At 54.6% G+C, this 142101-nt stretch overlaps 1 protein-coding gene across 10 annotated transcripts; it reads right to left on the bottom strand.

Annotated features, from left to right (window-relative positions):
* Window positions 1-20785: 20785 nt before the first annotated feature.
* Window positions 20786-93341, bottom strand: ELFN1 (extracellular leucine rich repeat and fibronectin type III domain containing 1). 10 transcript variants are annotated; one of them, XR_012035761.1, is made up of 5 exons: window positions 68168-68297; window positions 55856-56017; window positions 22153-29496; window positions 21847-21917; window positions 20786-21026 (listed from the first exon to the last, which is right to left on the bottom strand). XR_012035761.1 is itself a non-coding variant. In XM_072836724.1 (4 exons), exon 4 carries the CDS (start codon window positions 29205-29207, stop codon window positions 26733-26735), a length of 2475 nt encoding a protein of 824 aa, XP_072692825.1. In that variant the 5' UTR covers window positions 29208-29496; window positions 29737-30128; window positions 55856-56017; window positions 68168-68297; the 3' UTR covers window positions 20786-26732. The 10 variants fall into 10 exon arrangements, 7 of the variants coding, with proteins under 7 accessions (XP_072692825.1, XP_072692820.1, XP_072692822.1 ...); XR_012035760.1 differs by having other exon boundaries at window positions 21847-29496; XR_012035759.1 differs by having other exon boundaries at window positions 20786-21917.
* Window positions 93342-142101: the final 48760 nt, after the last annotated feature.

The raw sequence follows: 142101 nt of genomic DNA, 5'->3' as shown, positions 1-142101 counted from the left end.
GCGAGGAAATTGTCTCAGCTCTAGTCCTACGGAAAGTTTTTTTTTTTTTTTTAAGATTGTATTTATTTGTTCATGAGAGACACAGAGAGAGAGAGAGAGACAGAGACAGAGACATAGGCAGAGGGAGAAGCAGGCTCCCTGAGGGGAACCTGATGCAGGATTTGATCCCAGGACCCTGGGATCACACCCTGAGCTGAAGGCAGACACTCAACCACTGAGCCACCCACGTGCCCCAAGTTTGGCTTTTTTAAAACTCCCTGGGGAATGTGTGGCTCTGATTAGTCCTGATACGGGTTTGGAAACTGAATTTTACACTCTGCACGATCCAGAGAATGCCTAGGCAGGAATTATCATTCGAAGCGAACTGTACTGCCCCAGGTGTCTGCCCGAAGCAAACACACATTTCTCATCCCAGACCTCAGAGAATTCCCAGGGTCAAGGTCAAACATATTTATTTATAGATTTATGTAAAACACACATACGCAGGAAATGTTTTCTTAAATCACAAAACCTACAAGAAAGGAAGGCAACGTGCAAACGACCTCCCCAGATAACGAACCGAACTAAGTCGGTAAAGACTCTGGATATTGGACTTAGCAAAAGCAGGGGGTAAAACAAACATGTTTAAAGACGCAAAATAAGGAAGTGAACGCAAAAGGGTGAGAGGATATAAAAACTGAGTAAGAAAGGAACAAAATAGGACAAATATGCACGTGAGCAAAATTTTAAATCCTTAGAAAGAGTGCACCGCAGATAAACACGGCTGGGGGCAGCAGGGATGAGAAAGTGGTGGAGGGGAAAGCAGCCTGAAGAAGGAGCCCTGGAGCAGAGCGGGGGCCGGGCACGCAGGGGGTGCGGTGCGAGTGGGGAATGCTGGTCTGTCCTGATATGGATTTGGAAACCTCTGGAAGGGGTCGTGGCTGAGAGTTTCCCAGAGCTGAGGATAGACCCTGTTTCCAAATGATGATGCAGGACCAACAGGAATCGGTCCAGACCCTAGTCCTGGGGAGACCGCAGGACACAGGGAAGGTGTCGCCAGAGGCGGGCCAGGCCACCCACATGCTCTGGGGAACAGACTTCTAAGAGCTGAGAAGGGGGGATCCCTGGGTGGCGCAGCGGTTTGGCGCCTGCCTTTGGCCCAGGGCGCGATCCTGAAGACCCGGGATCGAGTCCCACGTCGGGCTCCCGGTGCATGGAGCCTGCTTCTCCCTCTGCCTGTGTCTCTGCCTCTCTCTCTCTCTCTCTGTGTGACTATTATAAATAAATAAAAATTTAAAAAAAAAAAAAAAGAGCTGAGAAGGGATGCGGAGAAGCTAAAGGAAACTGCTCTCCAAGTTCAGGGGGAATGTAACTGTTGCCGAAAACTGTGGAATTAAATTCCCAACAAAACCGTCGTTCAAAAGTGAAGAAGCAGCATGACTCCAAGAGGTCTGGGATGCTGGAGGACCGGCAGCTACGGAACATGGTGAATGGACAGATGCCGGGATCAACTAGGATGGAGCCACCTCAGCGTGAGCTGCACAGATGCAGCCGCACAAGCCATGGTGGCTACGTTGACTTCATGGGGTTGGAAGACCCCCCAAAGCACTGACTGGACTCAGCCACAGCAAGGCCGCATGGGCCAGCGGGGCCGAAGTGCCCATTGAAGCATCACCAAGTTCCCAAATATGGTGTTTGGGGAGGGGGACAACACTGGTTAATTTTATGTTCTGTTAAATCCGTGTGCGTTTCTAAGAATAACCACAGAAAGGATACATGTTTGATGGACAAGCCAATAGAGGGGAGGAAGGAAGGAGGGAGGGAGGGACGGAGAGGAAGGAGAGGAGGGAGAGGGGGAAAACCTCTCAACCAGACAATGAAAAGATAGAATCTGTGGAAAAGTGACAAGGACAAAGCATTAAATGAAATAAAATGGAAGAAGTCCATCAGAATATCCACGACAATGGGATGCCTTGGTGGCTCAGTAGTTGAGCCTTTGGCTCAGGGTGTGATCCTGGGGTCCCAGGATCGAGTCCCACGTCGGGCTCCCCACATGGAGCCTGCTTCTGCCTTGGCCTGTGTCTCTGCCTCTCTCTGTGTGTCTCATGAATAAATAAATAAAATAAAATAAAATAAAATAAAATAAAATAAAATAAAATAAAATAAAAAGAATATCCACAATCAGTGTAGTCTTCCAATCAGAAGACATGTGACTCAGCTGCACATACTCTGGTCGAGGATGCTCAGGAGAGACCCGCCTGAAACTTTACTACGGAGGGAGGCTGGAAATAAAGGGAAGGTAACGAATATTCTCATCAAAGTTCAGAAAGCTTTGGCAGGAACAAGAAGAGTCACGATTGCATGATACGGTTTCAATTTAATACAATATATAATAATCCTGACCTTGTGTGTGCCTTTGAGCACGGGTAACTTGAAACTGTAGAGAAAACAAGGCACAGAACTGCAGGAAACAGGTGGCACCGGCCCCAGCCCGCTGCGCCATGCACGTACACTCCCTCAGTAACAGAACCGGCAGGTAAACCTCGGGGAGGATGACAAAGATTTGAGCAACAGAAGTAACAAATCTGACCTGGGAGATATTTATAGCGCTCTGCGGGCAATACCCAGAGAAGGCGCTTTCTTCTTGCACGCACAGGGCACCTTATGAGCGTGACTGCGTGTTTGCCATGAATCAGCTCTCAACAGACAGAAGGACCTGCGGCATGGAGAAAGCGCTCTCTGAAGAGCAGACAAACAGATTTGGGATTAATAACCATGAAAGACACCCTACAACCCCAAAATCTTAATCTGGACATTTAAACACATACTTCTTTGATTTTTTAAAAGATTTTATTTATTTATTCATGAGAGACACAGAGAGAAAGGCAGAAACATGGGCAGGGGGAGAAGCAGACTCCCTGCGGGGAGCTTGATGTGGGACTTGATCCCAGGACCTCAGGATCACAACCTGAGCTGAAGGCAGACGCTCAACCACTGAGCCACCCAGGTGCCCCTAAACACATACTTGTAATTACTCATGAGTAAAATGTCTCACCAAGGAAATTTAAAAAATACTAGGGCCGTTTGGGTGGCACAGTCAGGTGGGTGTCTGACTCTTGATTTCCACTCAGAGCGTGATCTCGGGGTCGTGGAGTCAAGCTCAGGAAGGAATCTGCATGAAGTTCCCTCCCTCTGCCCCTCCCCTTGCTCACGTTCTCTCTAAATAAATAAAAATCTTTAAAAAAAAATACTGAGGGATCCCTGGGTGGCGCAGCGGTTTGGCGCCTGCCTTTGGCCCAGGGCGCGATCCTGGGGACCCGGGATCGAATCCCACGTCGGGCTCCCGGTGCATGGGGCCTGCTTCTCCCTCTGCCTGTGTCTCTGCCTCTCTCTCTCTCTCTGTGACTATCATAAATAAATAAAAATTAAAAAAAATAAAAAATAAAAAATAAAAAAAAATACTGAAGACCAAATAATAATGAAAATACAAAAAAAAAAAAGATAATGAAATACCATTGGGTAGTTGGAGGGCGATTTATAATCACGAATGCATATGTTAGGAGAAAAATCAAAACCAGAAGCTATGAGTAACCTAACTTAAAAAGTTAGAATAAGAACAACACAGTGAATCCAAAGAACACAGAGGGAAAAACAGAAAGATAAAACCAGAAATGGATGAACTGGACAGTGAAGGTATATAGGGGGGAGGGGGGCAAAAATAAAGCTGGATTTTTGAGAAGTCTAAGAGCTGGCACCTCTAGTAACACCGATCAATTTTCTAATAGGAAACAAATAAAAGTATTAGGATTGGAAAAGTGGACGCGGCTGCAGATGACAGGACAGATTTGAAAGTCAATGAAGGAGTATCACCAACATCTTTTTGCTATAAATTTGAACATATACATGAAATACACAGGTTCCCAGGAAAATACAAAGCTGCAACCCGAGTGGTACAATAACAGCAGCAAAAACTTCATCGGTGTTTTAGAAATCTTCCCATAATAGGAAAACTAGGCCGGGCAAGTTCTAGCAAGGCTTATTCAAGGCACAGGTGATTCCAATCTTATTCAGAGTCTTCCGGAAAAGAGAACATTCCCGAGCTATTTCTGTGAGGATTAGAAAATCTTTATGCCCAACTCGATGACGACGGCAAGAGAAAGGATACATAGTGGCAGTCTTCAATAAATACATATGCAAAATCCTGAAAATGTTTTTTTGCAAACCATCTTACTAGCATGAAACATCTATATAACACGTTATCACCCCATTTGCTTCATCCCCGGGCTGATAGAGCGCTTTACCATGACAGAGTGCTTTACTATGCACTTCTCCACGGTAACAGAAGAAAGGATGAAAATCTTTGATCATCTCAACAGGTGAAAGAAAAGCATTTAGAAGAAAAAGGAGCATCCGTCCATAATAAAAACGGCCAGAACAGAGAAACATAAATGTCCTCAAGCCTCAGCAACACTATATGGCGGTGACTCATCAGAAGCGCAGGCGAGATTTTCAGGGACTTGAAAAACTGACTGTAGAACTTGCATAAAAAGCCGAAGAGTCCAGAACAGCCAAAGCAGTCCTGAAGAACTGGGTGGGGGGACCTGACCTTCCTGTTAACAGGACATGGGGTGGACGCTGGTGAAGTACCAGGATGGGACGGATACCGTCCTGGATGACAGGACAGGGCCGTGAGCTGAGCAGAGATGCACCCGTGGAGACAAAATATGTGGCAAAGGTGGCTCTATAAATCATTGAGGCGATGGCTTCTGGGGCATTGTCCTGATTCTGTGCATAAGCAACGGAAGTCCTGGCTCAGGCCCGAGCCGCTCCACATATTCCCGCAGAAGCATGTCTGAGAGCCCAGGAACTGAACCACCACCCACATCCCAGCCCAACCCCACAGTGGCCCACATGCCAGATAGACCCAGTCAACCAGTAGGGGAAAGACTTTGGAAACAGTGAATATTGGAACCACCGCTGATGGAAGGAGCCAGAACTTGAGGTCGGGACACACCCGGGGTGGCCACCTGCTAAAGCAACGTTCTCTGGGGTATTAAACAGGGCTTAGAGTCTCGCAGTATGACACCCAAGATGTGCAGGACGTGATCCAGAATTCTCCGACTCAGAAAAGAAACAGGAAAATCTAGCCAATATGCAGGAGAGGCAACAGCTGGTGGATGCCCATCCCAAGACCACCCAACCACTCTGATTGTCAGATAAAGACTGTAAAGCAGCTTCTCAGACTATACGTCTTGAGCTTACGGTGAACAGTTTTCTTAAAAAAACATTTTATTCATTTATTCATGAGAGACAGAGACATAGGCAGAGGGAGAAGCAGGCTCTACACAGGATGCCCAATGTGGGACTCGATCCCAGGACCTGGGATCACACCCTGAGCTGAAGGCAGGTGCCCAACCACTGAGCCACCCAGGCGTGTCTACGGTGAACAATCTTGAAATAAGCAGCAGGGGGTGGGGGTGGGGGTTCAAGCAGATGCTACGTGCCGTGAGCATCACCCCCATCTAGCACATCGGGTAATTGTGAGGGTCGTCCGAGCCTGTTCTTGTGTGATTTGGAGGGAACAGTGCCCAATGGGTAGAAAGTGCTAGTAACCACGTTCATTTGCCATTGTGTTTCTCAGACGGACCCCAGACTCAACCTCTTTCTGGGGAGGGGGTAGCCCCAGAGAAAAGGAAGCCCTTTCCTTCCTGGAAGCTATACAAGCAAGCTCCCGAGGGACGGGCAGGTCTTGTCTGAGGCGAGAGGCAATCCCTGGGGCCGGTGGGGACCGTAGCCACGGGGAATGCCTCTTCCCCTGGGACTAGGGGCTCCCAGGAAGCAGGAGGACACAGGAAGCGCGGGCACACACACGTGTCCTTGACACCAGGGCAGAGACCGCGGCTTGGAGCAGGAGGAGAGGCTGTGATGTCACCACATCGGGAGGCCTCGCGCTATAAAGACCGGATTTTCCTCCAAGCTACTCTGTGCGCGTAAAGCAGTTCACACAAAAGCCCAGCAAGATTTCTGGAGCGCGAGGCAGTGATTCTAACGTTCGTCTGGAAGAATAGACATGAGAGCAGCCAAGAAAAACGGAAAATATGAAAGAGTAATGGAGGGGGCTTACCCAGGCGATGCTGAACGCGTTGCCAGCTCAAGTAAGCAAGGCGGCGCGGGTGTGGACGGGGCGGCCGGGCCGGTGGGCAGCGACCGCGGGGCCCAGCCTCAGTCCTCGGTGGCGGGCGGTGTTCTGAGCCCTGGATGCGGGGCAGGTGGCTCAGGGACGCTGCTGAACACCTGGTCCAGGGCTCGGGAGGCATCTTCCAGGACCCCGACGTCACCTGCCAGGCCAACATACGTTCCAGAGTATCGGATATTCAGCGTAAAAGTGATTAAAATCTCAAAGAAAATGTCGTGTTGTGTTCTATCCGGGCCGGGCTGGGGCGGGAGCGGCCGGCGCACGGGGTCTGAGGGGGTCCTGTGCTGGGGCTCCCGTGTGGCTCTGGTGGCCGCTGGGGACGGGGTGGGGCAGGGGCGCCCTCCTGGTATCCTGGGGGCCAGCAAGCTGTCCCCCCTTCGCAGCAGGGCAGAGCTTTGTGTTACGGTAAATTCACAGGATGGTCACCTGGGTTGTTTCTGCCTCGGGTTGTTGGGAATATTCATAGTGGAATCTAGAAAGAAAAACCATTGCTCTATTTTGCTACAAAAGCATTCAAAACTTCCAAAAGGCAAACCCGGGGCACGGACGCTGGTGCAGCGTTCTGGTGTGTGGGTGGGCCGGCGGGGCGGGTGGGGGCCGCCCAGATCCCTGGGGCCCGGCTGCCCCACAGCCCCCACCCACCTCTGGAGCGGCGCCCCGGGCACGGGGGCTGCTGGGGGGGCTCTCTCTCCAGGTACCCCCGGGAGGAGCCGGCTCCCCGACACATTCAGGCTCAGACTCCCTGCGCCCTTGCCGCCGGGCGGGACGGCTCCCTGACACAGCTCCGCAGCCGCAGCCGAAGCTGGCCCCGGGGACAACCGCGCCCTCGCTGCACTTGCTCTCCTGCTGTCCTCCACCTGCCCGGGGAGCTCCCTGGATGCTGCCGGGAGTTCCTGCTCCAGGCTCTGCTTCCAGAGAACCTGGACGAACACGTTCAGGGGGACAGGTGGCCCCGCTGACTCTACGGACGGGACGCTGAATTTAGCCCTGGCAGGTGACCAGGAGGAGCTGCTCCCGGGCCCAGGTGGAGCGTGTGAATGCGGCGGGGGGTGGGGGTGCAGGGGGACAGGTGGCCAGGCTGGGCAGCACCTCTGGTGTCGGAGAAGCACAGCTGGCAGACTCACGAGGCCTGTGGGCAGAGCGGGGGGCCGGCTGTGTGAGCAGTGGGCAGAGGACTTCGTCTGCAGCCCTCTCCGGCCTCCTCCTCAGGAGTCAGGGCTCCGGCCAGGAGGGTGCCAGACCCCGAGGCCTGGGGGGGGCCCTTGGGTGGATGGACTTGAGGACCTTGCACCCTCAGATCCCCTGGGCCCCTCCGGGCCAACAGAGGCGACCTCTTGCTGCCAGGGGAGCAACCCCTTGTCTGTCTCAAGTGAAGCCCCCAGCTCTGCCCCGGCCACACGCCCACCCCAGAACTCACCCTGCTTCCCGGGCCGGGCCTGGCCTGTCTGGAGCCGTGCTGGCTCTGTCACCGCGAGGGAGGGACCCCCCACAGCAAAGGAGCCGCAGGATCTGCCTGGGGGGGTCTGGAGGATGCTGGGCTGGCGGCAAGGAATATGAAGTCAGAGAAGAAGAGCATTTGCAGGGCAGCCTGGGTGGCTCAGCGGTTTAGTGCCGCCTTCTGCCTAGGGCCTGATCCTGGAGTCCCGGGATCGAGTCCCACGTTGGGCTCCCTGTATGGAGCCTGCTTCTCCCTCTGCCTCTCTCTCTCTCTCTCTCTCTCTCTCCCCATGTCTCTCACAAATAAATAAATAAAATAAAATAAAGAGTATTTGCAGATGCAGCCTGCTGGCAGGTGTCGGGCTTTACTGCTTTACCGCCCAGGCAGGGACCTCGGGAGCAGGCCTGTCTCCTGGAGGCCTAGAGAAACTAATGGTCCACTCGAGGAGCCGCCGGAATCGGTATATCAGTGGATGTGGGGTGTGGTTTTCTAGACGGGGACGTGCCGTGGTGGACATACTGTCTGCGGCCTGGGAACGAAGCAGCGGCCAGTCCGCACGGAGGGCTGGAGGAGGGTGCCCCCCGGAGAAGCAGCAGCTGTCCTGGCCAGGGTCCGGCGTACGCGGTGGAATTATGGAACTGGCTCCCCTGTATCAGGCCAGATGGTGGTGTTCTCAAGCAGCAGAGGCCACAGGGTGGGTGCAAGTCCTGGAGGGGAGGAGGGCACCCATACCCTGCCCCCTGGACCATGGCAGGAATCCCACCAGGGGCCATGCTCACCGGGATCTGGAGGTGCTGCTTCTTCCTTGTGGCCCTGGTGAACACCCGGACCACTGCTGTGCCCCCATCTCTCTCTCTCTCTCTCTTTTTTTGAAGATTTTACTTATTTATTCATGAGAGACAGAGAGAGAGGCAGAGACACAGGCAGAGGGAGAAGCAGGCTCACTGCAGGGAGCCCGATGTGCGACTCGATCCCGGGTCTCCAGGATCACGCCCTGGGCTGAAGGTGGTGCTAAACCGCTGAGCCACCTGGGCTGCCCTTATGCCTCCATCTCTTGAGGCGATGCCCCCCCCCCACCAGTCAGCGGCAGGTTGACTATGTCAGGCACCCACCTTGGACTTGTCTGATGGGGATCTGTCCACATTCCAGGTCCGGGTTGGCCTTGGGCCTCTGTGATTCGCCAAGTCACCAGATTCACCAAATCAAAGGAGGCGGAGTGTCTGATTCCCTGACACGGGAGCCCCAAACATCACTCTGGGCCAAGGGATCTGCTTTACGGCACGTGCCACACCATCCTGAGCGGCCAACCCGAGAGAGAGGTGGGGAACTCTGTGACAATGGAGCAGAGGGGACAGCCAGAGAGGACAGTGATGCTCCCTCAGCACGTGGTAACTACACTTGGTGTCCACTCCCTGCTGCTGGATTTCCAGTAAGCAGAGGATGTGGGTCTGAGAGCCAGGGTGGAGCCGGCAGGGGTGGTCCTGCCCCACGTGGGGAATTCTTGCTTCCTGCGCCCACTGCCATCAGCTCTGGAGGCCAGGAGATCCAGGCCAGGCTCTTCCCCTCCCCGGGGACACAAGAGTCCCACTGACATTAAAACTGTGGCCACTGCCTGTTCACCTGGGACTCCTTTCAGTGACACAGAAGCAGGCACAGCGCATACTGGTGGGAGCCACTGGCCGTCAAGGCCGTGGGACCGTAAGGCTGTTATATGTGGAGAAAACAGGGAGAAATGTATCTGACGCTCAGGCGACCCCGGGCCATCTCTCCGCAGTGCCATGTCCACTGCCTACGTAGATGAGTAAGCTGGAAGCGCACCCTGCAGGGTTACCCACAGGGGGAGCATGGAGGAGGCTGCGGGGAAGGCAGAATGATGGGCTCCAGGGGTGGGCTGGGGCCACTGCACCAGTGGGGACCCGAGCTCATCCCGGTGACCCTGCTCTTGAAGGTGCACTGGGAATTGCAACCCACTGGCATCTGGGAGAGGCGGCGATGGGCGGGAGGGATCTGCCGTGAGAAGCTGACACCTGTGCGTGTGGCTGAGAGCGAGGCCAACTCCAGATGCTGCGGTGCCTTGCCCAGGGCTGCGGGCTCTCTCACCCATCTGCTGTCCCACGCTGCCGCCCACCCGCCACCCTCCTGCAGGACCGCCCTCAGGCCCTGGGTGCTTTGAGATCACACCCCACCACCACAGGACAGCTCGTGGGCACCAAGACCAGCTGACATGGGGTCACCAGGGCCCCCTCCCTTGCCAGGAGGCAGGACAGATGCTCCGACAGCCTTTTTCTAGCAAACGTGCAGGAAAGGACTCAATCCTACAGAAGGTGACTTCAAGGGCTGCTTTCTTAGGTCCCTTGCGGACGGTTCACAGATGGCGCTCCCTTCCAGATGCCCGGGAGAGGAGAGATGTGACACACGGCACAAACCTAGGGCTAATGATCCGAAGATTCACCCACTGGGTTGTTGAAGAAGGAAAGCCACCGGGTGACTTTCTGGTTCAGAAATTTAGTCCCAGGGGACAAAGAGCCACACAAACCTTGGACGCAGGGACGCCAGGGACAGTGGACAGTGGGGGCTCTCTGCCGAGCACACATGGCACACAGGGGCCCCCGAGGAGCCGTCACACTGCTGGTCCATCATCCCTCTCATCTCTCAGATGTGGGCACTTGGGAAGGTGGAGGATAACTTTTGGAGACACTGGTCCAAGATCAAAGACTTACAAACCATTTTTTGGTGTCTCCCAACAAAATGCCCTTCCGGCTCACCCTCCCTCCACCTAAATCGGCAAACCCTGTCTAGGCGTGAAAGACTGCCGTGAGCTCATCACAGCATCACTCTTGACTGTAAACGGAGCTGACACCCACTGGACATCTGAGCAATGTACCTATGGCAAAGAATAAAGCAAATAGGAGAAATGACCCTTCTATACTTCTAATTATAGTTATTTTCAGAGGAAGAAAATATCTGAAGGAAGATGTATTTCCACTGTTGCTCATTAGGCTATATGACCTTTCAGGGACATCTTGGTTGTTTATAGTCTGCATCTAGGCTGACTTTTTTTTATTTTCTATTGGCTGGTTCCATATTTATTCTAGGCATTAAGAATTCTGAATATCACTACTCTGTATGCTAGAGAGAGAGAGAGAGAGAAACTTTTAAAGAACAACAATGATGCACACAATAAAACCACTCATCATCCCCAGTATCAGAACAATCACAGCTTGGATGAGAAAAGACAACCAACAAATAACAACACCAACATGACTATGACGTTGGAATTACCTGACAACTATTTTAAAGCAGCAATCGTAAAGAATGTTTCAACAAAGGGCCCAGCAGTTGAAGCGTTGAGCGTCTGCTTTTGGCTCAGGGCATGATGCCGGGGTCCTGGGATCGAGTCCCACATCAGGTTCCCTGCAGGGAGCCTGCTTTTCCCTCTGCCTATGTCTCTGCCTCTGTGTGTGTGTGTGTGTGTGTCTCGTGAATAAAATTAAAAAATCTTTAAAAAAAAAAAAAAGAATGTTTCAACAATTACAAACACTCTTGAAATGTATGAAAAAGAAAATCTTGGGCAGCCCCGGTGGCACAGCGGTTTAGCGCCGCCTGCAGCCCAGGGCGTGATCCTGGAGACCCGGGATTGAGTCCCACGTCGGGCCCCCTGCATGGAGCCTGCTTCTCCCTCTGCCTGTGTCTCTGCCTCTCTCTCTCTCTCTGTCTCTATGAATAAATAAAATAAAATCTTTTAAAAAAATAAAATAAAATCTTAGCTGATAAATAGAAGATATTTAAAAAATCAAATGGAAATTATAGAACTGAAAAATTTAAGAACCCAAACTAAAGATTTATTGGACAAACTGGATACTGGAGACAACAGAAAAAAGAACCTGTAAACTTGAAGACCTATTACAGAAATAACCCAATGTGAGCAACAGAGAGAAAACAGACTGGAAATAAATGAATAGACCATTAGGAATCCATGAGCAACAATAAAAAACCTAACATGAGTGCCAGCAGAGTCCCAGAAGAAAAGATGAAAGAATGTGAACTGAAAACATTTTTCTTTTTTTTTTTTAATTGAGATGTAGCATTTTACTAGTTCCAGGTGTGGAACATGGTGGTTCAGTATTTGTATATATTGTGAAATGATCACCACCAGGAGTCTCATTAACATCCATTGCAGCACAAGGTTACATTTTTTTCTTGTGATGAGGACTTTAAAGATCAACTGTCCCAGCAACTTTCAAACATGCAACACAATATGTTAATTACAGTCACCACACATCCCATGTGCACATTCCATCCCCAGGACTCCCTCCACCCACTTTGCTCGCTCCCGACAACCTGTTCTCCATATCTGTGAGCTTGGTTTGGTTTAGTTCTTGATTCCACACAGAAGTGAGATCACACAGTATTTGTCTTTCTCTGACCTTACTTCACTTAGCATAATGCCCTCAAGTCCCATCTATGTCGTTGCCAATGACAAGACTTCTTTTTGTCATGGCTAATATTTCAGTGTGTATAGATGCCACATTTTTAAAATCTGCTCTTCCATCTGTGGACACCAGGCTGCTTCGTATCTTGTCCGTGGTGAATAATGCCACAGTGAACATGGGCGTGCAGACATCTTTTCAAGTTAGTGTCTTTCTTAGGATAAATACCAGGAGTGGAATTGCTGGATCATATGGTAATTCTATTTTTAATTTTGTAAGGCACCTCCATTCTGTTTTAGAGTGGCTGTGCCAGTTTGCATTCTCACCAACGTTGCACAGGGCTCCATTTCTGCCCATCCTCGCCAACACTCGTTACCTCTTGTCTTTCTGATAATAGCCATTTTTACAGGTGTGAGTTGGTATTGATGGTGATTTTGATTTGCACTTCCCTGATGATGAGTGATGTTGAGCATCTTTTCACGTACCTGTTGGCCATCTGGATGTCTTCTTTGAAAAATGCCTATTTTGATCCTCTCCTCATTTTTAAAAAAAGATTTTATTTATTTATTCATGAGAATACACAGAGAGAGAGAGAGAGAGGCAGAGACACAGGCAGAGGGAGAAGCAGGCTCCATGCAGGGGGCCCGATGTGGGACTTGATCCCGGGTCTCCAGGGCCACACCCTGGGCTGACTGTGGCACTAAATTGCTGAGCCACCTGGGCTGCCCTCTCCCCATTTTTAAATCAGATTGTTTTGTGTTGCTACTGAGTTGTGTACGTTTTTTTATATATTTTGCATATTAGCCCCCTCTCAGAGATATGAATTGTAAATATCTTCTCCCATTCCACAGGCTGCCTTTTCTTTTTCTTGATGATGTCCTGGTGCAGAAGCTTTCCAGTTGGATGCAGTCCCCCATTGGTTTATTTTTGCTTTTGTTGCCTTCGCTTTTGACATTAAATCCAAAATCATCACCAAGACTAAGTCAAGAAGTTTACTGCCTGTGTTTTTTTCTAAGAGTTTTATGGTTTCAGGTCATACATTCAAGTCTTTAACCCATTTTGAGTTAATTTTTGTGTGTGGTGTGAGATAGTAGTCCAGTTTCGTTCCTTTGCACGAGGCTGTCCTGTTTTCCCAGCACCATTTATTGAATTGACTGTCCTGTTCCCATCGTGTATTCTTGGTTTCTTTATGGTAAATGAATTGACCATGTATGCATGGGTTTATTTCTGGGTTTTCTATTCTGCTTCATTGATCTATGTGTCTGATTTTATGCAAACACCATATTGTTTTGATTCCTCTAATTTTACAATAGAGTTTGAAATCAGAGGCCATGATGCTTCTGGGTTTGTTCTTTCTGAGTATTGATTTATTTGGCTATTTGGGATCTTTTGTGGTTCCATATAAATTTTAAGAATGTTTGTTCTATTTCTGTGAAAAAAAATGGAATTCTGCGAAATTTTTATAGGGATTGCATTGAATCTGTAGATTGCTTTGGGTAGTATGGATATTTCAACAATATTGATTCTTCCAATCTGTGAGCATGGGATATCTTTCCATTTACTTGTGTCTTGTTCAATGTCTTCCCTCAGTGTCATAATTTTCATTGTACAGGTCTTTTATCAACTTGATTAAATTTATTCCTAGGTATGTTATTCCTTTTTGGTGCAATTGTAAATGGAATTATTTTCTTAATTTTTTAAAGGATTTATTTATTTATTTATTTATTTATTTATTTATTTATTTATTTATTTATTTATTTTATGAGAACACATAGAGAGAGAGAGAGGCAGAGACATGGGCAGAGGGAGAAGCAGGTTCCCTGTAATGAGCCTGATGCAGGACCTGATCCCAGGACCCTAGGAACACAACCTGAGCCAAAGGCAGATGCTCAACCACTGAGCCACCCAGGTGTCCCTCTTAACTTGTCTAATAGTTTATTACTAGTATATAGAAATGCAACCAATTTTTGTACTTTTATTTTGTATGCCATGACTTTACTGAATTAATTAATTCTGTTTTGGGTGGTATCTTCAGGATTTTCCATACACAATACCATGTCATCTGCAAATAGTGACACTTTTGGGGCACATGGGTGGCTCAGTTGATTAAGTGTCTGACTCTTGGTTTTGGTACAGGTCATGATCGTAGGGTCCTGAGATTGAGTCCCATGTTGGGCTCAGCACAGAGTCTACTTTTCCCTTTCCCTCTGCTCCCTCCCCTCATAAGTAAGCAAAATTTTAAAAATAAATAGTGACACTTTTACTTCTTCCTTTCTGATTTGGACATATTTCTGTCTTGCCTAATTGCTTCTCCCTAGGACTTCCAATACTGTGTTGAATGAAAGTGATGAGAGTGGACATCTTTGTATTGTTCTATTCTTAGAGGAAAAGCTCTCAACTTTTAACCAGTAAGTGTGATGTTAGCTGTGGACTTGTCCTATATAGACTTTATTATGTCAAGGTGTGTTCCCTCTGTACCTGGTTTGTTGAGAGTTTTTTTTTTTAATCATAAATTAATGTTGAATTTTGTCAAATGCTTTTTCTGTATATATTGAGATAATAAAAATATTTTTCTCTTTCTTTCTGTTAATGTGGTGTATCACATTGCTTTATTTGTGGAGGTTGAACCATCCTTGCACCCCTGGAATAAATCCCCCTTGCTCATAGTATATGAGCCTTTAAATGTATCAAATTCAGTTTGCCAATATTTTTTGAGGATTTTTGCATCTATGTTCACCAGGGATATTGGCTTGTAATTGTCTTTTCTTGTGGCATCCTTCTCTGGTTTTGATCAAAATAATGCTGCCCTCATCCAGTGAGTTCAGGAGTGTTCTCCATATATATATATATATATATATATATATATATATATATATTTTTTTTTTTTTTTTGAAGAATGTGAGAAGGATTTGTATTAATTAAAAAAAAATGTTTGGTAGAATTTACCAGTGAAGCCATATGGTCTTGGACTTTTGTTTTCCAATAGGAAGATTTTATTACAAATTCAATCTCCTTACTCCTTACAATCTCAGTCTGTTCAGATTTTGTATTTCCTCATGACCCAGTCTTGAGAGGCTATATGTTTCTAGGAACTTACCCATTCCTTCTAGTTTGTCCAATTTGTTGGCATATAATTTTCCATAGCAGTCTCTTATGACATTTTGTATTTTTTTAAAATATTTTATTTATTCATGAGAGACAGAGAGACAGACAGACACAGGCAGAGGGAGAAACAGACTCCTTGCAGGGAGCCCAATGTGGGACTCTATCCTGGGACCCTGGGATCACGCCCTGAGCCAAAGGTAGATGCTCAACCACTGAACCACCCAGGCATCTCTTTGTATTTCTTATTGGTTATAACATCTTATTTCATTTCTGATTTTATTTATTTGAGTCTTCTCTTTTTTTCTTGGTGAGTCTAGCTAAGGGTTTGTCAGTTTTGTCTTTTCAAAAAAACTAGCTGTTAGTTACATCGATCTTTTCCATTGTCTTTTCAGTTTCTATTTCATTTCTTCCCCCTCTGGTCTTTATTATTTCCTTCCTTCTACTTACTTTGGGCTTTATTTGTTCTTTTTTCTAGTTCCTTGAGATGTGGAGTTTGGCTGTTTAATTTTTTTCCTTGTTTCTTGAGGTAGGCACTTAGCACTGGGACGTCCTTCTTTTTTTAAATTTTTTAATTTTTTATTTATGATAGTCACACAGAGAGAGAGAGAGAGAGGCAGATACACAGGCAGAGGGAGAAGCAGGCTCCATGCCCCGGGAGCCCGACGTGGGATTCGATCCCGGGTCTCCAGGATCACGCCCTGGGCCAAAGGCAGGCGCCAAACCGCTGCGCCACCCAGGGATCCCTGGAACGTCCTTCTTAGAGCTGCTTTTGTTGCATTCTGTAACTTCTGGTATATTGTGTTTCCATTTTCATTCAACCAAGGAATTTTTCAGTGTCTTCTTTGGTGTCTTTTTGGTTTCTTCTTTGACTCATTAGTTGTTCAGTAGCATGTTGTTTAATCTCTACATATTTGCAATTTTTCCAGTTTTCTTGTAATTTCTAGTTTCATTCCCTTATGGTCAGAAGATTCTTTTTATTTTTAAGATTTTATTTATTCATGAGAGACAGAGGCAGAGACATAGGCAGAGGGAGAAGCAGGCTCCCTGCAGGGAGTCTGATGTGGACTGGATCCCAGTACCCTAGGATTACGCCCTGAGCCAAAAGCAGACAGTCAACTACTGAGCCACCCAGGTGCCCCTGGTCAGAAGATTCTTGAAATGATTTAAAAATTTTTTTTAATTTATTGACTTTTTCTTGGCCGACATGTGATCTGTCTTGGAAAATGTTCCACGTGTACTTGAAAAGAATGTGTGTTCTATAGTTTTTGCATAGAATGTTCCATATATACCTATCAAGTCCGTCTGGTCTAACATGTTAGCCAACATTTCCCAGTCAATGTTTCCTTATTGACTTTCTGTCTGAATGATCTATCCTTTGATGTAAGCGTATTCAAAGTCCCCTACTATTATTGGGTAGAGGTCTATTTCTCTCTTTAGGTCTTTTTGTATTTATTTTATATATTTATGTGCTCCTCCTATGTTGGGTGAATGAATATTTACAAATGTTATATTCTCCTATTGGATTGACCCCTTTATCATCACATAGTGCCCTTCTTTGGCTTTTATTACAGTCATTGTTTTAAAGTCTATTTTGTGTATAGATACCCCAGCTTTCTTTCAGTTTCCATTTATATGGAATATCTTTTTCTATCCCTTCATTTTCAGTCTCTGGGTGTCCTTAGATCTGAAATGAGTCTCCTGTAGGCAGTGTATAGATGGTTCTTGGGGGGGGGGTCTTCTCTTTGTTTTTTATCCATTCAGGTACTCAGGTCTTTTTAGTGGAGAATTTAATCAATTTACACTTAAAGTAAGTATTGATAGGTGGTACTTATTGTCATTTGGTTCATTGCTTTCTGGCTGTTTTATAGTTCCTTTGTTCTTCTCTTGTTCTCTTTCTTTGTGATTTGATTGTTTCCTGTTGTAGTAGGCTTAGAGACCATTTTCTTTTTGTTTATCTACTATAGATTTTTGCTGTGATATACCATGAGACGTATGTAAAACAATTTATGCTTATAATTGTTTTAAATTGATAATAGTGTAAGTTTGAATGCATTCTAAAGCTCTACATTTTTGCTCCCCCCCACACACATTTTATGTCTTTGATATCACAATTTACATCTTTCTATCTTGTGTTCTTAATAAATTATTGTAGCTAATCCTTTACAACTTTTGTCTTTTCACCTTCATACCAGCTTTATATGTGATTAACCCACCACCTTTGCAACATCACATTAATTCTGAATTTTGAAACTTATGCTTTCACATGTTTTTCTGTTAGTAATTAGCACCCCTTTGTTTCAGCTTTAAAAAATTCCTTTAACATTTCTTGTAAGACTGGTCTAGTAGTGATTAATTCTTTTAGCTTTTGCTTGCCTATCCCTCCTTCAATTCTGAATAACAACTTTGCTGAATAGCATATTCTTGGTTAGAAGCATTTTTTCTTTCAGTACCTTGAATATATGATGCCACTGCCTTCTGGCCTGCAAAGTTCCTGCTGAAAAATCTGGTGAATGTTTTACAAGGGCTCCCTTGTACATAGAAGTTGTTTTTTCTTGCTGATTTTAAGATTCTCTCTTTAAAAAAAAAAAACTTTTGACACTTTGATTATAATCTTAGTGTGGGTCTCTTTGGGCTCATCTTATTTCAAACTTTTTCAGCTTCTTCTGTCTGGATGTCTGTTTCCTTACCCAACTTAGAGACATTTTCAGTCATTATTTCTTCAAATATCTTTTCTGCCCCTTTCTCTCTCTCTTTTCCTTCTGCAAGCCCCCTAATGGGAATGTTGTTCAATCTGTTCTTCAATCTGTTCTGATCTGGTGAGTTCCACTGCTCTGTCCTTGAGTTTTCTGATAGTTTCCTCCACTTCGCCTCATCTGCTATTGGGTCCCTTTACTATATTTTTCATTTCAGTTCTTGGACTCCAGGGTTCTATGTCTTCTATTTGGTATTTTCTTATATTTTCTATCCCTTCATTGAAGTTATGACTTTGTTCATCCATTCTTCTCCTAATCTTTTTTTTAAAGATTTTATTTATTTATTCATGATAGAGAGAGAGAGATAGAGAGAGAGAGAGGCAGAGACACAGGCAGAGGGAGAAGCAGGCTCCATGCAGGGAGCCCGACGTGGGACTCGATCCCGGGACTCCAGGACCACGCCCTGGGCCAAAGGCAGGTGCTAAACCACTGAGCCACCCAGGGATCCCCCTTTCTTCTCCTAATCTTGGTGAGCATCTTTATGACCATCATTTTGAACTTCTTAGCAGTTAAATCACTAATCTCCACTTCATTATGGTCTTTTCTGTAAGTATTATCTTGTACTTTAATTTGGAACATGTTCCTCTGTATCTTCATTTTCCTTGGCTCCCTGTGTTGGTCTCCCTGCATGGAGCCTGCTTTTCCCTCTGCCTGTGTCTCTGCCTCTCTCTCTCTCTCTCTCTCTCTCGTTCTGTATTTCTCATGAATAAATAAATAAAATCTTTTAAAAAAATTTTGATACCAGTAGATTGTGTCAAGTTACATAGATATATTTATAATACAGCATTAAAAACCTATGTAGTGAGATATATTAAAAATACTACATATTGAAAAAAAATTATAAAGGTTAAAGTAACCCATAGGTAGGCAAGAAACAGGAACAGAAAAACAAGAAACAGAAGGAACAAACAGAAGACAAATATTAAAATGTCAGCCTTAACCTTAACACATCAATAGTTACTTTAAATGTAAATGGTCTAAATACATTAATTAAAAGACTGAGATTGAAAGAGTGGATTAACACACACACACCCACACACACACACACACACCTGCTACCCAGCTATATGCTGCCTCCAGGTCCACTTCAAATGTAACTATATAGATAAGTTGAAAGTAAAAGAATGATAAAAGATAATGAATGCAACTCTTAACTTAAAATGCATGGATTGGATATATTACTGCCATATAATGTAGAGTTCAGAGGAAAAAAAATCAGACTCATAAAGAGACATTCCTAAAAGTGAGGTCGGCAAGGTTGCAGTGAACAAGATCAACACAAAAATCAATCATGTTACTAAATACTAGCAACAAACATGTGGAAACTGAAATTTAAAACAGCAACATTCATAATTTCTAAAAAGAAAAAATAGGTATAAATCTAACAAAACAAGTGCAAAATCTGTATGCTGAAAATTACAAAATAGTGATCGAAAATAGTAAGATATTCAAAGAACTGGAACAGCATACCATGTTTATGAATTGGAAGAATCAACATAAGAATGATGGCTGTTCTCCCTGAATTTATCTATAGGTTTTTCACAATTTCTGTTAAAATCCAAGTAAGAGTTTTTATAGAGATAAACAAGCTTATTCTAAAATTTATGTGGAAAAGCAAAGGTACTAGAATAGCTAAAACAGTTTTGAAAAAGAATGAAGTGAGAAGAGTCACTATATTCAGTGTTATGTTTACTATATAGCTGCAGCAGTTGAGACAGGGTGATGCTGGTAGAGGGATAAACACAGAATGGAGAACCCAGAAAGAGACCCACACAGTACACCTGTTGAATTTTTAGGAAGGAGCAAAAGCCATTTGATGGAGGCGTGATAGTCTTTTCAACAAATAGCATGATAGCAATTGGACATTCATAGGCAAAAAAAACAAAAAACAAAAAACAAACAAACAAACCCACCAAAGGAACTTTGGCTTAAACTTCATATCTTATATAAATGTTAGTTGAAAATAGGCTATGGGTTTACAGTAAAAAAAATAAAACTATGAATACTCTAAAAAAAAAACAGAGAACATATTCAGGACCCAGAGAACATATTCAGGCAAGAGTTCTTAAGTAGGACACCAAAAGCATAAAAATTTTTAAGAATCAATAAATAATTTCAAAAAATTTAAAACTTTTGTGTGATGGGTGACCCTGTGAAGAGGAGGAAAAGACAAGTTACAGATGGGAAAAAAAATAGTTGCAAACCACATATTTGACAGAAATCTTCAAGAAAGTGCAAAGAACTCTCAAAACTCAGCAGTGAAAACAAACAGAAAATTCATAAGATGGGTCAAAGATCAGGAAGTATTTCTTCAAGGAAGAGATACTAATGGCAACTAAACACATAAGAAGATGTTCAACAACATGACATCAGGGACATGTGAATTAAAACCACAATGAGGGGTGCCTGTGTGGCTCAGTTGGTTAAGCATCTGCCTCCTACTCGGGTCGTGATCCCAGGGTAGTGATCCCGGGGTCCTGGGATCGAGCCCCATATTGGGCTCCCTGTTTAGCGAGGAGTCTGCTTATCCCTCTCCCTTTGCCCCTGCCCCCACTCCCATTTATGCTCTCCTGTGCGCTCTCTCTCAAATAAATAAAAAAATATATATTTTTAAAAATAATAAAACCACAATGAGATGTTACTATCTATTATTAGAACAACCAAAATAAAAAATTTTAAAATAACAATAATACCAACTGTTGGCGAGGGTGTGGAGAAATTATATCTCGGGAATCGAAATGAAAGCATAAAGTGACACAGCCACTCTGGAAAACAGGTGACCAGTTCCTCACGGGAACCAGGCACTTCCCAGTCAGCCAGGCAATTGCACTCCTGAACATTTATCCCAGAGAAATGAAAATTTCAGTTCACACCAAAACCCATACACAGATTTTCATAGCAGCTTTATTTGTAATAGCCCCAAATTGGAAACAACCCAAGTATCCTCCAGTAGGTGAACGGTCAAACAAACTTTGCATATCATCTATACAATGGAATACTACTCAGCAATAAGAAGGAACATACCAAATACATGCGTGAACCGGATGGATCTCAAAGGCCTTATGCTCAGTGAAAGAACCAATATCCAACGGTTACATAGTGTATGATCCCATTTATATAACATTCTAAAAATGACAGAAATGAACAGATTAGTGGTGCCAGGGGACAGGGATGGAGTTGGAGGCCACCTGTGGGAGAGAACTATAGGAGTAGTTCTGTATCTTGACCGTGGTGGTGATTACACAAATCCATATACAACGGGAGAAATTTGCAGACCACACACGCACATGAGTGCATGAGAAAGCTGGTTAATGCTGAATTAATACAGAACCGGATCTGTAGCCTGGTGGACATAATCGTACCCATGGACAAAACACCTTCCTGGTTTTGATGCTGTACTACAGTTAGAGATTAGCACTGGGGAGTGGGGGAGCTGGGAGACGATGTACTACTTCCGATCGCCCTATAATCGTTTCATATTGAAAAATTGAAATACAAAAAAAAACCCCACAAAACTCCCAAAAAGTAAAACAAGAAGGCCATGCAGTGGAGTGAGGAGAGGTGCTATGGATGTGTGGTGTGAGCAAAGGAGACCTCCCTCAAGCCCCCACCCCATATTCACCCCTGGCAGATGGGTGAACTGTCCATGGTGCTAGTGAAGACCATCCACCCCATTAAGCAATAAGCCTCATTCCTTCTTACTGAACCACGATCGGCAATCCCTCTCTCCTGCACATATCATCGTCTCTACTAGACCCTGCAAACATCCTGGCATGGCTCCCATCTCTCTGAGCCACGCCCTTTACACTCTCGAGGAGGACAGAGGCTCCAGAGGGAGGCACGCTTTACAGAAAGCAAGGGAATGCTTCTCAGCACAATTGGTGATGGTGTGCAAACCCCGGGCCTGCTGCATTTGTAGAGAAGAGGAACTAGAAAGACACATACCAAACCGTGACCCGTGGCTTATCTTGGGGTGGCGAGATGGTGATTGTTCTTTGCTTCTTTATGGTTGTTTTCTAAAGTTTATGTAATAAAAGGATTACTTTTGAGATAAGAAAAAAAATCAGTAGAGGTTGTTATTCTAGAAAATGCCATCAATGGCCCCCCACTGCCCACAGCCTGACTCTCATTGCTTTATGCCATCCCATCCTGGCTCAGCCAACCTGCCTGGTCCCAGCGGCCCCAGCCCCAGCTGCTGAGCCCCAGCGGCACCTTCCTGTCCCTCAGGGACGCATGAGGTCCGGAGCCTACCTCCTGTTTGTCCTTTGAAGTCTTGGCTTCCCTGAGAAGTCTCCCTCAACCGTGAGAGCAGTGACAGTCTCCTCTGTCCTCCCTGGCACCTCGTCACTGCTGCTGGGCTGGCAGGTCAGTGGTCACCTCTCTCATTCACCCCCTCCTTCCCCTGCATCCTTCCCTGCTCCCTCCATGGCAGACCTGCATGGACTCCATCCCTGGGCTCTCTTCATCCTGGTTTCCTGGCCACTTGGCCAAGGGGGAGCCGCACAGGAGAGAGAAAGGTGAGGTGGACACATGCCCGTGTTCCCTCCCACGGTGTCACCTCAGGCTGGTGGTCCTCCACTGGAGGCCCCTCCCCAGGTCCCTGGCGGGTCTCTGCACAAGTCTTCATCCCTTGGCTTCTCCTTCATCCCCATGGGCCACCCTGTGCTTCCATAGTGGCTACTGGTATCTTGTGCAGGTCCCCTCCACCCTCTCCCCAGAAATTGTCCCTTCGTAGACACCCCCTGATTTATTCTATTGTGGAGTGTCACCTCTTTCCTGTTAGGACTGTGACTGATTCACTCTCAAAGGAGGGGACAGGTCTCATTGCCATATCTAGCACGTCGTACACAGTAGGCGCCCTGTAATTGTATGTTGAACGAAAGAATGAATGGAACCTCGGGAATACCTGCCTTGGACATGCTGCTGTCTCTGCTCTGAGGTCTGCCCTGGTGAGGGAGAACAATGGTGCCTGGCCACACACTTGGCCACTGTTCTCAGATGAAGCTAATTCTTCAGCTCTCCCTGCCGTGTCCATGTCATTTGCCACCCTGTCCCCACCAGCCACCCCCAGGTCCACAGGTGAGCTGACCGCGGTCAGCAGAACCACCTAGCCAACCACCCAGGTGTGTGATGCAATAATGCTGCTTTGAATGCGGCGCTGTTGTGCCTGGGGAGAACTGGTATGCGACTAGTAGGGCCCCATGTGCCATTTGCCCTTTGCAGGGACCCAGCATGGTAGAGGAGGGGCAGGTGTCAGCATTCCTGCTGGATGCACAGATGACTTGGTGTGGTCACACGGTCATGAGAGGCAGAACCTGGGTTTGTGAGACACCTGGGTGGCTCGGCGGTTAAGCGCCTCCCTTTGGCTCAGGTCATGATCCTGGAGTCCAGGAATTGAGTCCTGCGACGGGCTCCCTGCATGGACCCTGCTTCTCCCTCTGCCTGTGTCTCTGCCTCTCTTGCTCTCTGTGTCTCTCATGAATGAATAAATAAAATCTTAAAAAAAAAAAAAAAAAAGAACCTGGGCTTGAGCCTCCGGTTTTGGCCTCTGAACTCCATCACCCGACCAACCAAGCTCTGCCCTTTGAGGCTGCCTCGGGGACACCAAGCCCTGATCCCAGACACAGGGCAGAGCTCAGCTTGCAGGTCTTTATTCTGCACTCAGAGCTCAGTCCTGAGCCCACGAGGACGCTGAGCTCTCTTGATTTGGTAGCCTCCACCCTTTCCTCACTGTGGTTCTCTTACCCCTTTCAGGAAGCCTTCCAGGTTCTTCCCATGCAGGGGTTCCCATGCTTCATTGGGCTTCCTGGGTCTCGCGCCACCCTGAGTTGGGTTACCTGCCTCTGCGTTGGGTGCCTTGATGGCCATGAGCTCCTCAAGGCCGGGGGCACGGTTGGATCTCTCTCTGGGCTCCAACAGTGCTTGGCACTGAGCTCTGCACACATTAGGTGTCTCCTCCCATGCTGTCTAATCTTGTCGACTCCACTATGACCTCTTTCAAACAAGGGCATGGTGACACATGCATCTGGGGATCGGCCTGGCATCGGCCTGGCAGTGGACATATGGCCACCTCTGTCTGGCCCTGGGTGTTCCTGGGGAGGTCTGAGCTTCTGGAATGGGCTTCTTGGCTGCCCCCTCCCCTTGGGCTCCTGCTCAGTGGCAGTGCTCTTGGTGGTGATGTGTCCCTCTCACACCTGGCCTGTCTGGCCAGCTGCCCTACCTGCCCAGGGCACGCACCTCCATTTTGTGCCAGTTGTTTTCTAATTCCCTATAAATAGCCAATTTTATCTTCTCAGTGACAGCGAGCAGCTGGCTGAGGCCTGGCTCCACTCTGTCCCCCGGCCAGGACTGTCCCACGTTACTCCGTGATCTTGGGCCAGGCAGGCCCCTCTGTGGATCTCCCCACTTTTTGTCCATTCCTGCCCCCACTACCCTGGTCCCACACTCCAGTCACCAGGCTTCCCTGGGCTGTCCTCCCAGGACTCCTGGCAGAGAGTGAGGAGCTACCCAGGGCTGGGGCAGCCTGGGGCCTATGGGGGCAGGCAGTAAGGAGGAGGCCTACAGAGTCCCCAGAGATAACCCACTTTGGAGGGGCCCAGTTGGAGCAGGGCCAGTCAGGGCCCACCCACGTGAGCCTCGTTTGCAGAACACTAATGGGGTCGTTGAGCACAGAGGTCAGGACCAGGTGGGAGGCAGACTGGCCCTGTCCACAGTGCTATATGGCCCCTGAGGCAGGGGAATCGGAGCCAGGCCCTGTGGGAAGCCACTGGTTTCCCCTCCATCTCAGGGAGGGACCTAGAAACAGCTATTTAGAGAGGGGTGACCTCCCTATCACTGGAGGTATACAAGCAGAGGCTGCTGGTCTCATGGCTGTTCCCAGCCCTGCGTCCTTTCCTGCTGACCTGCCGGACCCTGAAAACCTGCTTCTATCTCTGCTCCCTGCCCCGATGTCTCCCGGGGCCCCCATTGCCTCTGGGGTCTAGTTCCAGCATCACCCCTTCATGCCTTCTTGGGTCTTTGTTAGTTTAGTCTGGGTTTGCGCTTGGCAGAGAGGGTGGGGCAGGGGCCTTAAGAAGGAGCAGGGAAGGCCTGGGTCGCCAGGCCAGTGGTGGTGGGGAGATGGGGGTAGGGCAGCCCCAGGGCTGGGAGAGGGAGCCTCCCCTCTCTCCCCCCTGCGAGAAGGTGGCTCTGTGGGACCCAGGGCTGGGGCTGGGCACGAGGGCCCTGCTCTAGCTCCTGAGGGTCAGGCAGGAGGGAGCCCATGGCCTCGGTGGCAAGCAGCACTGGCGCCAGCCATGGAGAGGGACTTTTCTTTGGCACGTGAATAGTCTGATGGGGCTCATACATGCACTTGACTCGCTCGCCCACTCACACCAGGGAGGGTGGGGTGCGTGTGCAGCAGTCCATGGGTCCAGCTATGGGGCTCAGAGGCTGGCTCACCCCGACGCTGACTCACCCTCCCACCCTCTTCCGCTCGCTCCCACTCACCTGCAAAGCCACCCCGGTCACCGGTCACTTCTGGCTGTCCACTCACGCCCACGCGGCTTCCAGCCTGGGCACACGCACCTCAGACACATGGCCCTAGCTCCCTCCTGCCCCGTCTGCACAGCCTCCACACGTGCTCCAGCCCGATGCGGAATCTCAGGTCCCCCTCCCATCACGGCCCTGCTTGTGGTCTCCAGGGGTCACTCCTATTCTCCTGGGAGGAGGGCTCAGTGGTGACCCTACTTGTAACCCCAGCCCCGACCCAAGGCCAAAATCAATAAAACTACCACTAAACAGCATATAAAAGCACCCCAAATCTTTCTCTAAATCCCATAGTAAAAACCCAGTACAAGCATTTGGGTTTTTCCCTTTGCAGATTTTTTTTTTTTTTTAGTAGACATAGTCTCTTTCTCGTTTTACAGCAAACATTGCAAATATAGAAATATTTTTCTGTACAATGAGACGACGACAGTGTACAGCGGGGACGGGGATGGAGCACATGCTCCCAGCCCACGCCCCTTCCAGCCACAGCCCTCCCCATGCCCCTCACGCCCTGCAGGGCTCCAGGCAGGTCCCGGGGGCCACCGGACTGCCTGCATTCGCTCTGCCCCTCTGGTGGCCTCCGGAGTTGGCAGCAAAATGATGGACTGAGGAGAAAATCCACAGCAAACCAGGACGAGGCAATCGTGGAGGGGAGCCCGGCGGCCACGTGGCCACACCTCCCACATCTGGTATTTTATGTCTTTAAGAGAACTTTACTTTTATTATTTTTTTTCTTTTAAAAAAGGAAGAAAATAAAGACAGAGAGGAAGATAAAGAAGGCAGAGAAGAATCATAGAGGAAAGATAATGAAAAAAAAGTCCCCTCCCCCACCCCCAACCCCAAACACAGTTTTCTCAAGTCCCTGGTGTGTGTGTGTGTGTGTGTGTGTGTGTGTGCGTGCGCGCACCCAGTGTGTGTGTGGAGGCCGCGGCTCATCTTGTGTTGTGACTGGCAGCGTCGCCCCCTCCCCACTCTCTCTGCGGGTCCCAGGCTTCCACACTGGCTGTGTGCATGTCTGTGTGCACACGCATGTCTATAAGCGTGTTTGTGTCTGTGTGTGCACATGTATGTGCATGTGCGCATGTCTGTGCGTCTGCACGGGTGCACACATGTGTATGTGGGCACATGTGTATGCACGTGTGCGTGCGTCTCTGTGCATGTGTGCACGTGTGTGTGTGTGTGTGTGTGTGGCATTGCGTGGGAGTCTCTGGGTTACGAATAGCTGCAGTGGGTCTTGTGTCCTTTTTGGTCCCGTGGGCGTCACGAGTTCCGGGGAAGGTGCGGGGCGGGCGCCGGCCGCGGGCTCAGGACTTGTGCTGCGCCGACACGCCCTTCCAGTAGTCCAGGATGTCGTGTAGGTCCTCGTCTTTGGCGAACTGAACCTTCTTGCGCAGGGCGTGGCCGGCCGCCATGAACTCCTCGTCGTCCTTGTGCCGCCGGCGGCTCAGTCTGAAGCGCTCCCAGATGCTCTGGGAGGCCCTGCAGGTGTACTCGGGGCTGGAAGAGTAGCTCAGGTTGTGGTACTGCGGGGACAGCTGTGAGTAGGCCAGGTCACGGGGGCGCGGCCGGGTCAGCGGCTCCAGGATGGAGGCCTTGCGGCCACCCAGGCTATCATGGGGCGGGGGGGCGGGGGGCGCGGGCGGCTCGGCGGGGTGGGAGCCGGGGTACGAGTGCCGGTGCTCGCCGTAGTGGCGGCCCTTCTCGGCCTCAGCCCGCAGCACAGCGGCCGCGGGCGTCACAGTGAGGATGGCGTCGGTCGCGGGTGAGCTCTTCTCGATGTACTTGGCCTCAGTGGCGGCGGCCTTGTGCGTGCCGGTGGCCTCGGCGCGGAAGGCTCGCGGGCTGCGCACGGAGCCGCTGGACGAGGTGCTGGCGCGCGGTGGGCCGGTGGCCGCCTCCACGCTATGGTGCCGCTGCAGGCCGTGGCCGAAGGCGTCCTTGTAGACCGGGGACAGGAAGCCGTGCTTGCCGGCCAGCGGCTCCGACAGCAGCACCAGCTGCGGCTCGGCCGCGGACACGGCCCCGGACTTGCCGCCCTGGAAGGAGGTGGCCTCAGACTTGAGCGCATCGATGCAGTTGTTGATGATCTGGTTGACCTTGTCCACCTCCTTGGCGATGGTGGAGATTTCGGCCACCGAGCTCTGGCTGTCGGGGCCGGGCCGGCCCAGCTCGCAGTCCCTGCGCTCCGCCTGGTCACCCGTGCGTACCTCCATGTAGTTGCCCTTGCTGGCCTTGGGCGTCTCGCCACTCTCCACCAGCTTGTACTGCTCCACCTCGCTGGCGGTCGCTGGCAAGTATGGGATGCGGGTCACCGCCTCGGGGCCCAGCAGCGGGCCCTGGGACAGTGGGGCCAGGCCGGGTGCCTCCATCTCGGGCCCGTACTTGAGCTCGATGATGGTTTTCTTCAGGCTGCCGGCCGCAGCCGCCTTCTTGTGCTTCTCCTCCTGGCGCCTCCGCCGACGCAGGCAGTAGTAGACGGCACCGAGCACCAGCACCATGCCGAAGAGACACCCCAGGATGGTCATGATGTAGTGGGTGGCCGTGGACGGGCTAGGCACGGGGCCCGGCGGGCTGGGCGGCTTGGGCAGGCCGATGGTAAGGCAGGTGTGGTTGTGGTGCAGCCCGGAGCTGGTGGACACCACACAGTAGGTGTAGTTGGTGAGCGTGTACAGGTTGGTGAGGCGGATCTCCTCCTGCGGCTTGGTCAGCCTGGACACGGTGGATGAGCGGCTGTTGTTGAAGTGCTCCAGAGTGTACATGCGGGTGAACGGGCTGGGCAGCTGCACCATGATGGTGGCGGAGTTCTGGGTCAGCTGCTTCACCTTCATGAGTGGCCGCGCCTCGGCCTGGGGGGCCAGTGTGGGCAGTGCCACCAGCGGCGTGGTGCCGTCGCCGGAGAAGCATTCGTCATCGGCACACGGGGCCTCACTGGGCTCTGGCGGTGGTGGCGGTGGCGGCGGGGGTGGCGAGCGGCCAGGGGGCAGACGTCCAGGCACCGGGTGCGGCTCGGCCACGTAGGATCCGTCGGTGCACACGGACTGCAGCTTGCTGAGGATGCTGCGCTGGCCGTGGCGGCCCTGGCCCAGGAGGAAGTAGCCGGAGTAGAGCGGCGGCGACTCGCACTGCATGCGGTCATAGGTCTGCGTGGCGTTGGTGAAGGCCGCCAGCCAGCGCAGGAAGCCCAGGAGCTCGCACGAGCAGTAGAACGGGTTGCTGTAGAGCTCGCACACGGACAGCTTGGCCAGGCCGGCGAAGGTGGCGCTGTGCAGCCGCTGGATGCGGTTCATGGACAGGTCGATGTTGATGATGTTGGGGCACTCCCAGAAGGCGCTGGGCGTGACCACCTCGATGAGGTTGGCCTGCAGGTACAGGTACTCCAGCTTGCTCAGCCCACGCAGCACGCCCTCCGTCAGGTTGCGCAGCCGGTTGTAACCCAGCTGTAGCACCTGCAGGTTGAACTGACCCGAGAAGGCTCCGTCCTCGATGTAGGCGATCTCGTTCTTGGTGAGGTTGAGGTACGTGAGGTTGCCGAAGCGGCTCAGTGAGGCGTACTGCACGCTGCGGATGCGGTTCTCGTTGAGCCGCAGGTCCACAATGGTGTTGTTGATCTGCTGCGGGATGGCCTCATACGGCGGCTGGTTCTGGCTGCAGATGGCCAGCCACACGAAGCCCTTGTCGCCCTCAATCAGCCAGCAGTCGCCGTGGGCCAGCCCGCCCGCGTGCAGCAGGGTGGCCGCCGCCATGCACACCCACAGCACGCCCCACCGGCACCCGGCCATGGGGACCGCCTTCGCGGGAGACCCCGCTTTGCCTGCCCAGGGGGACTGGGTGGGAGGCTGGGCGGCAGCCCCCAGAGGGACCGAGGGGTGGGAGGGGAGGGTGCGTGCGCTCTCAGGGGCGTCCTGTCCCAGACCGCATGGTGGCGTGGCGCGGGTGCTGGGAGCGGGCCGCCTCCCTCACTGCCAGACGCCCCTGATCATCTGCCCGCGTCCTGTCGAGGCCCTGGCTTCCTCCCCCATCGGCCTGAGCGTCCCGAAAGCTTCACCTTGCGCCTCCAGCTCCGTGGTCCTGTGGCAAGACAGAAAAGGAAAGCAGTCAGGAGATGCTGTGGCCCCGCGCCAGGCCCAGCCGAGCTTCCCGGTCAAACAAGGAGGCGCATTCGGGGAGCCCGTGGGATGCTGGGATGAAGCAGGGTGACTGAGGTGCTCAGTAGGGGTTGTGCTTGAGGAAGGACAGTGGAGAGAAGCCCCAGTCCTAAGCCCTCCCTGGGCCCTACCTCCGTTCCTCTCGGAGTGGACAAAACCTCACCGCTTGGCCCAGCTCAAAGTGATGGTGGCTCCGGGAACCAAGAACCGTGTGCCTGGCTCAGGGCCCCTCAGGTGATGGAAGAGAGGACATCCTCTCCCGGGAGCACTCACGGCCGCCTGCAGAGGGTGCTTTGAGCCCCGGCTCAAGGGTCCTCAGCTGGCAGGATGCAAATCCTTCCAGAGCCCTCAGGTCCGGTCGCCTCAGGCTCCTCTGCAGGGAGGTGCAGGGAGGCAGCTGGGCACCGAGGACGGCTAGGTTCTGGGCCTGAGCCCTCTCACCAGGGGCACATCACTCCTCTCTGGTCCTCATGTCCCCAAATTAGCCAGCTGGATGGTCCCTGAGGACTGGAGGCTGTCACCACCCCTCCAGTGCCTAGATCTTGGCAGAAAGGCCTGGAAGGAAGGAGCACCTCTGCCAGGAATCCTCCAGGCACCCCCCAAACCCCTGCCCAGGCTCAGGCGAGGACCGAGCCCTCCCAGCCCTGCCAGCCAGCTCCCAAGTACACGATGTGAGGTGCTGGCGCCCCCAGCCCCGCTGGCCCCTGGGCATCCCCAGGCTGGGCCCTCTCCCCCGCCCGTGTCCAGCCAGGGAGCGCCGTGGGCAGGGAGATGTGGCTGGACGCAGCTCCCCGAGGATGCCTGCCCCAGCTGCAGGAGGACCTCCAGTCTGCGGGACCCACCCTCTGCCCCTCGTAGATCTCCCGCAGGACAGACGAACCGGCGTGTGTTTCCTTGTTAATATTTGGATTTATAGCGGCCTCTGCAACTGCTCTGTGGCCTGGCCGGCAGCCAGCTGAGTGTATTTCACGGATATTGACGTTCGCAACTAGTCTGTACTGAGGCAGCTTAAATTAGGGAACAAAATATAATGATGTGAAATGGATTTTCTTCCCCTTTGGAAACTTCATAGAGCACCATTTTGATCTGGCTCCTGGGGAAGAGTCTATTTCTGATTTGCAGAGAGGGGACAGATAGAGATCAGACGGGGTGGGCCCCGATGCTGTGCGATGCCCCGCAAAGCACTGGGTCTCTCTGGGCCCACTCGCAAGTGGCTCCAAGGGTAGGATGGGGCAGGTCTGGGTCGCCTCCCCGCCCAAGGGAGGAAGCCTGTTCGGGGGATGCTGGGGTCCCTGCACGGCCTGGCTTCTGACTGCCCATCCACTGTCCTGTGGGGAGCACAGAGCGCATCACCGTCATGCAACACCTGCCCGCCTGCACCACGTGCCCGCACGGCCGGCGCCTCCACCAGGGGACCCGTTCCCCCCAACGAGCAAGTGCCTCTAAGGCAAAGGGTGGCAGGTGAGGGAAGTGTGGGTCAGTCTGGCTCCTGCCTCCGGAAGCAGGTGCGTGGAGCAGGCCTGTCTAGGAAGTGTGGCGCCTCAGCAATGCTGATTGTAATCACCTTTAATCTCTTGCTCAAAATAACCCAAAGTCAAGTTAAGGAGGATTACAGGGCCTGAAGAAGCCTTATCACAGGCAGGCGCCTGCGGAGGAGGGATAGGGGCCCCCTGGCTACCAGCCTCTCCCTGCCCCCCTCCCAGGGCCACTCGGCACCGTGGTGGCGGCTGTGCCGCTGCTGGGCTGACCTGGGGGCTCCAGAGAGCTGCAAGTACATGCGGGTTTGTGGGCGTGTGGGCTTGCACACGTGTGCTGGGCTCTGTCCTGGGTGCACACACAGGTCTGCATGTGCGAGGGTGAATATGTATCGACACGTGTTGGGAACCATGTTAGTGCATGTGGACACATGTACCTCTAGTGAACACGGCTCTGTCGAAGCATGCACACGTGGTGTGCCAGCATCTGTGAGACCCGCCAGCCCAGCCCTCACCACTGCTCCCGCGGGCACCGCCCATCCCAGTGTGATGGTCCGGGAATGTGGCACCTGTGAGTGGCACGTGGTTCTAGGGACCGGTCTCGACTCCACCAGAGTGGCCTGTGTGTACTGAGCGGGGCAGCGCTGGACCCTGGCCCTGAGGACGGGGCATGTCTCCACCCCGCTGCTCCCTCTGGCCTGGCGGGTGTCTTGCTCTCACTTCTGGGCTGCGGGGGAGCCAGGCCTATGGGGGATGGGAGTCTTCTCTCACCTCACCTGGCCTCAGGTGGAGGGATATGCTAGGAGTCGGGTGTGACCCTGCTGGCTGGTCCCCGCTGCCCCTTTGATAGCTCCCAGGACCTGGCGTCAGAGGGACCCCAGGGTTCTCCTTCCACAACGCACTCTATAGATGAGAAACTGAGGCTTTGTCCAAGGTCACACTGTGAGTGGCTCCATCCTCCTCCTGTTGGGGGGGGGGCTGGGTGTCAGCACCAGCAGGTGCCTCAACCTTCCAGGAGGCTCCCTGAGCATAGGAGCTAACACCCCAGGGTATGGGGGACAGGATGCCGTCCAACGGGTCTTAAGAAACACCTGCCCGGGGAAGTGGCCGAGTCCCCTAGAAGGGTTCTGCTTGGATCACACGCCATCCCCAGGACCGCCCCCCCAACTTGTTCATCGATTAGTCATCTATAAGTGGCTCCAACACCAGCCCCTGCCCCCTTTACCGCTAATTTCTCCACATACACACACCTGTCCTCTGCACCTGGTCACTCATTACACAACTGTACCCAGGACACCTGCAGAATGTGCGCTGGGCCAGTGGGGTACACAGGCCTGTGTCCCAGCAGCCTCCACCCTCACCTGCCCCTCATCCCACCCGTACCTGCTGCCCGCTCCCCTACAGGCCTGGGATCCTTTCACCAGCTCCTCCTCCCACAGCATCAGTGTCTCTCCATCCACACCATCCCTGCCAGCTTGCAGGGCTGTCCAACAGGATGAGCCCTGGCCCCGTGTGGCTACTGGGCATTAGGACTGTGCCTAGTGGCTGTCCTACTGGACAGCATAGTTCTAGAACCTTCCACAGGAACCGCTCGGCCAGAATACCCTCCAGCCACTGCCCTATCTCCTTCCCCCCATTGTGGCTGATTTTCTTGAAAGGGCTGCCAGCAGTTTTCCAGCTCCAGCCGCTCCAGCACAGCACCACCCTGCGCCCTCCGAGCAGTCACCGGCAACCTGTCTTGCCAGCTCGAGGGGCATAGTGTGTGTTATTTCTCCTGGCCCCACAGCATACCTGGCCCAGGTAACCAGCAGCCCCTTCCTGGAGCTCCTCCCACTCCTGGTCCAAGCTGCTGCCTCTCCCGTCAGTTCCCTCCACAGTCCCGGGCACTAGGCTCTGACCTCAGCCTGCACTTCTCTGCTCACTTTCCCAGTGGGGTGTGGGGGGTCTCAAGCCCCCCAGTGTGTCCAGCCCCCTGACGCACAGATGCCTCCCTCAGAGCTCGAGCCCACCTGCACCACATTCCTCAAACCCAAAATCGATGCGCCGCCCTCGAACGTGCTCTGCTTTCCCCCCACTCCCTTGCTCCTGATGCCCAGCCCAGAAGCAAAAGTGTCCACTGCACCTCACAGGGTTTCTGGAATCTTGTTGGGGCCCCTGCTACTGCAGCCACACTGGTCCAAGCCACACCACCTCTTGTTGGGCTGATGCCCATGGCTCCCGCCTCGTCTCCTGCTGCCCAGCATCCTCTCTCCCCTGCACAGCCACAGGGGCCGTGGAGCACTGTCAAGGGATCCTGCCAGTCCAGCATCCCTGCCCACGACCCTGGATGACATCTGTTCTTCAACAAGTGGAGGAAAACCCAGGCTCCCCCAGGACCTGCCAGGCCTTGCCTGATGGGGCCCCATCCACCCGCCCACACCACCCCCGTCCCTCTAGCTGCAGGGCCACTGTGCCCCGTTCCCTCCCCACGGCGCTCTGGCTTCTGACCCTACAGCTCACCCCACAGTGCCACCCTCCCCCCTGATCCAAACAGCACCCCTGCCTGGGACTTGCTTATTTACTTCCCTATTCACTGCTGGTCTCCCCTCACCGGGACACAGGCTCCAGAGCAGGGGCCCTGCGTCCTGCCAGCTGCTGGACGTCTCCGGCCCCAAGTGGCTCCCCGCAGTTCAACAGAGAAGGGAGCCTGGGACACTTCAGCTCTGAAATGGGAATAAAACCTGCCTCCCGCCACCACCACCCCCCGCCCCCAAGGCGCTTGCTCCTTTCCCAGATCACCACCCCCTTGGCTTTCTTCAGGCCGGTGAGAGAGAGCTGCAAGGATACACACTGCCCACGCAGCCACACGTCCCCGTGGCCACTCCAGCCCTGGCCTCCTCTGACCTGCGGATTGTGACACATCCAGCAGGACTAGGAACACAGGTCTGTTTGACGTCCTCACTTTGCAGAACAGCAAGCTGAGCGCCCCACACATATCCTGTGTTTGCCCTCACGTGCCCCCACATGCGTATTCATGTGTGTCTGTGGGGGTCTGACAGGGGTCACTGAGGTCAGCTGGCCTGAGGTCACTCAGCCACCGACCCCACAGCTCCCTGTCGAGGGTCCACCTGGCTGCCGCGGTGGCATCTAGCCCTATCCCGGCCTGCGGGGAGGGGTAGGTGCTCACAGTGGGTCCCCAGGCAAGGGTCTGGGGGTGGATACAGCCGGCCGGGGTGGCCAGCACTCCTTGGTCCCTGGGTGTGCAGATCTGGGGGCACAGATGGAACCTCGAGCGGAGATGGGGAGGCCGGATTCTACTGAAAATGGGCTAGGTGCTGAGCTGCTCTGGAGAGGGGACACTGGGGGACCCCACGGCGACTTCTGGTGAAGAGCCCTGTCTGGCAAGCCATGGGAGGGGTAAGCCTGCCCAGCAGGTGCATTCACACGGGAGCCAGTGGGCAGGCTGCGGCCAGGGGGCCCATCCCAGGTGGCGACGCATCAGGTGGCCATTCAAAAGCACCTTATTATAGGGAGGTGGGAGAGAACGAGCACGAAGAGGACCCTAGGAAGGAAAGAAATCTGGCTCCTAAAGCAGCATCCTGCCTGGATTGGGGGGGCGGCTGTCAACAGCTCAGAGGGGGGCCCCAGCACACCCACCCCAGGTGGCAGAAAATACTTAGACACAAGCATGGGGTTGTCACACACACATCTGGTCCAACACCTGCCTTGTTTTTTACACCAGACATCGGGTGTCCCTGAGGCACGCACAGACCGGCGGGAACGAGACAGAGGCCTGCGTGGTGCCAGGAAGGTGTGGCAAAATTGAGGGCAATCAGGGAAGGCTTCCACTAGGAGGTGCCATTTGAAGGAATTTGTTAGGCAGTGAAGAGGGGTTGAGGAGCATGAGCATCCGGAGGAGCATCACAGGCAGAGAAGGTGGAGGCAGAAGGCACGTGTGATCCGGGAACAGCCCTAGTCCGGGGAGTGTGGGGCGTCCAGGAAGTGGGCAGTGATAGGCGATGCCGTGGCAGGAGCCCCGGGACCGGCGTGGAGGGGCGTGGTGGCAGGACAGGACAGGACAGGACAGGAGCCTGGGCTCCCCGCTTCTGAGGGCTCCAGTTGCGATGGTGGAACTGGGCTGCGGGAGGGACCCCTCCTTCTTCTCAGTCCTGGGGTTGTGCAGAGAATCGGCAGCAGCAGGGAGGACCTGCCCGAGCCTGGACTGCTCCCGGACTCAGTTTCCCTCCCTGTAACGTTAAGCAAAGGGCTGGGCCGGGTCTGGGCCGGGTGCCTCCGAGGGTTCTTCTGCACAGAGGTGTCCAGGGCCTCGTGTGCCCCGTGTGGGGTCTGTTGACCGCACGCCCGCCCGACCCTCCTGACGCCCCCACGAGTGCGCTCACGCACGCTGCCCACGGTGGGGAGCCCCTCTGCCGCCCAGGGGACGACGGCTCGGTGCCCGTGAGGCTGGCACCACGTCTGTTCCGTCACCTCAACCCTGCAGCTGTGCTGCCACTAATGAAATAAAGAAATATGGTGGTTCCAGGCTCTTAAACTTCTTATGGCCGGATTTGCATAATCACCACAGCCATGCCGGACTGGAGGCATCTGCCTAAAAATACCGTCCCTCTGCTCGTCACTGCACCCAGACGGGCGGCCAGCGCCCAGCCAGGGATTCTGCTGAAGGCCAGACTCTGCGCGTCCAGAGGGAAACGGGCCGAGGGCCAGGCGCATGGGGTGGGGGGGAGATGGGTGGAAAGTGATAGATCGGTAACTTTTTACCGCCCCAATGTTTGGCCGATAGATCATGTTTACTGCTAATGTTTGTCTGCGGCTGCAGCTTGGCTCTGCGGCAGAGCCTTCAGGGCCGCGACAGGCACGGCTGGGAGGTGTGACCACAAGGCGGACGGCGCGGCCTAGGGCCAGCCGAGCCCATGTGGGGCCAGGCCTGCCCACCCTAATGCCAGGACACGAATGTTGGCTCTGCCACACTCTGGCTGTGTGACCTTGGATGAGTCACTTAACCTCTCTGGACCTGCTCCATCCTCTGGCCAACGGAGATCCCCCGGGCAGCTCCCTGGCAGCCCTATGGCGAGGATTACATGACCGTATCATTTGAAGCTTCCAGCATGTTGCCTGGTACAGGGATGCTCTATGACTACATTCCCTTCTCCAGCGGCCCCCTGGCCTCAGATGGATGGAAGAGGGAATGCACCATTCAAGGCCATGTGGGTGGACCGAGCAGGCCAGCTAGACAGGCCTTGTGGGGTTTTCTACTTCAGTGAGCCACCTGCCCTGGTGCCGCCCCACCAGGGCCCCGTGAGTGCTGTCCCCGGGCTCATCGCCCACCTTGAACCTGCCTTTCTGTTCCTGTTCCCTATTTATCCTCGGAGGCTGGCACGAGCTGCCACAGTCGGCGGTCCAGCCGTGCTGACTCAGCAGGGCTGGAGTCTCAGGACTTGGCTACAGGGTCGGTCTGGCAAGCCCCCGACCTCAGCTGGCCTGGGCCTAGTCCTCTGGGAGGCATAAGGTAGAGAGTCTGTCACCCACACTGCGCCCTCCACCCCGCCAGGATGCAGAGGCTGCTGGGGAAGGGATAGGGCCTGGGAAGAGTGTGGAGCGCCCACCCAACCCACCCGCCAGGTGCCCCTGGGTGGTCCACAGGAGCCCAGGCCTCAGGGGCCTCAGTCCACCTAGCGAGCCTGGGACGAGCGGCGAGAGTGCAAAACGGCGGTACCCTCACATTTCCTCCAGGACCCCATATGCAGCGAGTGTCTCTGGCATGGGAGCCCCTTCCCCAACGTCCAGGGGGGTATCCCCCCCAGTAAGACAGGTAGGGAAACAGGCTCCAGAAGCCTGGACAGCCAGCAAGCCAAAGTTTCCCCAGAGTAAGGCAGGGGAACATAGCATCCACGTCCACCACACTGCTTGTCAAAAATGCAGAATCCGGCCTCACCCCTCAGTCTCCAGAGGAAACCCTGGAGCTGGAACCTGAGCTGCGGCCCAGGGCTGTGTGTGCACAAGCTCCAGCTCCCACCTGGCCCAGGAAGGTGGGCTCGGGTGCCCAGGGCAGCAGACACCACGAGCAGGGCTGGGGGCCGGAGTCCTGCCCCCCCACCCCTGTAACGATGCCGGGCTTGCTCCCTCCCTCCTCCCGCAGGCCCCGCAGCTCCGGCTGCTCTGGAGTTAATTAGGGATCCAAACATTTAATGGTCTGTTATGCTTCCACTGGGCATCTTTTTAAATTAAAAAACATGATGTACAGCACTGTTGGAGGGAGAAATCACTTTGCGATGGTTTCCTGCTCCGGCGCTGGCAGGGACCGGGAGAAGGTGGCTGGCTGGCCTCCAGGGAGGCCGGATGACGACGCGTGACCCTCTCCAGGAATGCCGGTCCACCCCCCTGCCGTCGGGAAGCATGTCACCGACTCCAGGCAAGGGTCTGGGTGTCCAAAGGACACCTGGCACCGTTCCCCATCACACCCTCATAACCCTGGCAGCGAGGAAGTTCTATCTTTAGGCTGACCCGAATCTCTCCAGTTGTGTTGAGGGATGGCCGGACGGAGACTCAACGTGGAGATTTGCCGGTTGTGCTCTCACCAGTGGAACCTAGACAGAGAGTCCTGAGCTCCAGGAGCCCATTCTGAGCCTGGGGATCCCGTCCTGGCTCCCAGCTCCGGTGGAGGGCAGGACCTCCACGCAGAAGGCTGGAAGGGCCTTGGGGCACACAGCTCCCTCTCCCCACACCCCGCCAGCTGGGGCCAGGCACCCAGATGTGGTGACCATGCCCGTCAGGCCTGCCTCGAGTCCCCATTGCTAGGATTTTTTACTCCTGGCCACTATGAATTGTACCAAAGATTCTGGGCATGGTTTTCGAGTAGAGGTTGAGCAGTTAGTCCTCAAATGTTACGCTAATGAGGGAAACCAGGTACGAAGCAAAGTCCAGTCGAAGAGGTGTCAGTGATGCCCCGTGGGCTGGGATGGAGCCAGGACCCGTCCTGGGTACCTGGGCTGACCGTGCCGCTGGCTGTGTCTCAGCGGTTCCTGGGCTGGTGGGGGAATCGGCTGCTCTGGCGAGGGGGGCTGGCGAGAGTCCAAGGTTAGGTGCGGAACAGCCAGCACCGCCCCACAGCAACCAAGGTGTCTCCGCATCAGAAATGGGGCTCTCTCCCCTGTTACTGGAGCTAAACCAGGGGTCATGATGAACCCTGCCCCCCTGGCATTCCCCAGGGCTTCTAGACCTCCTAGGGGATCTGTTACTCCCACTGCCATGGTCGGTACTGCCAGAGCCTGAGAGGCCCTGTCTCTCTGGAAGGCACCCCCTCCTCCTGGGCACCTGTCAGGAGGCCGCTGATGGCCCTGGGGCTCCACGTGAGCTCTGAGAACAAGACCCCCTTTCCTTGCAGCCCTTATCCCTACTGGGCCTCAAGCCGGCATCCCAAGAAAGAGGCTTCTGGAAGGGAAGCCAGCACCAGGGGCCAGCCTGGGCCACAGACTCTCATTTTTAATTTGTGTGTCATGAAGTCAAAATACACACACACACACACACACACACACACGGTGTCCAGTGCTGGGTAGCTTGAGGAACCCCGAGCCATCCTAAAAGCAGATATCACCTCTGTCTGTTTACATCTTTATGGTTTGAATTTTACATTTAACTTTCAACCCACCTGGAAGGTATTTCGCTGGTATAAAGAAGGAGTAAAATCGATTCCCCCCCACCAACAGGCAACAAATTGTCCTGACACCATATAGTGAATAATCCATTCCCTCGGTTGATTTGTGACGCACCATCCCTCACCCTGACCGGAGTGTGCTTCCCACAGGGCAAGCCTGGTCAAGCCTGTCCTCCCCCTGCAACCCCACGTGGCTCCCCAGTGCCCTCAAGACAGTCGGTGTCTCCCACAGTCCCTGCCTGCCTCTCACCACCCCCACCTTGCCTGTTAATGTGATGGTCAACCTGCTTCTCTTGCATTTTCTCCAAGCTGCCCCACCAGATGCTCTCTATTTGGACTCCTGAGTGGGGCTGGGGTCTGCCCCTGCAAGTCCACAGCTGTGCTGCAGAGCTGCCTGTCTGACCCTCCCCGTCTGTCCCTAGGCTGGAGGCGCCTGGCTCCAAGGACTGCATCTTCTGTGGCCTTCTCAGGTCCAGAGCAGGGCGTGAATGGGGGTTGAGCCTGTGAGGGGACAGCTCTGTTGCATCGAAGGCCCCTCACCCCTCACGTGACACCTAGACAGTCCCGTTTGCATCCCCGTAACTCTGTAACTAGCTCCCGTATTGAGGACCAAAGACATCCCTCCTCCTTTTCCAGAACCTTTGCTCTGTTTGCATATTCCTCCAGGTGAACTTCTACAACGATTTGATTCAGCTCTTCAAAATGCGCTGCTGAGGCACGGAAGGGCCTGCATGGAGCCTACAAATTAATTTTGGAAGAACCTTCGGGATTGTAATATCCTGGCACGGCCTGTCCCACGATGCCCGCTTTCTCTGGTCTCCCAGGAAACTCCACAGAGTTCTTCATAATGATCTGAAATTTTTCTTGTAAATGTATTCCTGGGAATCCCGTGGGGTTTTTCTGTTGTTGCCACTGCGAGTGGGGACCATTTATTTCATTATGTTTTCCGACTAGCTGTTGTTGCTAGCACAGATGAGAATAATTGATTTGTGCGCGTGTGTTTTATATCCAGCCCAGTACCTTTGCCGAGGTCGCAAATGGTCCCCTTCAGTTGTTCTTTCGATTTCCTTAGGTCTCAAATCAGATTGCCAGCAAATGACTACAATTCTTTCCTATAGACATCCTGTTTAATTCCGTTTCATGTCTTATTGCTATGTCCAGAATTTCTGGACAATGATAAAGGGCACTGTTGCTTTTTTTTAATAAAAGTTTTTGAACAGGAATCATGAAAAATTTCATCATTTAGCATGATCCTGGCTGTGGAGCTGAGACCCTATTTCTTTACCATGATGAGAAGTTATCCCTAGTTCTGTTTGTTACTTTAAGATTGGAAACTAACCCTAGATTTTATCAGATGCCTCTTGTCATTTATCCACATGGCACCGTGGCCAACCAGTTGATGCTGTGTATTATATTAACAGATTTCCCCAATATTAAGCCATCTCTGAATTCTTTTGATAAATCCTACATAATAGGGGCAGATTATCTCTCTAATATTCTGTGGAATCAGATCTGCCTGTGTCTCACCAAGGATTTTTGATCTACTCACAGGTGAGAACTGTCGTGTGGGGTCTCATTTCGGAATCGTGTTTGCAGTCTGGGGTTTGGGCCATTCTCACTTTCCCCTCTGGGTGATTTCCTGCTGACGGCAGCAGCTGCCAACTCAGGCGAGACTCCTGGGTCTGAGAGCTCAGGGCCCCTCCACGGTGAACATGCTCCCGGAAGCCGCATGGACAAATACCATGAGCCACTTTATCAAGTGAATGTCACCCCTGATCTGTCTTTCGTGCTTCTAGATTTTCATGATTCAGGGTTGGCTCAAGGCAGAGTAAATGGCAGAGAAATCTGCTGGGAAAGCTTACGCCAGCCTGGTAGGCATCTTGTTTGGTGGATTACAGTTGGCCTCTGGGAGGCCCCAGCCCCCTCGGATGAGGTTAGGATTGTGAGACCCCTGCAGGGTCCCCTAGGGTCCCGTTCCTAGTCACTCACATGTGGTCAGGTGGACATCACATCAGGTGCCGGGGGCATGAGGAACACAAAATGGGCAAAGGCCTGGACCCTCTCAGAATGTCCACTCTGAGGAGAAAAGCCAAATTCCTGCAGACATGAGGGGCTCGGGGTGGTGGCCATGGCAGGAAGGACGTCCCTAAAGGATGGCACAGTTTCACCTTCTGCTCTCTGTGTGGGAACCCTGACTTCCCCCTGCACGGGATGTGTGTCTGTCTCTGCATCCCTCAAATCTGGGTGGCCCTAACACCACGCTGGCTAGCAAGCGCTGGCCAAAGAGAAGCCCTGTCTGTCCTGGGCACAGTCCTCGGCCACCTGGGCAGCTCCGTTTCCATCTCTTCCACGTAGCCACCACCAACAAAAACCACTTTCTGGACACTACGTGCTGGAGAAGCCAGAGGCGTGTGGGAGGATCTGGGGGTTTGCTAGAGAGAGCGCCTGGCTGCAACGAGAAGGCGAGCCGCCCAGCTGAGCCCACCCTGGATGCCCGCTCCATGAAGCTATGAGGCTCGGGTGGTCTCTTACGTGAGCAGGACCACGAAGGGGTGAGCCCTGCATCCCCGCGCCTTGGCTTCCCTGTCTGTCACAGGGAACTCCTTGCCCTCAGACTCCAGGGGTGCCAAGATCGTGAGACTGCCAGTCCAGAAAGGGGGTGCCTGTGGCGTGGGGGTCAGGGAAGGCCAGTCCACACCCGCTGTCCTGGACACACAGGCTCTGACCCGCATGTGACTCGGGACTTGTTGCACTCCAGGTCAGCGGTTTGTGCAGCTGCCTTAACTTCTGAGGCTCGGTTGACTTTGCTGACAAATGGAGCCACAGACACCGCTCACAGGGCCATCACGACAGTAAAAGCAGTGGGGTCTGTGAATGACCAGCCAGGACCCCATGTGGCAGGAGTTCCCAGAGGCAGGGCTCGTGGGGTGTGAACCATCCGCCACCAAGTCACTTAGACTTCTCTCTGGGAAATGGGAACAATCAGCAGACCCCGTGGGCTCACCGAGGGCCTGGGCAGGAGACATGTGTCCCTTTGGCACCATGCTGGGCCCCACAGGGCCATGTGAGCCTCTGGCTATCCCCAGGATTTGGGGATGGAGGGGTGGAGAAGAGTGGAAGCGAAGTCTGGGAGGTGCAGCCAGTCCTGGGGAGCCTGAGAGCTGGGTTGGCGTCTTTTCCCGGGGAGATGCCCCTCTGCTCTCCCCGCCAGCTCTCAGAGTCCATAAAAAATCAATCTAATGACACAGCAGACATTAATTATAGCTGCAAGACCAGGAACAGAATTGATCTGAAAGGGGCTGCTCTGCTGTTAGTCACCGAGACGCTCTGGGGGCTGGGAGGTGGGGGTGCTGTGTGGTGGCCAGGGCTCAGGGATGGGGCCATGGAGCCAACCACAGCCTGTTGCCCAAGATGGGGCCGGGGGGCTGGGAAGTGGAGGGATCTGAGTCTGGCCCTGCCTCCCCCTGGTTTTCGGGGCCCCAGATGGATACTGCAAAGGGGCTCCCTCCTGACAGCGAAGGATGGGGAGGACCCAGCGGAGCCCCCGCCAGATGGCATCAGGGAAGGGATAGGGTCAGCAAGCTGAATGTGGAAGCAGAAGAAAGTCCCTGCAGGAGCCCAGGCAGCCAAGACCCACAAGGGGACGTGGACTGGTCCCATGTCCCCTGAGGAGGGGGCATCCTGGCCATTCACAGGTGTGGCCGGGCCTGTGGTCCAGCTGACCCTGCCCTGGCTGCCGGTGCCTCCTCTTGGTGGGGACACAGGCTCTTCTCTTCGGCACTATTGTCAGTACCCAGGGGTCGCCACCCGCACACTGGTCTGTATTCTTCAGGGGGTGGGAGAGGAGGCGTTGAGGGACCCGCTCTGGGCTAGAAAGGACTCCAGATCCCCTTGAGTGCTGGGGCCCCTTCTACCCACACCACGTCCCTGAGATCCAGGGGTGCTGGAGGGGCCGAGGGACAGCTCTGGGCAGGCTTTCCCTGTGTGTGTGACTGGGGGCGGGGGGCTGGAGCTGCGTCTAGCTGCCCCGAGCCTCCCAGCATATGTCTGAGCAAGAAATCCGGCGTGGTCCATATGCCGGCTGTTATAAATAGAGCCTCTCGTGGAGGCTTCAAAGGGCCAAGGTGAGTAAAACCTGGAAGCGGGGAAGCATTATGGGCAGGGGGCTGGGCACCCTCTGGCGAGACCACCGGCTGGGTGCCCCCCCCGGGGTGGGGGGCTGGGAAGCCAGGGTGTACAGCCTGAGACCCGCAGAGGGTGTGGCCGTGTGTGACTGCGTGTGCGTCCCCAGAGTGTGACCCCATGGCCGTGGACCTGCCGCCTCCCCACACCGCGCTTCGCATGCACACACCCACACCGCACACACGAGTGTCTAATTATTGTTTCACGGCGGGCAGGAGTCCGACCGCCGGAGCAGCTGGAGGACATTCAATTCTCAGCATAATTGACAACGCTGGAAACCACCCAAGTGGGGTGTGAGGACGCGCTCCCCTCCGCGAGTCTATCCTTCATCGCCCCACACATTACAGAGGGAGCGGTCCTGCTGTGGTTCACACGGCCTCCTCCCCCACTCCGCCTGCCTGCCTCACTCTGGGCCTCCGTCTGTCGGCTGTCCCTCTGTCCGTCTGTCGCCTGGGAATGCACCGGCCACCCGCCTCGCTGCTGTGCATAGAGGGAGCTGCATCCCTCCTGGCTCCATCTCCCCGCCGCCTAGACGCCGGGACCCCTTACCTCCAGGCCCCCCAGTGCCAGCCCAGGGTCAGCTGTGGGTGGGACTCCAGGCAAGGCAGCCTCCCTCTGGGACAGAGCACCTCGACCCCAGTGGTCACCACCCCATTCCCTGGGCTGCCCGGGGGGTGCTGGGAGGTTAGGGGGCAACTGCCCCTCACTCCCTCACCCCCAAGGGCTCCTGGAGGAGTCTGACATTCGTGGGGCCAGGGCCTCCTGCAGGGACTAGAGCCAGTTATCAGGGGTGCACAAGACAGGGCAGCGCCTGGGTGGCAGAGTGACAGCGGGCATGGAGGGAGATGCAGAACACGTCCAAGGGCCGGGGCACCCACGGGCTGTCTGGGGTGGTCTACAGGCTCTGTCCTCACCAGCGTGAGCAGCAGCCTGGATGAACTCTGAGAGCCCGCAGGAGACAGGTGCTGCTGGAGGCCAGGACCAGGAGCCGACATTCCCTCCAGCTAGCTAATGGGTCACATCCACCTCAACGAACTACACAGGGTGAAAACCATGCCAGGAAAGGGGTCAGCAGAGAAGCATGGTGCTATGTCACCCACAAGGAAAAGAATGAGGCAAGAGCCAGTTGAGCCAGTCAATGGGGTCCCCTGAGAAGGGAACTCTGGCTGACTTAACAGAGATACAGCAGGTAGAATAGAGGAGGTGAGGGCAGCCCGGGTGGCTCAGCAGTTTAGTGCCGCCTTCAGCCCAGGGCATGATCCTGGGGTCCCGGGATTGAGTCCCACATCGGGCTCCCTGCATGGAGCCTGCTTCTGTCTCTGCCAACCTCTCTCTCTCTGTCTCTCTCTCTCATGAATAAATAAATAAAATTTTAAAAAAAGAATAGAGGAAGTGATAATCTGGCTCTGTGCAGCACCGCCCAGCCTGTGTTCAGAGGGTCTGGCTCCAGACTTTAAGATAACCAGAGCCCACACTCTTACAGCACATACTAGGTGCTTTTCTTCTCTTAACTTCTTTAGTACTTGGATTAATCCCATGAAGTTAAATCCCATGAAGTACTGTTGTTATGCATTTTACAGGAGAGGCACAGAGTTGTCAATGAACTTGGCTGAGTTTGCACAACTGCTGAATCGTGGGGTAGGATTCAAACCTCAGCAGCTTGGCCCTGGAGCCCCTGTGCATAGGCTAATGTCCTGTGGCCACCAGGCCCAGGCAGGCACACCTGAAGGTGAGCTAGTGAGCTGGTGGAGCACGGATGCAAAGCCAGGTGGTCTGAGGAAAGGCGGGTGGGGGTGTCTGGCCTGGAGGTGGGGCCTCAGCGCACCCCCAGCTGCCGAGCAGGCTCCTCCAGGCCCTGCCGGTGGACCTTTCACCTTCCCAGAGAGTTCTTTGAGCCTGCTCATGACAGTGTGAGCAATGCGGGCTTGCAGGGAATCACCTAGGTGGCATTATGCAAAGGGAGAGGTGCACGGAGCCCGTGAGCCAAGTGGCTGGGCCTGGTGTGTCCTGGCGCAGCAGTGAGAAGTGTCCAAGGACACGCACTGGACCCGAGGCGTCCACCAAGAGAAGGGATTGGAGCGTGGCGCAGCCATGCACAGCAGAGCACTACAGGGCAGTGAGAGGGGGCGAGCCGCGAGCCGTGCACTTGGCATGATGCCTCTCCTGGTGCGAGCCGTCCAAAGTACCCGCCGCTGCACCTGCCGCGGGTGGAAAGCTCTAAACCACGCCAGACGGTGTCTTTGCAAATATCTGTGCACATGAGGGCAAAGCATAAAAGAAAGGGTGAGAAGCACCATTGCAAACTTCAGCAAAGACCTTACTGCCCAACAGGGACGGGGGGGGGGGGGGGGCCCGCCGGAGCGGCCTGGAGACACGGTGCGCCCGGTGCTCCTGAATCACACACTTAATCATGGGAGGGCGGTGAATCTCACGTGGTATGTATTTTACCATGATGACAAGTTTAGAAAGAAAGTGAGGGGGAGCCAGGCTGATGGGGGCACGCAGGAGCTTCGGGGGCCAGTGGACACTTGGACGCGGGCCTTCTCGTGCCCTCCCGGGGCTCCCCTGTGTCACAGGCAGCGTATGGGGATTAATGTTAAGCTGGAGGGGACAGCATTCAGGTATTCATGGTATTATTCTTCATACCTTTAGCTGTATTAAATATTTCATATTTAGTGAAATATTTATTAGAGATTCCTTAAATATTTGAGGTATCTTGAATATTTTATAATACATTTTTAAATGTTTTGGGAGGGAAGGGGCTGCTGTGTACAACTGAGCTTGCCGTCGCCAGCAGTATGCAAGGAGAGGCGGGATGTCAGAGAGGGCACTGCCCCCGGCAGGGGGTCCTCAAACCAGGAAAACTGTCAGAAACACTATTGTTGTGAGCTTCTACAAACCAGAGACCTCCAGGACCCACCTCCACTCCTGATTCAATAGGCTAAGGGTAGGGCCCAGGGGTCTGCGTTTGTGCCACATGCCCTCTGAGCTTGTTGGAACCCTGGTTCTGGTTCGTGCTTTGTTTTCTGTGGCCCTGAGGACCAGCTCAGCTGATGCCTGATGCCCGGGGCGGAGGGGCCAAAGGCTGTTCTTGTCACGGCCACTGAGCACAGAGTCCCTCCCTCAGAGTGCCCTCCTCCACCCTGAGCCCCACCTGGCTTTGGCCATGCACCGAGGAAAGGTCTGATGGACCGAACTGGGCTTCCTGCAAATGGGCAAGCTGACCCGTGGCCATGATGCTCTAGCATCTTCATCTGGTGGACAGTGTTTCAAGCACCTATGTGCCAGGGCAAGCGGGGACAGACAGGTTGCCTACACAGCAAGGTGCCTGAGGAACCACATCAAGAGAACTCCCCAACTTTGGCCTCTGCCTTATAAGGGCTTGCACTCAGGCCCAGAGAAGGAAAGGGAGTGTCCCCGGGTCACACAGCAGGGTTGCAGCACAACCTGGACGAGGGCCTGTTCTCTTGCCCACTCTCCAGAGGGCTGCCTGTACCCCGTCCCAAGGACCCTGGGGGTGGCACTGTGACTGGGGTGAGGGGCAGGAGGAGGCTGAGCAGCTGCCCCTGTGGCTGCTTCCCTTCTGCCTGCCTCTCCACTACCCACCGGGGCGCTGGAGCAGAGCGGCTGAGAGCTTGGGCTTGCAGACAGAGTTGCCACCTGCCCAGCGGCGGCCTTGGGCAAGTCACTAAATCTGTGTCTCCACTTCCTCGTGGGAAGCCAGCAGCGGCCCCGCAGGGCGGGGAGTCAGTTACAATAGCGCCAGCCACCTGCCATCAAACGTCTGATGTTACAGGTGCCGATGGACGTTTAACTAAACACTATCACACATGACACAGCGACACGAAGGAGCAGATGATCATACGCTGGTCCTCGCTCTGTTGGCGAGAAAATAGGCTCGAATGCGTGGTCAGGTTGGGATTGGGGGCCAGGAGAGAGGCCGGAGGCAGCCCCTGGGCCAGAGGAGGTGCAGCTCAGCTAACTCGGGATTTAGCGGCGGCTGATTCCCATAACGAGACAATGTCCACGTTATATAATCAAAGTAACGATACCAGCGATTCTGTGAAGGAGAGACCCAAGTACAGAGACAGAGAGGGAGGCTCAGGGGAGGAGGGGATCCAGCCCCAGGAGGGGATGGGTGGTCCCCATGAGGAACTGGAGCAGGGAGGGGCCCTGAGGACCTCGGGGCCCCAGCCCCATGCTGACACAATCCTTGCACACAGGGCTGGGGCTAAGGGCCGTCTGGTCTACCAGGTGCCCCACCCCAGGGAGGGCTGAGCGGCTGAAGACAGCTTCCTGCTCCCTCTTGCCACAAACCTGAGTGCTGGGTGCCCAGGGAGCTCTCAGCATGCCTGCCAGGGGGCCAAAGCAGGCTGGGGTCTGGGCCCACTGCCCCTTCTGGGGGCTGGACAGGCCTCCCCGTGGCATGGACCAAGGGCTACACGAAATCTGCAAGGCCTCTGGGGGGATGAAAGGCAAGAGGAGGAAGCCCACAGATCACATTGGAGAATTCAGCCCCCTTGGTCCCGCTGCCTGCTTCCCAGCAGAGGTGATGGGTGGAGGCTCTGTCCAGGCTCGGCCAGGGTTTGAGGGGGCAGCCTTCCTCCTGCTGATGAGAGCAGGTGTGGCGTGGGGTTGAAAAGGAGAGGTGTCCGCCCCAGACGGGGTGACAGGGGAAAGCGTGCTGGGCAGGGAAGGAGGTGCCCAGGGCATGCAGGGAGGGGCCGGGGCAGGGGTGGGGGTGCCCTGGGCCTATGGGGCCAGGCTGCAGGAGCCACACCGACCACAGTGCCTGTCGCTGCGCATCTGAGCTGCATCCTCTGGGCCCTGCTGTGTCCTTGGTTCTCTAGACGACTCTGCAGATGTGCCAACTGCTCTGGGAAGAGCCAGGTCCTCACGGGCTCCGTGTCAGTGGCCCCTTGTTCTGCTGACCCACTGGGCGACTCTGAGCGTGCCCCTCCAGCTCCTGATCACACACCTACACTAGGGGGACTGCAGCTTTGTCCTGCCTAGCCACACACGGTGAGCAGGTCCCTGCCCCATGCCAGATGCAGGGCTGGTGGGCTGCGAGGGGAAGCCCCGTCTGGAGGGGAAGACTGAATTTCAACCTATAAGAGTGTGATGTGGCCGTGGGTCAGTCGGGGACTCAGCCTGGTCTAGTGGGTCCAGGAGAACTGCCCCAGGGAGGTAATGTTTCTGCAGAGGCTTGAACGAAGAGAGAACAACCATACAAAAGCACCTGATGAATAGCAGAGGAGACAGGGCATGTGAGGGACCAGAGAGACCGGGAGAGCTGGGACCTGGAGGGGTTGGTGAGAAGACCCACAGGGCTGCTGGGAGCCTTGATCCCACTGCAGAGTCTCCGCTGAAGACAGGATCTCATCTCAAGGGCAATAGGGAGCCACTGAAGGTTTAGTACAGAGGAGGTATGATCACTCTGGCTGTTGATGGAGAAGGGACTGTTGCAGGCATATGGGGAATTGGGAGGAAGCCTCCACAGCCTGCGGAAGGGGTGGCAGTGGTCTGTACCCCACAGTGAGGGGAAAAGGAGGAACGTGGTGGAGCCAGAGACACAGAGGAACCTGACGAAGCACATGCGAACGTGCATGGGAAATCTAGTGTTCACAGCAGCACCCGAGATGGCCTCACTGGACGTCATCCACATGCCCATCAACAATCAACACGTAACAGCCAGCGGTGCAGCCACAATGGAAAACCATCACACAGCAGGAAAGACGCACAAACTCTACTGACGCGGCAACATGGATGGACGCCGCCAACGTGCACAGACCGTTCACTCCATGTTCCAAAATGGGCAACACCATGTGGTCATTGGTTGTCCGTGGGGGTCGCAACTGGGAAGGAGGTACAAGGGGGCCTCCAGGGAGGCTGGTGATGCCCTGATGGCCAGTTTGGGTGCTGGGGACATGGGTGTGTCCAGGTCACAAGAACTTCACTGAGCTACAGGCACTTCTGATGTCTGTGCATCTGTCCCCAGTGAGAGTGAGAGACAGAGAGAGAGGCACACAGGAGGCCAGACCAGCGGAGCTGGTGCATTCCCGCACAGCGGTGACAGGAAGGCCACGTACATCAGTGGGGCAGCAGGCAGGCTGGCTCTGCCCTCAATGGGAGTCAGGAGCAGTGGAGAGGCAGTTTGGCAAAAGCAAGGGTGGGGGCACGATGGGCCAGTGTGGTCAGAGCCATGCCAGGTTTGGGGGTCTGTGTCCCCAAGGCCTGCCTGCGTGGGGATGTAGCTAACCCTAGCGCAGGGGAATGGATGCAGAGTGAGAAGGGGGTGGGAATGTTGGGGACACCTAAGAGAAGGAGTGTCCAGAGGAGGAGTGCGGATGCCAGGGGCAGAGAAGGGGCTGTTTCAAGGAAGGTGTGGTCTGTAACCCTGACCCTTGCGTCTGTGGGTATCCTCTGAAATAACTGGGAGCCATCAGGGCTGTGGCCCTCGTCTTACACACGGGCTAGGATCACGATGCTTTCTCATGTGTAGCAGGTGGGTGTCCGTGGTGCTGGTGCCAACCACACACAGAGCCCAGCTGCGGAGGGCTCCAAAAGCGCTAACACAGCCTGGGGGCAGGGGGCCAGGTGCCACATGCCGAGGATGGACAGCGGACAGAGCGAGGGCTGGCAGGGCTTGGGAAGGGAGCCATCGCTGCACGATGGGCATCTTCCCACATGTATTTGTCCGAACTGGACCCTGGGTATGAAAGGAGGCACTTGAGGGGGTCAGGGCTGCCAGACCTAGAGCCGGCCCTGCTGGTGGGGAGCACAGCCCCTGCAGTGTGGGGAGGAGGGATGGGCAGCATTCAGCACGCTGACGCCGTGCAGGTGCTCAGGACCCTGGAAGGCTCTGGGGCAGCTCTGGATGCTCCTGGAGGCGAAAATGGGGGAGGCCAACCCCCACCGGCCTCTGGGGCACCCCACTGTCAGAAGCGCTCACACCCAGGCTCAGAAAGGCTGAAATGCTCAGGAGGAGGAATGAAAACATGGCCAGGGCCCTGCTGTCAAGAGTGTGGCCATGTCCCTGGTCTTCTGGGTCCCCAACCAAGGACCAGGGGATGGTCCTCTCTGCACCTGCAGGAAGCCTGTTGGCTCCTCCTTTGAGCTCTGCATGCCCTCGCGGTCCCGTCTAGGATGGTCAGCACCTACGCAAGCCATGTCCCCAGCCAGGCCTTGTGGGGGGCGCCCCAGCTCCCCGGACACCCCCTCTGTGAGGAGCGCACAGTAGGACTGCAGCACAGGCTCCACCTCACCTGCCCTCCCCAAGAGTCTCAGGGCATCAGCTGGCAAGCCTGCAAGAGCCACCTGCCGATGTGCACAAGGCATTTCAGGGCCAAGTGGTCGGGCTGGGGACGTCCATGTGTCCAGGGAGAGAGCAAGCCTGGAGCAGCTTGGGCCAAGCCAGACGGAGTCCCTGCAGGCGGCTCCACGTACCACCCCCTCCATCAGAGAGCAGGGACACTTCCGCAAGATGGGCATGGGTTACCCGGACCCCCTTGGGCAAGACTTGTGACCTCTCTCCACCTGCAGACCCTGGCGTGGTCACTCAGGGTCCCTGTACCAGGAGGTCCAGTACTAGAAGTACTACAGGTCCCTGTGGACCAGGGCAGGCCTCTCGTGCAGAGTAGGTGCCCAGGAAATGAGTCCTCCCCCCACCCGACTGCACCCTCCTCCCGCCTGTCCTGGCAGAGACGACTCTCCAGGGCTCTGGGCCACGTCCCTCCACATCACATCATTACCATGAAAAACAGCCCTGTCTGCTCCGTTCCTCCCAGGCCTGCTCCAAGCCACTCCCCCTCTCCTATTGCTTCAACAGCAGTCACCCGGCCTCCTTGCCCACCCTCCCCCTCCCCACATGCCCCCTGACCCACTTCCACTGCTGGATTCAGGGTTCTCAGGGTGGGGCTGGGGAGCCAGGCAGTGAGTCACTGGGGTTGGGCGTGTGGAGGGCAGTTGGCCCCCAGGTCATGGGGACACACGTGCAGGGATGAAGCCAGAGGGAGGAGAGGGGAGGATGGAGGGCTCCAGGTGGGGTGCCTCTTATTCAATGACCAGAGATACCCCCCGAGTAGCTGCTGTTGTCCCCATTGCACAAACACAGAGAGGCGAAGTGCCATGCCCCGGACTGCACAGCTGCTTAGCAATGGAACCCAGATTCAAACCCGGCGTCCGCGGTGGCCAGCAGAGGGATCAGCAGAGGGTCAGAGGCAGGAGTAAGGTCCATGACGAGAGGAGGTCAGAAGCAGTGAAGGCTGGAAGGCGAAGCCAGTGGCCAGGAGGGACCGAGTGGGGCAGGAGGCCCCCTCCTCCTGCTAATTAGGGCCAGGAGCCGTGGGATATGCGGTCCATGGGGAAACGAGAAGACAAATTAAGGGCAGTAGAAATGCAGGCCTACAGCCTGCTTGCCCACTGGAGAGACAATAAATGCCAAGGAGGGGCTTCAGGGACGCAGGATGGGGAGGGAGGGGCTACCCCCATTCCAGGGCAGCCCAGAGGTAGGCAGCTTGACCCTGGCTCCCTCCCGCCTCTCCCCTACATACACAGGTGGTGAGGGTAGCCTCGGTCTTCGGAGAGGGGAAGTGGAGCCAAGGCAGGGTCCACCCTGAGCTGGACCCACTGTGAGCAGCAGGAACTAGGTGTGGGGGGCAGGAAGGAGGCCCAGGAGGGTGTCCTGGGATGGGTGGTGACTCTTCCCACAGATGCCAGCCTGTGACCTCACGGCCAGGCTCTATGGCCTGGAAAACAGTGGACACCAAGTAAACATGCAGCAAACAGGTGAACCATCCTGTTAATGAGAACCATCCATGAGGCAGCAGTGGACCATAGCGGGCGAGAACACAGGCTCAAGTGCCCACTGTGATCTTCCTGATAACAAGGAGCTGACTTAGCCAGCATATTCCTTTCTCTTCGTCACCACCACTTTTCCTGACTGGGATGCAGATACAACGGCTAGAGGTGCCGCTGCCATCTTGAGACCATGAGGACAGATGCTAAGCATGTCAGAGACGCAGTCTACATGGAGTTCAGATGGTTGACAACTTCCTTGGGCTGTGCACCACTGCCACCCTATTTACATGAAAGAAATGAACCCCCTAGTGGGGCCCAATCACAGGACACTCCGTCTCTGTCTCATGGAGCCAAACTGAATCCCTAGCTGATGCAGCATAAAATAATGCTGAAGACTCCTATTAGAAAGTTACCTTCACTTTAATTCTTTTCAGTGCTTCTGACTACATCAAAAAGAAAGTCTCAGATTGGGGCTGCTAAGTGTTGAACACCTCTGCACACTCGCTGTTCTCTCGTTTTAATAAAGCAACAGCAGGCCTTGGGCTCCGAGCCTCCCCTGGGCTACGGCATCCAACCAGAATTTAATAACGTTGTTTTGTTTCCACTGAATTTATTTTTATGATTATGAATTCTATTTATGGCAAAGGAGGCTTGTTTTCCATTTGTAGTAGTGCTATAAAGCTTCCCTTTTAAATAAATGTATTTATTTAAGTTTTTTAAAAGTGAATTTACTTAAAGAAAAACGGTAAGAACAGTCAGAGGGAACATGGGGGCACGTGGGTGGCTCCTGCCCAGCCCCATACTTCTGCTGTTGTATGGGGGACAGTCTGCCCCCCCCCGGGCACCATGGGGGAGGCCGGCAAGGTTAAGGCTGGGGGCTGAGTGTCTCCAGTCATCCGTCCGGCCTGGGGCCGGGGCGGATGGCTGGATCCCGGGCGCCAGGAGTCTCTAGGCAAAGCCTTGGACGCGTGGGTTGGGCAGTCAGGCAATGAGCTGTGGGCAGGGGTTTGAAGCTGTCCTGGTAACCAAGCCACTAACTCAAAGTCCCGGGTTCCTTCCAGCCCGCCTCGTGAGGCCTGACTTCAAAAGCGGGGGGCTCCAGCAGCTGGAGTGACCTTTTGCTAATTAGCTCGGGCTGTTTGCTCTGCAGCCGCCAGCTGATCTCTGGACAGCAGCTCTAACTCCAGTCACTGCCGCCTGTCACCATCCGGCAGATAAATAACTCTGCTCTTGGAGAGGTGGGGGAGGGGTGGGGTGTCTGCTGGAAGGCTGGGGGAGGGGCGGGACGTGCAGGAGGGGAAGGTGGGTGGCCTTGGGCCAGTGCCCCATAAGCCATGTCAGCCCTGCTGGGGAAGCATCACCCCCCACTTCCCAGAGAAGAAAACAGACCTGAGTGGGGGTGGGAGTCTTACAGAGGAGGCTGGACTCCAGCTCTGCCCAGACCCCCAGACCCCCGTCTCCCCAGCAGGCCTCCCTCTGCACCCACAGGCCCAGGAAGGGCCAGGCTGTGGCTCTGGCCCTGGTGCTGAACACGGGGCTGGCCAAGGGCTGGGCCAGGGCCAGCAGGTCACCTGGGGTCATCAGAACACACAGAAGGTTCCTTCTGGCCTCTTAGTCACTGCTTCAGCAAAAGCAACTTCCAGGGACGAGGCCTCAGGACCAGGAAACAGAGGAGGAGGCAGGCAGGAATAGAACCGAGAAAGTTCAAGTCACCGCATGACAAAACATTCTGTCTGTAGGGGATCTCGGAAACACTGCGCCCAGCACCCACGTTCCTGGAGAGCTGCTGTGGTGTCCACACTCCTCTGCCAGACCCTGCAGGAGCCTCGGGCCATCTGCTCTGCCACCTGCCACCTAGGTGGGCCAGGCCGGGAAACATCCATCCATCCATTCAGCAAACACTCATTCAGTGTCTGCCACCTGCCAGGCTCCGCAGGCTGATGGGCGGAACACGCAGCCCCGAGGGAGGGAGGAAGGGAGGGCGGGGATGGAGACGTTTGGGTCTGGGGTGGCGAGGTGACGGTAAGCCTGAGCCTGGGCTACGGAGGACGGGTGCCTCCAGGAGGGAAAGAACTAGTGCTTCTCTGAGATGACAGACCAGAGACTGCCGTCTCCTGCTCAGAGGGGGGAAACACCACCACCATTCCTTGGTGCCTACTGTACGCCGAGCAACGTGCACGTCCCACTGACTGCCTGCCTTCTGGGAGAGATTACTACCTCCACTTTACAGATAAGAAACAGATCAGAGGTGCTACGTGACCTGCAGCACTACACCAAAAATCAGCAGAATGGGGTCTGCCTGACACCAACATCACCCCAAGGACAGGTGGACCTGTCCCCTCCGAGACAGTGTCCTAGGCAAACACACAGAGGGGCTGTTGCCAGGAGTCTCAGCCAAAGCCCTTGTTCTGGCTGGCCGGTGCCATCCTGCACCCTCACTCCCGAGCCCATGACCCGGGGTCAGCACCACCAAGTCCGCCCAGCCCAGCCCTGGCCACCGGTGCTCTGCTGCAGCCCTGGGCCTCTGAGGGGTCCTGTCGGCCGGTGGTGGCCCACCACACTGCTGTGTGGGTCTCTGGGTACCGCCACAGTCAGAGCCAGTCCTGACCCCAGACCATCCACCCTGCCCTCTCAGTGACTCTTAGCCTCAGGGGACATTCTTCAGGACTGTCCTTGGGGACACCCTCACTCATGTTTCAGACAGGGAAACTGAGACCTACAGAGGGGCAGGTGCTGTTCACTGTCCCATGGTATGACTGGTAGTGATGGGTCAGAACTAGCGCCTCACCCCAGACTTTCTTGATGTCAGCTGAAGGGACAGGGCCATCGTACAGAATGAGCCAGGCATCCTCACACTCTCCCCTTTCTAGACTTGGTGCTCCTAGAGAGATGAGAGTCTCTAGCACCACACTGTCCAGGGTCTGGCAAATGGCAGGCACCCCATGGACACCTGGAGGAACAGCAACAGTAACCGGCCCTGTGACCTGGCCCCACTCAGCCCTCCAACCCCGCCTGCCCCACCCCTCCACGCCCACAAGTTCCAGCCACACGGGTGTCCCTCTGAACCTCACACGCACAGAGCTTGTCCCATCTCAGATCTCCCTCCCCGGCTGGATCTCTGCCTGGAACACCCTGCCCATCTTGTGGTGGGCTCTCCTCCATCCTCGGGACAGCCCTTCATGGTCTCCTCCTGGACGCCTCCCGCTAAAGCCACGGAGAAGCCTGGGGAGCCATCTGACCCCCAGCAGGATGCCTTTGGAAGTTCTAGAAGTAGTCTCCGCTCCTCCATGTAATGAAGGACAGCCCCGTGATTCCCAGATGCATCCTCCTCTCACGGTCAGAATTGGAAGAGCCTCGGCATCACAGTCATGATGCCTGAACGCAGCAGGCAACCAATGTATTGCAAAAATGCAAACCCTAACCCCCGCCCCACCGCCCACCCCCATTTCAATGCGCTGCGTCATTGACAGCACCTCCTGCTGGTCGCGCGCCATAGGACAACCGTGCTTCACCACACAAGCCACCTCCACAGTTATGCACCTGTACTGGAGACAGGTTTGCAAACTGAAAGTCAGTCCCAGACCTGCGTGAAGGACCTGTGGCCTGGCAGATTCCAAGGCATGGGGGGAGGAGAGGATCTGGGACTCCCAACAGTACTGCGGAAAATACCACGCCAGCAGGCACAGCACGGCTGGGCCACGACGGCTGCCTCGAGACCCTTTCCCCACCGACGTACTCTATTCAGTATTCTGGATCATTCTTTTTCATATTAGACCCTGTTTTTCAAACGTATAGCGTAAGTCCATTTAACATAACTTACGTGGTACACATGGTATACAACACACAGTGCAAGCACCTACCTCTGTAAGGTGGTGGAAGATGAAACCCACTCAGAACCCCTACTCATCAGGGGAGGTTGGCGGATTGGCCCTGAGCCCCAATCCCCTGACCCCTCTGGTTACACACCGCAGCAACCCATTCCTCAGCCCACATACCGCATCAGACAGGCAGTCCCTCCCCACAGGGACATGTGGGGGATTAGGGGATGGGGAGCCGTTCCGCAGCCCCCCTCTCCTTCCAGGCCTGTGAGGTGACCCCAGCACACCTGTGTCACGGTTGTCAGGACTGGCTCTCCCCTCATGCTGACAGCATCCGATGGCCAGAGCACCCCTTACCTTTGGGTCAGGGCCTGCCAGTGAGCTGGTACGTCAGAGAAGCACTGGCTGCTGGATTCCTGCCTGCAGGGGTCATGCACATCTTCTCCACATTCCAGGGCCCAGAGGAATAATACAGGTCCAGACGGAATGGAGGACACACGGTCACCCAGGCAGCTGCCACTGCATCGGGACAGAAGGAGAAGCTGGTAAGAAGGGAATGGGCCTGTAGCCATCATGGCTTTGGGGAGATCCCACGTGCCAGAGCCAGGGGGACATCCATCCTGCGTGCACCGCTGCTCAAGAGCTAACCTCCACAAGCACAGTGGGGAGGCTGCGCTCCCTGACACACAAGGACGCACATGTCAGTGATTTCAGCAGGACAGACGGTGCCAGCTCACCTCCCGCCCCTGCTGTGACCCAGGTGTTGGGGGGGATTGGCTCTGCTTCCCTTGACCCCCCCCCCCATTGAGGTGGGCTAAGCAAAGGCAAGGTCTCTCCCTGCAGGCCGCCACCTCCACCCCAAGAGCATCTTTGCTGGGGAGCAGAGGGTGAGGATTCCAGACCAGACCACCGACGCCAGAGGGCATCAGCCAGGAAGCCCGCTCTGCAGCCTGCACGCCAGCCCACAATTGGGTCCCCCACCAGCCCATAGGTTGGATCACTCACTCCTCCCTTCCGTCCCTGGAGCCATTCCAGCAGCCACGAGCAGGATGCCTGCCGAGGACCTGGATGCACCACCTTACTCTCCCTCACTCCCACCCACTGGTCCCCATTTCACAGACAGGGAAGTGGAGGCAGAGAAGGGTATCTGCTTCCCAGGCCACACAGCAAAGACACAATGTTCAGACGCCTGGTGCCATGATGCCACCACTGGGAGGGGGGAGGAGAGCTGCCCAGAGGAGGTGGCATCTTCAGGACAAGGGGGCTCTGGTGGCCCTGCAGGCCAAGCGGTACCCTTGGGAGGACCTGGGCAGGAGCCAGCGGGGTCCCCTTGCTCCAGCTGCACACATGCCCCCCCAGAACCCCCCAGGCTCCTGAGTGGGGAGAGGGAATTAAAAGGTGAGAATGAACCCGCCATGTGAGGGAGAGTGTGTGTGTGTGTGTGTGTGCGGGCATGCGCACGCGTGTGCGCACACACGCTAATGGCTGTGTGAGTGGCACGTAATTACCTGAAATTGTGGCTTAGAGGCGGATGTAAATAACCAAAAAATATGTGGGGAGGTGGGGGGAATGCTCATCAATTAGAGCTAATTACCTAACAGCTAATTGAAATAATAATGGGCTGCATTTGAATATGCTAATAAGGCCAAACCTGCCTTAGAAAAGGTAATTGGAAAAAAAAGAGAGCGCTCAGAATCTCTGCACCCGCCACCGACCCTGGAGGAGGCTTCCAGGCTGAGACGCAGCCCAGGCATCAGGACGCCTCTTCCCTCCCGCCCCTGGGCCTTTGCCCACACTGCTCACCCGCCTGGAGTGCCCTCTCCCAGCTGCCCACCCGGCCAGTGCCTGCTCTCCTCGCCGGGGTCCTGGGAGCCCTGAAAACTGCCTCCCCAGCTGCTACAAGGATCCAAGCCTCACCTAGCGAAGCCCCAGAGGAACAGGAATATGCAGCTTTACAAAGAATCCCAAATCATACACGAGGAAACCACCCCAGAACCACAGGGTGTGGCTGCAGTCTCAGTTGGCCACAGGCAGGGCCAGGACTCGGGTTTCCAGCCACTCTCAGACTTCACAGCAAAGCTGTCCAAAGGTGGGACGTGAGCCCAGGCCACCGTGTGTGTGAGCAGAAACCAGGGGAGCACTGAGGTCCCTCTGGGCCTGCTGGTGGGCTGTGTTCTAGGAACTGAGGGCTCGGTGTCCGGCCTGGTGCTTCCACTGTCCGTGAGCACCATCCGCAGACCCACTGACCACACGTGCATGCTCACACATGTGTACACGTGCATGCACACATATGCATGCATACACACTCTCCACTCTCCTCACACGCCTGCTCTGGTCGGACCTGAGCTTGAATCCAGCACTCTGCGTGCTGCCCTGCAGCCGCCAGCACACGGCCCGGAGGGGCTGACCCCAGAGGGGACTGCCAGGCTGGCATGTAGCCCGTGGGCCGCTCCAACTCACCTGCCTCTGGATCACACCTCTCTTGCCCTTATCGGCCCAACCCAGAGCAGCTCTCTGGTGCCATCCCCCACACAAGCCCCCAGCTCCTGTTGACCTGCAGGGCCTGGCAGGAAGCCTCTCCTCTCTGGGGCTGAGCTCTTACTGGAACCGAGTTGGCTTGAGAGCTTTGAGATGGCACCTGCAATGCTGGAAATGCATGGGTTCAAGCTCCTCATCCACAGTGCAGGCTCTGTGGCAGGCGGGGTTCGGGTGAAGCTGGTGATCTGACACACAAGGCCTCTCTGCCCTGGGGAGCTGTGAGGTGCAGGAGGATCAGAAGTTCCAGGGGAACAGCATGCACAAGGCCAGAAAGGAGGAGCTGGCCTGCTCTGGTCTCGTAGCGCAGGGAGCAGCCAGGAAGGAACCAGGCAGCAGACAGAGCTGGCCTCTGAGCAACACGCTCATGGGTGAGACTTCGACAAGCCCCAGCAGGCCGTGCCTCAGTTTCCCTTCTGTAGAATGGGGATGATGGTGAGCATTCCCCTGGGTCACAGCCCAGGCTTGTCTGAACCCACAGGCCAGGGAGACCCAAAACCTCAGAGACCACCTATGCTGGAAGGGTCGAAGGTGAAGACTCACCCTGGAAAATGCAGACACACCTCTTGTCTATGACATCTGGGCGTGCACTAGGACCCCAAAAATCATCCAGGAACCCTAAGTCCCCATGTGATGGATGGGAGTACACCCATGCAGGATTTTTACAGATAGGAAACTGAGGCCCAAACCCATGGATAGAATTGCCTCTGGGATCAGACATGCCACAGCCTGAGGCTGGTAGATCCCATTACACAGACAGGTAAACTGAGGTTCCCAGAGGCCAAGTATACCTGGCCCCAGATCACACAGCGAGGAGGGGAGGAGGATGTGAGGTCTCCCTTGTCAGGTGTCCCCATGCATGGCTGGGGAGGGGGCCCGGCCCCCACACCATTCCGGGTGCCCCTCAGGCTGCAGAGGCAGCAGCTGTGGGGAAGCAGTGGCCCTAGAGGAGGAGATGGGAGGGGTGCCCCAAATCCTCCTCCTCCTTCCAGGGCTCAACGTAGACTTGCAAACGTCAGGGTGAGGGTGGGGAAAGTGAATGCGCCCAAACTTGACATTTGCATTTCAAACACTTATATCAGCAAAACAAATAACAGTAATTATACCATTTGCATATTTTGTGCAATGATTGTTTAGCGAGGTAAGGAGGAGGGGCTCCTGCTGATGCCAGCAGCTCGGCCTCCCCACAGCTGTGCCTGCCCCACCCGCGGGGCATCCTGAGTCTCCATCCCATCCGTCACCCACTACCCACCAAGCCTGGGTAGGGGAGACCCCAGGGAGCAGGAGGACTCCTGACCTCAGGGTGACTTTCCTGACTACCTGGCCTGGCCTCTTGACTAAGGAGCCAGGACCCCACCTGGGAAATGGGAGTGCTGCTGGGTGCTCTGGGGCTCTGCTGGGGGCCCCCACACCACCTGCCAACCTCAGGCTGTACCATTCACTCCTCCAGGCTCTGTCCTTTGACCACTCCTCTGCCTTTCCATTCTCCAACACATCCCTCCTCCTCCCGCATCGTGTGGCCAACTCAGGACCTTTGCACAGGTATCCTCTTGTTTAGGCTTCCTCCCAGATCTACCCACGGCTGGATCCTTACCATTGGTGATTCAAATCCAATGTTACCTCCCAAACAACCTGATGAGCTAGGCAGGGCTGCTCGTACTGGGGCCAGGAACTCCAGCAGGTCTCAGTGGACCCATGGAGGTAGAATTGGGGCAGGGGGCAGGGAGGGGGGAGAGTTCCCCAACTCAGGGGAGAACCACGGAGCAAGCGGCGAAGGCTAGGCAGGCAGGCCAAAGGGTGCCCCCAGGTCTACCGGGATCTTGCTCAGAATCCCAAGCAGACCCCTTCCCAGCTGCCTTCCCGGGACAGTCGGGGGACATGGGTGCCCCACATCAGGTTCTGAGCTTACTTCTGCCCCCCCCCCAGTGACCTTGCTCCACTCCTCCCAATCTCTGCCTCCCCCCTCTTCCCACTGAGGGTGGGGGTTGCGGGGGTGGTCAGGGTTAGCTATGTGCCAAGGGTCTTGATGGAAGCTAATGGACCCCTCCTCTGCCTGCCCTTGCAAGGCTCTGGGTGGTAGGTCAGGCACATGGAGTAGGTCCCATGTGGGTCCCAGGCCTGGGTGACACCACCAAGCGTGTGCTGACCCACTTGGAGGGAGCTAGATAGGCTTTCACTACCCTCGGGGTGGATAAGGCTCACAGGCCTCTCCCCACAGGCTCTGTGTCCTTGCTCTGCCCCAGGTTCCCACCCCCGTCAAAGTGACTGCCCAGAGGTGAGGAGGGGCCAGGGGGGTGGGGGCCAGCAGGAGCACCTCAAACACTGATGCTCCAGAGACTAGGAGCCTGGCCATGACCGTGCAGTGCAGCAGGTGTGGAAGCAACTCAGACAGGCTGGGGGTGCTGCCTGGGGAGGGGCCCTGGTCTGCAGGGACGAGGCTCAGGCATGGTGGGGGCAGGCGGGAGAGCTGAAAACCATGTGGCCTGGCACGCAGCTCTGCCAGTCAGATGAGTGTGTGTGTGTGTGTGTGCACGCATATGTGTACGTGCATATGCACATGTGCACACGTGTGTGTGTGCTTACATGTGCTGGGCGTAGTGTCTCTGCTCCTCAGTGCTGTGTATTAGTGTGTGTGTGCACACGCGCACATGTGTGTGTGTGCACATGCATGTGTGTATGTGCATGTGCCCGTGTGTGCAGTCTCTGCTCCTCGGTGCTGACTGTGCATGAGAGTGTATGTGTTCCTGATCCTTGAGTCTATACGTGACTGCGGTGGTGCGTCTAGTTGTGTGTTTCTGTGTAGGCGTTTGTATATCTGAGTGTGTCTGTGATACGTGCATGTGGCTATGTGTATGCGTGACACAGTGTGTATGGCGGGCACGGTGTGTGAGTGCGACTGAGGTCTGCAGGCCAATGCCAGTCCTTCTGTCTTGGTCAGGAAGCGAGGGCCTGGGCTCCATGTGCCCATCCCCCCACAGCTGCATGCCCCCCACGCCCTCAGAGCTGGGAGAAGAGGGGGCCCTACATGCCATCACGGCCAGGCCAGGGTCCTAGCCAGAGACCACACGGGAAACCTCCTCGCCACCTTCTTCTGAATAATGATCACACCAGCAAAGACAATAACCGTGCAGGGCCTGGCTGCTGGAGGACTAAGGACCATGCACATGTTCCCAAAGCCCCACCAGGGAGGAACTACAGTGTTATCATTCTTGGTTTCCAGATGGAGAAACTGAGACTCAGAGTTAGAAGTGACGTCACTTGCCCAAGGTCACACAGATGAGCCAGGATCCGTGCCGGGTCTGCCCGAACTCTTGCTTTGTGCAGGATGCACCCTGACACATATACTCCCAGTCTGACTCCTACTTTGCAGATGAGGAAACTGAGTCCCAATTACATTAAGAGATTTGCCCTAGGATATTCCTCAGCTGGGCTAACAGCTCTGTGTTGGACTTAAAGTCAGGCAGAGGCAGCTAACAGGACCGTCCGATGGTAATTACAGCTCCACAGTCCCAGTGCTGGCTGCACACAATGCTACTTCCCTCCTCCCTTTAATCTCTTCCCACTCAGCCTAGATGTGGGGAAGCCGGAGCCCTGAGACTTGGAAGTGCAAATGAGGCCCCTTCCCCTGGTAAGCTGTGAGGAGCAATTAACTCCTAGCTTCACACCCCACAGCCTCACAAATTCCAGATGGAGTAAACAGTTAAATATGAAATATTAAGCCATAAAAAAAGCTAGATGAAAACAGAATTCAATACTTATCAGTCCTCAGGAGGGAGACAAGCTTTCCAAGCTCGGGAGGAATAGAATAAATTGTAAAAGAAAAGAGGCCGATTTGACCATATAAAAATAAGGAAGAGGAACATAAAAAAAAAATAACAAAAATTAAAAGATATATAATATACAGGGGAACTCATTTGTAGCAAATGTGACAGGGAAATGACACCTATCTTCATTATGTAAAGGACTCATTCAAATTCGTTAGGGAGACACCAACAATGTATCAACAAATGGAGAGAGGAACAGACACATAGGACAAAACACAGGTGGTTGATGAGTATGTGGGACAATGTTCTACCTCTTGCATAATCAGGAAAATCCACATTTAAAAAAGATACAGTGAGATACCATTTAGGCTCATCAAAGAAATAATGATCTAAACGCAATATCCACCCCCTCCCAAAAAAAAAAAATCTCTAAAGATAATACCCAGTGCTGGTAAGGTTATGGTGAAACAAATCTTTTGGAGTCACCTGGCAAAACAGATCGGAAGCTTTTAAAATGAGCACAGCTTGCAGCAGACAACTTGCCAAATGGAAAACTAGAACTTTTCCTTCGGGATCAAGACCACCACAAGGATGCCTGCGACCAACACTGCTACCAACACTTCTGTTCAACAGGCTACTAGTGGTCTTGTCCATTATAGTAAGACAGGAAAAAGAAATTAAAATGATACAGTTTAGAAACAAAACAAAGAAACAACACTGTAGCTATTCACAGGTGCTATAATTGTGTACATAAAAAAAATCCCAAAGAATGTATAAATACAGTAATGGATAAGAGAGCTTGCTTAGAGCGCTGGAGATAAAATCCATACACAAACATGGACTGGATTTGTATACATCTGCAGTAAGTAGAAAATAAACATTTATTAAAAAGTCAACACTGCAAATTGATCTATAGATTCACTGCAATTGCAATCAAAATCCCAGAAGATTTTTTTCTTTGCATGGAACTTCACAAGCTGATTCTTGGAGTTATAGCCGTAAATAACTCTGTTGAGTCGGGGTTTCACTCTATCAGATAATTATAATTTATTATGCAGCTGCAGTGATTGAGATAGTGTGATCTTGGTACAAGATTGGACAAATGAACCCAAGGATCAAAGCAGAAAACTCAGAAAATGACCTAGGAATTAGCCCTTGATATGACAAAGGAGGCAGAGTATGGAAAGGAGGAGATGCCAATAAATTAAATTGTGTGTGGGAGAAAAGTGAACTTGAACCCCAACCTCACACCACACACAAACTCAATCCCAGGTTGATCACAGACCTAAAAGGAAAAGAAGAACTATATATTTCAGAAGACACAGAAACATTTATTGATGACCTGGAGGCAGGCAAGGACTTCTTCCTATTCACCCACACAGAATGTACTGATAAATACTACAACATACAAATGAAGAGTTTCTGCTCTTAAAAATATATTCTACAAAGAATAAAACCACAAGCCACAAATGTTACAAGGTGGATATCTTCCTTCTACTTGGAGAGAATGCTATCTCACTCGGAATCTATGAATGCCTACAAATTAATGAAGAAAATACAGACACCCCAAAAACAAAATGGGGGGAGGTCTTGAAATGGCATTTTCACAAATGAGGACATCCAAACAGCCAAAAAAAACCAAACCACATTCATGAAGGTGGAGAAGCTTCGAAAGCCTGGCGACACCTTGTGTTAGCGAAGGTGTGACTCTCGTCCTCTGCACTGGGGCACAACGTTTCACCGCTGCACTGGGTGGTAGGAAGCCGCACACCCCGACAGTGGTGATCCCTTCCCCGGGTGTAAACCTCCCACGCGGGCACACTCGCAGCAGAAGAGACCCGGAGAGGTTCATCACAGCCCCAACCAGGGAACGGCCCCGATCCAGGTGTGGAGCAGAACACTCTACGGCAACGAAGATGAAGGAGCCCCACCTCCTGATGCTGGATAAATCCTCCCCAAATACTGTCGACTATCGTCGTAGAAAATACGATGTTTGCAATGGTTCTATGTATATAAATGTCAAAAACATGCCGACCCAGCATAAATCGTCTGGGGATGCTGGCTGCCTTGCTCGGGAATAAACAGGGCTGTGATCAGGAAGGAGCTCTGGGGGCGGGGGCTCCGGGGGGCTGACCGTGGTCACACGGCATCCACTCAATGATGATCCCGTCTATTCCTCATATACAGTGTTTCTGTATTCTCCTGTACTTACTGTGAGTTACATCTCACAATTGTAAAAACAATCAACCGGGCCGTGGGAGGAAAGCCAAGCCCATGCCCTTGAGCCAATAGGCTTCCTCCTAAGAAACGATTGTAAGAAAATAACCCCAAAGAGGGGGAAAAAATGTCTAGCCAAAGATTTCCATAGTCACTTAATGTAGAAAAGAAAAAAAAAAAAGTGGAGGGGGAAGCAGTCGACGTGCTCAATAGCAGGAGAATGACTACATCTATTGTTGCACACCCTTACCGAATACTGCACCGTCATTTTGGTAATGCTGATGAATATTTTGCAACTTGGAAGTCGCTCAGGATCAGTAAACAATCGGATCTGACAAGTGTGTTCCCAGACAGAGATCCAAACACATATCGACTCCCCTCACACGGTCAGGGAGGTTCTTGTAGCAGCACCATTCAGGGCAGCCCAAAGTCACCAGTCACCTGCTGCCCAGGTGTCCAGCAGCAGCAGCAGGAGAAAAGCTGCTTCTTCCCAGAGGGGGGGTCTCTGTGCCCAGGAATACTACACAGTGGTGAAGACGCAGCACGCCACATCCAACCACCGGGAGAGGGAGCCTCACCAGCAAACCGCTCAGCACGAGAAGCCAGACAGACCATGTAACACACGGCTCTGTGTACGCAGGTGTGCAGACATGGACAGAACAACGCTGTGAAGCCCGGGAGGGCGCTGGCCCCGAGAGGCATGAGGAGGGGGCGCCAGCTGTTCCGCTCTGGACTTGGGTGCCGGTTAGACCTTGTGGGAAATGCGCTCGGCTCGGTGGTAACCTGCAGTTTGGCAACTTTTCTGTATGTAGCCTACGTTTCAATTTCTTACACATTTGGGCGTTTTTTGTTTTGTTTTGTTTTTTAAAGATTTTATTTATTTACTTATGAGAGACACACAGAGAGAGGCAGAGACACAGGCAGAGGGAGAAGCAGGCTCCCTGCGGGGAGCCCAATGCAGGACTGGATCCCAGGACCCCGGGATCACACCCTGAGCCAGAGGCAGACACTCAACCACTGAGCCCCCCAGGCGTCCCTGTTTTTTTTTTTTTTTTTAAGGGGTGATGGACACCAACTCCATAACAAACATTCGTCTCAAAAGAAAAAAAGACCAGAAGGAAATTCTCTAAAGTGGCAATGTGCTCCACACTGTGGCAGACCCACGGCTTCTTTCTGCACCTAGCAGCATCTCCATACCCCCTTCGGGGAAGAAATACAGAGACAGTTTTCAAAATAAAAAAAAAAAAAAACAATAATAGACTATTATATATATTTAAATGCTGGCCAATAAAAAGTCTGTGTTTATGCTGACCAGCCACTGCAGCTCAGGATGGCCACCGGACCCTCGCCCCAGGCTCCAGCCTTCCTCCCGAGGACTGACAACCAACGCGCACGCAGATCTGCGGAGCAAAGCCAGAGGGAGCCCAGGGGGCAAGCAGGGAAGAGAAATTGCGGCAAACAGAGGCAGGAATCCCCAGAAGGCATTCGCCTCACGAGGGGGATGTAAGCACCGTAAATTTGATACGTGCTTATTAGAAACAGGAAAATGAGGTTTGGAATTTGCTTGTTTGCTGAAATGAGGTTGAGGTCCCCTCAGACTCTAATTGGCTAAAACTTTGGTGAGATATTGCATTGCAGGCACAACAGAAGGAGGTACGGAGATGGATACAAAACCTCAAGGAAAGCCCGGAGCAGGTGCTTGCAGGAAGCCTAGACCCCAACCCACGTCCACCCAGCCTGGGTGCCTCTCTTCCCTCCACCTCCAAGCTGACCTCCAGGCTAGCACTGAGGGTGATGACTGCTTAGGAGGCCCTGACTACCCCCCACGCCTTATTTCTCACTTACCACCACCCTGACCTAGGAGGGGGGAGGCCTGTCTTTAGACTCATTCTATAGGGGGCAGAACTGAGGTGCGGGGAATAATTTGCTGTGCTCCCCACTTCTCACCCTGCTCACCAGCCCGTGTTAGGCAGGCTGCCTCCCCATGGGATGTGGTGCCTGGCAGGGGAGGCCCATGGGTTGCCCCTGGCGCCCCTGTTCCCAGATCCACAAGTGAGTATGCTGAAGGTGGCACATGTCTTACATATTCCCAGAAGAATGGGTGTGGCTGGAGGACACCCCTGAAAGGCCTGAAGTCACATGGGAAATATTTCAAATTTGGCAGATACTAGGACACCTGGCTGGCTCAGTGGTTGAGTGTCCACCTTGGGCTCAGGGCAGGATCTTGGCATCCTGGGATGGAGTCTCCCATCAGGCTCCCTGCAGGGAGCCTGCTTCTCCCTCTGCCTGTGTCTCTGCCTTTCCCTCTGTGTCTCTCATGAATGAATAAATAAAATCTAAAAAAAAAAAAAAAAAAAAAAAAATTCAGCAGATACTGATTTTCACACATGTGTTCCAGAGCCAACTGTCCTCATACTGTAAACCCTTCTGATAGATGAGAAAACAGCCCCGTAGACCCCAAGGCCAGGGGGAAGGCAGCCAGGACAGGCACTCAAACCCCACACACCCCACACCCCCAGGCTCATCTCCATCCTTTGTTCCAGCTTGTGGAAGGGTAGTGGGAGCTTGGAGAGGCTGGGGCTGGTCTCTGTCCTGCATGCTCCCCTAACAGCCCCGACAGCCCCCAGCAGGGGAGGAGGGGCCACGAGCAGCAGCCATCCTAGGATTGTCTGCAACCTCACCTGTGTTCCGGGGGTGGCAATGTGGGCCTCAGACCCTGCCCCCACCCCCTCTGGAGCCTGACTCAGCATCTCTCCTCTCTGCCCCAGGAAGAGGGCCACCCATCCCTTCTCCCTAGCTTAAAGCACATTCTCCCCACACTGCCAGCAAGTCCAGGTCACGGAGAGAAGTGGCTTCTCCAGGATCTCAAACTGACTGGCAGGGGGCTTGGCCTCAGAGACCGGTCTAGACCAGTCACCTCAATGCCACCTCCTCCAAGAAGCCTTTCCAGGCTACCTCACCTAAAGGAGGAACCCGATGGATGCCAGTAGATCTCCTGCCCAGGCCACTTTGCAGAGCCTGGTCACTCCAGCATTTCTTTGCTCACTCATGTCACACCCACTGACTATCAACTCCGTAAGGGCAGGAACCACACCCCTCTCCTCCGTGACTGTGTCTGAGGGTCCACACTAGCACAGGGCTTTGTACACAGTAGGTGCTCAACAGATGTACACCTCATGAGAGCATGGATTTTGTCATGCAACCTGCAGGCCTGGCATGAAGTAGGCCACAAGTTTTGCTGAGGGAATTTTTGTGGATGAATGAGTGGGGATCAGCTAAGCCAACAGCAGCCAGGATTTAAAAGCAGGGGCCATGGACAGGGGGCTGCATGTGCTCCTCTGCCCCCAGTCAAGGTCTGGCCTAGGCCCCAGTCAATGAGCTTGCTCCTGCCCCTACACCTCAGTCCATGACCCAGGGGAGAGGATGTGGGCTGGCTTTGGGAGGGGTCTGGACAGAGCCGGTGGGTCCCCCTCCCTTTGGACCAGAGCCTCCCAGGGTTCACAGGCCTGGAGGCAGCAAAGGTTTTGGGCACTGGAGTCAGCAGAAGAATCTGGATCCACTGAGCAAGAGCAGACTCATCACAGGCCTGGCCTGGCTGGGCAGTGGGTTCTAAAGTCAGGGGGCCAGTCCCTCCCTGTGCAGACCAAGTGGGTGTACAGGACTCTGATGGCCTTCATGACGAGGATCTATAACGTGTCATGGCACAGATTGAGAAGGAAGGGACACAGACCCACAAGGGTCTACAGTGCCGTACTTTCCCATGGGGAGCAGGCGGCCGAAGCACTGCGTGGTCACGCCTCGGGTAGCAGCCACACCCTGGCTCGTTGATGGCTGGGGTCAGGGAGACAAGAGTCTGGCAGAAAGGGTTTGTTTTTTTCCAGGAATGATTCTTAGGCCAGGTCCAATGAACCCAAGAAACTCAAGAGCAGTTTCCAACGCCTCCAGCCCTGCAGGGTCAGCCACCAGGGTGGCATCAAGGGACCCCAGTGGGTCAGGTGTGTGGCCAGCTGCCCTCAAAGCCGGTCTAAGCTTGCCAAGAGCAGCTGGGATGGCCAGGGGCGGTGACGAGGCATCATTCCTGCAAGAGTCCCTGCCTCCAGGCAGGCAGGTGCACCTGTGCAGGAGGAAGGGGGGTGGGGGGGTGGTTTCCCACCTCCAGGCAGCAGGACAAAGCTTGGGACCCACTTCCAGGGGCAGAGCTCATGCCTATGGGTGACGGAGAAGCCAGGAATCCCCTCCACAAGCCTGGCCCACCCCCCTCCATCCTCCAGGCCCTTTGTGACGGCACCACTGTTGCCATGGGAACCCTGCCAGCTGAGCCGATGACTTCAGGGCAGAAGGGGAGGAGCGGAGCCCGCCGCCTTGCTCCTGCAGCAAAGGTCTTGGACAATTAGCCAAATGGCAAAGGAAGCAGGGAAGCCGCTTGGCAGAGGCAGAACTCGGCCTTAAGATGAGGGAGTTCCAAGGGTGGGAGCCGGAGGTGGGTGTGGGCGATCCCGCTCCCTCCAGAGGGGAAGGGGGGTGCCCACGACTGCCTGGGCCAGCCAGGTCCTCACCGCCAAAGCTGGCCTCAGTTTCCCTTTCCCCAAAGCGGGACAAAACTGCCAACAGGGCTCCTGGCTGGGAATCGGGAAGCCCCTTCACTTCTTCCTGAAGCCTCAGCCCAGGGGCCCTGATTGGCTCGGCTGCCTCTGGGGAGCTTGTCACGTGGGCCCCACCTGTCAGCACTGATTCGGGTCTCCCAGACACCTGCTCTGCGCCTGGGGTTGCCATGGGGACGGGTGGGGGGGGTGCATGTGGGCACACCTATCTGCACTCCTATGGAGCCAGGGCCACTGCTGAGATGTCCACATGGGTGCGCATGGGCTGTGCGCGCACACACACACACACACACACACACACACACACAGGCTTGACCGCCGTCCCCTCCAGAGCCTGAGAAGGAAGGATGCCTACTTTTACTCTCCTTCAATCCCACTACTCCAGAATAGGGATTCAAGAAGCTTCTCTCATGTCCAATTAAAGAGACAGAAGCTCAGACAAAGGAGTTAACTGGTGCAAGGTCGCTGAGCCCTCAGAAAGTTCCAGAGCTGGGGAGGGTGAGGGGTGGAGGTGGGGGAGGAGGGTCTCAAGAGTCCGGAAAACTCCTCTGCCCGTGGAGCCCTGCCCTCCAGCTAGCTGCAGGCTGGCATGTGCTCTGCATCCAGCACACAATGAGGAGAAGCTCATGCAATGCAACCTCCCCCATCTGGACCATGATGGCCGTGGCCACCGCTGATCGGCTCCAGTGTTTCTGGGCTGCCTCCTCCTCAGCTGCACTCAGACACACCCCAACCCACAACCCTCCCCAGTGCCATCCCCTCCCCTGCCTCCATGCCACCGGGCCCTCCGGCCCACCTGAGGAGAGGGAAGCACCACTCCAGGATGGACAGTGAGTGGACGTGAGGCAGAGGGAAGGACCTCAGCCCGGATCAGCACAGCAGCCACAGATGGTGCTATCAGGGGCTTCTGAGAGCCCAGTCTTAGCCGAGTGGGCTGGACAGAGCTCTCCAGGCCCCAGTGACAGGCTCTGGGAATCAGACGACTGCAGCATGGGGGAAGGGGAGCCCCTCTGCCTCCATGAGAAAGGCTCCCACGCCCTCAGGAGGCTACAGTACCTCTGCCTGCCCCTCACGGGCAGCTTCCACTTCTACCCTATCTTCCAGTGCAGGTGGGGAAACTGAGGCCTAGCATCAGCCAAGGCTTATCCAAGGTCACAGAGCCGGGAAATGGGAGACACCAGGAGGGTCTGACCTGGGACTGGGTCACCCATGCAGTGGGGGACGACAGGAGCCACTGGTGCCAGCACCATCCCCACCAGCCACCCGGCCGTCCTGGCTGCCCTCGGCACCCATGCACCAGCCCATCCTGAGGCCCAGTGTTTCTGGGCTCAGCAAGCGGACGTTACTGGTCAGGAATGCAGAATTGGCCTTTAAATACTTCAGTGATTTCATGCCGTGGCATCTCCCTCTTCCCCAGCCGCCCGAGGCGCCGGGCCGCGCCGCTGAGGCCTAATGAGCTGTGAAGGTCCATTTTTCAAAGTTAAACATTTGCCGGGCTCCCTGGCCCAGCCTTCAGATGCAGCCTGGGTGCGGGACCAAGAAGCCACCCGGGGAGGCTGTTGTCCACATGGATTCCCATAACACTCTCAGCTCTCACTGCCCACCAAGGCCCATGGAAAACCTGCACCAGCAGCCAACTTATGGACACAGAGCCAGGGTGGACAAGGCCTGGGGAGCTGGGAATCCCAGCCCAGTGCAACCTGCAGATGTATGAATCCCAAACTTCTCCCTTTACAGAGGAGAAACCCGAGGAAGGGAGCTATAAATCCTCTGGTGTTGGGGACCATGGAGTCTTACCCACAGAGCCAGGCACAGGGCAAGGGCTGAATAAATGTTTGCTTCTAGGAGTAGCTCACCTGAGGTACAGAGCAGTTAGCGGCAGCCATGGATGAGACCCTGGACCCCAGAACCTTGCTCCTCTGCATTGGCCTGGGAGGACTGGATGTGACCTGTCTGCCAGGACCACTGTCAGCTTCCAAATGAGGTGACCTGGCCCCTGGTCTCCATCCTGCCTCTTTGGGGGTGACTGGAGGAAGGAAATGTGAATTTGTCCTCTAGCAGAGAGGGGTTTGAGCCTCAGATCTCCAACTAGGCTCCACAAGCTTGGGCAAGCCACTTCTCTGGGTCTTAGTGTCTCTATCTGCCATTTGATAACATTAATCTCTTGAGCTGGGTCTTCTTGCTCCCATTTCTTCCAAGTCTCTATCTACACTGACACATTCCAATCCCTGTAGGCACATCTGTCCACCATCTTTGCCAACATCATCTGAGCATCCAGCTTTCAGTCATTCACGTATCTATTCATCCATCCACCCATTCACCCTTCTACCATCCATCTGTCCATCCACCCACTCATCATCCATTTTATCCACCCATCTACACACTCACCACCTCACCCATCCACCTGGCCATTTATGGGTATATGAAGAATGCAGCAAGCATACAATGTGCCAGTTCTGGGCCAGGGCTAGAACCCAGGTCCCCAAATCCTGACCCATGACTTTCCCAGTATGCCAGGTACTTAAAGAGCTCTGGGAGTACCTGTTCCATTACTGGATATGACTCCGATCCCTGTTTGCTTAGGAAGAGCTCTTCCCCCCCCTCCCCCCGCCAACTCTAGATCTCTTGGAGACACTAAAGGCATGAAGGCACCATCAAAGCCTGCAGCCCCTGTTGACCCTCCTTCATGACCACATGAACCTGGTTAGGAGCCTCAGACTCTCTCCCTGTAACAGGCATATGAACAGAGGCTTTGGATTGGGCCCCACCAGGAAAACTGGCAAATGGACGATATGGCTAGGGGATCCAACAAAATGACTAAAATAGAGGAACAAGGTACATTTTTCCCTGGCCACTAATCCCATGGCTCCTCAAGGGTCTATGGCACACTGGGTTCCACCACCAGCAAAGGTGGGACTAGGGCCTGCAGAGACTAGACCACAGCAGATCCCAGGGCAAGAGGCACAACTGGCTATATCAATTGCACCAGACACCCAGAAATATATGCATGGTTCCTTAGCAACCATAGCTGTAGGGACTGAGCTGGGAATCTGTGTTTTTCCCTACGTGGCCCCCCTACACTTGTCCATCTGTACTCTCGCCCCCCGACGCATTATATGACTGGAATCGGATGCTGTGGAGCCCTGAAATCACTCACATGCATACATACTATATACAGTGTGCCATGTAGAGAGGCTAAGGTAAAAAAAAATATATTATTACTCAATCAGAAAAGGAATGGACTACTGATAAAAACAACAGCTGGATAAATTTCCAGGGAATTGTGCTGAAAAAAGATCCAATCCCCAATTTATATATGGTATGATTCCACATATAACATATTTGAAAAGACAGAATTTCAGAAATGGAGAACAAGGTAGTGGTTATGAGGCTCAGAGATAGGGCTGAGGGGAAGGAGATGAGTGTGGCCATAAAGGGCAACAAAAGGGAACTTCTGCCAATGGAAATGCTGGGTCTGGACTGTCTCCCTGTCCTTATCCTAGTTGTCACACTGCATGACACTTTTGCAAGATGGTATCACTGTGGGGAACTGGGTAAAGAGCACGTGGGATCTGACTGCACACTAACCTAAAAATAAAACAAGATTAGGTTTAAATAAATAATGCCATAAAAAATTGATGGCATTTTTAATAAAAGATGTAAGATCAACTGGATTAATATATGGAAAGAACCGAAACTTGATCCCTACCTCACACCATAGGTAAAAAATTAATGCCAGTTGGACCACAAGTCTATCAAATGTAAAACAATAGAGCTTTTAGAAGATGGCACAGAAAAGCATCTTCAAGAACCTGAGATGAGAAAACATTTTGTTATAAGCCAACAAAAAAGCACTAATCATGAAGGATGACTTGGACTCCAATAAAATCAAGATCTTCTCTTTTAAAGATAGAGCCAGAAAAGTAAAAAAGCCAAGACACAGAATAGGAGAAGATATTTACAATCTACACAATCAAGAGTAGAAGTGTTTAGAGATATATTAAGACTTTCTATAAACATATAAGATCAAGACCTCTTAGGAAAAAAATGGGTAAAGGTTTTGAACAGATACATTATAAAAGAGAATATTCAGTTGGCTAATCTACTTATGAAAAGGTGCTCACCAGTAGGGCTAAAATTAAAAGGACAGACAAATATCAAGTGTTGGCAAGGATGTGGGACAACCAGTGCTGAACTGCCACTAAAAGGTGAGGCACACTTTTGAAAACTGTTTGGCAGCAACTACTAAAATCCAACATAGGAACAAACCTAAAACACCACCGCTAGGTATCTGTTCCACAAAAGACAAGTACAAGAATGTATACAACAGTCCTATCCACAAGTACTGAAGACTGGAAACAACCCAAATGTCCATAAATGGTAAAAAAAAAAATGGGTGGGATACTATAGAACACTGAACATGAATTATGTCTAAAGCACCAACATTTAGGGACCTCATATATATTTTGTTGAACAAAAGGAGCCAGCTTCAAAAGAACACATATGGTGTGGTTCCATTCATAAAAAGCATAGAAACAGGAAAAACTAATTTGTAGAATTAAAAATCAGGAAAGTGTTTCCCTTTGAAGAGGAAAGAGGAGTGGTAATAACAAAGGTAGCTGAGGGGCTTGTGAGATACAGGCAATGTCTCATTTCTTGACCTAGATGGTCCTTAGATTTCATTTTGTGATAATTTATGGAGCTGTATATGCTCAGTTTTCTAGAGTTTTGTTTTCAGAAGATAATACCATGGGGTAGGACTTGTGGCATGCTATAGTAAAAAGGTCACCAAAACCATAAAACTAGTCAAAATGATTTAAAATAACATTTTCAACATCTAAGAAACCGACCAAAGGCATTTACGCATGAAAAACTACTGAACTTTGAATAAGACAGAGTAAAGATGGTGTTCTTGCCTGAAACTGCTCCCATCTCCCCACTCCCAGCTCAGCTGGTGCATCATCATAACAGGGTGGCATAGGGCAGGGCAGGCCATGAAAACTAGAAGCTTCACTGCCAGAGGCTGATTTGATTCAGAGCAGAAGACACAAACTCACGGTCAGCAGCAGTGGTGTCCGTAATAAGTGGCAATCTCAGTGCGAGTGAATGGGAAAAGCCAGAGACTCTACCAGGCAGAGGCTGTGATCCTGGCTCGGGCAGCAATAGACCAGTGGATTAGCTGGAAATCTGACAGAGAAAGACATGAAATGTGACAGTCGTAGCAATGCTCTATAAGCTCTCCAAGTGCACCCAGCCGATGGGCAGCACACATGCAGAGGAGAGAGCAGAGACAGTCCAAGAAATTCACATTTCCTTGGCTTGCTGAGAGCCTACAGACACACACAGAGGAGGCACAAGAGGTTCTTGTAGAAAGTAAATATCAGGCAGGCTTGAAAACTGCTTGGTTCTTAAATGTGCTCTTAAACCCACATGCAGATTCATCAGCACATAGTGGAATCCTGATAGGTGGCGGGTGTTTGTGCACACCTCTGACCAATCATTGACTGACCACTAAGCTAAGCAGACACAGAGACGATCCTCAGGAAGCCAGAATTAAATATAAAAGCAGGGATTTAAAAAGGAGAGGGGGACAAAACAGAAACATTAATGGAAAATAGATTTCAACATTTTGAAAGAAAACCCAGCAAAATACCAACTTTTGAGTCAGGGAAGGGGGAGATCAGAACCTAGAGCTGCTATAAAATATTATCCACAATGTCCATTTTCAACCTCAAATTGCAAGACATGCAGAGAAATAGGAAAGGGTAACTCCTATTCAGAATTTAAAAAGTCAATACAAATTGCCCATGAATATCACAAGATGTTGTATATAGCAGATAAAGACTTCAAGGCAGTGATCATAAATCTGTTTTTAAAAAAGACCTCTTAGAATTGTGTTTAAGGAAAGAAAGTATGATGACAATGACTCAAAAATAGAGAACCTCGAAGAGAGAGATGATTCAAACAATGGAACTTCTGGAATTCCATAGTATGATAGCTGAAGTGGGAACTTTGTGAGAGATGGTAGAAGAATGACAGTGAATCTGAAGCAGATCAAATGGAATTACTCGATCTAAAGACAGAGAGAAAAAATAGGGAAGAAAAACAAACCAAGCCTTGTATACATGTAGGACACCAGGGATACCAACATCCATGTGGTAGAAATCCCAGAAGAGGAGAGAGAGAGAGGCAGGAAAAATATCTGAAGAAATAATGGCTGAAAACTTCCCAAATTTGATGAAAAACATTAACCTAACAAATACAAGATCAACCTCAAGGAGGATGAAAACAAAACCTCCACATTTAGATGGTTCATCAAACAGCTGAAAGAGAAAGAGAAAATGGGGGAAAGTGGTCCATCCTGTGCAGGGTGAGACAGTATGATTGATGGCTGACTTCTCATTTGAAGTTATGGAGGGGAGAAAGCAGTGGAACAGCATTTTCCAAGTGCCGAAAGAAGAAATGTCAGTCAAGAACTCTACATCCCGTGAAAGAAACAGGAAGGCAAACTAAAGATATGGATAGACAAAGACTGAGGGAAGGTGGTGCTGGCAGACCTGCTTCACAAGAAATAACAAAGGAAGTCTGTAGGCTAAAACAAAATAATGCCTGATGTAATTCAAATCCACAGAGAGAAAGGAAGACCACCAGAAACAGTAAATGCATGGGCAGACATAAGAGTCTATAAGGGGTGCCTGGCTGGTTCAGTTGGAAGAGCTTGTGGCTCTTGATCTTGGGGTTGTGAGCTCAAGTCTCACATTGGACATAGAAATTACTTAAACAAAATTAAAAAAAAAAAAAGAGTACATAAAGGTACTTTTTTCCTTTCCTTAACTTCTTTTAAAAATACAAGATTAGTGGCACCTGGGTGGCTCAGTTGGCTCAGCTTCTGACTCTTGATTTTGGCTCAGGTGGTGATCTTAGGCTCCTGGGATCGAGCCCTGTGTTGGGCTTCACACTCAGCATGGAGTCTGCTTGAAATTCTCCCTCTCCTCTAGCTCTTCTCTCTCTCTCTCTCTAAAATAAATCTTTTTTAAAATTAAGAAATAAAATATAAAAATAAAAACATGATTACAGTAAGCAATAATCATAACAGTATGTTGTTGGGCTCTTAGCATATATTAATGGAATATATATGATAATAGCATAAGGACAAAGAGACAATGGGACTGTATTGGAACAGTTTCCATGTTTCACCATAACTAAATTAGTGTTAAACTGAAATCATTTGCAATGAGTTAAGATGCATATTGTAATCCCCAGGGCAGCCACTAAGAAAATAACTTAAAGCAATATAATATAAAAAAATTAACAGAGGAATTAATATAGTACACTAAAAATATTTAACACAAAAAGAAGGCAGCAAAGGAGACAGAGAAGGGGGAAAAGAAGAAATATGTAGAAAATCAGTATGAAAAATGTAACTACATCAAATACAAAATACTTTAAATGTGTATGGATGAAACAGCCCAATCAAGAGTCAGAGATTGTTGGACTGGGTTAAAACAACAAGATCCAAATACAGATTATCTAAAAGTGTTATGCTTTAGGTTCAACCATATTGAAAGCAAAAGGATGGGAAAATATATGCAAACAGTAACCATGACAGAGCTGGAGTGGGAACCTTAATATCAGACAAAATAAACTTTAAGAATCATTACCAAAGCCTGGGGCACCTGGGTGGCTCAGTTGATCAAGCATCCAAATCTTGATTTCAGCTCAGGTCATGATCTCAGGGTTGTTAGATCGAGCCCTGTGTCGGGATGTATACTGGGATTGGAGTCTGCTTAAGATTCTCTCTATCTATCTCTCTCTCTCTCTGCCCCTCCCTACCCTTTCTATCAAAAGAAAAGAAAAGAAAGATTACCAAAGGCAAAAAGTGACATTCATGATGATAAACAGGTCCATATCTCAGGAGGGCATAACCATTAAATGTGAATATGCCAGCAACAAAAGAGCCTCAAAATACAGTAAGCAAAAATCAACAGAATTAAAAGAAACAGGCAATTCAACAATAGTTGGAGATTTCAATACTCCATTCTCAATAACTGACAGAACTAGACAAAAATCATGTAAAGATGTAGAAGAACAACACTATCACCAACCTGACCAAACTGACATTTATAGAATAATTCCATCCAGCAGAACACATATTCCTTTCAAACACTCATGATATATTCTCTGGGGCAGACATGTGCCAGGTTATAAGATGAACCTGAATAAATTTAAAATGAATAAAATTGTAGAAAGTATAGTCTCCAATCACTATGGAATTGAAAAGAAATCAACAAAGGAAATAAATTGTGAGAAATCCCTCAAATATTTGGAAAGTAAACAACAGAATTTTAAATAATCCCCGAGTCCAAAGAAATCACAAAGGAAATAAGAAAATATCTTTAATTAAATGAAAATAAACCAGAATATATCAATCCATGAGATGCAGTTAAAAGTAAGGCTTCATTTGAAATTCATAGCTTTCAATGTATATTGGAAAAGAAGAAAAATCTCAATAACCTGAGTCCTAACCTTAAGAAATTAGAAAAGCAAACTGGACCCAAAACAAATTAAACAAATAAAATAATAAAGATCAGAGCGGAGATTGAAGGAATAAAAAACAGAAGAAAATAGACGAAATCAATGAAATCAATGAAACTAAAATTCGGTTATTTTAGAAGATCCATAAAAATGACAAACCTTTAGCTAGACTGACCAAGAAAAAAAGAAGACACAAGTTACCAAAATCAGTTATTAAAGAGGAAACATCATTACCAATCCTACAGAAATTAAAAGGAATATAAGGAAATACTATGAACAACTTGATGCCAATGAATTAGACAATTTAGATGAAGTATACATATTCCTAGAAAGACACAAATTATCAAAACTGTTGCAAGAAAATCTGAATAGATTTATGCCATATTTTAAATGAAGAATTTAAAATACCCCACAGAGAAAAGCTCAGGCCCAGATGGCTTTAATGGTAAATTCTGTCAAATATTTAAAGAAATAATACAGAAACTTCACAAACTCTTTCAGAAAAGAAAAAGGAGAATATCTCCCATACTCATTCTATGAGATCAGTATTTTTTCCCCTGATAGCAAAACCAGTCAAAAACATCATAAGAAAATAAAAGATCAACATCCCTGAGGAACACAGGTACAAAAATCCTCCACAAACTACTAGGAAACCAAATCCAGCAACACATAAAGAGGATTATATAGGTGGCACTTATCCCAGGAATGCAAGGCTGGGTTCGGGGTTGGCATCTGAAAATCAACTAGTCGTATACCACAGTAATAGACAAAAAGACAAGAGCCACAGGATCATGTCGTAGATGCAGAATAAAACCAAACCATCTGACCAAACCCAACACCCAATCATGATAAAAATGCATAACAAACCAGGAGCCCAGGGGACCTCCTCAAACCAAAAGACCATCTATGAAAACCATGGCTAACATCATACTTGACATTAAAAGACTAAACGCTTTCCCTGTAGGGCCAGCAACAAAGCTCCTCTGCCTTTCAACCTTTCAGCATTATTCTGGAGGCTTCACTAAGTGTAGAAAGACAAAACAACAACAACAACAACAACAACAACAAAAACACAATGAAAGGAATCTAGTTTGAAAGGGAAGATGTAAAACTCTATTTGCAGATGACATGATCCTGTATGTAGAAAATCTAAGGAGTCCACAAAAAGTCTTCTGGAACTAGTTAATAATTAAATTTAGCAAGATCATCAGATAAAAGATCAATATACCAAACTCAATTTTATTCCTAAGTACTAGCAACAAACAATCTGAAAATGAAATTAAGAAAATTATTCCATTCACAATAGCATCAAAAGATATTTACAAATGAATTTAACAATAGAAATTTAATTAGCAAGACTTGCACCAGAAAATGAAAAATTGCTAAGAGAAAATAAAGATCTAAATTCATGGAGACATTCCATGTTCATGGATTGGAATACTTAATAGTCCCACAATGATCTATAAATTAAATACAAGTCCATCAAAATCCCAGCAGGCTTTTTTTTTTTCTAAATTTTTCTAAATTTCTAAATTGTCTAGGAAATTCACCAGCTGAGGCACCTGGATGGCACAGTCGGTTCCAAGCATCCAACTCTTGGTTACAGCTCAGGTCGTGATCTCAAGGTCTTGAGATGGAGCTCCGTGCTGGGCTCACCACTGGGCAGTCTGCTTAAGAATTTCTCTCCCTCTGCCCCTTCCCTCCCTGCTCCCGCTCACGCATGCACCAGTGCACACATGTTCTCTCTCTCTCAAAAAAAAAAAAAAAAGAGAGAGAGAGAGACATGCAAAGGGCTTAGAATAGCCAAAACAAATTTTCAAGAAAAACAAATTTGGAAGACTTACACTCACATGTTATAAATTTCAACAAGATAGTAGGGTTCAGGTATAAGAACAGACATGTCCATCAGTGGAGTAGAAGTGACAGCCCACAAACAAACCCTTACCCGTATGGTCCCCAGAAAACTTCAGGCAGAGAAGGTAAGTTCTCAAAAAAATTGTAGAAGGACAGTTAGGTCCGGACTCCAAAAACTAAACTTAGATCTTTACACACTGTGCCCAAATATTCACTTAAAAATAAAGAACTAAGCATTCACAAACGCAAGAACTAAGACTAAAACTCGTAGAAAAAAAAAATAGAGGAAAAGCTTTGTGACCTTGGATTAAGCAAAGAATTCTTAAACACCAAAAATATAGAAGAAACACAATAAAGGAAAAAAACAGACAAAACCAGACTCTACTATAAATAAAAACTTCTGTGCCCTAAAAGCCACATTTAAAATACTGAAAGATGAGCTACAGACTGGGAATAAGGTATTGCAAGTCGTATTCCCAACAAAGGGCTTGTATCCCAAATGTATAAAGAATCCTCTCAATAATTTTGAACAGTTTTGAAACTCAATAAGACACATAAACCCATTAGGATGGGGAAAACATTTCAAGAGAAATTTTATCCGAAAAGTAATATGAATGCCTAAAGAGGGCATGAAAAAAACGTTCAACTTTATTGATCATTAGGGAGACGAGACAGGACCTGAAAGCATAGCGGGACACGCTCCACCTGAGTCTCTACAACGGCAAGACTAGGGCGAGTGTCTCAGGAGTGCCGAGCAGCCCCCCGGAGCCTCGCGTACCCCGCTGTGGGAATGGAAGGTGGTCCAGCCACTTTGGAAAATCAGTTGGTGGTTTGTTAACAATTTAAATATAAACTTACCATACGACGGGGCAGTTCTAATGCAGGGATCCACCCAAGAAATAAAAACACCCATCTACAAAAGACTCTCCGTCAAAGAAAGCAGTGTTATCCATACGAGCCCCAAACTGCACCCCATCCAAATGCCCGTAATAGGTGCACAGATAAATAAAACTCGGTATATAGAAAAATGGAATCCTATTAAGCAACGAAAGCCTACAAGGTACTATCGTGCTATGGGATGCGCAAACCTGGAAAACATGCTGAGTGAAAGGAGCCACGTGCAAAAGACCACATGCTGTAGGATGCTACTGATGGGAAACGTCCAGAAAAGCTGCATCTCGACAGAGAGCCACAGATCAGTGCTGGGGGCCAGACGGGGACCTCTGGGGGGATGGGCACGCTCTCAGACTAGCTTGTCGCCATGTCGTGTGACACCATCAGTACATGGGAACCACGGAAGAGCACCCTCCGGCAGGTGCGTGCCGATGTCACAGGCAGGCACGCTGCAATGTCACGGTGTGTGAACGCTCGCTCCCTCTGAATCAAGCTGCCGAAGAAGGAAGGATACGCGTGCCAGTGCACTTTGCATGCACGCCTCATGGCCTCTGCTTGCCACTGCCTTCGTGACCACCAGAATAACATACAAGCCCCCAAGGCCATCAGCCTCTGCCACCCTGTCATTAAGATTTCACTCCAAACACGACCTATGGGTCATTTCCCTATGACCTTGGCCACAGCTCCACTCCATGGCTACCTCGCTCCCTGACTCCTGCTGACCCTGTCAGACAAAGAACCCCAGGGAAGCAGGAATAGAGATGGAGCGGCCTGGGCCCCACAAGCCCCTCCCTTGGCCCTTGGCCCCTGGACCAGGGCAGGCCCCAGTTCCTCTACATCGGAGGCCAGAGCCAGCTCCGGGTTGTCCGTGGCCAGTGAGTCATTCTCCCCCCTCACCCATCTGTAAAATGGGCAGAGGGCTGGCTTGTAGGGGTGTCTGTGATGGGCAGATCTGGGCTCTGGTGAGCCTGGACCAAGTCATCTGCTTGTGCCTTGATATGTTCATCTATGGAATGGGCACACAGCACCTCCCTCCCTGACTGTGTTAGGACCCCAGGGGTGCTGGGGCAGCCCCCCAGGATACAAGACAGCATGGCATGGGAATCCTCCCAGCCCAGGGGACTTGAGGTCCTGTGGTTCCGAGAGCTCCTCTGAGGTGGAGGTTGGGGCCAGCGGGTGGGACAGAGGCCATAGGTGCTGAGCGGTGCCAGGCGGGGAGCTGAGGAAGCCAGACAGCTGGGGCAGAGCACCTGGGGTTGGGTCCCTGCCCCTCCCAGCCTGCCCCCTCTTTTGGAAGAACACAGCTGGAGCAGCCCTAAGGCTCTGATTTTGAAGCACTGCCCATCTTCATCCTATCCACCAAGTACCCACACCCCCCATCTCCTATCCCCCAAAGGGGGTTTTCTTCCTGAATTCAGAATTTCCAGACATTTCAGAGGAGGGTGGGAGCTGGAAATGGCCTGAATTGGATCCTGCCACCCTGTGGCTGTGTGACCAGGGTGACAGGTGCCCCCGAGGATCGGGGCTTTCCCCCTTTCCCCCACCCCCACCCCATCCCCAACCCACCACCTTCTACCACGGTAAACACAAGAGGCCCTGGGGCCCTCTGTGGATGCTATGCTCCCCGCCAGGACAGCCAGGCCCCCTGCCTGTATACCTACCACCTGTCAGCCCGAGAGGCCCTCCTCCCCTTGGCATCCCAAGGACCCCACAAGGGCACGGTATGATATGTGAGCCTTGGTTCCAGACTCTGTGCAACACCTGGCACAGTGAAGGTGAACCCACAATTGAGCCCCCACCCAAGCCGGAGAGAAGCTCCCGCCCACAGGAGCCCTTCTCCCAATCCCACCAGAGAGAAGCACATCCCTGCGCGTCGGTATACACAGCGTGTCCACACCTGGGCACGTGTCCTGTGAGAGCCCTCCCGGGGCACACACAAGCAGCACATTCCACTGCACAAGTCCATATGGCAGGACGTGTCCTCAGGAACATCCAAGCATGTGCTGATACCTGCAGGGTCGTCCAGGTGTTTGGGCGTGAGGTCTACATGTCACTTTAGAGTGCCTGGGCACACCTGTGCCCGAGTGAAAGACGGGAGCATGCAAGGCGCATGCACACAAGCGTGTGCACAGGGGCGTGTGGGAGAGGCCGCATGGGTGTGTCCCAGCGCGAGGCTGTGTGTGAATGTGACCCTGTGGCAGTGAGTGTCTGTGTGTGCATTTGTGCCTGTTGGAGCGTGGGTGTCTTTGCGATCCAGGCACAGCTGCCCGCTTCAGCCCTGACTCGTGTGGATTAAGGCCGGTGGCAACACTGGGTTTCTGGTGAGTTGTTTTTCTAAAAAGCTGTCTCTGGCGAATCACATTCTTTCAGTCCTAGCATGTTCTTGCTCTGTGGGGACAGCATAATGAGGACACCAAAATAAGCCTGCGTCTGTCAGACGGCAGACGCCTCCGAGGCCTGTGTCTGGCCTGCCCTCCTCGCCCAGGCCCAGGGGCATGGGCAGTCCAAGGGGGTGGGGGTCTTTGGGAGCCCCAGGAGCCCCACATGCACCCTTCATGTTATACCCTCAGTCTGCTCTACTGAATTTGCAAAAAAAAACAAAAAAAGCAGACAACAAATTCATTTCACAGAATCTCAGCCGTCAGACTGGGGACTCAGATGGGAAGGTGCCCTTCGTTGGGCCACGGCCCCTGCATACTCCTGTCTCCAGGAGGGGGAGGGGGAGAGGGAAGCTCTCCCAGGAGGGTGTGGATGCACAAACGTGTGTGAGTGCGTGCACACGTGCACACAGAGCGCACGCCCCAACACATACACACACACACACACACACACACACACACACCATCACTCGCAAACTCAGATCTGAGGAGCGCGTCTCCAAAAGGAAGCTCGCCCTGGCTGCCAAGAAGATTCCCAGGGCACCACCTCCACCCGGCACCACATACTGATCTGGACTTCATACTCATCCATGTCGGGGAGGGGGGGGTTCATCTCCCCCAGAAAGACATCTCTGAAATGCTAATGGATGTCAAAGGGGCCACAGGAGTTGCTTTATACGATCCTGTTCTCTGCACAACGCGTGCCTCATTTCATAACGGATATAAATGGGAGAACAACAGTTCGCTTTACAGAATATTTTTCTCTATAGGAACTCAGCTCTGATTTTTTAGGCAATGTCAAAACAGAAGCATCCTGCCCCTGTGTTGCTCCACCGCCAGCATCATCAGCCTGATTTGGGCTACCCCAGCTCCCCCAGATATCGGCAGAGGCTCCCAGCTGCGTGGCTCATTCCTGCTCATAGCCCTAAGAGTCCTGCCTTCGCCCCCAGACAGAGGGATCCTTTACACATACAAGCCATCCTCGTGGCTTACTGCTCAGACTCCCCAGAAAGCTCCCCAAGGCAAAAAGAATGAGACCCAGCTCTTCCCAAGACCTCTGCCACCCTTCCAGACTGGGCACCGTGACCTGTCCTACTGGCCTCTTGCTCCTGGTGGTCGGCCACACTTCCTCCAACGCACCAGGCTCACTGATACCCAGGGCTTTGGCATTTGCTGGCATTTCCCCAGCACCCTCCATCCCACCTCTGCATGGCAGTGGAGAGAGGGACACAAGGGCCAAGTGGGGCCTCCCGAGGGAAGCCAGGATTGCAGAGCTGAGCCTCACTCGACAAAACGGAAGCCCTGGGGACACCACGAGCAGCAGCTCTGTCTTCTACAGAACTTGTGTCCATTCAGACTCAACCACAGCAGGCCACCTACCCTAGTCTTCCCTCCCACTACAGAGAGACATGAGACTCAGGGAGGGAAAGAAATACACCCATAACCCAGGCCTCCTGACCAGGGCCCATGGCACCCCAGCCCCCAACTCCATGCCCAGCCACCACATCCGAGGACACAGTTGTGCTTTAGGCTTCATTGGACAAATGAAAGCACCAAGGCTTAGCCACCCGCTGATCTGCAGCCAGACCCTTCCAGAAGCTTCCATAGGGCTATAAGAGGCAGGGATACCCCCTCACACACACAGGAGGGATAAACAGAAACCCAGAGCAGGCTCAGGAGACATATCCAGGGGGTCCACGGCCCTTCAGGCTTCCAGGTCGGTTGTGGAGGAATGGGATGGTAGACGTGGCCTTCAGGGAGGAGCAGAGAGCTGGGTGTCCAGGGTGCTGGGCCAACACCTGCCCAGTCGCTCCTTGGGGCTCTGTCTTCACAGCACAAGACAGGTATAGCATGGCCTGCCTGCTGCCCCCAGGCCGTGGAGCACAGCCTTCTCCCCACAGCGCAGACCGTGTGCCGTCAGGGTCCCAGGAACCCCCCGCCTAGACGAGGCTCTACCCCCAGAGCCACTGAGCTGTCCTCAGGCTTGAGCGTGGAGCACCACGTGGCGGCCTGCCTTTCTATCTTGGTGTTTTCTAAACCAAAGGGAGCTAATGACAAAGAGGTGCCTCAGTTGGATCCTGTTGGAAATAAAGCCAGAATCTGTCGGTAAGCAGGAGGGAGCCTCTGGGCTGCCACTAGTCTTCTAGGGCTCCCGCCTCCCGGGAGGGCTCCCACAGGACCTGGCTGGCCTCCTTGCACGTGCCTGGGGCCGGCCTGGGCCTCCTGTCACACTGTGCCCAACTGCAGTGCCATGGATAGCTCTCAAGGCCCAGGGCTTCCCAAATGCCATTTTACAGAAGAAGCCACCGGAGGGACAGACAGCAGAGAGGTTAGCATCTGGGGGGATCCTAAGGGGGGTGGGTATGCGGCCCACAGGCCAGTCTACTGTGTATAGAGCTGTGGGCAGGGCCTCGGTGGCCCCGTCTGTGAGGCAGGCAAGCTGTGGAAAGACCCTCTGCTCTCCCCAAGGTGGAGCAGGAGGCATGGTGCAGGCGATGCTGACGCCGGCCTGCTGCTCTGTCTGGCCCTCGGTCTCCCCATCTGTTAAACAGAAGGGTTCAGAGCACTGTGGAATGCCACGGGTCCACTCTGATGGCCGGTCCCAGGCTCTGCCCCTCACCTCCTTCACCCTTCACATGGGTGCTCAGAGTGGTCTCTCTCTACTGCTCAGCCTTGTTTGGGGATGCGGAGGCATTACGGATGGGGAGCCCATCCCCAGAGCCAGTGGAGGGAGGGGCCTCGAGCGGGTTTGCAGGGTCTCTGCCCAGTGGGTGAGGCCCAGCTCCCAGCACCACTCACCGCTCCCCGGGAGGCCTCTGAGCCTAGACACCTGCCCTGTCCTTCTGGGTCATCCAAATGCTGCCCGCCCTCTAGGGGCTGCCACGACCCATCCTGGGGAGCCCCCAAGCCTGGGGCAGAGCAGTCCCCCCCCCCTCCCAGGAGGAGCTGGCCACCAGCTTATGGAGGAGGGAAACCCTGAGGAACTAAGGCTCATTGTCGGACAGGAAGGGAGGCGTCCGGAGGGGACTGAGTCAGACATAGCACCACGCGAACAGCCCCAGGGGCAGCGGGGTGGAGTGGGGGCTGCCCATGAAAGGCCTTCCTGTGGCCTTGGCCCCAGTGCTCAGATGCTGGGCCAGCCTCTGTGACTCAGTCTCCCCACTGCTTCTTGTCCCCCAGAGCAGGGAGCCAAGCTGTGCTCATTTTTGACCCTGAAAAAGCTGTCAACCCTACTAGGCCCCTGCTGCCCTGGGCCTCAGTTCTTGCTTTGTCTCCAAGCCTGAGGCCAGCCTGGAGGAAGCGAGCACCGGGTCCTGGCTCCCTCCCAGGAGGATTCTAGTCATGCTCCACCATCACCTGTTGCTGTGTGACCTTGAGCTGATGCTAGACCCTTCTGGAAGATGGGCCTGTATGTATATATCTGTATGGTCCCATTTATTATCTGTGTCCCCCCACCCCAGACTCCAATTCCGCCAATGCCACAGCCTTGTCACGGTCTTGTCTCAAGGCTCCAGGTAGAGCACACAGTAGGTCCTCAATATGTTTGCCGAATAAACCTTCAGGGACTCTTCCAGCTTGAATGGACAGGAGTCTTGGTTCCTGCCCCCATAAGGCCACTGGGTCCCAGGATGGTCCCTCTTACCAGCCCCCTCCCCCAGGAGAGCTTGGCAAAGCCAGGTCTCAGCCAGCCAGACCTGGACCGGTGGGGTGGAGGGTGAGGGACAGGCAGGACAGCTGAGTGTCCATAGCTCCACCCCACTTCCTGCTCCCCTCCAGGGCCACAGACTGGCATGGGGTGCACAGGGGTGGGGGGTGCACAGGGATTAGGTGTCCCTAGCAGTGGAGGCTGTGCCTGCCTGTCTGCCTGCCTGGTAAGCCTGGAACCACCACACAGGTACAGAAGCCCTGTAACCCCCCTCCACCCCCACTCACTGTGTGACCTCAGACTACAGCCCACCCTCAATCTCCCCAGATATACAGCAGGTGCTGGGATGGATAACAGCCAAAGCCCTTCCCCATCAGGGCCTCCAGTCCCCTGCACGGGCGGCACCCAAGGCCAGTCAACACCCGAGCCTCTGCTGGAAGAAATAGGAACCCACGACAAACAGAAAGGGAAGGGCACTGTGGGGGGCATGCGGGGACCGCAGAAATGACAAATGTATCCAATGTCCGTGGCAACGCCACCAGCCGCTCCAGGTTCACGCCCGGAAATTTATGGTCCCGTCACCTGGCCCTGGAGATCTATCTCCTGCCTGTCACTCACGAGCATTTTTCATCCTGCATCTGCCCTCCATATGTATTATCCGCCACCCACCCGGGGAATCTACAGGGTCTGCCTGTTTCCTGCAAAGATAGACAAACACCCCACATCCATGCACCTCTGCTCATAAATTTCTCTGCTGCTACGGCATCCTCGGGAATAGGGTCCTCCGCTACCCGGCATTGGGCCCCTAAGGGGGAAGCGATGGCCCAGGGAGATCTGAGGAGGAAGGCTTTCTCAGTGTTTAGAAAATCCCTCTGAAATCTAGAAAGGTGTGTGCATGTGTGCACACATGTGTGTGCCACAGACACACAGATACGGGACCCAGGCAGATGCTCCCATTTTACTCCATTGATCTGAGTCACTGCCACAATTTTGGCCTCACTCATGTTTCTCCCCTGAAGCAGGTGATGCTGACGAGGAGACATATAGGGTCTGAAGATTCAAATCCCAGAAGACTCTAGGAATCCAGAGAAGGGCTGCTAGGTCCAAGCTCTCGCCCTAGGCTCTTCTGGGGACCCTGACCACCTGTTTCTTGAGGGGGAAGGGGTAGGGAGGGATGTGAGGGAGCAGCAGCCTCTCCCCAGACCAGGTGTGGGGCACCTGTTTCCAAAGGCATTTCGCAGAATTTCTGAGTTTCCCAGAGAGAGTTCTGTGGGGGGTAATGAGGAAAGAGACACTGATCTTCCTCCCTTCCTCTGGTCACAGGTACAGGCACCCACCACATTCCCTACCCCCACCCCCACCCCTGTTGGTCAGGCCTCAGGATGAGGTGCCTATCCTGGCTTTTCCCAGGGTCAGGAACTGCTTGCTCTCGGCAATTCAATTCGACAAGGGCAACAGGCCTATTACCACTCCAGGAGGGCTGCACAGCTGTTCCTAGGAGAGGGTCCAGCTGATGCGGGGAGGGCATGGCTCCCAACCTTTCTGATTTGGAAGTCGTCTGCCCACTGGAAGGTGTTCAGACAGACAGACACACACACACACACACACACACACACGTGCCCAGGAATCTGAGGGACCAAAGTCCTAACTGGGACCTTGGCCTGTTTCCAAACCCCTCAACCCAGAGTAAAGGTGGGCATTCCCGTCTGACAAGCCCCCATCATCCGGAGTCTGTCCTTCTAGCTCTGGGTATATCTCCTCTTCTGACAAAGTGGGACACAAACCTGGCCTGTGGCTATGATTCTGTCCCCCCAAAACTAAAAGTTAAAAGCTGAAAACTGTAAGGCCCCAGGGCAGAGGAGGTCAGGGGGCTGATTAGGCTTAAAACAACATAGCCCCATTTCGTCATTCCCTCTTGGGGCTGGGCAGAGGCTGAGGGTCTCCTTGTGGAGAGGTTTGCCTGTTATAACTCCCTGAGCTCTGCACACTCCAAAAGCTCCTGTTCCCAAGGCTCATGGGATCTGAGACCCGGGGAATGCTTTCTGCACGGCCCCGAGCCCCAAAAAGCAAATAAAAGGCAGTTACAGCTGCATCCAAGCAAGGGCTCCATGAGCTGCCCAAAGAGAAGCAGCTCACACCCGAGGTTTTGCTGGGGTGCAAACCTGGCTTGGTCTCCTAAACTCACAGGAAAGGCCTCGAGGAGCCCTCCCAGGGCTAAGCCTTCCCGGTGGTGTTTCCCCCATAAAGTAGACATTATTGTCACGCCCCCATTGTACAGATGTGAAAAGTGAGGCTCAGGGAGGTTACCTGCCCCAAGGTCACGCAGCTGATGCTTGGAAGAGTCTGATTTTGATGCCAGAGGCTGTCGGTCTGCGTCGGAGGGGGGAACACCTGCAGGGGACCCCACCCTGGCTGCAAGCAAATGGTGAGAATTTTAAAGGATGGAAAGCGGGCTCCTGTCTTTTGAGGCAGATCGGGGCAAGGAGGCTCAGCAGCACTCCCCAAAAAGCCGTGAGGAGGAGAGCGGTCCAAGATCGGGGGAGGGGTTGAGATAGCCACCAAGTTCCGAGCAAAGGCCCCCACCCCCACGCCAGGGCTTCAACTCCCCGCCAGCTACCGCGGAATGCGGCCCCTCCCCCGAGTGTCGCCGGAGCGTCCCGGTACGAGTGGGGATGCGCGACGCCGGGAGGGCAGACGGGGCGGGGGCCGTGCCGCGGACACCGCCGGGGGTCGCCGACCCAAGGCCGCGGAGAGTCGGCCGCAGCTCCGGGACGCACGACCTGGCGCAGGGGGCTGCCGAGGGGACAGACGACTGGGGAAGGAGCAGGGCCACGCGAGCGAGCGGTGCTGCGACGGGCAGCAGCGACCCGGGGGCTGCAGGACCCCGGCCCGGACCCCTGCTCCGCCCGCTGAGCCGCGCGCCGGCGCCAAGTTCCTCCAACTTTGCCCGCCGCGCCCCGGGGCGCACGGGGCCGGGGGCGCAGGGGGAGCGCGCGAGGCCCCCCGGGTCCCGCGTCCCCAGGCTGGGCGCCAGCCGCGCTCGGCCTCGGGCTCCCGGGCGCCGCGCTTACCTGCCGCCGAGCCGCGCTCCCGGGCTGCGCCCGCCGCCGCCGCCGCCGCGGTCCTCCTGGCTCTAACTTCGCTCGGGGGATTGAGATGCCTCCCCAGCTTCGCCCATCGATCCGCGCGCCGCCCCGCCCCGCGCCTCCCCCCGCCCCGCCCGCGCCCGCCCGCCCGCTCCCCGCGCGAGTCCGGCTCAGAGCCCGCGCCCGCCGCGCTCCTCTCCCTCCCTCCCGGCCGCGGGGCGGGGGGGAGAAGGGGTGCGGGGGAAGGGGGCAGGGCGGGGGGGGCTAGAGAGCGCAGGAGGGCTAGTGTCCTGGCCGTCGGCTCCAGCCTTTCCTCCCGCATCCAAGGGGGGGGGGCGGGGGGGCGCGCTCCGGGAGGGGGAGCGCGAGCCGGCTAGGCGGGCCTGAGCCACGCACGACCCCCACCACCTGAGGCCAAGCCAGGGCGTTCTGGGCCCTGGGTGGGCCCGTCGGTCCGGCCCTCGTCGGAGAGGACGACCCGGGGGCAAGGACCGAACGAGGGGGGACAGAGGACAGGTAGGGCCGCCCCTCTCTCCCCAGCCCTGGCTCCCCTTCCTTCCGTCACTCACCCCCACCTCTGGGATGACATCGGGGGTTCTCGCACACTCTTCCCGTTTAGTTGGACCCTCACAACCTGAGTGTGGAAGCCCCTCTTCCCGCATATTACAGGAGAGGAAACTGAGTCAGGAGAGGCCCTGACGTTCGCCCCACACTGCACAGCCCATCCAAACCAGAGGCCGAGGGGCAGCCTCCACCCCCAGGACGGAGCCTCCCGACCCCTCCGGAGTCTTCTCTCCAGCCAGCAGGCCTGGGCATGCCCCTCGGCCAGCCAGGCTCCCAGCTCCGGCCGCTCACTCGGTTCCCTGCCGCTGCCCACACCCCCTCCCGGCTTCCTGTCCCCCGCCCGCCTAAGATTCCCGGCCTCAGTACCCCCGGCACGCTCTCCGCTCCCCGCCAGCAGCTGGGCAATTCACCGAGCATACAAAAGAGTTGACTCAATTCAAAGGCAGCAAATCAAGATAAATCCTATAGTGTGTGGGGACCGGAGAGGGAATGTGAATGAACGTCCACAGCACAAGTCCTATATGGACTGGCAAGCACCCCCCACCCCAGCCCTGCCTGGGCACAGAAGGCTGACCAGGAAGGGGGGAGTGGGTTCAGAGCTGCCCTCCCCCTGCCAGGCCAGAATTTAAGGATTTGGTGCTTTGTGGCACCTCCTGCCTGCCTGCCCTAGCTCCGTTGAGGGTGGATGCAGAGCCCTAAAGGGGGTACTAGGACAAGAGCCAGTGTGCCCCCATGGCTATTTCAAGAGCTTGGGTGGGGGGGCAGTATGGCCCAGACACATATGGCTCCAGAGTCAGGGCTGAGGCTCGGCAAGGAGGCTGTTGGGCCATTTAGGGCATCTGAGCTGTATGTAGCCTTTCTCCTTGGGCTGCCCCCTACCCACACCCCTGTCTCAGCAGGTGCAGCCCAAGGGCAGGCCCCTGTGTACTACCAAATAGGTACTGCAAGCCTCACATATGCCAGGCCTGGGCACAGGGGACAGAGAGGCTGGTGTCAAGTCTCCCCATTCCTCCCTGCTGTTCACGAGGCCTTCCAGCTGCAGCTTGGAAAGGGGGCAAAACCGGTCACTCTTAGTAGGTCCCAGAAAGCAATCTTCCAGCCTCTGGCCTCATTCTGCACTGAAACCGCACAGCAGTGACGGGAGACCCCTGGGAAGCCCTTCCCAGCCCTTCCTCCCCTGCTAGTGGGGACCCACCCCCTTCCTCTCTGGTTCCCCCAGACCCATGCTGGCCAAGGAGTTCCAGCTCTGGAAGGATCGGGTAGGTTAGGCTTTTGATGCACATCTCCAGTGTGCCGGGGACTGTGCCAGGTGCCTGCCCAGAGTTACATCACAACCTTCTCAATACCTCCGTGTAGCCAGGACTATGAGCCCATTTCTGCAGTGTGCAAGCAGAGGCCAGAGGCCTCAGCACGCCTTGATCCACACTGGACCCACACTGGCCGACCCTGAGGCAAGCATGTGTCTGCCCAGGGTCGGGGCTCCGCTGAGGGACTCAGAGGTCAATGGAGGGGGGGGGGGTGCGGAGCAGGGTAGAGGTCCTCGCGGGAAGGTCCCCAGCAATCCGAGGATCTATCTACGGGGCAGGCGGGCAGAGAGTGAAGCCCACAGTTAGGGGCACAGAAGATTGGGGGCGGGGCCCAACAGCCAACGTCAGGGTCCTCGCCACTGCGCCCCCCACCCCCAGAAGAGCTGCGCCGACCCTCAGGCTGCGACCTCCTCCCCTGAGTCTCGGCTGGGTCGCCCCTCCCCCGTGGCCGCGCCGATCGGCGGTCTGCGTGTAAGTCATTAAATCTGTTACAGAGACGCCGGCGCCGCCGCGAGGACATCTGTCAGGGACCCAGGACTGCGATCCACGCCCCCTACCCCACCCCCAGACCTGGATGGGGGAAAGGATGCGACACCTCGCTCACCAAAGCTCTGAGACTGCTGAGCACGGCGCGCGCGGGCCCTGGAAGGCGTTGGGGTCCCCGAATTAACGGAGGGGGCGGGGCCGGCGGCCAGCCCTGGGGGACAGAGGACCCCCAAGCTGCTCGGGAGCCGAGCGTTGCAGATGGGCAGATGGGAAGCAGCGTTCCCTATTCCCCGCCCCCCAAGTCCACTCCAGCTCAGATCTGAGTGTTGGGATGGGGTGGGGGGCGGAAGTGGAATCCTCCTGGGCCTTCGGGGTGTGCGAAGGCGCCGCTAGAAGGGAGGCTACTAGGACATCACCTTCTCCCTGCACATGCAGTTGCAGCTACACCCCAAAATCCTTTCCGGAGCTTCCGGAGTCCCTTCTGCCCTCCACGCCTCCCCGAGGCTGCCCGTTGTGACCACCCCACTCCCCACTGCCCCCGAGATGGGGCAGTGACAGGCCTGCGGGGGAGGGGGGGTGGAGGCACGAAGGTATAGTGCGTCGCTGTGTAGGTTGGGAGAAAGGCGCTGAGGGGAGGAAATCCCCGCTCATCCCTGGCAGTCTGGCCCCAGGAACCCCACACCCATCCAGCCCAGGAGGACTCTGTTGGGGACTGTGCTCCAATCTGGCCCAGGTCCCCGACTGACGGGGCGGCCACAGGCAACACTGTGCAGTTGAGGAAGAGAAAAAGTTGGGGGGGGGCGACGCCCCCAGGCCGGGATGGAAAGACTGGGAGAGTGGGGAGGGGGGGTTGGAGGGAAGAGCGGCAGGATAGGAACGATGAGAGCCAGAAAGGGAGCCAGTGCTGGGCCTGGGGTCCCGCCCCATCCCGCAGCCAAGCCCAGCTTCGCAGCTTCTCGGGCCTGGAAAGGTTCGGGTCACGGGCGCCTATTAATAGCCAGGAACCGGGTCCTTCCCGCGGGCTCAGCAGCTTCGGGCAGAGCCCCGCGAAGGGAGTAGGGGGGTGTCCTACAAGACCCCCTCCAAGGGCTCCGGGGGCGCGGGGCGCAGCGCTGCTTCCCCATCCTGGCTGCCCGAAAGCGAGATGCCTCTAGTCCACTCCCTGCCCGCCCTGCTAAGAGATGGGGTTCCAGGTTGGGGGGCAGTCCCGGGGCCAACTCCCGGCGCCGCGGCTACCACCATGCCCTCGCAGGCAAGACCACCGCGTCTCCCCTCCCTGTCCAGCCACCCTCCGCTCTCACGGCGCTCAGGAAAGTTTCGGGGTCCCCGAGGCGCCTCCTTGCCCGAGGGGTCCGGAGTGCCGGGCCTTCGGGCCGCGGCGTCGGGGAGGGAAGTTTGTCCGGCCGGCGCTCGGCGACCGCTAACTTCGGGTGCGCCCGCCTCGGAACCCGGGGCGTGTGCGGGGGATGCCCCGAAACCGCGGACCCAACGCGCCGCAAGCGAAGCCACGCGGGCGGAGGGACTCGGCCCCGCGCGGACGCCCAGGACAGGGCGCGGGGGCTGGGGCGGCTCGGGCCGCAAGCGCCAGCGGGGACCCCGCGCCCGCCCCCACCGCCGCCCCAGAGCATCTTCCCCGCCTCCCCCAGGGGCGGGGACCCGCCAGCCCCCTGCTGCGGCACAGCGGCCCCCCGCCCTGCAGCCCCGGCGGCCCCCTCCCCCGCCGTCCCCCTCCTACCTGGGCCCGGTGAGGGCCGGGGGCTGGCGCCACCGTCACCCGCGAGCGGAGCGCGCGCGCCCAGATCCCCGGAGCGGCGGCGGCGGCGGCGGCGGCTTCCCCTCCTTCCTCCTCCTCTTCCTCCGCCGGGCTCGCTGGCTCCAGACAGATCTCCTCCCCCTCGCGCCCTGCCCTCCCCTCCCGGAGCCCGCCGGGCTGGGCTCGGCCTGCGACCGGGAGCGGAGCGGAGCCGACGGGAGCCGGGCTGCGGCGCTCACTGCGTCAAGCGCGGGGCGAGCGCGGGGCGGCGGCGGGGACCGCGCGCTGCGAGCCCGGGGCCGGCGGGGCAGCGGCGGCTCGGGCTGGGGCTGGGGCTGGGGCTGGGGCTGGGGCTCGGGCTCCGGCTCCGGCTCCCGCTCGGGCTCGGGCTCGGGCTCGGGCGCGGTGTCGGCGGCCGCGGCAGCGCCGAGATTGTAGCACATTCTTTCTGAGCGTGATCGAAGGTTTCCTGTAGGAGCCGGAGCGGGGAGGGCGGGAGGAGGGGCGGGGGACGCGGGCGGGCGGGGGCGGCCGGAGCGCGGGCGGCGGTGTGGCTCCGGCCGGTCGGCGGGCCGCGGGTGTGAGAAGGGGCCTCGGGAGGGGGCGTGGGTCCGCGCCGTGGGGGCGGCGAGTGGAGCCCGGAGGCCGCGCGCCCCCTCTCCCGGCCCGCCCGCGCGCCCCCGCCCCCGGCCCCGGCCCCGGCCCCGGCCCAGGCCGCCGTTGGGAGCAGACGCCCCTCAGGTCTAGAAGTGGAGACTTTGCGAGGCGAAGGGAGGTGGGCACCGGGGGCGGCGGTGTGCACGCGCGTGCGGACACGGCCGTGCGCACACACCCGGGAGCCGCGTGGAAGTTGACCTGAAGTCAGACCCCGTGTGGGCGCGCGCGTCCGCGAGTGCAAATGCACAGCCCGCAGGGGCGCGTACCCGGGGACGAGGAGGGCTGGGCACGTGGGCGGCGGGCGGGAGGGTGGTCGGGCCGTCGGGAACCTGTCCCCCCGCGGTCGCCGCCCTCCCCCACGCCCGCCCCTTCGGCGGCGGAGAGGGCGGGCGCGCGGGACAGCCGCTCCGGATTCCCGGAAGGTTTGGTTTGGCGGACCTCCCCCCCCCGCCCGCCCGCCCCACCGATCCCCCTTCCCCTCCATTCGCCTCCGGAATACCCGGGGACCTGGTCACTCGGCTGGCCTCTAAACCGGGTTCTACATCCGCAGCCCCCAGACCCTGAGCCTCACCCAGCGGCCGCCGGCGGTGCCCCCCGCCCCCCGCCCCCGCCCCCGCCCCCGTCCCCGCCCCTGCCCCTGCCCCTGCCCCTGCCCCTGCCCCTGCCCCAGCTTGCGGCTGGCGCGGTGGGTAAAAATCCCAAACCAGGCTCAAGAGCGCCCCCGCCCGGCACGGCCTGCGCGCGGTTCCCGGGCCGCCGCGTTGGGGCTGCGGAGTGGGTCCCGGCGGGCGCGGGGACCACCCCGGACCCCGCCCCCTGCGCCGCGCCCGGGCTCGCGGTCCTGTCCTGGCCCGCGAAGGGAGGCGGGGGCGGCCGGGCCCGACTGCACGCCCGGGAGAGCGCGCGCAGCCAAGGGGAGGGGGCTGCTGGAGGGCGAGGGGGTTTCCCCGGGTGCCCTTCCCTCCCCGGGGAGGCCCGCGGCCGGGGGCGAGTGGCGCGTGAGGCTCCCAGCAGCGGGGCCGAAGGATGTGCCGGCGGGGGATGGGCACGGGGCTCGGTCCGGGGTCCGGTCCCGCGGCCTCTCCGCGGCCCATGAACTCCACCTCCACGCCCCTCCCGCCCCACCCCCGGGGCCTCCACCAAATTCGATATTCCTGATGGCGACCCAAGGACCGATACCCCAAAGGGGGATGGTGGTCGAGTTACCACCACCTTTCCCCTGGACTCTTGGACCAGAGAATGACGGTCAAGGACGGAACCGCTCTCTGGGGCTGTCCTTGAGTCCATGCACAGGGCACCCAGACCTCCTGGGAACGGGAGGTGGGGGCGGGGGCTGCCCTTGGGGTCTCTCTCGCCTAGGTCCCTAATGGGGGTGCATTGCCCCCTTGTAGCCCCTTTCCCAGGACCTCTCTCCCCAGGACGTAGGGCCTTGAATGTCCCTGACCCCATTCCCCAGGAGCTGCCCTCCTACTGGAGGGAAGCTCTCCTGCTTCACCCCCTGACTCCCTCTCCAGCTCCCTGAGATATTGAAAGATGCCCTCTCTTGTCTGAGAAGGCAGAGTTGGGCTGCTGCCCCCCACCCCTATCCAAAGGCCAGAGACCCCTTGAGCTGGAAATGGGGGACTCCAGGGCAGACCCAGGGGAGGAGATCTGAGAGAGTGGCATCTCTTTGGGCTAAATAAAGCTGGAGCCCGCCCTCCCTTGGCGTCTGTCTTCTCTCTCAGACACTCCTCTGCTCCTGGAAGCCCCCCCCCCCACGGCCTCTGTTGTAGACACACACAGCACACCCACACACCACACATCTATGCACAGCCTTAATCTCACTCTGCCAGTGCCCCCACCCCCATCCCAGAGCTAGGAGGACAGCTGGATTGGGAGCACCCCGGCTTCTGCTGCTGCTGCTGCTGCTGCTGCAGCCCGGAGCAAGGGCATCCTGCTCCGTGTCCCCCAAACCAAACCCCCCACCCTCACACAAGCTGGCACACCCGTATGGAATGTAAAATTCACCCCCGTGTGCCAAGCATGTGCTTGCTGCTTGCTTCAATTCAATTGGCCCCTAAGCCACCCTACAAGTGAATATGGTTAACCGCTCCCATTTGCCAGGGAGACCAGGACTCAGGGGGAACTGGGTCAACAAGATTCTTGCTTTTGTTAAAAACCAACCAACTACCCTCTGAGGACCCACCTCTGTGCCCTTTGGGGAGAAGCAAGCTGAGCAAGGAGGCCCCTGGAGCTCTGGGGCTGCCACCTCCCCCAGTTCTTAGGGCCTCCATTGGTGCCTATGCCCCTGGCCGCCCCAGGGGTTCCCCTGCCAAGCAGTCGCTGTGCTGGATCTTCCACCAGACTGTGAGCTGCTAGCTCAGGGAGCAGGACAGCCGGACTCACCTATGAGTCCCTGTGCCACACACTGGACCAGCACAGAGAGGGTGACCAAGCATGTTTTCAGAATAAAAGAGGACTTGCCACGGGTCTGTGCACCCCGGCGATTGGATCTTCTGTCCTCTGGATGGCCTGGCTGGAAGCAAATGACCCAGGTGACCAATCAGTTACCCAACCGTGAGTGTGAAAGCGGGGCAGAGACACAAATGTTTGGGGTTCATATGGACAAGAATTCTCCCCACACCTATCCTGAGAAATGATACTCAGAGAAAAATAGTGACAATCTCTTCCTGTGCCGAGTTTCACAGTAACAACAAACATCCATAGAACTTATAAAAGAAACAAGATGTCCCACTCATATCCCAAGCAAAGAGCCAATGTCCCCATATATAAAGAGCTCTTACAAATCAATAAGAAAAAGAAAAAAAAAACAAATCAATAAGAAAAACACCCCAGAGGGGAAAAACTGGTCAGAGGTTATGAACAGAAAAGGAAATTAAAAGAATGCTCAAACATACAAGAAAAAAAAAGGCCCAGTCTCACACTAAGTGGCAGAAATGCAAATTAAAACTACTCTGAGAGATTTTTCACTCATCACATGGCCAGAGCAAAAATTAGTTTAAATAACTCACCCTGTTGCAACAGTGTGGGGAAGCAGACACTCTTGGAACCTCTGAAGCAATGTCAAAATTCCAAATACACATACCCTCTGGCCCAGCACTTACTTCCAGGAATCTGTCCTCCAGATACTGCTCACAATTGTGAAAAATGATATAATTTTGTGCACAAGGTTATTCACCGAAGCACTCTTTGTAATAGCAGCGGATCGGAAAGATCCCAAACGCCCGCTGACGGTGGAAGCACTTAGCTGCATCACAGCACATCCATACAGATGAGTGCGCAGCCCTTGGAGGCCCCGCTGCCTGATGCCACCTCCCGGTATGTTTTTAGGGGGAAGAAAGAAGGGACAGATCAGTGTACAAAGTACCTTTTTTTTTTTTTTTTACATTTGTGTACAAAAGAGATAAAATATTTTCTTTGCTGGTGTGTGTAAAGACCAAACTGAGCAAGAAACAATAAGCATACCTCCTGTAGGGAAGGTGGAGAAGAAAGACAGAAGGGGTTTACTTTAAAATATTTTAGGGGGCACCTGGGTGGCTCAGATGGTAAAGCATCTGCCTTCAGCTCGGGTTATAATCTCAGGGTCCTGGGATGGAGCCTGGTGTTGGGCTCCCTGCTCAGCAGGGAGTCTTCCTCTCCCTCTGCCCCTCCCTCTTCTTGTGCTCACTCTCTCTCTCTCTTTCTCTCTTAAATGAATAAATTAAAAAATAATAATAAAATATTTTTTAATGTATTACTTGTTGACAGTGAAATTCACAGTTCTTATGGGTCGGGTTTTACGAGTCTTGGCAAATGTACACATCTGTGCAATCACCACCCCTACCGAGATATTCAACATTCCCATCACCCCAGAAAAACGGGACTGGCTTTTCAGGGTGTACCCATTTGAATTTTGCACAGTGTGCATACATTTCCTTCTGTAATAAATGTAAATACAAAATGAGATTTGAAGATGAAACTTTAAATGAAACTTTAAAATGAGGAATGATTTCCTGCCTGTCACCTCATCGGGTCCCCACTGTCACAAAGGCAGGCACATCTTCCTGCCCCATTTTGCAGATAAGACCAAGCATTAGGAAGTGGTCAAGACTTGATAAAGGAGACCCTGGAGCGGCAGGCCAGGTTCTTTTGTCCTAACACCTTACAGTTTACCTGTGTAGAGTGTACAATTCAGGGGGTTTAGTATATGACAGAGTGGTAAAACCATCACTACCATCTGGCTTTAGAACGCCTCACCCCGTGGGGTGCCTGGGTGGCTCAGTGGTTGAGTATCTGCCTTCAGCTCAGGTTGTGATCCTGGGGTCCTGGGATCAAGTCCTGCACTGGGCTCCCTGCACGGAGCCTGCTTCTCCCTCTGCCTATGTCTCTGCCTCTCTCTGTGTGTCTCTCATGAATAAATAAATAAAATCTTAAAAAAAAAAAGAACATCTCATCCCAAAAGGAACCCTGATACCCATGAACAGTGACTCCCCATTCCCCATCCCTAGGCAACCACTAATGTACTTCCTGTCTCTGCAGACTTGGCGACTCCAGATATTTCACATCAATGGAATCATGCAATCTGTGGCTTTTTGTGACTGGCTTATTTCACTTAATGCTATAGTTTTCATGATTCATACATGTCGTGGTACATACTGCGATTTCGCACCTTGTAGCAGCCTAATAATATCCCATTGCATGGATGTACCACGTGGCCCATTTGTCCGTGAACACACATTGGGGTTGTCTCTGCTTTTGTGACATTTTGAATAAACAGGTTTTTGTGTGAGCTTACATTTTCATTTCTCTTGGAAACACACCTACGAGTGCCCTCATTGGGTCACACGGCATCTCTTTGCTTTGCACCTTGCAGAGCTCCCAAACTGTTTCCCAAAGCTGGGGCAACATTGCACATTCCCACCAGTGCCGTATGAGAGTTTCCGTTCCTCTGCGTCCCCACCAACACTTGCTGTTGTCTGCCTTTTCAGTTCTAGTTGTCCTGGTGGGTGGCAAGTGGTGTCTCTCCCTGGTTTTGATTTCAAGTTCCTCAATGGCTAATAATGCTGAGCACTTTTCATGGGCTTCTTTGGAGAAATGCCTATTCAGGTCCTTTGCCCATTTTAGAAATTGGGTTATTCATCTTCTTATTGTTGACTTATACGAGTTCTTTATATACTCTAGACACAAATCCCTCATTAGACATATAATTTGCAAATATTGTCTCTCGTCATACAAGTTGTTTTTTCACTTTCTGGGTGGAATTGTTTGCAGACAAAAGTTTTTAATTTTGATGGAGACCAATTTTTTCTCTTGTTGCTTTTGCTTTCGGTGTCACATCCAAAAAGACTTTTCCTAAGACTGAGATTTACTCCTATGTTTTCTTCTAAGAGTTTTATGGCTTTAGCTCTTATGTTTGGGTCTTTGATCCACTGAATTAATTTTTTTTATATGGTGTGAGGTAGGGGCCCAGTTTCACTCTTCTGCATATGGATGTCCAGTTGTCCCAGCACCATCTGCTGAAAACTTTTCTCCCCCACGGAATGGTGTTGGCGTCTTTGGTGAAAAGAAAGTGATCATAAATAAATGGAGTTTGCCCTACACCCTCAGTCTGAATCCACTGGCATATATGTCTATCCTTCTGCCACTCCATCCATCCAGTACCACTCTGTCCTGATTACCAGGACATGAATCCCCTGGCTTTTTCTTTTTCAAAGTTACTTTGGCTTCTTAAGGTCCTTTGCTCTTGAACCCTATGCAAAGCCCAGCTTGTGCCTTTGCCTCCCTGAGCAGCTACAGCACGTGCGGCAGCTCTGATAATTCAAGGAAGGGCTCAGGAATACTACCAACAAAGTGCACACCTACTAAGCACCTACTGTATGCCAGTACCTCCTGTGTGTTAATTCTTTCAATTAACACCAGTTAATGCCAGTTAACCATCATCCTGCCTGCTTTACAGTGAGGACACTGAGGTACAAGGAGGCTGAGAAGCTTGCCCACAGCCCCACAGTCAGTGCACTGTGGTCAGGTCCCAGCAGCTTATCCATGGTGCCCGGGCTCTTCTTATTTGCTCTTTGCATCTAGTGCTGAAATGTGTCCAGTATAAAGAAAACTTGAAATAATGTCATGGTGAACACCCAAACATCCACCACCTAGGCTGCACACTTGCTTTACCCTGTTTCTCTCCCTCCCTTAATAAATCAATCACTTTCCAGGTGACTAGCAGACATCAGGACACCTGACCCCTAAATAGGCAGCCTGCATGGTATGAACTGGAGTTCAATATTTGTCATGGAATTTTAAATTATTTTGAGTGACATTTACACATGATGAGAAGTACAAGCTTCGGAGAGGGGATGGGGGGAGTCCAACGTTCTCAGTAACATGTGCTTCTCTGCAGCCCAACCCCATTCATCACCTCTAAAATTTCTCACATGCTCCAATAGGCTGGATTACTCTGTTCTAGAATTCATAACTACAGGATCAGCCAGAGGGTCTTCTCTGCATCTGAGCTTTGGGCATAAGGCTGTGTGTCCATTTGCCATTTTGCTTGGCTGCGTGGTCCTGTGTCCTCTGGAGGCATCACGGCCTGCTTATCCACCTCCCACCATATTGTTTCTTGGTCTGAGGAGAGGCAAAGAGAGACTTTTTTTTTAAAGATTTTATTTATTTATTTATTTATTTATTTATTTATTAATGAGAGACAGAGGGAGAGAGAGAGAGAGAGGCAGAGACACAGGCGGAGGGAGAGGCAGGCTCCATGCAGGGACCCCGACGTGGGACTTGATCCCGGGACTCCAGGATCACGCCCTGGGCCGAAGGCAGGTGCTAAACTGCCGAGCCACCCAGGGATCCCAAAGAGAGACTTTTGTAAGCCTTTGCACACCCACATTTTTCCCCTGGCCTCTGCACCTGCTCACCTGGGGGAGCCCATGAAAGGAGCTACACCTCTGTTTACACCTGCCTTGCCCACCTGCCTCAGGGCTGCACTATGATCAGAGGGAACTAGAGGTGATGTCACCTCCTTGGAAGCCAGAGGTGGAAGGAACACCCTCCTCTTGTCAGCATCTTGTATCTGGGATAAGCCACGTGACGTAGTGGTAGGGGGGAGAACGCAGCAGATCATAAATCATATAGCAAGTCTAATTCCGATTTTGTAAAAAAAAAAAAAAAAAAGTATATACGTGCATAGGGGACGACTTGCCAGAAAGATGGGCACTTTCAGCTCTCGCTCTCTCCCCTCCCCACCCCACTCATTATTTCTCTGAATTGTCCATCTTTGCTATCGGGAATGCTCATCACATGGGCAGGGTGTTGTGGCACACTGAGGCCACAAGGAGAGCAGTCAGGTCTGCGGCTCTCACAGGCCCCTGGGGCCTAGCACAGGGCCACCATCAATGACCAGCCAACATTCGCAGATAGATGGCAGCAGGAGGGACAGATGGATGGGCGGATGGACAGGGCCTGGCCCCTGGTGTCCAGGAGCTGCAGAGGTGGGCTGGGGTGGGCTGGGTGGGCTGGAAAGGCCACCTCCCCTCTGTCGCAAAGGGCCTCAAGCCCCTCCTGCAGTGTGGAGGGCCTGGCTCCAGGCCCCATCACCCACCCTCCACCCTCTGCAATTCATCCCACTGACATGGGCCTTCATCAGAAAGTCATAGAACTGGCAGCTACAAGCTTTTAAGTGGACCGAGGGGTACTTTATTTCTTAAAAATAGTTTCAACCACCAGGATTTCCTTCCATCCATCCATCACAGATGTCAGGGGTGATAGGGAATAGGTAGAGGGTCCTCCACCTTCTGGCCCTGCGAGTGTGCCCTGGGCCTTCCAGGGACTCCGGGGTGGAGGCAGCTACCAGAGGCCACATGTGGCCTGCAGCAGGTGGTGTCCTTTCCCTAAGCTCTCACGGGGGCTCCTCAGTGTCCGCACTCCCAGTGACGGCAGGCAGTGCCTCACGTGCTGTGGCCTGTGGGCGCTTCCACTGCAGCCCCATGGCCTCTCCTCTGGGCCCCCACATTGCCCCCTCTCTGTGCATGCCTGTCTCCGTAGCCAAATTGTGCCCCTTCCCCTTTAAGGACACGGGTCATATTGATGAGGGCCCACCCTCACAACCCCATCTTCACTCGATTGGCTACAAACACCCTGTTTCCAAATCAGGCCACCCTCAGAGACACTGGGGATTAGTGCTCCAGGATATCTTTTGGGATGGGACACAATTCAACCTTAAAGTCCCCATCTGGGTCAGTTCAGCAGCCCTGAAGCTCAACCTGTTAATCCCATTTCATAAAGGAAGCCCAGAGATGTCAAGCCCTTTGCCCAGGGTCACACAGCCTGGGCATTCATATTCCCTCCCATAGCAGGTGCTCTGAATGTCAGGAGATTAATTCTGTCCCAGAAACCTGGGGTGGCCTCCAGGAGGAGGCGACAGTTGACCGGGACAAAAGCTCTAAGAGTCAAGTTACAGGGAAAAGCCCTGCCCCTGACCTTGGGGTGCCCCCCTGGGCCTTCCTCCACCCTCCCTAGAGCAGGGCCTCCCACTATCCTGGGGCCAGGCAGTGCCATTGGGCTCCCCCTCTCAGCAGAGCCTGGGCTCCCCCCCTCCCCTTCTCAGGTCTGAGCCTACAAGGTGGGCTCCCCTGCCCCCTGCAGGTTCCCCTCTCCTCCAGCACCCCTGCTTGACCTGGATAATGAACTGGCCTCTCAGTTCTGTCCACCTCACCCCTGAACGTCTCCCTCATCCTCACACTTGCCTGATCCAGAGACAAAACTCAAACTCCCTTCAATGTTTAGGATGCATCTGATACTTTAGCCTACAGAGCTGTGCCCCGCCACACCCCCTGGAATACCATTCCGGCCCCTAACCTGTGGTCCCTCCTCCAGAGACTGGTCACCACCCAAAACAACAGCAGCTCCTAAGAGGGGTCTATGAATCTGTGTGCTGGCCCTGTGCAGCCTGGAGACACAAGACACATAGATCCAGCCGTGCTTGAGGCAGGTTCTAGAGAACCACGGGAAACGAGTAGAGGCCCAGGATATCACCTGCCTGGACCCAGGGGAGAGACTCTGGGCCTGCACTCCTGGGTGCTGATGGGCCCTCCCTCCTGCTGCAGCCAGAGCAAGCCTGCCCCAAATCCCTCAGCCAGAGCAAGCCTGCCCCAAATCCCTCACGACCCTCAGATGCAGCCCAAGTCCCCAGAAGGGCTCGGTCCATGGGGAGCGTCCTCATGTAGATACAATCCTCCTGTACCTCCACCCTTTGCTCCCGCTGATGCCTCCATCTAGTGTGTCCTCCTAGCGGACCCTCGGCTGGCTCGTCCCACCCCTTTGTCCTCAGGACAAGCTTAGGTGTCCTGGGCTGGGCCAGGTGCCCATGCATGGCCAGTCACCTGGGCTGTGATCGTGGGGTCAGGGTGTGTCTTGCAGGGAGGGGCTCCTCAGTTCCCACTCCGCAGCCCCAATCTGGGCAAGAATGGGCTGGGAGCCCAGGGCAGAGGTGGGCAGGTGGGTACTGAGAGCAGGGGTCTTTTGCAGAGGAGGAGCCAACCTCCTACCACTCAGGAGCAGATGGCCCCACGTCCTGCTCCTAGGTCAGCTGTCCTTTCCTGGAATGCCCCCTTCCCCCCAGCCCAGCGTGGAAAGGCCACTTACTTGGACCCCCCATGTGATGGGGAAGAAAGGCACAAGCAGGAAATCCTGGTCAGGCCAGGCCTCTGCTACAGTGAGCAAGTGATCGAGTTTCCTCCTGGGAAGGAGGCCAGAGCCTCCCTCCTCCCTGGCTGAGCCCCTCCCCTGGCCTGATCTGCAGGTTAGAGGCATAAGAACAAGAGTCCAGGCAGTGGCCCCCATTCACAGCCAGCCCCCTCCGCCTGGGCTGGGCTGGGAGCCACCTCCAGGTCTCGGGGCAGGCAGGCTCCTGTAGGCTCTGAAGCTTGAGCTACAGCTGCAAGCCTCTGATTCCACCTGGAACCACTCTAGGGAGATCACTTCCTGCCCTGGACCCAAGCCCATAGCCTGGCTGACAGTGCTGTCCAACCCCTGGGCCTCAAGTAAAGTACTAATTAGTATGAGAGGTGGGTTAGACTATTAAGGGGTCCATCCCAGGACCCCAAAGTCCGTCTCCTCCACTGTCGCCTTCCAGGACATTTTTACCTCCCCCCCAGTAATTAATTCTGGTAAACATACCATCATTGTGATGCTGGTCTTTCTAGTTCTCCCACTCAAGCCTCCCCATTCAGGGGGCATCAGGGCATCCTTGATTTCCTCCAGTGTCAGGGAGCTTACCACTGCTACACGCTGGAGGCTGCTGGGTTTATGCACCTACCATGTCCCACCAGGCTCTGCCTTGTGAAGGGTTGAACATTCCGTCTTGCCCCACAGACCCCAGCTCCTCCTGGCCCTCAGCCTATCTCAGCCAGCCTGTGGTGCATCCACCTTGGAGGCCTCTGAAGGCATGTCCCATGGGCCCCCCACCCCACCCTCGTGGCCTCCCCTGCATCTCTGCAAAGGTCACCCCCACTCTTCTGGTCATGTGGCCACCAGCATTGCTCCTGGAGCTCATCTCTTGGATGTCTTGGCTCCTCGGGCTCTGCAGGCAAAAGCCTGGGATGGACAGGCAGTGGCGGACTCCAGCAGGGCAAGGACCCAGCTTTATGACAGACCATCAAGTGGGCAGCAGATAAAACGCCTACCCAGTGTGACACACGCAAGATATAAAAAGCCTCCAAGGCGCCCTTTTATTGACTAGAAATCTTGTGCTTCATGTCCCATTATCTCCCGGCCTAACAGGCCATACACGGAGCTGGAGGGAACTCGGTGTCCTCGCTGGCAGGGAGACACAGGCTCTCAGGAGGCCCAGCAAGCCCTAGGCCTCTGGCCCTGACGTGGCCTTGGGGGTCCTGGTCCTCCCCAGCACCAGTGGCCACTAGGTTCCTCCTGAGGAAGGGTGGTCCCTGTCTCCAACCTGTGGATGCACTTTCTAATCCCTTCTCCTGAGGGTCCAGCAAGATGCGATGACTCCTCACAGAGGCCGCAGGCAGAGGGACTTGCCAAAAGCCAAATTAGGCACCGGAGCACCGAGCCAGAGCAGACCAGGTTCTCCCAGTGTGAGGGAGGCTGCGGACCTCGACCCTAGCAAATGCCCAGGAGCACAAGTTTGCCACAGCTCAGTGGCCCCATGGCAGACAGAGAAGGAAGACACTCCCATCCCCAGAGGCCAACAGGGAGGGGGTGTCAGGAGGGGCTTCCAGGCGCCCCAATGCTTCACTGCCTGCCCACACCTGGGGCTGGGGCGCCCAGCATCCCTCTGTGCCTGTCCTTGCGCGGGGTCCCCTCTAGCTTGGTCTGGCAGGTGGCAGCTGCACGCTCGCCTCTCCTTTGCTGGCCTGGTACCCTAGGGACCACTCTGAGCCAGAAACGTCTGGTCTCAAAGGAAGCCAGGACGAAACGCACATTGAGCTAAATGAAGGGCCGTTTCTTCTTCCAGAATAGCTAGGGCCAGCGTGGCCGACAAGCCTGGGGCTCGGGAGCCAGTTGAGGCACGCGGAGCCAGTAATTAATAAAAATGGGTAATGATAGACCATCTGTCCCAGGCTGTGCTCCGTGGTGGGGCCACGCCGAGTCCTCATTAGGCATTCCTCTGCCGTGTCCCCACAGATGTCGGCGGTGGCCGTGCAGGTCCCGTGGGAAGACAAGGTTGACAAATTTAGGCAAACAGCATGGAATAGGCTGGGCCTCAGCTACAGAGCTCATGCAGGGTCAGCCTGAGCAAGACCCAGAGGCAAGGGACGTCCAGCTGCCCTCCACCCGGGAAGGTGGCACAAAGCGCAGACGGCAATGAGGCTGGCCTGGTCCCCGCTTGCCCACTGTGTGACCTTGGACAAGCATGGAAATGTTCTGAGCCTCCACTTGCATGCCAAGTCTCCACTTGCGCACTGCGGTGGGGTCAGAGATCAGAGCGTGCACCTGGGAAGTGTAAGAATGAGGGTTCAGGTCCCCTGGAGCCTTTAACTTGTTCATGTGCAAGGACCCAGGCCCAGCACAGAAGCCGCTGCTCGTGGAGCCACCACAGGCAGAGAATCAGGGAAGCTCCCGGGACAAAGTCAGCACTCAGCCGGATGATCATGCCAAGGGAGCCCCAGTTCTGAGAACTTTCCAGAAAGTGCTGGGTAGGACAGTGTTCACCCTCCTGGACATTTCCAGCCAACCTCTTGGCTCCTGCCAGAGCTCCCTTTAGACAAGGCCTACAGGCCCAGAACTGCCCCTGGCCCCAGAGGAAGATCCACTCACTGGGAGACAGGACTGCACCCCCAGAAAGGTGGGGGACCCCACGTGCCCACTGCTGACTGCCCAGTGAGAGGCAGAGAAGCAAAGAAGGAGCCACAGGGAAAAGGGGTTCAGCCCGGGCAGAGGAGAACCACAGGGGTGTGGGCTTGCTCTTGAGCACTTGGGGGGCATGGCCTGGGGGACTGAGGGGACAGCCAGCCAAAGGGAGTGGTCTGCCCGGTCTCGAAGCTGGGTCCTCCCTGGATCAATGGCCAAGTGCCTGGGGAGTGGCACTCCCTTGCTCAGGGCAGGGGTGGCTCAGCCTTGAAACCAGCGAGTGTAGCTGAGAGACACAGAGCTGAGTCACCTGGCTAAGGTCATGGGTGAGCAGTAGAGCCTGGTTCCCTCCAAGCAGTCCCGGCCCCAGAGAAGATCCCAGCTCACCCTGACCCCATCTCCCCCAAGCTCCCCAGATCCAAGCATTCCTCCTGCTGCACCTGCCGCACTTGCAGGCTCCTGAGGAGTGCCCTTGGCCCACCCCCACCCCCCACCTCCCATCCCCCCACCTCTCCCTACCCCATTCTTTCTTGTCCCAAGGGACAGCCAGCTGAGCACGGCCTGGCTTCAGGTGTGCAGGGCAGCAGGGACACCTGACCCCAGGCCTCTCAGGTTACAGGTAACTCAAGCCTGGCCTGGTGCATCCTCAGGGAACCTGAGCCTCCAGCTTTGTCTCAGCACAATAGAGCATTCAGAACAGAGAAGGCTTGCTTATTCCTGGGGCCATGAGCCTGGCTGAACCCTCTCCGGGCCAGAAGGCCCTGGAGGTCAGAAGAAAAACTGAGGCCCAGGTAGTAGGGCCAGAATGCAGGAGGGAGTCTGGCCCTCCTGAGCAACAGGCCAGGGATCCTTTCCACCTGGGGGTCACCTTGGACCAATGGTGCCTCAAGGAGGCCAGGTAATCCCTGCGAATGGAGGTAAAGCTGCTTGCAGGCAGGAGTCAGTGGAGAGAAGAGGGTGTGAGAAGTCCGGGAAAGCAACAGAGGTGCCCAAGGTCAAGGGGATAGAGAGGAGGTGCATCATTATCACTGTGAATATTCATGTGAGCGCATGCATATTCATGATAACCTCTTCTCCCACTGGTTTGCAAGGAGCTGAGCTGTGAGGCAGAGCCCATCTCTCATCCCTCAGGCCAATCTCAGAATTCAGGACAGTGGTCCTGGGCTTTGGAGCCCATCCACCAGGGGACTCAGCTGGGTCCTCTCTCCAGGGATTGCCAGGGAGCAGGGGCCAGCATGGAAGAGACGTGTCACCTCTCCCTGCCATGAACACAGACAGGCTCGAGAGCCCAGCTGGTCATGGACACCTCAAGAGGGTTCTGAGTTCTCCGGGTGATTGGCAGGCAGCCAGCTGGGGAGAGGCTGCAGCTGCCTGAAATGGGACCCCCTGGGGACCAGTGAGGAAGGGATCATGTCTGGCCCTCGATGGAGGAAGCCTAGAGAAGGAAATGTGGGAAGGCCCAGAGAGGGTCAATGACTTGCCCAAGCCACACAGCAAAACCAGAGGGAAGCCCAGGGCTCTACTCTGTGAGTGCATGGGGTGGAGGGTAGCCTCTGGTATCCAGGGAGGTGACATCTTGACATCTGGGCTGTCTCCTACTCTAGGACACACATGTAGCTCATCTCAGCACACAGTAGATCCTCAACTGGTGTCTGTTGAATGAATGAATAATCTACAACCCTATGTTTGCCTCTATTTAAAGACAGGGCAACTGGGCAGCCCCAGTGGCGCAGCGGTTTAGCACCGCCTGCAGCCCAGGGCATGATCCTGGAGACCCTGGATCGAGTCCCACATCAGGCTCTCTGCATGATGCTTGCTTCTCCCTGTGCCTCTGTCTCTATGAATAAATAAATAAAATCTTTAAAAAATAAAAAATAAAAATAAAGACGGGGCAACTGAGTCTCAGAAATGAAGAGACAGACCCTCCTCGGTTACCGCTGGTAGGGTGTGCTGGGCCAGCAGCTTCTGCTCTACTGGACAATGTCTGTAGGGTGGATGGGGTCTCTGTGCAGTCCCTGACCATCCTGAGGGTTCTCGAGGATCCCGGCAGCCTCCACAGGGCAGCCCGCCTCATCTGTGATCTCAGCCCCTCCAGGAAGTGGAATTGAGAAGGCAGGCAGGTGACACTCACCTGAAGGAGAGAAGGGTGATGCTGAGGAGCCTGGGCCTGGGGGCGGAGGGGCCGGGGAGGGACGGGGCGCTGTGCAGCTCTGGGGCAATTAGCCCCTAGCCCAGGTGCACACCCCAGTCCGTGTGGGTGACAAGGCAGGCGGGAAGCTACGCTGATAAGAAATAAAATGAGAAGGCTGACAGTCAGTGGGGAAAAAAAATCATAAATGATGGGTTTTATTAAAAAAATATCACCAGGAAAATGAATGCTCATTCCAGAAGCCCAGAAAGAGCCCAAAATGTAATAAGGGGGAAGAGAGAAGAAGGGGAACAGAAAATTAAAATCTTGCAAGTGGCCTGAGAAAATCTCCTGCCTTCTGCTGGAGGTACACAGCACAGAGAGAGGAGGCAGGAGCAGGGTAAGCACAGAGGGAGGAGGCAGGAGCAGGGTAAGCACAGAGGGAGGAGGCAGGAGCAGGGTAAGGACAGAGGGAGGAGGAGGAGCAGGGTAAGGACAGAGGGAGGAGGAGGAGCAGGGTAAGGACAGACAGAGGGAGGAGGAGGAGCAGGGTAAGGACAGATAGAGGGAGGAGGCAGGAGTGGGGTAAGGACAGAGGGAGGAGGCAGGAGCAGGGTAAGGACAGAGGGAGGAGGAGGAGTGGGGTAAGGACAGACAGAGGGAGGAGGAGGAGCAGGGTAAGCGCAGAGGGAGGAGGCAAGGAGGGTACCACTGTTGTGTGAAGTGATAAACATTATTCTGCAACCAAAATAGCAAGAGCCTCGGCAGAAGAAGGGACGGAGAATCTATCATGGAGCGGTGATGGATGCTCCTGCTGCCACCCAAGGGGCCGGCCGGGTGGGGTCCATGAGGGGGGACGGGCTCTCCGCCCGGGGGCAGGGCTGCCTCGGATGGCCCTGGCAGAGGGGACTGCCCAGCGGGACAGATCGTGTCGGGCCAGAAGGGCCTGAAGTCACACAGGAAGCTAGCATCCACGTGAGGCAGGAACACCCCACCCCACAGGGGGCAGGGGCTGTGGGCCAGGCTGGTTTGGTCCCCGGGCTGCCTCTTGGCAGCTGTGTGACCCCAGAAACTCCCCACCTGGAAAGGGAAGGGGTGGTGTGTGTGGAGTGCCCAGCCCAGAGCAGGGGGGCCCCATGTGCCCACCGCCGACCTCGGAGCTTCAGGCACCGAGTCAACTAGGGGGCTCTGACAGGGCTCCCCACTGTGCCCTGACCTCTAGAGAGACGGAAAGAGGACCCGAGGCCCTTGCAACCCCAGCAGCAGCGGCTACCTGCCCTGTCTCTGGCCAGGAAAGAAGCGTCCAGAGTGGAGCTGAGCTCACAGAGGTGGCAGGAAGGGCCAGGGTGGCCAGGGCTCAGGGCTCAGGGCTCCGGGCCTCTCCTCACCCGCCCATGACCTCGGGAGACAGGCGGCTGTGGCTACAACATCCCCTCCCTCCCTGAAGGCCACTGTGGGCAGCACCTGGTGAGCCAGCAACAGGAGGGCAGGTGGCTGGGGCCCCCACAGCCCCTGAAGTCCCAAGAGCTCCCTGCAACCCATCCTCTGCCCACAGGGCCCTGGGCTGCCCTGCTCAGCATCCAGCCCCGTGGGCAGCAGGCGGAGGGAGGCAGAAGACAGGAAGGGGCAGCTAGAGAGCCAGACAAGCACCGAGAGAGACGCAAGAAGTCAGAGAAACAGATGAGAGGAAATGAGACAGAGAGACTCCCGAGAGCCCCCTTCCTGGGACTCCTTCCCTTTGTCCTCTTGGGGCCACACATGTACGTGGGAGCCCCACATCCCAAGATTTTTCACCCCTATCCCCTCGGAAACCCATGCCCTGCCTCCCTAGGATCACTGTATTTTGGGGTCTCCATCACCAAAGTCACCAAGAATTCTCCTCTACCAGGACTCTACCTCCCTGGGACCTTTGCCTTGTCAGGACTCCTGTCCCCCTACCTCCCCAGGACTCCTCCATGTACCACTGTGCTCCCACCTGGGGCTCCCCACCCCCGTGGGCCCCCGTACTCAGTATTGTCTCCCACGTCTCCCTGCCCCCACCCCTAGCCACAAGGACTGAACCTGGGGAGTGCCCCTTCCCTGCAAACCCCTATGCCTCCCACCTCCCTCTGCCTCTGAAATTAAAGGTGATCCAACCTCTTCCAGGAAAATCTGGGAGCAATCCCCAACTGGCCTTCATGTCACTTTGACCAGAGCAGCGAAATGGTGGAGAACAACTTGCAGCAGCTTTCGGGCTCTGAGAACCAGGCATGGCCTCACTCTGCAGCAGGAGAAAGATCTGGGGTCAGGGTCCCAGCGCTGGCTGTGCTGGAGAAGCGGGTGCAGGAGGACTCCACCTGCAGATGGGGAGAACAACCGGCCTCTCAGGGGTTATGTCCATCTGGGATCCCAGGGAGAGAAGATGTGTCCTTGACACCCCACTTCAGCCAGCCTGGACGTATGTGGACCCCCGACAGCACCCCAACTTGCCAGCCAGCCTGTGGGACCTCAAACTTAGGCTCCTTTGGGGACTTGGGGGGGTTCCCAGGGGTGCTCATGATAGACAGCCTGTGGCTCCGTGGTATCCGCAGGTTGCTGGGTGCAAAGAACGGGGAAGGGCCCATTTGTCCTGCCCAGAGGCCACAGCAGGCCTCCTCGGCCTCTCCTAGGAGCTTTGCGGGGTGGGGGGCAGGAAGCAGAAGGAGGGGGCTGAGGGATTTGGGGTGGAGGCTTGGGTTTCTCAAAAGCGGATTTCCACACTGGTGAGTTTTTTCTCTTAAATTGGTCAGAGGCTTTCTGGGTCAGGACAGGAGGGGGGGGGATGGTAGCCCCACCAGCCAGCAAGGGAGGCGGAGGGGTGGGCGTCTGGCCCAGAGGGGCTCCAGGAGCGCCTCCTACACCCAGGACCCAGGAAAGAACCGCGATCAAGCCCGCAGCTCTCCGAGGGCCTCGGATCCCAGGCTCCAGAGCGAGCTCTGCTCCGCAGAGGAATATTTCATCAGATGCAAATGAGCTCCTTCAGAGCGGGAGCAAAGCTCCTTCCACCTGGAGACACCGCTGAGACTCCCTGGCCCAGGATCCCGACGGCGGCCGGGGCCTCTCCCGGAGTCAGCCTGAGACCGGGGGCCACCCCAGTGCCCGCCCCCACCCCCCTCCGTCTAAGCGGACAAACTCCGCAGAAGGGGACGGTGAGGAAGGAAGGCTTCCTTCATTCTGAGCAGAGGCAGGGCCGCCCTCCTTGGGCTCGGTGCCCCCGCCAGACCAGGACGGCTGTGACCCCAGGACCCCCGCGCCCCCCCACGCCAGCCCCGGACCTGCTTCAGTGTGACACCAAGCCCTCCCCAGCCCTAGCGTTTCCCGAGGGTCGATTAAGATGTCTGGAGTTGATTAGATTCTGACGCTGATGAAGCCCAGAGGTAATTAGCAAAAGAAAAAAAAGTTTTGATTAGTCCTCAGCATAATTCTCTGCAATTATTCAAAGTTCATGCCTGCAGGGGGTGGAATGTCTCCAGGAATATTTATTTATATCGGGAATTTTTTTTTCATCAACTTTGTGAATCTACTTAATCACCAGGCCTGAACTTGTTAACTTGGAGACTTGGCGGGGCCTGCGCTGGGCCGAGGGACATGGGGGTCCCTGTCATCCCCAAAGGAGGCCTGGGGCCCCCTCCAACCCACTCCGGGGAGCTTGCAGGGTGTGTTGTCATCATCTTACTCAAGCCAGGTCACGGCCACCAGATCCAGGTGCCTGGCACATGTGCGGACCTGCCATCCAGGCTGTGCCCAGGCTCCGTGTCCCCTGGATGGTCAAGGAGGGCCCTACCTGTGGCCTCTTGGGCCCTGGTGCTGGGCAAGAGGTGAGGCCACTGTGGCCGAGGCCCTGCTCGACCCAGAAGCACAGGTTAGGGGCTCACCTCCCGCTCTGAGCCTGGAGCCTCCTCCCCGGCAGGGTGGCCCTGGAAGACCCCAATGTTTTGGGAAGACCCAGGGCCAGTTCAGGGACACCCTTTGCCATGGGATCCAGCTCACCCGCTCACAGCAACATATTCAGTGACCCTGAGCTGAGAGCAACGACGACGACGTGGTTACTGGTCACCCAGGCTGGGCCTCCCGAGGACAGTCCTGGAAGAGGTGCAGGACGGAGGGGGGAGTCTGTTACAGAGAAGGGGATCCCAACACCGAGGGAGGTTTTTTACTGTCAGAAACACTCTTCAGCCTCCGAGGGAGGAGAACGAATCCGGGGGACCACAGGCCATGCCCCCCTCGCCTGCTCACAGGCTCAGCTCCTCTGAGTCCACCTGCTGGCAGCCTCAGCAGAGTCTGATCTCCGCCGCTGGACCTGCAGCACCTGGAAAGCTAACTAGGGGTTTGTTGGCCCCGTTTGCCTGCAGAGGCATTGTGGTTGTCAGTCGGGCAGGGCGGCCTCCTGGGGGAGCTCGGAGCGAGTGACTCTGGGACGTCTCTGCTGCAGAGCCTGGGGACCGCGCAGGTGCACACTGAGGTCCTAGAATGGCCGCAACACCGTGTTCTCGTCCCACCAGCCCTTCCGGAGCCAACCCACTCCCCTGAGAGACGTGGTGTCTCTGTCAGCCCGCGTCTCAGGGTGTCCGAGACCTAGCTCGGCCACAGGATGCCCTGACTTCCCAGGCTGGGTCACGACGGCCCGTACAATCGCCGCTGTCTGTGGGTACACCTGCCCTCCTGGAGAGGCCTGCCGGGGGCACCAGCTTGAGTACAACCCGGTCACGCCGCCCCATCCGATGCCTTCAGGCTCCTGCACGGCCCTGCCCACGTGGCTCATTCGGAGCCAAAAGCATGATTGTCGTTTCTCCAGCCACAGAGTCTGGGGCACTTTGTTACACAGCAATGGGCAATCAGAACATGGGGGCACTGGGGAGCAGGGCAGGCTGTGCTCGCAGCTCCCCCCCATCCCCGCCTGCTTCCTTCCCCACCCCTCCCCTCCAGCCCTGGCCTGAGCGGCTCTGGGAGGAGGCCAGGCCGGGATTGCCTCTGCCTCTTGCCCACAGCAGAGAGACTTCTGTCTTCACTGAGGACTGAAGGCTCTAGTTTTCAAAGAGGATGCTCAGAGCCTGCCTGCCCTCCCTTCCTCCATCTTTTGTCCCCTGTCAGGGCTGCCCAAAGAGATGGACCTCAGCATCAGATGACTCTCTTTTTGGATTAATTTAGCCCAAACCAGCAAGAGCTCTCAGGAGGGAGCTCCTACTTATGTTGTAATGATGAACTTATTAGCCAGGTGGTTCAAGGAGGGGTATATGCTCCCAGTCTGTCCAGTTAATGCTACCCTAATCCAGCCAAGGGGGAGCTTGGAAACTCCCCTCCTGCCCCTGAGAAGGAAGTTCAGCAGTAGGATGTGGGCTTCTCCAAGAGGGAGGACAACAAGACTTGATACTGATGCACTGGGCGGGGGCAGCAAGAGGTCTGGCTGCTAGGTCCAGCTTGGACACTGGGCCTACCACCCCAGGGGGCTTCTCAGCTTGGCCTCCACCTGGCTCTCAGGACCTAGGCTTCCACCAGGCCAGCCTCTCTCCCCCACAGAGGCTGGCCATACAGCAGCACAAGAGGTAGGTAGACACAGCCCGCCTCTGTCGCCTACTCCCCAACCAGGCATAGCCCTGAATTGCACAGACACCCTGGGGCCTGAGTCTTGGGCTGGGTGCTGGTATGCAGAGGAGGGGACACGTGGGGACATGGCATCAGTGGGCAGATGTCTCGGCCAGGCTTCCCAGACCCTCTGTAATGGGCTTTGCTGCATTTTCAAGTCGTCTGCAAGCTCTGCTCCTGGCTGACCCAGAACTGACCCCTTTCATTCTTGGCTCTTGCTTTACCCCTTGGGGCAGGAGCTGGACCTCTCCTCCAGGATGCCTTTCTGGGTCCCACCAACCTTGGAGGCCCAGCTCAGGGCATAACAGTGACCACCGTGACTCCCAAAGCCCTCACCTCAGCCCCTTCACAGGTAAAACGGAAACCTCTTAGGGGTTGATGAGTGAATGTGTGCAGAACTCTGCTGTATATGGTAGTTCTTTGAAAACTGCAAAGTGCTCTGAGATCCTGGAAGCATATCATTCACTCTGGGAGCTACCGTCTAAGACCACCTCCATGACCCTCCCTGCCGGTATTTATGGCCTTGTACAGCCTCTCCCGAATCTGAGTGGGCTGGCCTTGCTGTGACCTTCCAGCTAGGCCACAAGAAATGGGGGGCTTCCTCCTTGCTCCCATGGGCCACTCATCCTGGGAGAGCCAGCCTGGCAGCAGCCAAGGGCCAGTCAACAGTAGTGGGTGTTGACACCTGGGCCACCTTGGAGGATGGGGCGGGGTGTGGGTGGTCCTCTGCCCCAGGCGAGCCTTCAGATGATGTAGCCTCCTGAGGGACCCTGAGCCGGAACCTCCCAGCTAAGCTACACCCAAATCACTCGCCCCGGAAATTACGTGAGGTAATACATGCTCCTTTACTTCACTGAACTGTGGGCTGATTTGTTACACAGCCGTAGATAACTAGTGCACAAACCACTTGCTCTGTAAACCAAAAATAATTACAACAGCAATGGTAAAGCCTCCTTTTAGGAGCCATGGTTGGAGGCTCCTCCCCTGGGGGTCACCATGATGGCGTCAGGTGCAGGCTGCCCCTTGAATGCTTGGCGCCAGCAGGGGTCTCATGTGTTGGTAGCCCTCAAACATTCGTGGATTCCCCATCAGCTGCCCCTATGCAGCTTCGCCAGGGCAGGGACCAGATGAAGGGCTTGGAAGCTCCTTCCCTGCCTCCCCCCAGTCCAGTGATTGCCTCTGGGCAGGAAAAGGTCCCTCACTGGTTTTCCCCACTCTGTGGCTTATCCCAATAAAGTCTGTGTTCTCACTCAAAAACCCTTTCTTTCTCAAAAAGCCCTACTCTTGCAAAAGAAATCCTCTGCGCTTTCAGAATATTGCCTCTGCTGTGAGTTTTTAAAAATTCATCCAGAAAGTCAATTGATTTCTTTGTTCTAGCTGTGTCTGCCTCCCCCGCGAGGCAGCTGGGGCCCAGATTCAATGGGCAGAGGCCACAGAGCAACAAGAAAACTGTGAACAGATAAAAACGTCTGTTATTAACTCCAAACTGTACGGTGCTACCACTTTGCCCAGGCTGCTCGGGAGGTCAGGGCAAACCCCAGGAATCCTGGTGGTGGTGGAGCCAGGGTGGATGAGAAGGGGGTTTGCTGCCTCCACATACCCTTCTGCCCCTGCTTACCCTCCAACGTGGAGGCCACCCCCTGGGATGTCAGCCCTGCCCATCCACACACTGCGCTCAGCCCGGCTGGGGACACAGGTGTGGACTGCAAACAGCCCTAGGTATGCACAGGTGAGGCAGGAGGTACACGCAGAGCTCCAGAAGCAGTGTCCAGAGCAGGGCTTCAGAGGCTTCGCATACCGTAGGCCTGTGCCCTGGCCAGGGAAAACATAGCTTGAGGCTTCCTGAGGCCCCTGCCCTGCCCCCAGGACCTGAGTGGCCCTGCTGGTCCTGCATTCCTCTGTGCTGGTCACTGGTTCCTCAGGGTCCTGTCACTACAGAGGTCAGTAGGAGGCTCCCACCACATGAACAGTAAGAGACACCCTCTGGGTGCCCAGTTAATGCTGCCTATACCAATAGAAGCCATCTCTGGAATGTTCACTGTACTTGCCCTGTGATAGGGGATCTCAGTTCCTGGGATCTTGGCTCAACTAGGGGCAAGTAGCAATCTATGTCTGTCCCAGAATCAATGGGCATAAGACCGTATCTCTGACTTGGCCCAGTTCCTTGTCCTTCTGAAAATAATGTAACCCTGTCAGCCTGAGGTTTTGGTTGTCCTTGCAAAAAAGCCAAAAAGAACCAGAGTGCAAAGGGCCCTAGGAGAGCAAGTCATTCAAACGTCTCAATTAAAGACAGGGAAATGTAGGTCCCGGGAATCACTCTGTACCTCAGTGTCCAGTATGGTTTGTGGTCAGGAGCGGATGGATGGGTGGATGGATGGGTGGGTAGATGGGAAGATGGGCAGGAGGTGGAAGGATGAGGGTAGATAGATGGACGGGTAGGTGGGAGCTTGTAGCATTAGACATCCCCACTAACAACCTGAATTTAGTGAATAGGAATAGTGAATAGGACCAGAGAGTAGACATGGTGGTGGAGGGATCACATCAGGGAAAAGCAGGAAAAGCTCCTGGAAAGGTCAGTCTGCCGGAGAGAAAAGAATCAACTGCCAATTATTGCAGATCAGTGCAAGCCTGTGCCAGGTTTTATTTTGTTTTGTTTTGTTTTTGGAAATTGACAATCATTTGCAAAATTCATGTGGGCTGCAACAGACCTAGAAAAGCCAAAATGGTTGAAAAATAACAGAGGTGGAGCACTAACGGTATCTGATTTCAACAGATATAAAACTGTAAGAATCAAGACAGTATGGTATTGTGTCAATATGGACAAATAGATCAATGGGACAGAATATAGTCCAGAAATAAATGCACGTATAAGTGGACAGCAATTTTTTGACAAGATGCAAAGGCAATTTAGTGGAGAAAAGATGGTCTCTTCATCAAATGGTGTTGGAACATTTGGATATCCATATGTAAGAAAACTGAACTTTGATCCATACCTTGTTCTATATACAAAATTTAATTCAAACTGGTTCATAGATCTAAATGTAGAATCTAGAATTATAAAAGTTGTAGCAGAGAACATAGGAGAAAATCTTTGTCTTTGCCTAGATAAGAACTGTTTAGCTATGACATCAAAAGCATAATCCATAAGATAAAAATTAATAAGCTGGACACCATGAAAATTAAAAAACCTCCCTCTCCGTAAAAGTCACTGTAAAGAGAAGAAAAGGATAACTCACAAACAGGGAGAAAATATTCCCAAACCACACAGCTGATAAAGGATTCATATACATTCATATAAAGAATGCTCAATATGCAACAGTGAGAAAACAAGCAACTCAATTTAAAAATGGACAAAAGATAGGAACATATACTTCAAAAAAGAAGGTATACGAATGGCAAATAAGGATCTAAAAAGGTGCTTAAGGTCAATGGTTATTAGGGAAATACAAATTAAAACCACAATGAGATATCTCTAAGCACTTATTCAAATGGCTAAAATTTAAAAGACTGACCATATCAAGCATTGGTGAAGATTTAGAGCAACCAGAACCTTTATACACTTCTGCTGGGAATACAAAATTTTATAACCACTTCAGAAAACAATTTGTTAAAAAGTGTTTCTTAGAAGTTGGAAGTTGAATATACACTGCCACATGACCCAGACGTTCCTATTCTAGGTATTTACCCAAGAGGAATACGAGCATACGTCCATACAAAGACTTGTGTAGTGATCTCTATAGCAGCGTTATTTGCAATAACCTAAATGGGAAGCAATCCAAGGTCCACTAACAGATGAATGGAAAACAAGTGACGTACCCATTCAGTGGAATGCTGCTCAGCAACAAAAAGGAACAAACTATCAATACACCCAACATCATGAGTGAATCTCAAGATTCAAAGAAGCTAAGTAAAACTATCTCTATTCACAAATGACATGATCTTATATATAGAAAATCCTAAAGAATCCATACACTCAAAAAGCATATAAAATCCAATAAACAAATTCAGCAAGGTTGCAGGATACAGAATCAACACGCAAAAATCAGCTAACCATGAGCAATCCAAAAAGTAAATTAAGAAAACAACTCTGAATAAAGAATCAAAAATAAAATACATAAGGCGCCTGGGTGGCGTCTGCCTTCAGCTCAGGGAATGATTCTGGGGTCCTGGGATCAAGTCCCGCATTGAGCTCCCCACAGGGATCCTGCTTCTCTCTCTGCCTGTGTCTCTGCCTCTCTGTATCTCTCATGAATAAATAAATAAAACCTTCAAAGGAAAAAAAAAAGAATAAAATACATAAGAATAAATTTAACCAACGTGGTACAAACAGATACAGTGAAATCTACAACATTACTGAAAGGAATAAAAGAAGACCTAACTAGATGGAAATACATCCCATGTTCATGGATTGGAGTACTCACTAATATTAAGATGATAATAATCTCCAAATTGAGCTGCAGATTCAACACAATTCCTAACAAAATTCCAACTATCTTTTTTGCAGAAATGGACCAGTGAATCCTTAGGTTTATATGGAATTGTGAAGGGACCCTAAATAGCCAAAATAATCTTTAAAAGGAGCAAAAGTGAAGGACTCAACTCACATTTTTTAGTTTCAAAACTTACTACAAAGCTATAGTCATCAAACAGCATGGCACTGATATAAAGAGAGACGTAATGATCAGCGAGAGTCCAGAAAAACATCCATATGTCTATGGCCAACTGATTTCCAAGAAGCAAGCCAGGACTATTCATGGGAGATAAATATTCTCTTTAACAAAGTGTGAGGAGGGATCCCTGGGTGGCGCAGCGGTTTGGCACCTGCCTTTGGCCCAGGGCGCGATCCTGGAGACCCGGGATCGAATCCCACATCGGGCTCCTGGTGCATGGAGCCTGCTTCTCCCTCTGCCTGTGTCTCTGCCTCTCTCTCTCTCTGTGTGACTATCATAAAATAAATAAAAATTAAAAAAAAAAAAAGTGTGAGGACAACACACAAAAATGAAGCTGAACCCCTACCTCACATCATATAAGAAAATTAATTCAAAATAAAATTTTAAAACCTAAATATAATAGCTAAAACTATAAAACTCTTAGAAGAAAGCACAGGCAAGTTTTTTTTTTAAGATTTATATTAATTTATTCATGGGAGACACAGAGAGAAGGCAGAGACATAGGCAGAAGGAGAAGCAGGCTCCTCACAGGGAGCCCAATGTGACACTCAATCCCAGAACTCCAGGATCACTCCCTGAGCCCAAGGAAAAAGAGATACACTGGATTTCATCACACTTTAAAACTTTTTTGCGTCAAAGGACACCACCAAAAAAGTGAAAGGACAACCCACAGAATGGAAGAAAATATTTGCAAAACGTGTATCTAGTAAGGGTCTAGTATCCATAACATATAAAGAACTCTTATAACTCAAGAACAAAAAGACAAATAACCTGATTTTTTAAAGAAACAAATGATCTGATTAAACATTCATTTCACCAGAGGACATGCAGATGGCCGACAAGACACGACAAGATGCTCGACATCATTCGTCATTAGGAAAATGCAAATCAAAACTGCAATGAAATACCCTGTCACATCCACTAATTTGGCTATAATAAACGAAGAAGAAGGAAGAAAGTGACAAGTGTTGGCAAGGATGTTGAGAACTGGACCCTTTGTACATGCTGATGGGGATAAAAAATGGTGCAGCCGCTGCAGAAAACATTGTGGCAGTTCCAGAATGTCCAACGTAGACTCACCACACAATCCAGCAAGTCCACTCCTAGGGGAATAAAGGAACTGAAATTCATTCTTGGAACAAAAACTTGTGTGCAAACATCCATAGCAGCATATTCACTAGTTAAAAGTGTGGAGATAACCCAACTGTCAGGCAATGAGGGGATGAAATGAATTCTATTCAGTGGTGCAAAGGGATCAAGCTCATGCAGCTACTCCAACATGCCCTTGACAGCATGATGCTGAGTGCAAGAAGCAGCACACAGAAGCCACACAGTATATGACTCCATTTATATGAAATATAAATCTGCCTAAAATCCTACAGACTCCAAAGGCTACATCGTATATGATTCCACTTATATGACATCCTAGAAAAACCAAAACTATTAATCCAGGAACAGAAGGGTGATTAGAGGGACTGGAGCTCAGGAGAAAGGAGAGCCCCAGGAGGCAGAGGCGACTCTTCGGTGCTTTGCAAATGGTCCACACGACATGGCTGCGTTTGTTGAACTCATAGGACTGGACACTTAAGGGTGAATTCTACGGTCTTTAAAAAAGCCTTTTGAGGTCAAGGTCATGACAGTGAGGTCTGAATCCCAGGACCTGGCACACAGTGAGCCCCAAGGATCGAGAACAGGACAAAGGGTCTCTAACAGTGGGCACCAGAGCTCAGACACCTGGCAGGTCACAGGAAGGAGGTGCTCTGGCAGTGTTTCTGGTCCCACATGGTCTTCAGGATGAGCACTCCTCCTTCAGACAGGGGTGTCTCTGCTGCCTCCGTTGAATCTGGTGGGGTCTCCAGCGTCTCCTCCAGCCAGCCGTGCAGGGACACAGCCCCTCAACTTCCCGACTTCCCGACTTCCCGGAGGGCAGGCAAGCCTAGGAAAGGGCTGGAGCAGAGAAGAGAGGCATGGAAAGTAGGATCCAGGCTATCCAGAGACAGCCTCTCAGGGAAGGGGACCAGACATGAGGCTGGGGACCGCCTGCAGCAGGGCCCCGGGTGCAGGAAGCAAGGGGCAGGCTCAGGCTGGAGGGGGGATGTCGGCGGGGTGGGGGTGGAGGGGGGGTGCTGTGCGGCGGGGAGGGGGGGGGGTGCTCCGAGGGCTCTTCTCAGGCAAACAGCTGTAGAGTCTGAGCAGAACCTGAGCAGGAGCCCGGATCCCTGGGGCTTGGGTTTCTTTGTTTCCTTTTTAAAAAAAATTCCATTTATTCATTTGAGAGAGAGAGAGAGAGAGAGAGAGCAGGGGGAGGAGCAGAGGAAGAGGAAGAAGCAGACTCCCCGCTGAGCAGGGAGCCTGCTGCATGATGCGTGGCTGGATCCCAGGACCCCCATCATGACCTGAGCTGAAGACAGACGCTTCACCGACCTCACCCCTTCTATTTCCTAAAAAAAGCTAGGAATCTCCATTTTTAATCTTGGCAGCTGATCCCAATTTTTAAAAAAATATTGTGCTTTTCAAACAAGAGGCATGTCCGGGCCACCGTTTGGGATCTCTGGTGAACTCTCCAGCCTCCCCCTATCCAGGTGCCTACTTCAAATCCCCTCAAGGTCAGAAGGAGACGCCTAATGCCCAGGGGCTCAGCATGCTGGCTTCTCACTCTAATCTCCACAGAGGTTGGGAGGGCGGCGCCAGGCCCACACGGAGCTTGAGGAGCCCCCAGAGGCCGGTGAGAACCTCGGTGCAGACCACGCAGGGTCCCTTCTGGGCTCTGTGCCCTCCCGGCCCTTGGGGAGGGGCTGCTGGTTGCTTCTCCCCATCCCAGGTTTGACCCACCAAGCTGTTCTGGGATCCCTTTAACCCTCTGCCTTCCCCGCCCCCAGCCCCAGGCCAAAGCTGAGGTTCCAGATCCCCTTACAGGCCCAGGAGAGAGCAGGTGGGGAGGTGGGACCCCAGGGACCCCTCGCCTTCCTGGGCACCAAGTGCTAGACCATTCCTTTCCTGGCTTGGAGCTGACTGGTCCTTGTTGGTGACTTGAGCCCAAGCTCTAGGCCAAACTTGAAGACCTGGGAGAAGTAATAAGACAGACATTGTACAGGGCCGCCTCCATCCCCAAGCTGAAGACGATTTATGACTCTATGTGACTCTGCCGAAGGGCAGCCTTGAGGCCACATGCTTGCCATCTGGGCCCCCTCCCTTCTCTTTACAAACTTGGGTCTAAGTTCTTAAGTGTGTGTGTGTGTGTGTGTGTGTGTGTGTGTGTGTGTGTGTGAGTAGCCACCTGCCGCTGGATCGTTGCGCTGATGGCCCTTGGGTGCGGTCCCTGGTGCTCAAAGGCCCCCAAGGCATCCTGGCGTGGCCTCCAGGGCTCTCTCTGTTCTTTCTGCTCCACTCTCCAGCCTGGGGATGGCAGGCCAGCTCCCACCCCTCTAGCAGGAGGGACCCCCGGGGCAGTGCCCAAAGCCCCAGTAGACAGCTGCTGACACCCCCGTCACACCCCACACAGTGTGCCACACCTGCACATGCATCTGCCAGCCCCAGTGCCCCCACCAGGGTTCAGAGCAGGTAACAGGGGCCAGGTCCTCTCTGCTCCAGATCCCACCGCCCACACACTCCGCCCCTCACACTGTCCCTCCTCGTGCTCCCCCCTTTATGGCTGAACTGTGTCTTCCCCAAAGTCACACATTGCAGTCCTGGCCCCTAGCACCATGCAGAGGCGACTAAGGCAAAACAGGTCACGAGGGTGGATGCCCATCCAATGGGACTGGGGTCCTCCTATAAGAGGAGGACATGAAGACATGGGGAGATGATGGCGTCTACACACATGGAGAGAGGCCTCAGGAGAAACCAGCCCATCCCATGCCTGGATCTCATGCCTCTAGCCTCCAAACTCCAGGATGTGAGAAAATAAATTTCTATATTTTAAGCCACCCTGACTTCAGTGTTCTCTTTCTGCAACCCCAGGGCTGACACCCCCATCCCAGGGCTCAGGGCTCCTGTCCTAGTAGGAGCTAGGGCTGGGCCAGCACCCTGGGCCCCTGCGGTGGGAGGCCAGGGTGCTGAGTGAGGAGGGGGCCTTGCCAGGGGCCTTCCAGTGTCCCTTCCCCAGCAGTAGGGGCAGCTGTCCTGCATGGGGTGGGGTGGGGTGCCCATCGGGGGTCCCAGCTCCTGAGGGACCCCTCACCCTGCTCACTCAAGTGGGCCCAGGCCCCACCACTTTGTGTGCAAACAAGACTCATCACAGCTTTTTGGGGGCCCAAGGAAGCTTGTATCCAAGAACACAGACAATGCTGACCGTCCCTTCCAAAAGTCAGTCTCCTTTTTCCATTTAATGCTATTTAGCATCCTACACACGCATCTCCCCCTGGTCTCACCCCCTGGCAGCTTCATCCCACCATCACGGCCACCTACAGCCCCTGTGGCTTCCTCACCTCTCTCTGCTTCTAGCTTCCCGGGCTTCTCTCCTGGGGTTGCCAGAAATTCTGATCACCCCATTTATCAGGACGAGGTGCCAAGCAGACCGAGACCCAGAAGGAAGGCTGCACCGAGAGGCGCACCCGGGACCGGGAGGAGGCGGCCACACTATCAGGAAGGGAAAGATGGATTATGTAATAACTGGATCTGGGGAAATTGGCTAACTAGCTGGGAGATACTAAATGAGATCCCTACCTCATGCCGTTACAGAATTTGTCCCAGGTGGGCAGAGAATTTAATGTGCAGGCAAACCTGTTTACGACCTCCGAGCGGGACAAGGTTTCTTAAACAAACACAAAACGCACAAGTCATGCAGGGAAAGATCGATAAATCCAACGAGAGCAAAATTAGAAAAGTCTGTATGACAAAGCACACCATAAACAAGGCAATAAGACAGCCGCGGATACAGAACAGATATTTGCAACACACATCAGCAACGGAGGATTCATGCCCAGCATGTACGAAGGACTCCTCCAAATCAATAAAGAAAACCGGGGGAGGGGGGACCATCCCCGGGGAGGTGCCTGGTCGGCCGTCCCAGTGGTTCTACAGAGCTCAGCTCAGGATGGGGAGATGCAAATTAAAGCCTCAGTGAGATGCCTCTTCACAACCACCAGATGCACAATCAGGCCGGCTCGGGGGCCAGGGGTTGGCGGGAGTGCCCTCATTCTGGGAGACCACTCCACAGTCTGCTGTACGGTCGTACACCCATGTCCCCTGGGACCTGGCGGCCCCACTCTGCACTCAAAAACTCTGCACACTCGTCCGGGAGGAGCACCAAGCAGCCCGCCGCAGCTGCATCCGTCGTGACTTGTGTGTGGACCCTGGACAAGCCCGTGGGCCCATGGACACATAGCAGAAAGGCTCCTGCCCGGTGGCAGGCCTGGGAAACCCATTTACACGAAGCTCTGTGGGCCGTGTGGATATTAGCATATGTGGTCCATGGTGAACCCTGTGTGTGGGGGTTTGGGGAGTGCTGTCAGTGTCCCCAGCTGTTTAGTCTGGGCGGTGGGATCACAGGTATTTGCCACCTCCTTGTACTTCCCAGCTGCTCCTAACTGTTGCAAGGGCAGTAGCTGACCCTCTGCCCCAAGAAGGGCCTCCTCCCTGCCCTGGGGAAGCATGGACACCCTCAGGCCCTGCCTGCACCAGCCCCCAGGATGGGGAGATGGGGGTTTCCCCATGGCAGCCCTGCCCTGACCACCTGCTCAGGACACAGAGGTGCCTACATCGCACCTGGCTTCAGATCACACTCACTTTCCATGTTCTGTGCTTTCCTCCCGCCCTGTCCAAGACATCTGCAGCCCAGGGACAGCACCCCTGCTTTATCGGGGCGCTCTGACCCCTGCAGGCTGCAGGGCAGCGGCAACCCCAACCTGTCCCAGGTCACAGGCTGCGCTGTGTTACTGCTCCGCTCAGCTCCGCTCGGCACTGCTGCCTCCCGAACGCCACAGCCTCAGATTCAACTTTCCGCACCTTAGATCTGCTCAAACTGAATGTGCCCTAAGCAGCCGGATGTTCTCTCCATTTGGGCAAGGGCACCAGCTTCCCTGCAGCTCAGGCCCCAGAAGCAACCCCCAATAGGCGCCAGCTCGAAAGCAGCCCCCGACTCCCTGCCCTCCAGCTAGTGGCCAGCACCCTGGATCCCCCCGGTCACTCTGATGGCCTCTCCTGATCTCCTTCCCTCCCTCCCTCCACCCCTCTTCCTACTTTCCACTCTCCAGAGAGATGTCAGCTCGATCTTTCATAACACAGAGTGCATCACTCCCCAGCTCAAACCCCCAGCGGCTTTTCACGTCGCTCCCTGCCCTTGCCTATGGACAAGGCACTAATGACTTTGTCTGACTTCCTTTTTCCACCTGCCTGCCCTGTGTTTGCCATGCTCCAGTGACCACACAGGCCACCTCTGGGACCTACACCAAATCTGTTTCCACCCCAGGCCCTTTGCACTGGCTGTTTCTTCTGCCTGGAATGCTCTTCCTGCAGATGTGCATTTGGCCATAGAGGAAGCTGCCCTGACCATCCTAATCAAAGTCACCTCCTATCATGGCTCTCTTTTGCGTCATCTTCAGAGCATGTCCCACTGTCCAGAACTATCTTCATTGGTTTCCTTGTTTTCCTTGGTTCCTTCATTGGTTTTCCTTGCTCGTCTGACGGTCCCTGCTAGGTATATAATTCCGAGTACACAGCACAGACTCTGAGAATGTTCAATAAATGAACGAATAATCTCCAATAGTGCAGTTCTAATGGAAGATGCCCTCCTACAAACCTCCCTCCAGGGGTTAGGACGGGGCAGAAGGGCTACTGGCATCCAGAATGAAGGCTTGGGTCACCCCACCAGTTGCACTAGACAATCTTATTTCAACATTAAGGGCGCTATCTCCACATATGGTCACAGTGAGGTACTGGGCAGTAGGCCTGTGACATGTGAATTTAGGAGGGGACATGAGTTAGCCCCTAACCACGGGCCAGTGTCCACTGGCTCAGGGCGAGCACCTAAGCTGGAGTAATCTGGTCCTTCCCAGGGGAAAGCCAGCGAGAGGCATGTTAGCAGACCCTGTCTGGGGGCAGGTGGCATGGGGGTAAGGCTCTGGGCACTATGGGGCCGGGCCGTGTCCCCTCCCGCCCGCCAGGCCAGGCTGGGCCAAGAGGTTGCTCTACAGGAGACTGCGTGCTGACAGAGCCTTCCTTTAAGACCCCAGAACCCTGCCTTCCGGTATATTCCTTTCTTGCTTCAGTCAATTCAAGCCAGGTGTCTCTTGTTTGCAGGTAAAGCATGGACATGGGAGAGCAAGTTGGCTAGGAGGGGTGGAGGGCTCTGTCATAAAGGGGCCCGAGCTGCATGGTTACTTGGCTGAAATGACAGAGAGAGACCAGGCCTACCTCTCCACCTCCCCCCACTTTGAGGACCTCTGTCTCCCCCTGTAAACTACAGGGTAGACCAGACAGCCCCTCAGGGCCACGTCTGGTGGAAATGTAACCTTTGGGACTGGCTCCTGGTGGACCTCCAAGCAGCCCAGCCCATCACCCCCTCCCCCGCTCCTGGCAGAAAGGACACTCATGCCGACACCCAGCAGACCAGCCGGTCCCCTACCAAGGCCCCCCGGGTGCACTGGCTGTACCCACATCCACCCCTGCCTGGCAAAGCCCCATCACAGCCGGTCAGTATGTAGCAGCTGCCCCAGTGCAGCCCAGCCCCCACGGCTTGGACAACCGGCAGAGCTGCCTGACTGGTTCTAAGACACCCCTAATTGGGTTCCTGACGACTCTGAAGCTGGCCATGCGCTTGGCTCAGTGTTAATTGGCACGGCACCCCTGAGACGGCTGCGTGAGGTGGCTCTGAGGTGTGGTCGTCATTAGTGGCACTCTGAGGCCGCGGCGACCAGTCCCACTCCCAAGGAGCCTTTGCCCCAGACCCCGGTCAGCTGGGCCCAAGGTGGCTCGGGGGACCGGCCTGTCCCCACACAGATCCCCACCCTTGGGGCATGTCAAGTTCCGGGGTGCTGTGGGGCCTCGCCCTTCCCTCTTCGCCAGCATCAGCCTCGCGGGCTCCATCTTCAGCACTAGGTGTGTGGGGAAGAGCCAACCAGAGCATTAGACCTGACGTTAGCTGAGACCCGGCGTCTTCCCGGCCCTAAGCTGACCTTTCTCAGCCTCAAGTGCACAACATGGATGAAACTGCTGGCTCAGCCCTTCCTCCCAGAGCCTCTCTGGCTGGCAGCACTCCTTGTGGGGCCAGGTCCTCAGGAAGACAGGAGTGTGCAAGGGGTCTCCCACCTGCCTCCTCGGGGTGTCCAGGCTGGCCTCGCAAGTGAGCCCTGGGGGGCTACCCAGGACAGCCCAAGCCTGGAGACAGCCCACCTCGCGGGCTTCATGAGGAACCCCAGGGCTGTCTGTGTCGGGATCAGGTCCTCCATAAACGGGCTACACCATCCACCAGCCTCCAGCCTGGGGCCCCCGAGCCTGCCTGCTGACCCTGCCCTGGGCCCATGATCCTCTGCTTCTTTACAAGCCCCTCCAAGGTGTCCCAACACGAAGATGTGAGTGGGCACAGGGCCCCAGCCCAGGTGTGGATGCTGCTGTGGCAATGAGACAGCTGGTCGACCACCTTCTCCACCTGGAAACTCTTTTCTCGTCTCTGGGACATTAGCATTACCACCCCCACTTTTCCTCCTGCCCCATCCCACCTCCTTTCCACCCCCCATGGACCTGACCTACAGATACCAGGCCCCTGAGGACATCCTCCCTGCACACTAGGACCCGCCCCACTGGACCTGGCTCCAGTGCCACCCCTCCCCCCCATGATGGTGCCCACGTGGCTCTCTGCCCCAGACCCCTCTTTGAATGCCAGCCCCCCAGATGTCCTGCAGGTACCTCAAGTTCAACATGCCTGAAATCTCCCCCTTGTATTTGGTCTCCTCACATCAGTAGATAGCACCCTTAATTAGCTGATCAAGCCAGAATCCTAGAAATCATTCCCAGATCCCACCCTCTTCCCACACCTGCCAAGCCTACCAAGTCCACCAAACCGACCTTCTATGTGTCCCTGGAAGTCATTCATTGCTCTGTTCCCCTGTTTCAGCCCAAGCGTCTCCCACCTGCCACCCTGACCATGGTGAGCTGAGTCCTTGGGGCTCCAGCCCTCCCTAGGGCTAGGGAGTCTGGGTGGGGCCATCAGCCACACGCTCAACCCCTCCCTAGCAGGTGACCAACCTGACCACCTGAAGCATCCACTCTCCTGGCCACAGTGACAGGTTTAGGGATGACATGCGACTCCATCTTTTCTAAGACTTCTCTTCCAGAGATAATGATTCCTGGGAGGATGGGGGGGTGGGAACTTCTGGTGGCCATTGTCCCCAGCACCCCCCCAGTGCCATCCACCCCAGGGTGGGGGCGCTGCTCTCCCCAGCACCCTCCACCCTGGGGTGGGGGCCCTGCTCTCCCCAGCACCCTCCATCCCCATGCACAGCATGCACTCAACACAACCAACCAACAGTCACAATTACAGGCTCCAAAATTCAGCCACTCTGGGCCTAAGCCTTGGTTCTTCCACTTCCTGGCTGTGTGACCTTGGGCAAGTGGCCAAGTTTCTGTGAGCCTGGCCACTCATCCAGAAGTTAGGAGTGAACACACCTGGGGCACAGAAGCATTCGCAGCTTCTGTAGAGAGGCTGCCTCCAAGGCATGCTGCCCATAATGCGCGCTCAACGATGGAAGATGAAGTGCTCCAGCCCTGTGCCCGGCACATAGTAGGTACTTGACACATGTGAGGATGCTGCCGGCGAATACGCTCCACAGGGCCTACTTCTCGGGTGGGGCCTCTGGTCTCTCTTGGGGCTTGAAGCCCAAGGCCGGCGTGCCCAGGCAGGGCGACCCAGCCGAAGCCCGTAGGGTGCTCTGCACGGTCCTGGTGGGCCTGGAGGCTCATTACCATGATTAATGCACATTTTCTCATCAGAGACTACCCCCTTTCCTGTGTTTCCACCATTTCAAATTTCTTTTCTCTTTTTCTGATTCTTTCTCTTTTGTTGGATTGCTCTGGCTTTGCCCTTAATAAATCTCATTTTATTCTTGTAATTTATTCAGACAAAGCTGGATAGTTTTAATATCACCTAAATTATTAGCCATTCTGCTAGTTTAATGATATCTGCAAATGTTCACCCATGGATTTGTCAGCCTGTCCTCCAGGTCAGAAATCCGTGGCCTCCCCTGGCAGGGGGCGTCAGGGGTGAGATGGGAAGGGGCCTCCCCCAGAGGCCACCGCTGAGACCACAGACTAAGGTACCCATGTCTGAAGAAATGAGAGGGGTAGTGGCCATGGACGGGGAGGCAGGGAAGAGGCCATCTCTCTGCAAGCCCAGCAGGCTTCCTGGGGGAGGCAGAGCTGTAGGGGCATAAAAGAGATTTATTATTTTTTAATAGCAAACATTTATTGAGCATATAGCATGTGCCAGGCACCATTTTAAATATTTAAATATTTCCCACATTAAATAAATGGGAAATAACAAATACCGTTAAGAAGCCTATGAAGGTGTGCGCTGTTATATATTAGCCACTTTATTGACGAGATCTCCGCGTTCAGGGTGGTATGGCCGTAGACTTAGCCACTTTATTGAGATCTAACTCAGGCCATACCACTCACCCACTTGGAGTCAGGGACCCTCGGCTCCCACTGGCCTCTGGACACCCACCTCCTGTCCCATGTTGGAGCCTCGCTCTGCTCTGGGGACTCAAGCCCAGAGCCCTTGCCCATCTTTCCAGCAGGGCCTCCCACGAGTGCTGTCTGTGATGAGGACCACAGTTGTCTGTGCTGGTGCCCAGAGGGGCTTTGTGGGGAACCCCAGTGCCAGAGAACAAGTTGGAGCCAGGAGAGCAGTGTCCCCCCCTTCACTGTTGGGGTGCTCTGAGAGTGGCCCCCCGGGGACCCCAGTGCACAGTGACTTGGGAGCCATCTTCCAGCTCCAAGAGGGTGGGTGGCCTCTTGGCTCTCCCAGGATGTACATATCTCATTTAGAAGGCTTGGAATTGTGCTCTGAAATGTCCCCAGCTACGGTCCCAAGGCCCAAGTCCACGTGTTGACTATCACCACAGCAGGACATGCTCGGTGGGTGCCTTGGCCTGGCCCAGCGGGCTCGGGGCTCCCACTCTGGCCTCATGCCGCCCCTCGTATTGTGTCTGGGCTGCTGGCCTTCCCCTGACACCACCCTGTGCCCACCCCTTTGCGCCACCTGCCTGAACCCCTCTCGGGAGCTCACTCCCTCTCAGACTTGCTGGGGGGCTGCCATGGGGCAGATCTTCTTCCCATGAACGATACCCCCCATGCCACACATTCCTCCAGAACCTTCCCCGTCAGGAAGGCAGGGTCCTCTGTGTCCCCTACTTCAACCTGGACAGGCCTTTGTCATCACCCTGATGGATAGAGTGCGTCTGAAGAGACACTGCTGGACCGGGTGGCTCAGACAAGTATGGAGAGTTACAGAGGCCAGAAGATCAAGACGCCTCCGCGTGTAGAGGCATCTTCTCCCCGTGTCCCCACATGGTTGTCCCTCGGTGTACACCTGTGTCCCCTTCTAGAGGACACCAGTCACATTACACTAGGGCCACCCTAACGATCTCAGCTCAGCCACGTCTCTAAAGATGCCATCTCCAAAGACAGTCTCATGCTCTGAGGTGCTCGGGAGGAGGCACCATTCAGTCTATAACAGATGCCATCTGACCTCTGACGCTAGGGTCATACAAGGTGGTACAATGGCCTTTGGAGCTCAGGCCACACAGCCAGACCACCCAGAGAGAAAACTGAGCCCTCTGGCCCTCAGCCCCCTCTGAACTCCCCACCAACAGCCAACGCCAACTTGCCAGTCACATGAGCGCACCCTCTTGAAAGGCACATGCACATGATGGCAGGTGCCTTCTCCGCAACTGGGTCTGTGGACTGGATCCTAGGACTGTCCTGGCAGGCCTGTGGGGCGGTAGGCACCACTGTCTCCATTCTTTGGAGGTGGCTCAGAGAGGGCTGGCCACTTGCCCGTGCTCGTGAGGGGCACACACAGGACTGAACCGCCTTGGCCGGGCTCCGATTCTCACTGCTTCAGCCTGGGTATTCGTCCCTGGACCGACACCTTGGCCACCCTGCCTGGCCAGCCCCACACCTGGGCAGGTCCATGGCCAGTAGCCCACAGCAGCTTCAGGGAGTGGCTGGAGACTACAAAAAGCACAGACAACACAGCCAGGAGGAGCCCGAGGCAACCGGCTATTGGTCCCTTGTGGGCGCTGACCTGTCTCACCCTGGGCAGTGAGGAGGGTTGGCCCCTGAGAAGCTGGAGGACATCAGCCTGGCTCGGATCTTCCCACAGGGCTGAGCTGGGTCCCAAAGGCTTTGGGGAATCCCAGCACCATCCTTTCCCTCATAGGAACTCCTGGCTCCAGGTGGCCAGGAGGGCAGTGACACAGGTGGGCTCTGGGCATGCACCCACCGCCCTTCTTTCCACTTCTGCTCCCGTGCTACCCTTCTCTGCCCACTACCTACCCACCCCAATGACTCTCTTCCTTCTTTACAAATGGACCTCCGATTTCCCAGCCCCCGTGGGGAATAAAGCTGCTCCACATCCACCTGCAGGCACTAACTTATTATCCCCAACTCCTGATCTCAATGGTGACCAGGTCTGGTCTAAGCATCAGGACCCAGGGTGGGCCCCAAGGAACATGCAACAACTGGGCCAGCACGGGCTGGCAGGGTCATCCAAAAACCAACTGCCATTAGCGTCAACTCCATCACTGGACAGACTCACCCCTCCTGCAGGCTGCCTCCCCTGCTCTGACCCCCAGTAGTGACTGGAACAGGAGTCAGCATGTGGTGGTTTCTCTGTGGATTCCAAGCAGGTGGATGGGCTGGCCAGGGTGTCCCTTTGAAAGCTCACTATGAATGTGACCCTTTGCTGTCTGGCTACAGGTGTGGTGTCCTGAAGTAGGAACGTGATAGGAATCTTGGCTGGTCAGTTGGAAAAAGGAACATTATGTCTGGTCCTAAGTGCCTCACTTTAGGGACGTTGGCTGACCAGGACATCCCCAGAGACAGAGTGGTAGGCCCTGGACATCAGCTTAGGGACACATGGTAAGGAGACAGAGGTGGTCGATGGAAGAGGAGGGCAAGCTGGCCGTGTAGCCCACTCAAACGTTGGAAAGGCTGGCGTGAGGAAGGAGCGTGATTTTGTGGTTTTGTAGCAGAACACAATCAACAGGAGCAGATTGTACCTAACATTGAAAAGACCTTCTCACAGCCAAACCTGCCCAGCGTTAGGTGTGGCTGCTCTGGAGGTAGTGAGCTCTCCATCGTTGGGGGTATCCAAACACAAGTGGGACAGCTGTGGGTCAGGGACATCATACAAGGTGAGCGGTCGGCCCTCATGCTCCCTTGGGTTCTTCCCGTCTGATTGCTGCCATCCTGGGCGGGCTCCAGGGAGAGAGCGTGTGCTTCTTTCTGTCTAAAAATGAATCCTTGCCTCTCATCATTTCTGTCATGTTGAGTCCTACAGTAACAGCTGTTAAGAAATCACATTCGTACCTTCTCAGGAGCTCTCTTGAACTGGAGTGCAAATTAACTTCATGTGATCTGAAATATAAAAGGTCGCTTCTCCCACAAATTAAAAGCTGGGAGACGCTTGCCAAGCTCATGAGCACATCAAGTCCTGCAGGGACATCGGGGGTGGGGGTGCTGCCGTCCGCCCTGCTGCCACATTCACGAGGATGGCCCCGCATCGTCCTCTCTCAAGGCCATCTGCCCCGGTCACGACGTCCTCCCAGGCCGTGGCCTCTTCACCCTGACAGCCTGCTTCTGCTGCTCTGTCAGCCTCTCGGGGACTTCGGAATGCGCTGAACACCCACGCGGGGCATGCGGAGCCAGGACCCCATCTGGCCCATCTCCCTGGCTTCTTCCCGCAGACCCTCCATTCCACGTCCTGTTGGAAGGGGGCAGGGCATCACCAAGGGGCCCTGGGTCTCCCCATGCTGCACCAGGGAAGAGGCCCCTCCCTTCCCATGTTCTCACGTGACCCCACACCCATATAGATGCTCCTAAAGCCCCTTGGATCCCGGCTTTGAAAGTGCGGAGTGGTCCTGACTTCTCAACAGGACTCTAGGACATGAGCTCCTCCACCCCAGGGCCTCAAGGCGCGGGGTTCAGCCCTAGACGTGGAGATGTCAAGGGGACACGAAAGCACAATTGTCTTGACAATGTCAGCATATACACCGTCACTCATGAGTGGGAGTAAGGTGAGCTGGAACATCCGTGACGTCATGGGGAAGCATCTGAGGTCAGAGTGTGAGAGGTCTGCCTCTGCAGGCCTCAGTTTTCTCATCCATAGGGAGGTGATCATATGCACCCAACCTCAGAGGCATCTTATAATTGAGACCCTGTCTGGTGCCCACGGAGTGCTGGACACAGCATGTGAGAGAGGTGAGCGTGCCACGGGGCCCGGACAGCCCGAGAGTCCCAAGGAAGCTAGGAGTGGTGGGGGTAATGACCAAGACAACCTCTCAGGCAGGGGATTGTGTCCTGTGTTCTCAGCCAGCTCGTGTCACAGGCGGAAGCAGCATGGCCTCCCCAGCCAGGACCCACATGGGCAAACAGGGTCAGTTAGAGGCAGAAGCTCAAAGTTCACTCCCTATGGAAGCTGTGCCCTGGCTGCATGGGATGACTTCAAGACTCCCAGCATCTCCAAATTGATGGTATTTTCAAATCCCAATTACTCACCCTTCAGGAAGAAGTTAGGAAGATGTAGCCAGGTCCAGGGGAATGTGTTGGAGAACCGTTGGTGGGGTCAGCTCTGTCTGCAAAGGCCCTTGTCGCCTCCAGCCTTGGAGACATGGTCCAGCAGCTGCTAGCTGTCACCTCACTGCAAGGGCTGGGCCAAGAGAGGACTGGAGAGAGGTGGCCAGACCCTCCAAGATGGAAACTACCCTCCCTCAACTGACCAGACTGGGAAGGACCCTCAGTGAAGGAGTCCACTGAACTTAAGATCCAGTCGAGGGGCACTGGAGCCTGGATGGGCCTCGTTCCTGGGATGGGACCACAGCACACACCCAGGCCCTGCCTGAACACAGACAGGGGTACCCCAGGGCATGTAGTACATGTTGGACCATGGAAAAGGCAGAGGGATCCAGAAAGGAAAGCTTAGACCTAGGGATTGGCCAAGTCTCTGCCTTTTGTTCTAGCTCCTCAGTTGACCTAGACCAGGGCAGAGGAGGCTGATGCTCTGGCATCATTATCACCCCCACCATATTCACTGTGAGCAGCAGCAGCTTCTTCATCATCATCACTGCCATCATCATGTCACTATCATCACCTTCAACACCATCATCACCATCACCTTCATCTTCATCACCATCACCATCATCAGTGTCATTAGTACCACCACCACCACCATTACCATCACCACCATCACCATCATCACCACCACCACCACCATCATCACTACCACCATCACCATCACCACCACCATCACCATTGCCATCACTACCATTGCCATCACCATCACCACCATCACCATCACCACTACCACCATCACCAACACCACCAACATCATCACTACCATCACTATCACCACTACCATTATCACCATCATCATCGCCACCACCATCACCATCATCACCACTATCATCACCCTCTGAGCATACTCTCTCTCCCACCTCTAGGTCTATGCATATAATGTCTCCCTTTCCAGAACTCTCTGAGCACCTTCAGAGAAAATCTAGTCCATCATTAGGTCTATGCTGGGAAAGCTCTTCATGGGACTTTCCCCTGGGAACCCCCACCCCCTGCCTAAGGTGCCCCAGGCTCTTTCCCCATCACGAGATTCAAACTGCTTGTTGGAGTGTCTGTCCCTCCAACAAGGAGGTAAGCTCCTTGAAGGTGACCTTGCTCACCTCGTGTTCCTCAGCTCAAGAGAGGGCCCACCCCATGGTCCATGTGCAAATAAACACATGTCAATGATGGGACACTGAGTCCTCTGATGGGCTGCACCCCTGCTTGGGCTGGTAGTGTACCCACAGGATTTCTAACTCTCAGAGCACCCCCAGGTACAGCTTTGTCAATAAGCACAGTGCTGCGCAGAGACCATGAGTGACCTGCCTGTGGTTGCACAGCTCCTAGAGGCCATGGCAGGACTGAAGGCCCAGCTTCCCTCACCCCTGGTGAGGGACGCACTGCAGCACATCACCATGGCTCCGATTCCTGGCTCCCCACCCTGGGATCTGGTTTCCCATGGCTGTTCTGGCATCACTCCAGAGCCTCTCTTCCTCATAGCTGCTCCCCAGAAGCCCAATCCACACACCCACAGACTTGCACACAGATAACCGCTGGTCACTACTAGGGTGGTAGCACCATCATCAGAGCCCCTATCTGGGGTTCTGAGTCACCCTGGCCTCACACTGGACTCCCACGGTAGACCCTTGACCTTGGACTTGGGCTCACTAGAAGTACACTGCAGTCTTGCCAACACCCCCCCACCCCAGACGTCAGAGCAGCCTGACACCTGGTTGAATGTTCCTGACCCACCCAACAGCCCCACCTGCTGCTCTCTGCTGGGTCAGGTATAGCCAGGAAGGCTCTCTCCAACCTAGGGCATGCAAAAACAGTGCTTCCTGAATGTTCTTCCAACAGTCCCAAGTACCAGGCACTGTTACTTCTCCTTGTACATTAATGAGGAGTCTCTCTGGATATACCATGTTTAGGCACGTGTATGCCAGTCCCAGAGTACCCGCTGGGCTCTGGTGGCCGGGACAACACTGGCTTTCTGAATCTTGGGTTGTGGAGGCCATGCACCATGTGTGTGGCCCCCCCAGCCAGGAGACCCCTAGCTCCCCCCACATACCTTCTCTTTTCTTCTGATACCCACTGAGCCTGCCACGGCCAGCCCCCAGAAGGCCTGGGCCAGCCATCCTATTTCCCAAAGGCTATGTTTGACATTGATGGTCCCACCAGGGAGAGAAACCTGGAGAGCATAATGAATCCTCAGAACCTTCATTATTAGTTCAACCTTCTAGCTGAAGCAGAGTTTACACCAGAGAGCAAACCTGGTGAGGCAGCAGTGTGCCAGAAGCCTCTCTCGAATGTGGGGAGCACCACAGGGTCTGAGGGTAGGAGGAGTCCTAGAGACCATGAGATGGGGGAGAGAGGAGACCCCAGGGGAACAGGTGCTCCTTGGGGTCACAAAGTGAGTATGCCCCCCACCAGTCTCTGCTCCTCAAGTCCCCCCACCACCCCAGAATAGGGTAGAAGCAGAGTGACATGGTCCCTCAGGGTCTGCGAGGTGTTTTATTTTTTAGTGAAGGTATTAAGGCAGCATAACATTCCATCCAGCCACAGGCCTCCGGATACTTGTTTCTTCTCCTGAGCCTCCTGCCAATTTCATCTGGATCCCGCCCCTGGCAGTGGGGGGCTCGAGTATCTGTGTTTCCCATGGGCCTTCTTGCTCATCACCACTATTTTCCCAAAAGCCACAGGGAGAGGCCCCGACCCCCATCTCCACGGAGGCCTTGAAAACAAACCCAATCCTCTCTCTCCCCTAGCCACACCCACTCCTTCAGCGAATCCTCCTGGCTCTCCCTCCAAGCTGAGTCTGGGATCCAGCCCTTTTTCTGCCATACCCCCTGCCCAGGTCCCCAGCCTCATCCCCAGTCAGCTTGCTGCTCCTGTCCCCACTGTCTGCTCTGCATGCTCCAGCCAGGTCAGTTTGTCTTGGGGGCTCAGACAGGGTCAATCCCTTGCAAATCCCCACACCAGCTGCTAGCCGCACGTGGACATAGGCGAACCCCCCGCACTTGTTCATCTGGTCAAGATGCCCATCCCTTTGTCCTTATGATGCACCAACCACACACTGCCTGCAGGGAGCCCAGGGGTGTCTCCCCAGAACATACATCCAACCACAGAACTCCAGAACCTATGAAGAGACCTTATTTGGAAAAAAAAAAGAGTCTTTGCAAATGTGATTAAGTGAAGGATCTCAAGATGAGTCATCCTGGGTTTAGGGTGCGCCTTACAAGAGAAGGACAGAGGCAGCCCTGCAACAGAGACACGGGGAGAAGGTAACCACGTGACCCCAGCAGGGGAGGTCGGGCAGGTGCATCCCCGGACAGCCCGGGGTGGCGAGGGGCAGCAGACGCTGGGAGACAGCCCTGGAGCAGACTTTCCAGCTGAGCCTCCTTGGGGATCCACCCCTGCCCACACCTTGGTCAGCCCTCTGGCCTCCAGAACCGGGAGGGTGCAAACTCCTGCTGTGTTAAGCTGCCTGGTTTGTGCTCATTCTTCCAGCAGCCCCTGAGAACTACTTTACGGCTGCCTCAGAGCCTTTGCACACGCTGTTCCCTCTGCCCGGAAGGCTCTTCCAGCCTGCACCCGGCTGACTTCTGCTCGACCTTCAGGTCTCAGCTGACGTGCCACCTCCTCCTCCCACCACCCCCGACACCATCGCCAGCCTCTGTGTGGGCCCCTTGTGGTGGGACCCCCATCTCTAATGGGCCGGCTTTCCACCTGCCCCCCTAGAAGATGGAGTCCGTGAAGCCTGTGCCCCGTCTGTCCCCACGTAGTCCTGAGCCCACACGTGCCAGGCAGAGCGTGTGCCCCATAAACAGTGTGGATCATGCGAACCAAGCGGAAGGCCCTCGCGGGCGGGGAGCAGCTTTCAGGCTTTGCAGGAAGAGCCGCGCCACGTGTGGGAGCCACCTGCTCTGCCTCATGCGTTACCACCTTCCTCAGCGCCGTCCTTGGAGAGGAGCAGAGACGCGACTGGGTTCTGAGTCCCGGGAAGCGGAGACACGCAATTGGCCCCCGGGCCTTACAGCCAGACACCCCGCTCTCTGCCATCTGAGCCCTGGGGACGGAGCCGAGCCTGCAGCTCCTCCTGAATGGTCCCACGCGTAAAGCACAGAGCTACGGTCCCAGGCTTGGCGCACCCGCACGCACAGCTCCAGGAGCTTTCCCGCAAACGGGGCTGTTTTTCTCTTGGCTGACACGGGAAGGGAATATTGCAGCCTGGAGGCATTTGGAGATTAAAATGCTTTAATTAACTTTTTGTGATGGATGGTTGCAAGGCCTTCCGTAGATGAAAGCCCTGCAGTCCCCACTGCGTGACTTTCACAAGCAAAAGAACAATCTGCATAATGGGTTGGAAACACTCAGGAGAGCCCAACCCTGCTCCAAGGCCCGGTGGGAAACCAGAGAGACACTTCCTGCTGAGAAAGGAGGTGACATTGGGGGGCTGACATCATCTTCTGGGGAGGGGCCTTGTCTTTACCTTCACACCCTCCTCCCCGACTGGCTCCCCGCCACCGTCCACCTGCTGGGCCAGGACAACCGAGTACCCACGCGCTTAGTAACCAGCAGCTCAGGGAAGGGGGCCTGGTCTCCATCCTGTGCAGTCATCCCCCCCACACTGATCTAGCTCCAGAAGGACCCTCCACCTCCCCACACGCCCTGAGTGCATCCCTCCATGTCCGAAGCAGCCCCATTACTCCCCATGAGGCTCAGCAGCTACTGTGGATGCTTGGCTTCCTTGCATTTTCCCTCTCCCACCCCACAGTGGCTCTGCCACGCAGGACCTCTGTGATTTCTCACCACAGTGTCTCCAGTGCCTGGCTCAGCCCCTCCGGGTCCTGACAGAGGAGGGATGGATGGAAGGAGGCAGGCCTGCAAGAGGGAGGGGTGGCATCCCAGGCCTGGGCTCTGACCCTGTCACTGGCGGGGCCTTGGGAGCAACTCAGAAAGGCAGGGAGCTGGGGAGCTGTGAGCGCAGATGCTTCTGGGCTTGGGGTCTGCAGGCAGTCAGGCCTTCTCTCCTGGGAGTCTTCCCGCCAGCCCCACTCGGGGGACAGCTTCCCCAGGTCCCATGACACCCAGTCTGGGCTGGGCTCTGGCTTCACTCCAGTCTCCTGAGGGCTCCTTGCTCAGCCTCACAGTGGCTGGCCCAGCACAGCACTTCCACCACCCTGGTGCCGACCTCTGTGCAGCAAGCAGGTGCCCCCGGGACGCCGTCCCAACACCATGATCCATGGCGTACTGCAGCTCCTTCCTAGAGGGAAGGCTGCGTCTGCTGTGCCTGGAAAGTGGACAGAGGGCCCAAGGGCTGAGGACACAGCCTCACCCACCAGCAAAGAGCCCTGCAGGGTCCCCAGGGGAACCGCGACCCTCCACCGCACACAAGACAGGGAGGGGTTCCTGCACTGCCCCTGGCCCAGAACCGCAGAGGTGGGCGAGCCAGACGCAGGGAGGTTGAGCCGTCAGCCAGTTAGAACCCCAGGTGCACCTCGCCCTTGTGGATGAGGCCGCCAGGGGAAGCGTGTTTGGCTGACGTGCCGGGAAGACCCGGGCTGGGAAGGCAGAGGGGGTAGGAGACGTGCATGGGGGCGACCCACCAGGAGGGGCCCCATGGCTTCACAGATGTGGGAAGGATGCCCACTGCCAGCCGCTGGCCCTGGGGCGACAGCCAGAAGGGTCCCAAGCCCAGAGCTGTGCCTGCCCAGGGTCTAACCGGGCTGGGTCCTCCACTCCTGATTCCTTGAGCAGTTGGTATACTCTAGCTGCCCATGGAATGCTCCTGTGGCCCGTGAGGAACCCTGCGTGGTGGCTCCAGGTGGTGTGTCTGGATTTCTGCCCGCCCCCCTCCACTGAGTGGGCACTCCTGCCCATCTGCCTCCCCATGGTGGCTGTGTGCCCCATGCCCAGCGCCACTGCACACTGGCAGGTCTGGACTCCAGGTGGCAAACCGTCTTCAAAGGTGGACACAGTGGCCATTCCCCATCAAGAGTTAGGGTCTCTCCCCCAAGCCCCAAGGTCACAGCCAGCCCATAGCTCCCTGTGTCCCTAGTTTGACCTCAAGAAGCCCCGTGGCTTCTGTCCTGTGTCCCCTGGAAGGCTGTCCCATGACAGCCCTACAAGGGAGTCAGTCCAGCCTCCGCAGGCAGAGGCCCCATGGAGGAGAGAGGGCCCAGCACCCAGACTGGCCCAAGGGGCAGCCACTGGATGCTGCTGTGCAGCGTGTGGGCCCAGCTGCACCAGTGGGGAACCACCCCGCCAACCGCGTAACCACCTGCAGAACCCCAGCCCCGGACGCCATCTCCCAGATAGCTCTCGCCCAGGCCGCCCAAACCCCAAGCCCTGCCTCCACGGGCGCTTGTCTGTAATCACCCTCCTGAGGCCTCCTGACTTTCATGAGCACAGTCTTGAGCTGCCTCGGAACCAAGAAGGCAACTCTCCGCAGGGCCCCTCCTTGCCTCCCCTGAACTGAGAGCCTGAAATTTGCCTACTTGGGGTTTCCCTGGAAGCCACACCCCAGCTCGGCCAGGAAGGCGGGCCCCAGCACGTTCCAGAGGTCCCTAGGCCTGCTTTCCCTTCCAGGGCACCCCTGATAGGTGCCTTGCCTCCCATCTACCCTCCCAGACCCGGCCTGGTCTCTCCTGCCTCCCCAGACCCTGGGGCCCCCACCTCCCTTTGGCCCCATCCCCTGGCCATCTCTGCCTCTCGAGGGCTGTGTGGTCAAAATTTCCAGGCATCCTCCCTCTCTGCACAGTGTGACGTCATGGACTGCAGGCAGCTGTCAACTCCTCATGCCCTCCCAGTGACAGGGAGCCTACGCTCCCCCTTCTGAATCTGCTGAGTGAGAGCATCAGGGACTCTCGGACACAGCAGCCAAGAGGTGGAGGCGACCCCAGTGTCCACGGACATGTGAACACAAGGGCCCATGCGTCTTGGCAGAATCTCACCAGCCTCATGAAGGAAAGGACCCCGACACCCACTAGTGTGGAAGAGCCCCAGGGCACCGTGCTGCATGAATAAGGCAGACATGAAAGGACAAGCTGTAGGATGCCACTGCTGTGGGGTCCTGGGCATCAGCTCATAGAGACAGGGTACACCGTGAGGACACGGTGGGGGGAGCTGCTGGAGAGGAGGGAAACCTTCCAGGTACAGATAGCGCTGATGGTTACACACACTGTGAATGTGTTTGACCCACAAGATTGTACACATACCTTGCTCTTGGGGGTCTGTGTCTGGGAACCCCCTAAGTCTTCTCCAGAATGGCCCCAACACCTGCCCTGCTCAGGCAGGCACAGAGCTGTAGGTAGAAGCAAGCAGGTCCACAGTCCACCCTAGAGCGTAGACCAGTCACCCAACCTCTCTGAGCCTCCATGTCCTCCCCTGAGCACCAGTCATTCACGTCCCTACAGGGTCATTATGAGCTGTTAGTACATTGATGTCATCATGGAGGGCTTGGCTCCTGGGTTCCTAGCAGGATCTCCCTGTGTGGGTCTCACCACTGATCCCCGCTCTGCCCCAGGTGCACACGGCACTTCTCCTCCCTAGTTCCTCCACTGTCCAGCTAAGGGATTGCTCTAAATCTCCAAGACCTCTTGAGCTCTTGGCACACAGGGTGTTTCCTTGGGAATCAGGCTCCGAGGAATGCCTCTACCAAGGATCCGGTTTTTCTTCCGGGGGATATGGAAGGGCCAGCCCTCCAGTTCTGGGGGTCCCTGGAGTAGAGGAACGTGGGTGGGCATCTTTGCCCTAGACCTTCCCCCACCTTGCCCTGCTCTGGGCACCTACATCCGAGATAGAGCATGTCCTGACTGTCAGCACTCAGCCCAACCCGCAACCTCCAGGGGGTGCGCTCTGTGGGGGCACCTGCCACCTCCTCCCCCAGCTCATGCTCATCTCCTGTGACCTCTGTTGCTACTACCAGGGGCCTGGGCCCTCCAGCTGCACCCAGAACTCTCCTATCCTCCCACCACCCCAGGTGTAAGCCCCCATGCCTGGACAGTCAACACCCTGGGACCTGCCAGAGGGTCACAGAATTGGGAAGAGGAACCAGTTGGGGCATCTGATCCCAACCAGGAAACAAACTGCCCAGGCCCTATGCGTCCTGGGCGGGCACCACAGCCCCATCCATCGCTCACAGCTGCCCAGAAAGAGAGCCCAGCTCTGGGTAGCGACCCGGCCTGCCCTTCCTGTGACCCCGGCGTCCCTGTGCACCAGCTCTCGATGGGTACTGCACACTCGCTGAGCTGCGCAGCCCGCGATGCCCACCCCAGGAGGGGCAGCGAGAGGAAAGACGATTGCTCAGGGAGGGGGGGGCCTCTAGGTTCATCCCAACAGATGAGTCCAGGAAAGCAGGTCCTCCACGTCCCCCAGACTCACGGAGGACTGGTTATTTGAGCACAGGAGGGCCACCATCGGAGCTGAGACTAGAGCCAGGTCTCCGGACCCTGCTCGGAGCGATGCCCCTCCCCCCAGGCCAGGCCGCCTCCCAGTGCCCCCAGCCCCCAAGGCTGCCACCCCCGCCTCCCCGGGCAGGAAGGAGCCTGGGTGCTCTGAGAAGGCCAGAGGGGGCCCGGCAGGAGCGGCCGACCCCTAATGAAGCCATCTTGCCGCCATAATGAAGACCTCATGTACCTCCAATGACACTTAGCAAATCCGGGCACAAATAAATAACCCAAGTCCAATTGAATTAACCTTCAACTGATCAGCACAGCTAAACAAATTATCCCGAGGCCCGAACAAGATTAAAAGGCCTGGCGCAGACTGGGATCATTCGGCGGGAGGGTTCATTGGGTTTAACGAGTTTAAGCCAAATCCCCGGTGTTCTTTTCTCTGGTTTCAGGGCACTCTGCTCCCAGAGTGCA

The sequence above is a fragment of the Canis lupus genome, chromosome 8 (genome assembly GCF_048164855.1).
Source record: "Canis lupus baileyi chromosome 8, mCanLup2.hap1, whole genome shotgun sequence".
In the NCBI taxonomy this organism is placed as follows: Eukaryota; Metazoa; Chordata; class Mammalia; order Carnivora; family Canidae; genus Canis; species Canis lupus.
The sequence above is the reverse complement of the archived record's forward strand: the minus strand, read 5'-3'. Positions and strand labels throughout refer to the sequence as shown.

Excerpts from the sequence above, each read along its gene's own strand:
- ELFN1 (XM_072836719.1), bottom strand. The coding sequence starts at position 29,207 with ATGGCCGGGTGCCGGTGGGGCGTGCTGTGGGTGTGCATGGCGGCGGCC.